The 121,896-nt window shown below is 44.7% G+C and overlaps 2 protein-coding genes across 2 annotated transcripts in view; one reads left to right on the top strand and one right to left on the bottom strand.

Moving 5' to 3' along the window:
- Positions 1-368: 368 nt before the first annotated feature.
- Positions 369-61,007, bottom strand: MUSK (muscle associated receptor tyrosine kinase). The gene is made up of 17 exons (XM_080988550.1): positions 60,690-61,007; positions 48,661-48,787; positions 47,287-47,438; positions 46,231-46,358; positions 45,954-46,095; positions 37,936-38,060; positions 31,449-31,608; positions 31,186-31,252; positions 22,393-22,656; positions 19,497-19,672; positions 17,440-17,463; positions 16,167-16,255; positions 15,663-15,822; positions 13,095-13,284; positions 8,854-9,045; positions 5,690-5,838; positions 369-1,727 (listed from the first exon to the last, which is right to left on the bottom strand). Exons 1-17 carry the CDS (start codon positions 60,766-60,768, stop codon positions 1,045-1,047), a joined length of 2,907 nt encoding a protein of 968 aa, XP_080844676.1. The 5' UTR covers positions 60,769-61,007; the 3' UTR covers positions 369-1,044.
- A 32,217-nt stretch (positions 61,008-93,224) lies between these two features.
- SVEP1 (sushi, von Willebrand factor type A, EGF and pentraxin domain containing 1) overlaps positions 93,225-121,896 on the top strand; it is a 131,285-nt gene continuing 102,613 nt past the window's right edge. The window contains 3 exon segments of the mRNA XM_080987996.1: positions 93,225-94,103; positions 107,152-107,407; positions 110,467-110,643. Of these exon segments, the coding sequence (XP_080844122.1) occupies positions 93,591-94,103; positions 107,152-107,407; positions 110,467-110,643 (946 nt within the window). The 5' untranslated portion in view covers positions 93,225-93,590.

Genomic DNA, 121,896 nt, shown 5'->3' with positions numbered 1-121,896 from the left:
AGCTCTGCTCATTCACCACCAAGTTGTTTGTTTACACAGGACATCGCTCCCCCTCCCCACATCTAAAGTTCCCGAAAATTCTGTGTCTCCTGTGATGGATGCACAGAAATATACGTGCATGTTCATTTGATTTGCGGCCAGTCAGTACATACAGTGTATTCCGTTTTCAGACAAAATAAATGAACGAGGTTTTAAAGGGGGTTAGAATTGCAGGACATCGATCAGTGCTTTTCTGTTCTTACCCCACACATCTAAAATGGTCCCTCGTGGAACAGGGTGTATACAAGGAATTGATTTCTCCATTCTTAAATTCAGCTCTCCATATTTCTGCAGCAAATTTGCGATTAAAAATAACAACAACCCTCGCATCAGTGCGAATTTCTTCTAATAAACACATTTTGGAAGCAATTTTCCGATAAAATACATACAAGATGAAACCCTGTACTCTTGCCCGCCTGATCAGATTGAGCAATGTTGTGACTCAGGATAAATCAAGACATGAGATATAGACACATATTCAAAATCACCTGTGAAGAACTTCCTGCTCTGGAAGGAGTTGGGTTTTTAGAATTGTTCTGAATGCTCCTGCTATGATATCCAACATGCCCCCCAAAAAAACTCTTCGTTTCCTCTTTCAATTGATTGTATTTGAAATTCTGCTGCTGCGTTTAGCTTATTCTCTGATCTTGTTTTAGTAGTAGCGGTTTTTCTTTTTGAACGTCGTGGTTTTTCGCATAACAGAAAGTCGTGATAAAAAAAAAGTTTTAAAAGAAAACAGAAAACAAAAATGGCATTTCAAGAACAGTGTCCTTGCTGGTTATTTTCAAAATACACTTGTGTCGCTTCCTGAAGTTGCGGCCTTCACTCAAGTCAACAACCACACTTCCTTCAGTTTCCTATCGGGAATGTTGCCTAAGCAGCAACTACAAAGACCGTGTTGGCACAATTGATCCTGCTGATATATTGAGGTCCAGGCTCCTTCTTTCACCCAAGCTTAGTCATCCAGGAGAGGAGGGCATGAAAAGCTGCCCTTGGTCGCACAGCTCATGCATGATCAGCTGCCACTGCCCTCTCATACATGCGCTCCAGAATGCGATAGATGCTCGCAAAGCTCGGCCTGTCAGAAGGGAGTTTGCTCCAACACAGGCGCATGAGGTTGTACAGTTCCAGAGGGCAGTTATCTGGGCAAGACAGGACATTTCCATCTCTCACATAATAGATGACTTCCTCGTGAGCCATCCCGTAATAGGGCTGCAGGCCAAAGGCAAAGATCTCCCACAGGACCACGCCATAGGCCCAGACATCAGACTCAGTCGTATAGCGATTGTAGAAGATGGACTCGGGGGGCATCCATCGTATGGGAATGGCGTCGTTCTCGTTGGCTTTGTAATAGTCTGCCGAGTACATGTTCCTGGAGAGACCAAAGTCTGCAATTTTGACCACCATGCTTTCTCCCACCAAACAGTTCCTGGTGGCCAAGTCGCGGTGCACAAACTTGCGTTCCGAGAGGTAGGCCATGCCAGCTGCCACCTGTTTGGCAATGCAGAGCTGGTCGGTGCACGAGAGGCCAAGCACGCTGGGGCTCGAGGGCCTGATCCGCATGTCGAGGTTATTGTTGCTTAGGCTACAGAGGTTGCGTGGCGATCGGTTGCGCAGGTATTCGTTGAGGTCCCCGAAGGCCATGTATTCGAAAAGCAGGCACATGGGCTTTCCAACAGCACACACCCCTGAAATCAAGGATAGACATGCAATAAATATTTGCTTGCTTGCAGGCCAACAAGCTTGTCAGCAATAGCAAGGTGCTATTTAATGTGCCATGATATGCAGGCATTTAAATAATAATAATCTTATAGGTTCTTTTCCCCCTACAGAGGATGTCCAGCAGTTAGGTATTTAAGAAAGGAAGTCCTTAAATGCTTCCTCAACTGGTTAATTGCAATTGCAACTTGAAATTGCAGCTACCGACACTCAAACTCTGGGTTTTAGGAGTTTTATTGCTTCTGTTGTTAAGATCAGCGATAACTCATGTTATGATCCTGAGTTGCTGGAAGGGCAAAGCAGGTTCTCCTTCATGGAGAGCACATGTTGCGGTGGGGGCAACCATGACAACCCCTGTTGCTGGGTGGGTTAATATGGATGACCATGAATTTGATAGGGCACCTCCAATTGTTGCTGGGGAGAATTAAATGTTGCAAAATTGTTTGATTGATGGGGGTGCTATTTATTCCCTGTGCGCAGCGCTGAGCTTCCTCTTTTCACGGCTCACATTGGATCACCCACCCTCCCAATATTTAGGATTTGTTGGTGCTGACCTTGCTATGCCTGTCATGGGGTCGTCTGCTTTGGAGCAGGGGCCTGGTAGGAATTTTTACCATTTTGCTGATTGGCTGGTGCCATTTGATTTTTTGCCTGCTGCAAATCGTCACAACTTGTAAGGTTGTGGTTAGGCATTGGTTAATTTTGATTGGTGGAGGGGGCATGGTTGGCTGTGCCTGCCCCTCCAATGCTGCTGCTGCTGCTGCAAGGGAATTCCATTAAAGGAATCCAGGGGTTCACCATGCTCTTGTCCAAACCCCTGTCAAGGGGCTAGGGCCACGCAAGAGCCCCTGGGAGCATTTGGGGAGAAGGGAGAGCCTGGCACCCAGCTCTACGCTCTCCCCTAAAACATTTTCCCTTACTGACTTTTGCAGGCTTGCGGATGTCAGTTCTGTTCCTACCTCTAGGCGGGAACAGATAGTCGCTAACCAATGCCTAAGCAACCACTCACATGCTGTGATCAATAAAGTTGTGGCCAAAATTATGCCAAAAACCAAAACAAAGATGTTGTGTGAACTGTGTCTTTATTTGAGGGTGTCCTGGGGGGCCTCGACACGCAAGTTGCGTCCCACGAAGCCACTGCATGGCTCAAGAAATGCAACTTCCCCTCTCTCTCCTCCTCCTACAGCCCATCCCCCAATCTGCTCTGGGGAATTCCCCCCAGGTTTGGGGGGGAAGGGGTCCACAGGTTGAGCTGGGGGAGCCCAAGTTCTGTTGCATGAGCAGAAATTCAACCCAGTGGGATTCCTTCCTCCTGCCACCCGAGTGCAGCTCTCCCATGTGTTAGTGTTGTGCGAATAACCATGGCACCAATGTATGTACTAATTGTGTTAGGACCATTGCTGGGAAGAGAATCACCAGTCCCTTCCTGCCTGGGCCCTCTCAAATGTGCAGCCTTGCTCACAACACTCTTCCCTGGTTGTTGTTTTTCCTTTGAAGGCTGTGCATGAAGGCGCTTCGGCACTGGCAATTTCCAAAATTACAAATACATAAAAGGAAGATAAGGGATGCTAAAGCTGTGATGAAACTATGCCTGCTCCTTCCTATTGCATGGAGGTCAAGCCCTAGAGGTCCTGAATTTGCTAACATGTGCAAAGAAATGAGCGAGAAAGCAAAACGGAATTGTAGAAAGGCCTGGCGCTTGAAGCACAGAAACACAACATGTAAAATGCAATGTCTCACCATAACACCTCCCCCCCCAAAAAAAAACCCAAAAGGAAGCAATTGATTCATTTAATCTGGAAGATTAATGTTTAGGACCCAAAGGGTCTGTGCACCTTGGTGAGAGCAGTACATAAAGTAGGGGCATTTACTGCTCTTTTGGCTTCTATTGCCAAACAACCTAACCACTGTTCTGTTTTAAAAGTGGTTTGCCTCTTTCGTACAATAGGTGCTCCTGCTAACAGATCTCTGGCTGCATTTATGGTTTTCTCCCACATGTTCAAATCTCTTGTTTTAATGCCAGCTAATAGCTGTTCAGGATTTTTACAGATTTCAGCTGCTGGAGCATTAACCACTGGAATGAGCTAAATGGTTACATTGTGCAATTGTGCAGCTTTTGAAATATGAATTGCTGAAGTATACAGCCTTATACAGCTCGTATTCAACCGAAAAATTGGAGTATGAAAAGTGAACAAAGAGTGCAAGTACATTTAAGCCTCTGATGTTCTGATGGACATTTCTGCCCCATTTAGTCACTGAGGCTGGATTTTCGCTCCTTCTCGCCATTGGGGGACGGGGGACGGGACGGAGACAGACATTTCACATTTCCAAAACAGCTGGTCCAAGCTAAAAAAGAAGTATGCACGTAAAAGGGTTCTCGGGTCAAGTGATGTTCAACAGTCCCACACCCCCGCAACATGAAACTGATGGATTCCTTTGGCCTTTCCTAATTTATCCAGCATGGTGATAATAAACAAAGGGATCTCTCCAACTGAGTGTCCACTTCCTGTTTCCCCTTTCTCCTGCTGAAATGTACACAGTCACTTGGGCCCGAGGAACTAACTTCAAACCCCTCTGTAACACCTCCCCCTGCCCCCCGAAAAAAACTTCTGGCTTGACAATATTTCTAGCAAAATAAACTTTGTTTGGATTGATTACTAGAACCAGTCATATTCATTTGGAGAGATTTGCAGCTGACCAGCCCAATGACCTATGATGCTGACAGGGAGAAAGGAGGCATAGCATGATAACATCAAATCATGCATAGTGTTACGCTAGGCATTATCAGAAAGAAGGAAGGAGAGGCAGCTCTGCTTTTGCAAAGGATTCTGGGAGAACACTCAGTTCACACACGGACAGATAGATCAAGGACTTCCGGTTAACATGGCGACAGGTTGGGCAGTTGGCTCCGGAGCTCTACAGATAGCACAATTTTAATTGAGTTTCAATGAGTTTTAACCTCTTTTAAACCGTTAGAGCATGGTGCTGATAACGCCAAGGTTGCAGGTTCAATTCCCTTATGGGACAACTGCATATTCCTGCATTGCAGGGGGTTGGACTAGATGCTCCTCAGGGTCCCTTCCAATTCAATAATTCTATTAATTAATTTATCGGTTTCACACATGCATCCAGATGTGTCAGAGGCCTGGTTTGCACAAGGCTGTTTTGTTCTTGGCTATGGCATGCAGTTGATGAGATAAAAGATAAAAAGGTAACGGACTCCTGGATGATTAAGTCCAGTCAAAGGCGACTAGGGGTGCAGCACTCATCTCACTTTTCAGGCCAAGGGAGCCGGTGTTTGTCCGCAGACAGCTTTCCGTGTCATGTGGCCAGCAGGACTAAACTGCTTCTGATGCAACAGGACACTGTGACGGAAACCAGAGCGCACAGAAATGCTGTTTACCCTCCTGCCACAGTGGTACCTAGTTATCTACTTGCACTGGTGTGCTTTCGAACTGCTAGGTTGGCAGGAGCTGGGACAGAGCAATGGGAGCTCACCCCGTCACCAGGATTCAAACCGCCAACCTTCCAATTGGCAAGCCCAAGAGCGTCAGTGGTCTAGACCACAGCACCACCTACGTCCTGCAGTTGATGAAGGGAGTCCTTAGCCATGAGTTCCAGTTCGGGTGACAAAGTCAAACCTTCGCTTAACTTAGAAAGGAACACAGAAGAGCAAAATGGCAGTCTTGGTAAGCCGCAGTTTGGCTCCCTGTGTCACGTGAATCAAGTCAGAAGCAGCACAAAAGACCAGACTCCATGTTCTGTTGCTTTTGGTATGGCAACTGCTTCCTCAATATGTCACCCAAGATGGCTGCCTAGTCTGCCTGCATCTTTGAGCCAGTGGTGTGGGATAAGGTGTGGGGGGGTCCATAACAATAAAAAATGCATATTGATGGTTTTAAGAAGAAGAAGAAGATGTCAGATTTGGTACCTAAAAGTTTCACAATGTTTGGATTATCAAATTCAGCCATGAGGGCCGCCTCTCTCTGGAAGTCTGCCTGCATGTCTGCTGAGGCTTCTTCTTTGAGCATCTTCACAGCCACCATCGTGAATGGCTCGTAAGGAAGCAGTCCAGGGGCCCTAAGAGAGGAGGAGAACAAAAGGGAACGAGACAGAGAGAAAAGTCATGCGCAGCTGCAGAAAACGAGAGCATCCCTTTTGCTATGCATTTTCAGTCAGCAAAACGTGCACCCACATGAAAAATGCAAAAGATGCGTACAAAATGCATCAGTTACTGGTGATTACACAGAAAAGTATTTAGAAGTGTGTGTTATAAATAAAAGTGCATGTTTTATGGAAGACATGCACACAAAATGTGTACAAATGCTTGCCATAATGGCATGCAACGGGAGAGAAAGGATTCAGGATTGTGTGACAGTGAAACAAGAATGGGGTGGAATGAGCTGCTCAGCTGATATCTAGGATCTTGCCCATCCCATTCTGGTGCGACATTCTTTGTCCCCGACAGCAGAGAGCAGCATCTCCCAGATATAACCTAAGGAATAAGTTGCTGGCTGGTGACACCATTCACTTTTCTCTCTCACTGCCTCATAAACACCAATTGTGCATCTAGCTCTGAGGACTTTGTGTGTCAGCTGCTGGCTATTGTACATAACTGTCTCTGCCTCTGCCTCCCTTTGATGTCCACAAGCTGCAACCGCAGAGGAACAGGTATGAATAGAAGGAGGCACCCATTTCCTTTCTGAACCAGTTTCATTGCTTGCAGCGCTGTGCTGTTTCCATTCTGCTGCGGTTCAGCTTCTGACGCTAACTACATTATTTCGCTTGCTGCGGTGCTGCAGCAGATAATGTACAGGCAACCCCCCATTTATGCACATTCAATATGTGTGTGACTGCGCACATGCCCATCGTGCCAAACCTGGAAGTGAAAAGGTCAGGAAAACGTCACAAAAGGGGGCGGAATGGGGCAGGGCAGAGGTGGGGCAGAACGGGGTGTTTGCAGACTTTTTCCAATGGTGTTTCAAATATATCCGTTTGCCCCTTTTGGGGTGGGTGGTTTTGTGGGAGGGCCCCGGGCCTCCCTTGTGAAATGGCATATCGCATGCCAGATCATCTTCGTGCCGCCAAATCGCCCAATGGTGGCAGGATTTGGAGATCGTCCCCTGGGTGCGAGGCCAACTGCCCAATAGCGGCGCTTGGCACTGCAACCAGGGCCAGGATAAATTCCCGGCCTGCCAAACCTTCAGCCTCCTTTGTGTCGCGCCGGTTCTGTGGCAGCAACGAGGATGCTAGCTTGTTAACCTACCAGTGGCAGCAGGTTCCTGCACCCTTGCAGTCCCCATCACAAGACAGTTGGGCAACAAGTGAAGGGGTTCCTACCATGGAGCTGGTGCCAGAACGGGCACTGTGCCTGCTCCTCTGCTGCTTGTCTAGCCACCATCTGAGGCGTGGGATGTAATCCACTGGGAGCAGTCAAATACAACATTCCTTGTTTTCCTAGAATGGACATGCAAGGGGATGTTGGTCCAGCCAGTATAAATTTCCTGTTCCTCTTGGGCTGGAGCATCCTTCCCTTGCATGTGACTAGAGGTGGGCGTGACCTTACCTGTCCAGGTAACAAAAGGACGAGTCATGCAGCACTCTCTCCCTTCTCTCTTTTTCTCTCTCTTCTTCGTTGGACCAGCTTTTTAGCTGCGAGTGCTCTGCTAGCTAGACTATTCCCCATATGGGGTAGATCCACATGTACATATTTGTAACTAAGTCTGCCTTCAGGAATCCAACTGTGAACTGATGATGTGAGTAAACTTCTTTTATTGACTTTAAATAAGATTGTTGTGTCTTTATTCTTTTAAGAGGGGTTAAAGGGAACTTACCAGGAATGCACAATTCAATCTTAAAGGTAAAGGAAACCCTGGTCGTGGATGACTCTGGGGTTGCAGCGCTCATCTTGCTTTACTGGCCGAGGGAGCCGGCGTACAGCTTCCGGGTCATGTGGCCAGCATGACTAAGCAGCTTCTGGCGAACCAGAGCTGTGCATGGAAACACCGTTTACCTTCCCACTGGAGCGGTACCTATTTATATACTTTGATGTGCTTTCGAACTGCTAGGTTGGCAGGAGCAGGGACTGAGCAACGGGAGCTCATCACGTCGCGGGGATTCAAACTGCTGACCTTCTGATTGGCAAGCCCTAGGCTCTGTGGTTTAGACCACAGCGCCACCCACGTCCCTCCTAATTCAATCTTAGACTGACTGAATTGTTTAATAGTGAGAGGCTTACACAAGCCTGCAACCAGCTATCTGCTGTGCATGTAAGAAAGGGGAACTAACTCTGCCACATAAAGAAACTTGCTAGCGCAAGTTATAAACAATATATCCTCTCCTGGCACCCTGAATATTCCCAAACTAGGCTCAGGAGCCCTGCTTAGAAATCCCTTTCCCACGTCCTAGCATGATCTGAGTGTATCTGGCCTCAAGATGGGGCTCAGAAGGAGATGGGAAGGGAAACTGACAGCCTCAGAGTGGCACCTGCACTCCCTCTTGCCTTAATAACCCTCCCTTTATTCAGCTGAGATTATTTGTCTGAGCTGGCCCATGGCCACGCCTATGGGGATGCCATCTCCATGCTGTCCCTATGTATGGCATTATATAGGAGGAGACGCCTGCCTGGGGAGATGTAGCAGCCATCCCAAAGCCAACTTGCCCAGCTGTTGCTGAAACGTCAGGGTGTTTTACTACCCAGTAGCTATAGGAAGTCCCAGTCTCCAAAGCAAACTTCCAGTTCTCTTATCGCCCGCTCCGGACATGTGGCAGTGTGACAGCTGCAGTGTGGATACAGTAAATGTCACATCATTGTCAAATGCCTGAGAATGGCCTCCTGCCCATCTGAAAACAAATCTTCCAGGAGAGCAACACAGCTGCAAGGCTGGCCCATGTGGTTTGGCAACCATGAGTGACACCGTTTTCTGCACATGCCTCAGCTCAAGTTAAATGCCTTTTTGACCTCTGCCTTTGGGGGCAATGGCCATTCCTTGCTTAGCTAATTCATCAAAACATAGAGAAACGAAGACCGAAAATGTGTCTAACATTGGGATTCATGTAAACAGAAACGACCAGAGATGACAGCTGGTCATTTACCTTGCTTGGAAGACCCGGCCGAAAGCGCCTTCTCCAATATCTCTCACATATTCGATATTGTTCCGTGGATACTCCAGACTGAATAACTTTGGGTTCAAGAGTAGAGGCATGCGCTGGTACATGGGATTTGGGTGCAATCTGTCCAATAAGAGCTCAGAAGGAAGTGTTGTCAGGGCTGGGGGTGCTGACTCCCTGAAACAATGGATGGAAGATTTGTTGCAAGGTTAGAGCAAGCATAACGTTGATGATGATGTTGCTGTGGATATTAAGCAGTTTACCAGTAAAAATAATAATCAATTACACAAGTATTAAAAATAAACTTCAGTAATTGAATGCATCCACAAGTAAAAATAAACACAAGAAACAATCCTATTAAAACATCAAAACATAAGCATCCATAATTAAAATATGCAATAAAGCAATGCCTTTGAAACATCAACAATTAAAATAGGGGACCCTCGTTAAGAGATCAAATAGCACCAGCAGGCAACTTTTCGAAACCATCAACTGTAGTAGTCAGTCTGCAGAGAGGTGTATGTGGAAATAATTAGTGCATGAAAAATATATAAAGGATGGGATATCTGTATGAAACTATTTTTATTCCAGGAGTTGACAGGGGTACAATTTATGTAGGAAGAAATGCCATCCCTTCCCTTTGGTCCCCATGAACATCTGTATTCCTAGTTCTTCACATTGAGTGACAATTAAACTGGCCTATATACATAAGTCAAATGTGCCAAAAATACTTTCCCTTTAATTCAGCAAAGGGCAGCTATGTGGCCTTGAGTTGGGAAGACTGCTATAGTTATTATGAGTTATAAAAAGGTAACTACAACAACTGCTCCTAAAATACACTGCTCTATTGTAATCTAACCTTGCCCATATCCAATGCCCTTCTACATCTTACTGAGAATCTCCCCATCCCTGAAATATTTTTATCTGTCTGCCTAATGGTAGGGCTGGCGCGACCCCTTGACTATTCTGCTTAGATAGCTTCTTGAGCAAATTTTTAAACCCTATTTTTGCCACATTTAAGAGAATCGTTCATGAACAAACATAGAAAATGGTTACCGGAGAAGTTCTTGTATAAAGGCAAGATGCCTTCAGTATGTCTCTTAGACAGGTGGTAACCAAAATGGGGAGAGAAGGGTTTCAAGGTCAAGGGTCAAAATGTGCATTACGTCAGCCAATGACACGAGTCAGTTTTTAATATGAGCAATTGTTGTGACCCAGCCTCGACTAGGCATAGATAGGCCTGACTATTTCTAGTCCACAATCGTTTCGCATGTGCTGATTCATAAATCCTTTCCATCCAATTTCTGCTTCAATATAATTTTTTTTAACAAAAAAAGAAGTGCATAATGTTCGCATTACCCTCTAAATGCACTTTTTCACAATAGACACAGCTCATGCATTTATCCTAAAATATGCATTTTTGTATGCATTTTAACCCAAATACCGTATTTTTCTGTGTATAACACACCCCATGTATAAGACAACCCCTATTTTTTGGGACCGCAACAAAGATTTTTTTGGGGGGGGGAGATTGCCAAGTGTTATAGAGCTTCTTTTGGGGTGGTCACCACCACCAATCGCTCTACAGCCCGCCCACCAATGCAAATCGCACTCATTGCCCTGGGACCGATCGTCTGAACGCTCGGTGGAAAAAGCCCAACTGCCCACCCCACGCAACCACAGCCAATTGCAAGCACGCCTCGACACTGCCGAGGCGGCAATGTCCAATTGCTGCAACCACAGCCAATCATCATCAGCCCTTGGCGCAGCAACCAATCACAAAGCCAATTGCCAGTGCCAATCTCCTGCTGGCTGCTGCAACCAATCACCAGTCATGAGAACAATGACTTGCAATGACATCTTGAGTTCATATTCACAATGGAAACAGCAAGTGCTCTACTTGGCACAGAAACGCTTGCACTATTCAGAAGTGGGGAACCTTGGGGTTCAGGGCCACATGTGGCTCCCCAGGCCTCTCTTTTTAAAGAAAATATTAGCAATTTCAACATAACAAAATATTAAAATATATCCTATTCATTATTTTCCCCCTTTTTTCCCACCTCCCCATCAACCCCGCCCCCCGAGTCTTCCCTCAGCTCCCCTGATTTCTCCACACATATTATTCTTTGCATATTGTAAAATTGTATAAATCTTTATATTATCTGTCTACTATGTTAACAATCAATAAATTTGTGTATGTTTATTCAAAACCAGCCAAGGAGTCCAGTTCATTTTGTTGTCTTTTTAAGTAATTTGTAAAAAGCTCCCATTCTTCTTTGAAGTCACAGTTGTCCTTATCTCGCAATTTGTATGTCAATTTAGCCAGTTCTGCATAGTTCATCAATTTCTCTTGCCACTGTTCTTTTGTCAGGATTTCTTCATTCTTCCATCCTTGTGTTATCAAGACTCTTGCCACTGTTGTAGCATACATAAATAAGTTATTTATTATCCTTGGCAGGTCTTGTCCTACAATCCCTAACAAAAATGCTTCCGGTTTTTTTTACAAATGTCATTTTTAACATTTTCTTCAATTCATTATATATCATTTCCCCAAAAAATTTAACTTCTCTACATTCCCACCATATGTGATAAAAAGTTCCTTCTTTTTCTTTACATTTCCAACATGTATTTGACCCGGTTCCCAGGCCTCTCTATCTGGCCCTTGGGACTCTCTTTAAGGCCCCACCGCCTCCTTGATCCTGCCCACACACCCTCCAGTTCTGGGCTTGAACAGTTCTTGCTCCCTCGAATGCTTCTCACTTCCTGCAGGGACAGATGTTCCTCTGACTTTTGCATAGTTGGACTGTAATCTCTTCTGCAAAGGCAAGAGTTGCACCCATCGCCCAGCCTACCACTAGGATGCCAGAAGGCTGCTCCCTAGGCAAGGCAGCTTTTGGGTTGAAATGAGTCCCTCACCTCTGCTCTACTACAAGAACTATTAGTCCAAGTGGGACTTCTTCATTCCCCCCCCCCCAGTTATATTTTATTAAATATAAAATTTCACATGGACGCTTCAATACATAATAATTTTTTCGTTTGTTTTGTCGACTTCCCACCTCGTTTTCCATACTGTTTTTTGTTTCTCCCCCTTGATGCACCTTATCTTCTCTCTCTTATGTCATAATAACCATACAATAATCTCTCATTTCTTCTGTTGCTCATAGATCAAATCCTGCATGCGAATTCGTCGTGCTGTAGTATTTCTTTAAATAATTTGAAAAGGGCTTCCATTCTTCCACAAAACAATCCTCATTAGGTTCTCTCATTTTAGTTGCCAATTCCACATAATCCATCACTCTGTTTCTCTGTTCTTCTTTGGTGGGAACTTCTTCTTCCTTCCATTTTTCTACATGCAGAATCCTAAGTGCTATCATTACATTAGACCAAGTGGAACTTCTGATTAAATATGATTCGGACTGTCCTTCTGCTGAACAAACCACGCACAACATTGGTGAGCCAAATTCTTCTTCGCAGCCTTTGCTTCTAATTATTTCCTCCCCGTGATGGAAGAAAAGAACCCCTCGTTTGTATTAAAACAAATCAGCACTGCAGTTTTAACTGTAAGCACCATTTCAAAGCTGAAATTAATGGAATGAAGTGCTCTCAAATCAAATCAAATATCCCTTATTAGGCATAGCAAACCACACATTATCAAACAGACACCGTATACAAATTATGCAAAATACTAGTTCAACATAACAAGGTTTGTCCCAGTCAGATCTTTAACTCCAAAGAAAATCAATTTGCATAAATAATACAATATAACCACTAAATCTCTTTATAATGGCCCAGTCTTTCTACATGGACAGCACTCAAAAATTCAACCACTATTAAAGTAATTTGATCATTACTGTCCGAAAGCAGGTTCTGAACCGTTGGTAGCGTAGAAGTCAGCCTATTGAGTTGTAAGGCCTCTAATAATTGGCTTCTGGCATAAATGCCAAAATCACAAGAAAAGAAAATATGCTCCAAAGTATCAGGTTCCTGTTTACTACATTTCCAGAGACACTCTGATTCTGGGAGAGCTGAATATCTTCCTCTCACTATCATTGAGGGAAAAATATTAAATCTGGCTAACATAAACATCCTGCACAATTCATGATTCGTGAATCTCTCTCTCTCTCTCTCTCTCTCTCTCTCTCTCTCTCTCTCTCTCTCCCCATGAGTTTTACTTAAAGGTGTCTCTCTCTGAAGGAGGCTGCAACCAGGGAAGCCCCAGATCTTACCTTGTTTTGTTTTTCAGCTGCTTGCGCCTCCGGCAACAAACAAGAGCCAGGATCACAAGGATGATCAGCATCGCAAAACTGGAGATGATGGAGATAATGACAGTCATAGAGTAGGTCGGGGAAGAAGAGGGGGCGAAGGGGAAACGTGGAGGAGCCGCACTCAACTTCGTCGTTTCCTGGGTCAAAGATGCTGAAAGGGAAACAGAGAATTTGAGAGCACTTGCTTGCCATTTATTTATTTGATAAATGTTAGCACAGTGGGACACAGGTGGCGCTGTGGGTTAAACCACAGAGCCTAGGACTTGCCAATCAGAAGGTTGGCAGTTCGAATCCCCGCGATGGGGTAAGCTCCTGTTGCTCGGTCCCTGCTCCTGCCAACCTAGCAGTTCAAAAGCATGTCAAAGTGCAAGTAGATAAATAGATACCACTCCGGCGGAAAGGTAAATGGTGTTTCTGTGCGCTGCTCTGGTTCGCCAGAAGCAGCTTAGTCACGCTGGCCATATGACCCGGAAGCTGTACGCCGGCTCCCTCGGCCAGTAAAGCGAGATGAGTGCCGCAACCCCAGAGTCGTCCATGACTGGACCTAATAGTCAGGGGTCCCTTTACCTTTACCTTTAAGTTAGCACAGACATAGCTTTTATACATGTATTCTATCAATGAGGAGACCCCTATTCCCATCAAAGAGTGACAATTCCAAGGGTGGTTTAACGGTTAATCCCTCTTCTCAGGGAACCCTGCATACAGACCCTCCAAATGTCCCTATTTCCCAGGGACAGTCCCGGATTTACTTAAGCCGTCCTGGTCTCTGATTTGATCCTGGAATGTCCCGCTTTTCCCTAGGATATCCCTATTTTCATCGGAGAAATGTTGGAGAGTATAGAGTTAAGCAACCCTTGAGCCAAGGAGATAAGTAGCTATACAACCTTTAGAAGATAGAAGTCAGCCCTGTATGGGGAAGGTTTTTTTTATGTATTATTATGTCCACCTCATGAGAAGAGAAGACTCCCTGGAAAAGACCCTGATGTTGGGGAAGATTGAGGGCACAAGGAGAAAGGGACGACAGAGGACAAGATGGTTGGATAGTGTTCTCGAAGCTACCAGCATGAGTTTGACCAAACTGCAGGAGGCAGTGGAAGACAGGAGTGCCTGGTGTGCTCTGGTCCATGGGGTCATGAAGAGTCGGACACGACTAAATGACTAAACAACAACAACAACAAAATGTTTTTATATATGTTGGAAGTTGCCCAGAGTGGCTGGGGCCACCCAGCTGGGTGGGCGGGGTATAAATAATAACATTATTCTTATTATGGAATAGGACATCCCTATTTCCATCAGAGAAATGTTGGAGGGTGTGTTTATAGTGCAGATGGGTCCTATTTCTTGTATATATAATTTTTATTAAATTTGCTGTTTTAAAATTTAAAATATTCATTTAAACATCCTTAAAATATCAATGACTTCCTATCTTCTCTTTCCAGGTTCATTTTGCATAGCCTAAATCCCTACATATTTTACAAAAACTAAACCATTCAGTATTTCATTATTGCATCCATCAAAACTTATTTACACTGTTAAATTTATCTTAATGCTGCCAAAGTTTTCAGGTGTACACAATTCCCACCCCCATATATTCAAGAAACGTTTTCCAATCTTCTCTAATGATGGGGCCTATTTCTCATTTAACAGTGATATATATATATATGGAATCGTGAGTTGGCAAGAAGGCTAGAAATGTAATAGATAAGAGACTATAATCTGCTAAACCCTATAATCTTTCTAAATCTCGAGCAGTTTGTCCTTTGCGGTATCTTTTCTTGCAAACGGAAATGTTGCAGTGCGTAAATGTTAATGTTCAGGATCCCAGAAACTACACACCATTCCATTCTTAAAAAAACAAAACTAAAACCCATCAGTTTTCCTGCTGCAGCTATCATAGAATCATAAAATTGTAAAGTTGGAAGGGACCACAAGGTTCATTGAGTCAGTCAACATTCCATGGTCATTGAGCACATTGAATGCTCACTGGACTGTTTTGGGGGTTCTCCCCCACTTAGGTATTTGCCCTCTTATAGATTTTCTGTACTTCTGCAAACTCTGGAGTTCCCCTAAGCCTGCTGAGGCCTCCAGTGTGTGCATGCAGGTGGTGCAATTTTGGCGACATGAGTAACGGTGCTGACAGCCTCAACATCAGAAATAGACGGGGAGATAGATTTGTGGTTCTGCATTCCAATATCTGGCAGACTGGCTCAAAGCTATCAATAGCGCTACGCGGCTCAGATCTACGGCACGCCTGCCACATCTCTCAGCACAATTTATTGATTCAAAACAAGCCAGCTAAAACTAGATGCACCATATATTGTAAAAAAAATATGCAGCGCTAAACATTCTGAAGCAACGCATCTGCAGCTTCCAGGGCTAACGGTTTAAAGATTTCTCAACATTAAGTGGTTCAGAAATGCATTTCAATAAATAAAATGAAATGAAAATGACTAGACTAGAGCCAACGTGTAATAAGATCAACACCCAAGTGGCACCTTTTGCTATAAACTGTACATTATGGTTTCTCACCATCTCCACAATGAGGCACGTTGCAGTATTCCCATTTCACAGACGAGTCCCTCGTGTAACACCAGGGCCGTGCATTTTCACCCCCTGGATTGCGGCAATAGTTTTCTGCATTGGACAACTCTGGGAAAGCCAGAGGGGTTTTCCGGTGTGAATGGGGTACCTGTGACAAGGAATAATGAAAACGAATGCTTTTTCAGAGTGCGTTAAATTCTGTTGGCATCTTGAAAAACAATAATCAAACGTCTGACGGACTGGTTGGCGATGGGACCTACTTCCATGGAAGTGATTTGTACCACTGGCTCCCAGGTATACCTCAAGTCAGTGCTGTTTTTCTAGAAAAAGAGGTGCTAGAACTCACCATGAACGCCTTCCTTGTTCTCTTATAATGGCGCCCACTTGACAGATGCCAGAACTGATGAGTTCTGGTGAGTTCCAACTGGACAAATCCCTGCCTCGTCTGCTTTAAACCATCACCGCCCTCCAACTTCAAATAAACCTTCTTACCTGTTCATTCCACTTCTGACAGGGAATCCCAGAGGCTGTGACATTGACAGGACCCTCATAGGTTAACCCATTGCCTTTGTAACAAGTTGCTGAAGAGAAACAGAGGAAAACGGAATCGTAAAGCAAGGTGCCACATCCCACTGGGCTGAACAGAAGGCCATGCCCCTATCTCAATGCCCTCCTGATGGACAACAACTGGGCTGAACATCTTAGAAGGTCCTTTTACCAGTCACTGGAAATCACAGGTAAAGGTGTGTCACATTTCCCTTGGAAGAAGCATCACTTGGTGATGGCTGATTGGGTTCCAGCCGGGGTAATGGATGGTGAATTTCGAGATCAACCAAGGGGCTACTGGAGTGTCCTGTCTTTGACTTATCTAGATTGGGCTGGCATTCTTTATGTAGCTGGCCTTTTTGCTCTAAGGTTTTCCTCTCCAAGGGAGTGTTATGGCTGGGTGCACTGCGCGTATCCATCCTTAACAGCCCTGCCGAATGAACCACGGGCCTAGGGCAAGGGCCCTCCAACAAAGAGGATATTGATTGCCCGGGGTCAGTCCGGCAATACGACAAATTTGGCAGTAGTTGTTTTCGTTCTGTGTCTTTAAAAACTCGCCTCAACTCAATATTATAGTCCTGTAAGAGGGCGCTATATTTCAGGAGCTTTTTAGGAGTAGTTGAGTTGGGAAATGTCAAATGTAAAGGTGAGTGCTTTAGTATTCAGCTCCTGCTCACAGGGTTCCCACAGGCACAAGGTTGGCCACTGTGAGAAGATGGTCTACATGGACCTTTGGCCTGATCCAGCAAAGCTCTGCTTATGTTCTGTTCCCCTGCCTGCTCTCAAATGCCCCAACACCCATTTCAGCAGCCTCCTTATCACCCTTTAAGTCTTTGACCGCATCCAAAAATATAGCACAGAAACCTGATTGCTGGCATGGAATCAAATTTAATGCCCTACAGTCATATGAGACCTGTGGGTATAGGGCGGTACACAAATTTAATAAATACGAATATAAGAAAACACCAGGCTATATAATAATTCTCATTATATTAGTGCAACACTGGGTGCTTCCACACAGCAGCTTATAAAGTGTTTGGCACTGTCAAGGCATGCACGGTTTTTTGCACCACATCGTCATCAAAACGCCATTCCCCTGTTATTGTCCTGTTTCATCCCGATTTACCGTTACCGCAGGAAATCTGATAAATTAAAAGAACAACAACAACAACCACAAAACATTTCCGGTAAAGTGCAGATTCCGAAGCGAGCCACTCACTTGTTATATCCTCCTTTTTAAGCTCTGAGGAAGGAAAAAGACACAAAGATGTCATCAATTTGTATCAGAAAGATTTTGAAATGTTGCTGTCTGTCGGTGTTAGCACTGTTCCCCTCCCCTCCATGCTCTGATTAGAGGGTTGCCAGTTTCAGCAGTTTTCAGCCACTTGCTACAGCTGTGCCTTCAGCTAATGCTGAAGACATTTGCAAAGTCTGATGTACATTTCCATGTCATGAAAATTTTCTGATTTCTGTGTGTCGAGCTGTTGCTAAAGGTCACAGAGCCCCTAGATTAATGGTGGCTCAAACACATTCACATGCTGCATGCTGAAATTTAGCTTATTTCACAGGACGGTGGAGCAGAGCTAGTTTTGACGGGTTCCTGGCCCAGAAGAGTTAGCAAGCAATGCTTTTAAAGGCATTAAGATTCTGACACTCCTGCGCTTCCTGCCTGCTCTGGAGCAAAAGTAGAGTCTTGCTTCCCAAAGCAAACTGGGAAGGAAGGTCAGACAAGCTCTCCAGGATGATAGCTAAGATAGCAACTCTAGAGGGCTTGCAGCATTCGGCTTCAGTTTAAAGTTTACACCCCATGAACACCTAATAAATTAGCTAAAAGGTATAAGGAGGTTCCTAAATAACTGCTGGAAGTATAATAATAATAATAATAATAATAATAATAATACCTTTATTGTCAGTGTACAACCTGTGTACAATGAAATTAACCAAGCCTTCCCCCCCCCAAAAAAACACTCAATCTCATTGCACTCTGTGTGCTTGTCGCACAACACACCAACCCTGAAAGTCAGTTGCACAATGTTATTTTCCGTTCAGCAGCCTAACAGCCCACGGAAAGAAACTATTTTTTAGCCTGTTGGGATGACTGATTATACTTCTATATCTCCTTCCTGAGGGTAGGAGATTAAAGAGGTGCTGGCCGGGGTGTGAATCGTCCCTGAGAATTTTTCTCGCTTTCCTAAGGCAACGATCCCTTGCGATGTCATTTCTAGCGGACTCAAGGGACAGCCCATGATATCATGTGCTGTGTTCACCACCCTCTGTAGAGACTTTCTGTCCGTGGCTGTCAAGCCAATGTACCACACTGTGATACAATATGAGAGGACACTTTCAATTGTGGACCGGTAGAAGGAGGTCATCAATTGTTGTTTAACATTGTTCTTTCACAAGACCCTGAGAAAATGGAGTCTCTGTTGGGCCTTCCTAACCACCTGAGTTCCATTGTTTCTCCAAGTAAGGTCTTCACTAAGGTAAACTCCCAGGAATTTAAAGGAAGACACTCTCTCCACACAACTCCCCCTGATATACAATGGGGCTAGTTCCCCTCTCTTCCTCCGAAAGTTCAAACCATCTTCTTTGTCATCCAGATAGATGGATCCTATTTTCCTATGTGGTGGACTTGTAAGAAAACAAGGGCATTGCAGGAGATTATATATGATGAAGTAAACAACAACAACAACAACCCTGAAGCTTTTCTTTTAGGGATTATAGGGACAGAATTCCCCCCAAAGATGATTAAGTTGTTTACGTATGTTACAAGTGCAAGTAGGAATCTCTACGCACAAAAATGGAAAGAAGCAGAAATACCCACTAAAGAAGACTGGACAAGCAAGTCAAAGGATTATGCAGAACTGGCAAAGTTAGCCGCTAAAATAAGAGAACTTAATGGCGAAGGTTTCGTGAAATAGAAACCCTTTTCGGATTATTTAAAGAAATATTATTATTATATGATGAACAAGTGAGCAGGATTTGAACTATGAGCAACAGAAGGGATAGAAGATGATAGTAGTTTTGTTAAGGTTTAATAGATAGAAGACATCTATTAAAACACGATGAGAAAGGGGGTGGGAAGTAAAAAAAATTTTTTATTATGTATTGAAATGTTTGTGTGAAAGTTCGGAAAACTTAAAAAAAAACTTCAGGGGGAAAAATATAAAGTATAATATAATATGGTGTATAGTATAATATAATATAATATAAATATAAATATAAATATAAAATATAAATTTGTTGAGACAACGGGCTACTTATTGAACTGCTTACCAAACTGTGGGATCGTCGTGCAAGTATTGGGGTCCTGCTGTATGCTGGGGAGACTGTTGCACTTGGGAAGGGTAAGCAACATCAATCCAGGCTTATAGATTCCTTTGCGGGCATTTTCTTCCATCGAAAGCCATTCTTTAAAGCAGTAGAGATCCTTTACAGCAAGGCAGTGCTCTCTAGAGTGTTTCACAAACAACAGCAGAATGCACAGTCAATGATGTGACGGCGACAATATTACCCTAACTATGGACAGCCAGCAGCATACAAGAAAGTCGTCATGTGGCGTAAATCAGTACAGATTACATTGATTCTGATTTTTTAAATGCTAGCTAAGTATCTGGCCAGACACTGCCATTGCCCTACTCTTTTACCATTGATTTCAATAGAAGCTGCTTCTGGCATGCGATGCATTCGGGTACTCTATGCGTCATTGAAACGTTACCAGAAGCATTTGACGCCACCAGGCCCTCTCCACAGATCAGACAAGAATATAGTTTGAATATTTCCTTGGTTTTCTGCACTTCTTTCTCTTTAAGGAAAGACTTCCCACGTAAGTTTAACAGGTTTTGTCCTGTGATTTTGTAAGCATATTCACATAGGACTTTCTTCTTTAAAGAAATTAAAATTCCATTCTCAGGATAAGGTTTGGCAGTAGCACAGAACATTCTGGTGCTTCTCCTGAAATTCTGGTTTGACATTAAAAACAAAACTCAAAAACAAAGCCCGTTTAGACAGTCCCTGAGAAAGTGTCTGGCTAAAGCAGAGGGAGAGGGAGAGACAGTGTGGCTTTGGTTGAGACCAACTGGTTTCCAGAACAGTCTCTGGCATGTTGACATGAGAAATTATAAATGAGAATGAGCAGGGCTGGTGAGCACTGCTCAAAAGCCCCCTCTTTGTTCTTGGTCCTGATGAACTGGGAGCAGAAAACCAGAAGCATCGGCATGTCACTTGGTCCAAACCCAGCTTTCGGGTTTATTTCCAGCAACAAACCATGAGCGTTAGGCTACAACAAACCTTGGCTATTACTCGCGATTTTGTTTGGAAAGCCACAAACCGCCAACCCAGGTTTGGGTCAGTGAAGGAGTGAAGCAGGGATTTTTCAGCTGAATGCACCAGCATCCTTCATGTTAAACCATGGCTAAATTAATCTCTAATTAACAGAAGAACCTCTGCTTTTTAATGGTGGCGTTGGAGGGTTATTGGCAGGCGAAGTGCTTTTGCACTCAGCGCCTCCCTGCCTCTCGCATTCCATGCCAGAGCGACAGCCAGGTACTGAGACGAACCGCAAGTGGAGCCCATCCCCCCATCCCTAGGGGGAATTTACAAGGATAATTACCCTCAATCATCCTTGTTTTTTCTTTGCCAATGATCTCCCGCTGTCATGGGAGGTGCCTCCATTAAGGCAGACAGGAACCAGAAGCCAACCATGGCTAGATGTTAACCATGGTTGAAAGTAGCAAGTGAACCAGGCCTCCATGGGTAGTCGCTATGGAACAGTATGGAAGAGTCCATATCTGGATTTACTCAACTTACTCCCTCCTTCCCCACTCTCCCAACCCATCCCATCCCCACTTTATAGCAAACAGTCAGATACAAGCCCCATGGCTGTTATGACTCAGGAAGTTCATACAAGAGAACAGCTTCCGGTTCTTCACTACATGCTAGCGACTGGCTCCCTACCAGGCAATAGCTATACACCAACCATTAACTAACAACAACGAAAGAATATAGGTTGATTTCTATCGATAGCAAGGAGCACTGGCAGGTTCATTGCTTTCCTATGAAAACAAGGGCTTGCTGGTTGCCCACTTTATTTGGGGAAATCAGAGTTAGATGGAAAGAATGAATTGCACAGGACTGTTTGTTTATTTATTTATTGGAGGTCACATCTAAAAATGACCCGATAAATGCTCTTATAAACAAAACACAAAGCCACACTTCTCACTCGAAGTAACAGGTGGTGGTAGCAGCGGCTGGTCAGCCCCATGCAAGCCTCTGGGGAGAAAGCCCTGCTTTAGGATGGATTTGGGAAGGCTTAACGTTTTCAGAATGACCTATGAGTCAACGCATATATTCATTGGATGAAAGGGTTCGCTGGCTGGGATCCAAGGAGCTCTCTGATTGGTTCCAAGTATGGCACACCCAGCAAGGCTCTCGCTTCAAGATGGTTCCTGAATAGCAAATAGCTTTGGGAACCCCTGGGGATTGGCAAAAGCGGTCTGTGATATGACATGACAGCAGTTGTGGGCGGGGAGGCCCAGAGGAAAGTAGCTAGAAATGCCACAGAGCAGATGCGACCTTTTGAGCACACCTGAAACGACACTTTGGATCAATGCCATCATAAATGCAGTCATGAAATGCACATTTGATCTGGAATAATGACCAAAGTAACCCAAGCCAATGCGGTTCGTTGGGCCTGATCCCCTAATTAGCTGAGGATACTTGCAGCATTCCAGTCAGGGATGGTAGGTAGTGGACACCAAGCCAAGCCTTGCCAAACGCTCAGGAATGTCTAGCATACAACGTCTGCAATCTGTCTCCAATAATGGACATAGTACTAATGATTAAAACTTAACTTCCTGTTCCACATCTACTGAAGCACAATCATAGCAATATTTATACACAGCAGTCATCGTCAATGCCAATAATGTCAATAGCCAATTAATAAATAATCTGATTTCAAAGCAACTCACCTTTGAGGGGGGAAATTTTCCCCAACTCGCATTGGGGAAAAATATAACTGGAATTCCAAAATATAATTTGGAATGTAATTCCAAAAATACGACATTGTTCTTTGTATTTCTCCATGCGTACCCTACCCTTTCCTGCAGGATGTGGTGAAATTGCGGGGGGCGGGATGAGGATCAGGTTTGTTTGTTTTGCTCACTTGTGTTACCTGCAAACAGGTTTTGGAGCAGCTCCGATCCTGGAGGGATTGCACTCCTGGAAGATGTAATGACACAGCAGGGACTCAGCGGCTGGGCGGCAAAAAGGACTCACTGTTTTCAACTCAGCCCATGCTGTGCGGACAAGCAGTTCTTGAGTCTCCTCTGGGTCTCCATAGGAGGCGTTGAAGAAAACAAAGGCGTCCTTGGCCAACAGAGAGCTACACACCTCTCCTCTGTATGTGCTGCAGTAGCCTGTATCACCCTTGTAGAGTCTGATGGGGAAGAGAAAAACACACACGAGGGATTTCTGAGTGTTGACAAATCGTGCAGACAAATCTGCAGACTATACCATCAGCACTTGAAGTGTTTAAAGCTAAACCCCTAGAACAGTTATTATATGGGGCTTAGATCTGGACAGGCATTCCCTTTGGATCTGCAGAAGCTGTTTAATAATAAATAATAATATTTTTTTATATTATACCCCACCCTTCCCAGTTCAGAAAACCGGGCTCAGGGTGGCTAACAACAACTTTAAAACACTTAATTGATGCAACAACAGAACAGCATAAAATACAGTGGTACCTCGCAAGACGAATGCCTCGCAAGACAAAAAACTCGCAAGACGAAAGGGTTTTTTGTTTTTTGAGCTGCTTGGCAAGACGGTTTTCCCTATGGGCTTGCTTCGCAAGACGGAAACGTCTTGCAAGTTTGTTTCCTTTTTCTTAACACCGTTAATACAGTTGCGACTTGACTTCGAGGAGCAACTCATAGAACGCGGTGTGGTAGCCTTTTTTGAGGTTTTTAAAGACTTTGGTGATTTTTGAAGCTTTTCCAAAACTTTCCCGACACCGTGCTTCGCAAGACGAAAAAAATCGCAAGACGACAAAACTCGCGGAACGAATTAATTTCGTCTTGCGAGGCACCACTGTACAGTATAAAACATGAATAACAATAAATTTAGAATTCAAAGATCAATTTAGGGGGGGAATCCATCCAATAAACATTAGATGATCACCAGGGCTAGCTGGCTAAATTAGTCCTATTTGGGTCAGCAAGGAGACCAGGGGAGAAATAGCTGTGGGATCCCAGAGCGGGTAATCTTCATAAAAAGGGGAAGGGGAGGGAAGGAAGGAAGGGGAATAAAAGATCAAGCTAACTCCAAATTGAAAGTCAAGCAGAATAGCTCTGTCTTACAGGCCCTGAGGAAGGAAATTAAATCCTGCAGGGCTCTGGTCTCATGGGTTTAGTCTAAGTTCCTAAGGCAATTTTTTCCTGTTCCATCCAGATGCTTCTGTTCCATTCCAAATGCTTCCTTGCACTTGGAGACTAATCTCCCCTCTGTTGAATTACAGACTTGGCGTAGGACATTTAATTATTGGCTTCACCTAAATTTAAACCCCACTGGCCTACCACCCTTAGTATTGCAAGATTGTCATGAGAGCACTTGGACTAAAATTGTCAGCTGAAAGCTTTACTTTTCTGGTTTATCACCACAACAGTTATTAACACTGGGCTTCCGTAAAGCAAATAATTTAACCAGACAGAGCCTATGTCTATGATATCGAGTGACAGAATAATCTGGCCACAATAAGGAAATTTTGTCCATGGTATGATTATTTTCCACCTAGTCATTTTGACACTTTGTCACCCTATTTTCAAAATTTAACAATTCCAAAATACAGACGCGTTTTCACTTTTGCAAGATTGAATATACTGCCTTCGGCTGCACTTGAGGGAATTTCAAAAAATTCCACTGGAAAAACGGTTATGTCCCTGTGGAGTTGGCAGTATTGAGTCTGTGGCTATAGTCCTTCTGGCTTGCACTCTTTATAAAGATTTGAGAAGTGAGGCTATTACCCCTCTATTGTGGTCCATACTGGGTTGCTCAACCACTGTTATGGTGTCCTTTCTCTTGGCAGATCAAGATGATCAGGTGACAGCAAAAACTGCAAAGTTATTAGCAGGGGCAATTAGAATAAGATCTATTATTTGATTATTGATATAAACCCCCCAAATGTATTTTCTATGGTTACGTTTTTACCTTTATCTTCAGTACATTTTGTTTTATTTTATTGCTGATGGTGAAGCCAGCAAGGACAGTGACTTTGGAAGTGGGCGGGGCCAGCACAGGTAAGCCCCTTCCATTCTCTGCATGTTACTTGTATGTGTGAAGGCTAATGGGAGAGGATGTTTCTAAGGCAAAGAGGAAGAGAAAAGGCATTCTGAAGCCTAACTGGTTATAGAGCAAGGGAGTGTTGAAGATGGAAATTCAAAGATGAGTCTCTTCATTGCCTCGCCAACTCAACATGAAAGAAAAGCCAGGAGGATCATACCTAACTAGAAGCATGATTGCTGTTCGTTCTGTCTTGACCCCCATCATTCTGCCCAGACACTGAGGTCCAGTGCCGAGGGCCTTCTGGCGGTTCCCTCACTGCGAGAAGCCAAGTTACAGGGAACCAGGCCTTCCCGGTAGTGGCGCCCGCCCTGTGGAACACCCTCCCATCAGATGTCAAAGAGAAAAACAACTACAGTGGTACCTCGGGTTACAGACGCTTCAGGTTACAGACTCTGTTAACCCAGAAATAGTACCTCGGGTTAAGAACTTTGCTTCAGGATGAGAGCAGAAATCGTGCTCCGGCGGTGCGGAGGCAGTGGGAGGCCCCATTAGCTAAAGTGGCGCTTCAGGTTAAGAACAGTTTCAGGTTAAGAACGGACCTCCAGAACAAATTAAGTTCTTAACCCGAGGTACCACTATACCAGACTTTTAGAAGAGATTTGAAGGCAGCCCAGTTTAGCGAAGCTTTTAATGTTTGATGCATTACTGTATTTTAATATTTGTTGGATGCTGCCCAGAGTGGCTGGGGAAGCCCAGCCAGATGGGCAGGGTATAAATAAGAAATTATTATTATTATTATTATTATTATCATCATCATCATCATCATCATCATCATTACACAAGGGTCACAGAGTTCAGTTTATATCAGTCCCAAATATTAGGAAATGCCAAAGGAGCTATCTGCACCTCTGTTAAAATATTTCCTTCCCTCAGCTGACATCCATCACCAACTTACTTGCTTGAAGCATGTGAGCTGCCTGCCATTGACAAGATGACTCAAGGTTTCCCCAACACTCAATATGTGTAAATATGCTTTCCAGCTGTAAGGACAATGATTTTTTTCTCTCCCTCTCTCTTTTTCAGCATTCCATACCAAGGTTGCAACTTTCTCCCTTGACTCCATTTCTTCTGGGATACGATCAGGGTTGGATTAAAAAATTTTGCTCGTGTTTGCAGAAAAGGAAGTGATTCATCACGACAGTAACCTGATAGCAGTGCAATGTCCCCGTGGACATAGCAGACGAGCCAAGATTAATGTTTCTCCTGTGTGTAGCTCAGTCCCTCTTCATGAATGATACATGCACACAAATGCCGCGCTTGCATTCATTGAATTAATTTTACTGGCGTTTCTGCCTGGTTTTGAACATCCCTTTTACACTGTAGTACCTTGTTCTGTAATAGAAGTGTGGCTTAATAATAATATAAAAAATCATTGTAACAATATGTCGCCTAAATTTTAAATGCCAACAAGAATGGTGTGCTGGTAAAACGACATGGATCTATCAACTTTGAATCTTTTCAGAATAAGATCTTTACAACTATCCTAAGTATTCGTAACAACATGTCTTGAGTTTTATTTAAGGCCTCAAGTCGGCATATTTTAGGCAGAACAAAGTGTGTACTTAATAGTTTTTTCAACTTGTTGGTTTATGTAACTGAAAATTCCTGAAGACATGCTCTCAAATGTTTGTTTAATGGAACAGATCCAATCAAGTTCAGTTAAACAAATGACATGCTTTCAGAAGATTAGAAAGATGATTCATCCTGAAGGCTTTTCCATGAATTATTTGCTTTTGCTCTATCAGTTTTAGGGCAGCAATTACAAAACTGGATTTTTTAAAAAAGGTAAGAGATGCATAATTAGTTTATTTTGGCCAACACTAAGGTTGCATCTTAGTCTTTTCTGACATTATCAACCTGAGACTGAAAAATGTGTTTCCCTTTTTTTAGATCCAGTCAAATTCTTCATACAGTCATTGCTAGGATATCCCATACAATCTTTGCACTGAAAAGAGGCACACAATCCACAACTTTTGCCCTGGCTGTGACTGAAATGTGCTTAGATATTGTCAAGATCCATATGGTTTGATTAATCTGGTGCCATTTCATTTTGGGTCTCTGTATCAAGAGTAGGTCTTGCAATGCTGGTGTTTTCGTTTTTATTTTGGTCGGATTCTGTATTTGTTTTACTTTGATTCTTACCTCTGCTTTTACCCAGAGCTCTGCAATAGCTTACGGCTAAAAACAAATACATTTGACGCTGGCTTGACTTGTATTCTCCAACAACAACAATGGGTTGCTATAACAATTAAAACATATTAGCTCGAAACCAAAGGGAGCCTAATCCCTTCCATCGTTCAAACGCTGTTGGTTTAAGAGGCTTAGAAGGAGTTTGCAAATGAGCGAAAACCAATCGGTAACTTACAATCTCGTGCATTGTTACCACTTTGCAAGCTTCTCGTTTCCTCCCTTTGCCAAGTGGTGATGGGAATTTCACCTTTCCGCTGCTTCCTATAATTCGCCACACCCTAAAACCCTTCACTCCACAGACTGCTGTTAGGAAGAGTGGGGTCAGTGGTGGAGGAATCCTCTCTGGCATCTGTGGTGGCGCACCCAGGGCCAGGGCGAACCGCCCATGGGGCGGGGTGGGGCACACAGCACCCATAGGGATGGGGCACGCGGTGCCCTTAGGGAGGGGCGGTGTGGGGCGCATGACACCCACAGGGATAGGGTGCGTGGTGCCCATAGGGACGGGGCACGCCACAGGGCCTCAGACGCCCTACAGCAGGTGGGGAGGCAGCGGACAGACAGAGTGGAGCCTGCGGGTACCCAAGACGCTTGGCTCGGGTCCGCTGCACAGGCCCAGCGGTTTGTGCCGCCCGCCATTTTGTCACCCCCCTCAGTGGGGACACCTGGAGTGGGTCCATAGCTGTCAATGTTTCCTTTTTTTTAAAAGGGGAAATTTCCTTATTCCGAATAGGATTCCTCACAAGTAAAGGGAAAAGTTGACAGCTATGGGCAGGCCGCACCTACTGCATCCCCCTTGCTACGCCCCTGAGTGGGGTAACTCACAATGGGATGGTTTCACATCAGGCATTTCAGACGGGAGACGAGAAGGAGATTGTGGCTGTTGCTTTTAAGAGCAGCCGCACATTTCCCATCTAATGGGTAGAGCACTCCTAGCATCATCCAAGGAGGAGAACCTGTCTGAAATGATGCTGAGCCTGTCAATGGACCCAATGATGTGGCAGGGGTCAGCAAACCTTTTTAGCAGGAGGCCAGTCCACTGTCCCTCAGACCTTGCTGGGGCCCAGACTATATTTTGGGGGGGGAATGAATGAATTCCTATGCCCCACAAATAACCCAGAAATGCATTTTAAATAAAAGCACACATTCTACTCATGTAAAAACACGCTGATTCCTGGACCATCTGCAGGCCAGATTTAGAAGGCGGTTGGGCCGGATCCGGCCCCCAGGCCTTAGTTTGCCTACCCATGTGCTAGAGGAACCAAAGGTCTGACTCTGTGTAAGGCAGCTTCCTCTGTTCCGATATCCTTAATTTCTACCCCAGCAGGAAAAGGTCTGTGACCTGCTTGGCAGGTGGTTCCATGTGCCCTGTTCGTGTCACACAATCTTTTGTCACACAAAATCCATCCCCAGGTTACCCTTACCTCCATTCTAATAGCGCAAGAGTGAGGTCCATCCGAAGAAGCAGTTGCGTTGGAGGGAGCGAGAGGAGGAAAGAGAGAGAAAGAGAGGTGAATATATGCTATATGGTAATTTATGGACCTAATAGTTATCTCAAGCCATTTGCCCATGTTGCCCTGCAACCAGTCCATGCAGAATGTAGGCACCCTATATATAGAAATGAGCAAACCAGTGATATTCTAGGGAGCGGGCTAGCAGGCGGGGCCCTTGACTTACATCAGGCATAGGCAAACTCCAGCCCTCCAGGTGTTTGGGACTACAATTCCCATCATCCCTAGCTAACAGGACCAGTGGTCATGGATGATGGGAATTGGAGTCCCAAACATCTGGAGGGCCGGAGTTTGCCTATGCCTGACTTACATCATAGCAGCCTACACAACACAAAACACTGTGGCTGTCTGTAGGTTTTCTTTCATTTGTTTTTTTATCTTATATTTTGGAAATATACATCCAGGTTTTTTTCCTTTAAATTTTTTTGGTCCTCCCAAGAGAGTGGGGCCCTAAGCTATAGCTTGCTTAGCTTATACATAAATCATGAGTCAAACTGGGTCTTTCACTTGGGTGAAATGAAGCCTAGTTTTACCCCTGCCCTCTGAAGAAATTGTTCTCCTGATTTGGTTACAGGCATAGAGGCACAGAAGCAAGCTTCCGAAACAGGTATCTAGCTGCATGAGGAGTCCCATAGGGGCCAAAACAAAAAATCCTCCCAAAGCATTTTCTGTATGTCTATTTTCCCCTTCAGTTCACTTCCACAACAGTTTGTGTGATGCCCGCTGAGCAAATCGGAAAATCCACAAAGGGATCCGATTGTCTGTCTCCCACATCAGTTTTGGGAGAAAGGGGCAGAGAATACAGACATTATTAGCCTTGCCTGGTTTAAAGCAGACCAGATAAGGGGTGGTACTGGACATCAACAAGGCTTTAAACAGCCCGGTTCTCTCCACATCTACTCAGAAGTAACTCCACGTTAAGTTTGATGGTACTTAAGGTAAAGGTCCAGTCGTGACCAACTCTGGGGTTGCGGTGCTCATCTCGCTTTATTGGGCGAGGGAGCCGGTGTACAGCTTCCGGGACATGTGGCCAGCAGGACTATGCTGCTTCTGGCGAATCAGAGCAGTGCATGGAAACATTGTTTACCTTCCCGCTGAAGCGGTACCTATTTATCTACTTGCACTTTGGTGTGCTTTCGAACTGCTAGGTTGGCAGGAGCAGGGACCGAGCAACGGGAGAAGAAGAAGAAGAAGAGTTTGGATTTGATATCCCGCCTTTCCCTCCCTTTAAGGAGTCTCAAAGCGGCTAACATTCTCCTTTCCCTTCCTCCCCCACAACAAACACTCTGTGAGGTGCGTGGGGCTGAGAGACTTCAAAGAAGTGTGACTAGCCCAAGGTCACCCAGCAGCTGCATGTGGAGGAGCGGAGACGCGAACCCGGTTCCCCAGATTAAAAGACTACCGCTCTTAACCACTACACCACACTGGGAGCTCACCCCATCGCGGGGATTCGAACCACCAACCTTCTGATCGGAAAGTCCTAGGCTCTGTGGTTTAACCCACAGCGCCACCCGTGTCCCAAGTAAATGTGTCTAGGGTTGCAGCCTGCCATGGGCGGTGAAGGCACTATGCCGAGCCGTCTTTCCTAGTGGGCTTACTGGCACGTTGTGCCAGGGCGCTGGCCTCTCAGGGGCTCCCCAGCGAGTGGGGGAGCTGTGCGGCTTTGCCAGCAGCCTCCCCTTTCCCTGCATGCCTGCCAGCTGTGCCCCATCAACCATATGGCTGGCGGGTGTGCAGCTTGCCTCTGCGGGAGGAGAGCGATACCCGCAAAGGCTTAGGAAAAGGTCGACAATTCTGGGAAACAGGGGGGGGGGGCGAGAGGAGGCGGCTTTGAACCATAGCACCAGATATGCTTAAGATGGCCCTGGCACTATGCTACCTTCCCGTTCCTCACCAGCAGGGAGGTCAGGGCGATACATTTGCACCTTGCCCACCTCTCTGCTGCCTCACTGCTCCCGGCGGAAGTTAGGGGAGCTATACAAGTCGTCGTGTTTTATCACTGTTCAGAAAAATATCTGAAGTGGCGCCCCCTCCTACACTGAGCTGCATGGGTCAGCAGAGGAGGCCCAGCTATTGACGCTGCCACGCTCTGTGGGTTTGAGCAGGCGCAGCCTTCTCTGTGGTGGCCCCTCCAAGTTGTCGACTGCCCTTCCCTCTGAGGTGCGTCTTGCACCATCACTGCATGCTTTTCAGGGACTGGTCAAGACACACCTCTTTAGCCAGGCCTTTGGTCAAGCGGATATCCTCTCTGCCCCCGCATTGCTGTCCTCTGCATCTCTGCCTGGTCATTCTGATGTTGGTTTTATTTCATTCGGCCTTAACTTGAATTGTGACATTTGCGGGGGGGCAGGGGTGGATGGGTGTTACTGGGAGCATTTGGCAAAGGACAAATAACAAATAAATGAAGACCACACACAAGATCAAAGTAATCTCGGCGTGATTTTTGCACCTTGTCGTGTTGTACACATTGTGAGCAGAATGGGAAACGGCGGGGGGGTGGGGAGAAACCACAACATTTTTCCTGAACACTTTGGTATTCCATATACAGTGGTACCTCAGGTTACATACGCTTCAGGTTACATACGCTTCAGGTTACAGCCTCCGCTAACCCAGAAATATTACCTCAGGTTAAGAACTTTGCTTCAGGATGAGAACAGAAATCATGCTCCGGTGGCGCGGCAGCAGCAGGAGGCCCCATTAGCTAAAGTGGTGCTTCAGGTTAAGAACAGTTTCAGATTAAGAACAGACCTCCGGAACGAATTAAGTACTTAACCTGAGGTACCACTGTACTTTCCTTTGGGACCAACCTGTCCCCGCTTCATGTAAGTAATACTCAAGATGTTCATGCCTCCCTGAACTATTTTCACATGGCTGTTAGGTGATATTAATATAGTGCTTCCTCACTTCCTTCTCCTGGATGAGTTTACAGAGTGTCTTGGGACACCGTAACCAGGACGGCAGCAAATATGTCGGAAATTATAGCTGTGCCAACCTCTGAAGTGTAATAATATAGGAAGAAACAGCCGGGAATGAGGTGCACTCCTAGATCAAATTTATCCTGCTGCAAATTACACGGAAGCCAAGCCCTTCAACTTTCTATGAGGTCTCTCTCTGTGTGCGAGCGAAACCCCAGGCAGAAGTTAAAGGACATTTGATTCCCCCACAAGTGCCTCTTTCTCTAAAAGCATACCTGATACGTTGATAGTGGCTGCGGCTTTTGCTGTGCCATAAGTCTCGCTGTGCTTATTCGTTGCTATGCAGGTAAACAAACCCGGCCGGGTGACGTAGACTTGCAACCTGGAATCGATCACTCGGTCTTTGACAGTTTCTACGATGGATCCTGCTGAGACCTAAAACAAATGAGCGACGGTTCAGATGTATTGAGTTAAAACAGCAGGTCATCAGAATATAGCAGCAAAACAAGTGTAGCTGGTGCAGAATTCAGCGGCCAGGTTGCTCACCGGAGCAAGACAGTTTCAGCATATTACACCGATCCTGGTCCGACTGTACTGACTACCAATTAATTTCCGGGCCCAATTCAAAGTGCTGGTTTTGACCTATGAAGTCTTAAATGGCTCAGGACCACAATACCTCAAGGACCGCCTCTTCCCCTATGAACCTACGCGGTCCCTGAGATCATCTTCTGAGGTCCTGAAAGACCTACATTGGTTCCAGGTGCATTTACGAGCACAATTCAAAGTGTTGGTGCTGACCTTTAAAGCCCTAAACGGCCTCGGCCCAGTAGACCTGGAGTGTCTCCATCCCCATCGTTCAGCCCGGACACTGAGGTCCAGCGCTGAGGGCCTTCTGGTGGTTCCCTCAGTGCAAGAAGTGAAGTTACAGGGAACCAGGCAGAGGGCCTTCTCGGTAGTGGCACCCTCCCTGTGGAACTCCCTCCCATCAGATGTCAAGGAAATAGACAACTATCTGACTTTTGGAAGACATCTGAAGGCAGCCCTGTTTAGGGAAGTTTTTAAAGTTTGATGTTTTATTGTATTTTTAATATTTTGTTTAAGACCGCCAAGAGTGGCTAGGGAAACCCAACCAGATGCGCAGGGTATAAATAATAAATTATTATTATTATTATTATTATTATTATTATTATTATTATTAAAAGCAACTTAAAAAGTCAATAGGGCATAAAACTCTTAATCTCAAGGTCGTGGGTTTGAGTCCCGTGTTGGGTAAAAGATTCCTGCATTGCTGGGGGTTGGACTAGATTACTCTCATGGTCCCTTCATATGTAGCATGGTAGACTACGACTGTTTTTAATTATAAATAACCAACCTGCTTGCAAAGGGGGGGACATGGACTGTGAGGTTAGGACCAATGATTTAAACCTGTAATATTAGTACATTAATGTGGCTCTCTTGCCTAGGAAACGAATAAGGGAGAAGGTGTTGAAGAGCCAGTGATTTAATGCTGATATTGTATACCCTGCTCTGATTCACACAAGCATTTAGAGCTACTTGTTCGCTTTCATTAGGAGCACATATTTCCTACATTAATAGGCATGCCTGTAATAAGAACAAACCAGAAGTTAGTCTGGTGAAAAAGGGCTGGTGTCAATTAATCCACAGGTTGTCAGGTTTCCCATTTCTGTCTAAATATTTCGTTGAGCGAAATATTTAACCAGGTTGTTCTTTTAGTCAGAAATCACTTCTCTGGATTTAGTGTGCAGAAGCAATTTCCTCAAGGGCATGAACCCAGTTCTGACTGAGTTCATCGAGGTGCTATAGTGTCAGAGGCAAATGCACCAGATTTAATAAAGTCCCAGGTTTAAACTGTTTTTCCTTATTTGCCGTAGGATAAAGGTAGATTTCCCTGAAGTCAAGGAGGAGGTCAATGGTGCCCTTTCAGCGAGACATGTGTGTCAGATTGCATTTCTTAGTGCAGAAAGTATTGATCTCATGTGTAAAGATCTTTCCTATGCTTTCCTATTCTGATTGATTCTAGAAGCTACTAGAAGTTTCTCTGTATGAGAGAAGCAGGGGCAGAAGGGCTAATGATTGTTTGGGTTATATCTTCAGAGAAGCTGAGTACAGCTACTTTGAATTAGTTTTCTCCCAATTAAGGTCATGGTGACTATAAATATAGGCCAGAAGGAGCCTGGGTTTTTACCTTTTCTCTTCTCTCTCTCTTCTTTCTGGTGTGGTGTTTCTGTTTCTGTACATAGGATGCTTAGTGCTAAGGTTTAGTCTTATTATGAGTTAAGTTTATAAATGCTGCAACTGGATTTTGTATGGAATAAGCCAAATCTCATTGCATTGGATTTGATAACCATTACACTACATTTGCCTTCAGCACAAGTAAAGCTCTGTTGAATGAAGTACTATTGCCATAGCTGTAAACTTTTCCTTTTTCTTGCGAGGAATCCTATTCGGAATAAGTGAATTTCCCTTTAAAAAAGGGAAACGTTGACAGCTATGGCTATTGCCTCTGGTCTATTTTTGGGAACTCTGCTGAACTCGGCAACGCATTTAAGGTTTTCCTCCACACTTATGACAACATATGACAATGTGGACCAGATCCAGATTTGCAGAATCATAGAGTTGCAAGGGACACCAAGGATCATCTAGCCCAACCCCCTGCAATGCAGAAATATCAGATAAAGCATCCAGGACAGATGTCTATCCAACTGCTACTTAAAAACCTTCAAGGAAGGAGAGTCCACCACCTCCCGAGGGAGACCATTCCTCTGTCAAACAGCTCTTACTGTCAGAAAGTTCTTCCTGATGTTTAGTCAGAATCTCCTTTCTTGCAACTTGAAGCCATGGGTTCGAGTTCTATCCTCCAGAGCAGGAGAAAACAAGCTTGCTCCATCTTCCATGTGACAGCCCTTAAGATATTTGAAGATGGCCCTCATATCTTTGGGTTCATGCCAGAGTGGTGCATGCTCTGGTTATCTCCCGCTTGGACTACTGCAATGCGCTCTATGTGGGGCTACCTTTGAAGGTGACCCAAAAAAGCAAAGGGTGCCGCCCATTTAATGTGGGGAGTGGTCATTGTAAAATCAAATAAAAATGATGAGGGGGGGAGAATTGGGTATAGAATAATTAGAGGGAGCAATGGAGGTATAGGCCTTCTGACCTTGTTGTTGTTGTTTAGTCTTTTAGTCGTGCCAACTGATTTGTTCAAAATTGGGAAAAGAGTATGACAAGGCTGTATATTGTCTCCCTGCTTATTTAACTTATATGCAGAATTCATCATGCGAAAGGCTGGGCTGGATGAATCCCTAGCCAGAATTAAGATTGCCGGAAGAAATATCAGCAACATCAGATATGCAGATGACACAACCTTGATGGCAGAAAGTGAGGAGGAATTAAAGAACCTTTTAATGAGGGTGAAAGAGGAGAGCGCAAAATATGGTCTGAAGCTCAGCATCAAAAAAACTAACATCATGGCCACTGGTCCCATCACCTCCTGGCAAATAGAAGGGGAAGAGATGGAGGCAGTGAGAGATTTTACTTCTGACCTTTAAAACCTCTATTCTGCAGTGTGATAATTTCTGGGCTTTGGCCCTTCTTTTTTTTAACACCTAAGAATGGGCAGTTGGTAGTGCCAACATGGCCCCTCAAACTTCCTTTCCCTTCTGTTCCTCTTCGTCTTAAAGGGACCCTGTCAAGTCAGGGAATTTTTTGTGTGTGTGGCTTTCCGTCCTGGCTGCAGATTTTGGAAAGGAAATGTGAGAACTCGGAAGGCTGAGTCAGAAGGCTTCGCTCTCAGCCTGGACCACACAGCCAAGGAGACTTTCCTTGCCACGTTCGCTGATAGAACTCACAGGGACAGGGAAATAAACGCAGGGAGAATTGAAAAGAGCTTCAGTTCTAGGGGCAAGCTCTGTCGCCAAGCTCCCATTAGGTAATAACAATCCCTTACTGCCTTGGCACAGCTAACTTCAGACCAGCTTGAAAGACAGTTAAGCGCTGCACTCTTTGCCATTTGCACCGTGGAAACGAGGAGAAAATAGCTGCAGGAAACCTCGTGAACATTGCAAGGGACGGCATTTTTAAGTCCGGGCAGCTTTTCAACTTGAAATGTGAGACCCTGGTAAATTATGACAAATTATTTCGTACAAAAATCCTGTCACTCACTCTCAAGAAATCGCCTTTTTTTAATCCTTAAAAAAATAAAAATAAATCAATTTAGGAATTAAACTTGAGACAAGATCAAGTATATATTTAGGCTACAAATTCAGATCCAGTTTTACACCCATTCCACTGACGAAAAGAATGCAGAGAGCGGTACTTTGGCGGGAAAGCTGATAGTTCCCTATCGCGGGTCCCCATGCTCTCAGTTCATAGCATTCCTTCAAGAGAGAGAGAGCAATGCCTTGTAACTGATAACAAAGTTCAACAAAATTAGGGAAGGGCAAGTGGGGCCTGCAACAAAAGGTTGCAGGGCAAAGTGCTCCTGTTCAGAGTTCCAGCCAGCCACGTTCGCTTTCATTCCATTCAATCCCCATCAATCTCATTTTCTATTTCCCCACCTCCAATAGACACACGGTATTCTGTGTGTATTCTAGGGATGTGGGTGGCGCCGTGGGTTAAACCACAGAGCCTAGGACTTGCCGATCAGAAGGTTGGCGGTTCGAATCCCCACGATGGGGTGAGCTCCCGTTGCTCGGTCCCTGCTCCTGCCAACCTAGCAGTTCGAAAGCACGTCAAAGCGCAAGTAGATAAATAGGTACCGCTCCGGCGGGAAGGTAAACGGCGTTTCCGTGCACTGCTCTGGTTCACCAGAAGCGGCTTAGTCATGCTGGCCACATGACCCGGAAGCTGTACGCTGCCTCTCTCGGCCAATAAAGCGAGATGAGCGCTGCAACCCCAGAGTCGGCCACGACTGGACCTAATGGTCAGGGGTCCCTTTACCTTTACCTTTATTCTGTGTCCCCTGAGTATATTCTCATGGGGCTTCTTTATTCCCAGTTAGTTTACCCCTCCCTCAGTGATTGTTTGTACTTCTGCACTCTTGTGGGTGGGTGGTGCAGTTTCAGCTACAGAATGATCAGCACTTGAGCGAGAGCATCGCTAACAAAGGGCATATATTTGCATGCCCAGTTGCAGACTCTCCTCCCCGGGAGCCAGGCCCAGATAATTATATTTGGTCATTTTTTCTTTTTTTTTCTTTTTCCCACTTCAATTTTAAAGGTGCGGCTTATATTTGGGTGTGGCTTATGTTCGTGCTGTGATAAGAATTTTAAAGTCTTAGATATATAATAAATGTCCATAAACGTACCAACCAAGCACGTACATAGATCAGCACAGGAAGGCCGACCTGAAACCATTTTTGATTCCCCAACCGACCAAATGTTTTCTCTGCAAGGTCAAAGGAAAATGGAAAAGCCTCATACTTGAGTAAGGATCTCATGCTCTACTGGCTAAACTGGGAAACCCCCTGAGTTAAAACTGTGAGCACACCTCACCTTGCAGTGACTCTTTCTAGACCTCCATTTATTTTGTCTTAGCCTAATAATTCATAACCTCTGATGTCTTGAGGACCGTTTTCTTACTTCTTGTTTTGGGCGAGTCACATATTTTCACATATTTTCCTGCATTGTAGCTGCTGCAAAACTATCCGGCTCGCAGACCCTCCAAGTGTCCCTATTTTCCAGGGTCAGTCCCAGATTTACAGAAGCTGTTTCCCAGTTTCTGATTTGATCCCAGAATGTCCCGCTTTTCCTTAGGACGTCCCTGTTTTCATCAGAGAAACATTGGAGGGCATGGAGTTATGCGACCCCAGAGCCAAGGAGATACGGAACTATACAACCTTTAGAAGCCATCTGAAGGCAGCCCAGTATAGTGAAGTTTTTTTTAATTTTATTTTTAAAAAATGTTTTTATATATGCTGGAAGCCGCCCAGGGTGGCTAGGGAAACCCAGTCAGATGGGCGAGTTATAAATAATAAAAGTATTCTTATTATGAAATAGGACATCCCAAGTTTTCATTGGAGAAATGTTGGAGGGTATGCGACTGCACTGAACAAGCAAGATGAATGAAAAAGAAGCATGAATGGAAGTGTGAGAGACATTCAAATGTCAAGGAGATAAAGAGCTACACAACTTTTAGAAGACATCTGAAGGCAGCCCTGTTTTTAATGTTCGATATTTTGCTGTGTTTTTATATATGCTGTAAGCCACCCAGAGTGGCTGGGGAAACCGAAGAAGAAGAAGAAGAAGAAGAAGAAGAAGAAGAAGAAGAAGAAGAAGAAGAAGAAGAAGTAGTATTATAGATTCTCATAGGTAGCTGTGTTGGTCTGACGGAGTCGAAATAAATAAAAAAAATTGTCCAGTAGCACCTTAGAGACCAACTAAGTTTGTTCTGGGTATAAGCTTTTGTGTGCATGCTTACACTCAGAACAAACTTAGTTGGTCTCTAAGGTGCTACTGGACAATTTTTAAATAATTAGTATTATTATTATTATTCCAGGTTTGTGCATGCTTCACATCAACTAGTTACGTGTCAGTCAAAACTGATACAGGGCTGATCATTCAGTCTAGCTCCGTTGGAAGGTAGAAAGAGTTGAGTTTTCATTCAGCATTGCTATTTACTTTGCAAAAGCCTTTGGCATTTTCTTGCATGTTTCCTTTTTTACTCCCCGGCCTCCTCAAGGTCCAGCTGACAGCAGACCTCAGCTGAAGAATCACACATGTTCCCAGCAACTGCAAAGACACTTACGGCTTTTCCATTTTCAAGCCATGTCACCGTAGGGGTTGGAATGCCTGTTGCTGCACATCGCAGCGTCACCACAGAGCCAAAGCTGACATTGTAGGATTCGGGAGCTTTCAGGATTCGGGCGAAAACTGTATATGGAAGAAGACAAAGTTGTGGTTAATATTCATGGTCAGCCACTGGTCAAAACTCTGGGGATTTCTCTGTCGGAAAGCTCATCAAACAGCTGAAAGTCAAGCTAATCCAAGGTAAATCCAAATCATTGGCAAAAAACAAGCATCATCATCATCATCATCATAATATTTATATGCCACCCATTTGACTGGGTTTCCCCAACCACTGTGGGCAGTTCCCAACAAAATAATAAAGACACAATACAACATCAACCATTAAAAACTTCCCTAAACAGGGCTGCCTTCAGATGTCTTCTAAAAGTTAAACAGTTGCTTATCTCTTTGACATCTGATAGGAGAGCATTCATCCACAGGGAGGGCGCCACTACCAAGATGTCAGTTTGTTGTACTTTTGCGCATATACAGTAGACCCTCTGGTTACGGATATAATTCATTCTGGGGGTCTGTGCGCACCCTGAAAAATCCATAACCAAAGGCCTGCCTCTGTGCACGCACGATAGAGTGCTTCTGCGCATGCGCATGTGGCAAAACCCAGAAGAATACACTTCCGGGTTTGCCGCATTTGTAGCCTGAAAGTTATGTAACCGGAGGGTCCGCTCTGTGTGTGTGTGTGTGTGTGTGTGTGTGTGTGTGTGTGTTTTCTACAGTCCTGTGCACAGAATTATGTACACAGAATTATGCATACCCTACAAAAGAAATACCAAAACTATCTATCATGCTAAAATAAAGGTTTGTGTCAAAAAGCTGGCTTCTGTTGCATGAATAAATTATACAAATTGCATCCCCGATCATGCCTGGATAACTCAGCCAGTGGGAGCCTGGTGTTGATAAGGTTGCAAGTTAGATCTCCATATGGGACAGCTGCGTATTCCTGCATTGCAAGCGGTTGGACTCGATGATTCTCGGAGTCCTCTAACTCTATGATTCTATTATTCTTTTTACATCTTTTACTGCTTGAGCAGGCAAAGAGGGCTGCCAGAAAAGGCCCCAAGGACCACATGTGGCCCTCGGGATGTGTGTTGGACTGCCCTGATCTGGAGGAACAGACATTCCCCTTCCCTGCCTTACAGAATCAAGCCAGCCCCTGTAAATCAAATAGGTTGCAGATTCATTTAACAGCGGTGGTGGTGGGGAATCATACTGCATGTATTCCACCAGTAGATTATATCAGAAGAAACCTCTTTAGACACATCCATAATACAGAGACCGAAACAAAATGTGAAGAATTTTTGTCTGGCGTCCCTATACAAAACCCATGTAATACAACGACTCATTTCTATATTCGCAGCAGCAAATCCCTAAAGGCAAGTGCATGGAAGGATAAGATGTGTTCGAATTACCTTCCTAAGGAAATGAGGAAGTTCTTTTCATGCCAGACCTTGTTCTGTGCACGTAAAGGAGCCTTTAGCCGCATGTATAAAGTTAAAGGTAAGCCAAGTCTGTTGGCTCAGCTGTCAAGAGCATCTGATGACTCAAGTCCAGGAAATAGTACACCGTAATAATTGTTTCAAAGATGTCTCAGGACTCTGGACTTATCCATTCATCCCTTTGGCCCTGCGGTTTCTAGGCACAGGTTTGCACTTTAAAGCTCTGAGTCCGAGCATTGCTGTTGGTTGGTTGTTTGCTTGTTTGTTTTGCCCTGCGCCTTTCCCTAGGAAAACCCACTCTTTAACACTGTAGCAATTTGGGTTTTCGTGGATTGCCTGTTTGCTCTGATTCAGCATTAAAGAGCGGGCTTCCGTGGGGAAGTTATTATTATCATTTAATTTATTTATAACATTTATATACCACCATGGGACGCGGGTGGCGCTGTGGTTTAAACCACAGAGCCTAGGGCTTTGCCGATCAGAAGGTCGGTGGTTCGAATCCCCGCAACGGGGTGAGCTCCCGTTGCTCTGTCCCTGCTCCTGCCAACCTAGCAGTTTGAAAGCACGTCAAAGTGCAAGTAGATAAATAGGTACCGCTCCGGTGGGAAGGTAAATGGCATTTCCGTGTGCTGCTCTGGTTCGCCAGAAGCGGCTTAGTCATGCTGGCCACATGACCTGGAAGCTGTACGCCGGCTCCTCGGCCAGTAAAGTGAGATGAGCGCCTCAACCCCAGAGTTGGTCATGACTGGACCTAATGGTCAGGGGTCCCTTTACCTTTACCCCTGCTCTAACCAATACGCCACGTTGGGACAAATAATAATAATAATAATAATAATAATAATAATAATAATAATGTTCAGACACAAAGCTTTAAAGCACAAAGCTTTAAAGTCCCTTTGTTTAATTCTCCGCACTCTGTCCTTTGTAAAGTTTGCCGCAGCAAATATTACAGGGCTGACTAAAAACCCCAACAGCATTCTGCATGTCCATCCATATGCTTCAGGGAAATAGTAAAGAATAATTAAAATGGCAACAACAACCATCACTGCAAAGTTTTGATGGGGCCCCAAAGTCTTAAGTGAATCAGGACAGGAGATCAAGTTATTGCCTAGTAACTTGTGAAGTTCACACAGTCAATCTGGAAGCCTCCTGCTAAAAGAAGTGGAGGCAGGGAAAGGCTTTCGTAAAAGAAGGGCTCGGTGGATTGGGCTCATCATCTGTTGGAGGCTAAAGACACAAGCTGGGCAGCAAACCAAATGAAATCTCACTCTGATCGAAACCAAAAATTCATTTGTTCCCAAGGTACCACAGACACAGCAACAAAAGGAGATGAACCACTGTGTTTTCCTCGTCTCTCCAATAACATTTAATTTATTTATGACATTTATATACCATCATAGTCTTCCAAGGATCTCCTTGGACAAAGAAAGAACCAGTGCACATTAGGGGATACCAGTTTCCACCAACACTAATTATTCTCCCCTGCAAATGCACCCCAGGCTGTATGGATTTATTTTTCCTTACTGGTCTCCAGCACTGAAATCAAGCCAGCTGAGGGGGCAAAAATAACCAGATGCAGCCCTTTCCGGGGGAGAACTGGCTCGCGTGGGAAATATTAAGTACCCTCTCACTGCCAACTTCCACATACAAAAAACCTCCCCCTGTTCCAAGCCCAACATTCTGTTAACACAGCAAATGAGGGTTTGGAGATACACACTGAACAACTTGAGAAGCGACTTGCCCTCAAGTTTAATGCAGGCATTTATCTAACTCCACTAAGCAAGGAATTCGGGGCCAACTTGGGTGCATGAGAAGAAACACGACAGTCAAGAGACATGGTCGTGGTCCAGAGAAGAGACCGGGAAGCTAAAGGACCTTCTCCTTTCTCTGAGCTTCATTGTGAAGGTTGCAGCTCTTGCAGGTCCCCTGCCAAGGTCTAATGATTAAGCGGGGGGGAGGGGGGTAGCTTTCGAGATCTGCTTTTTTCTTTTTCTTTTTTTTAAAAGATTTTCTTGTTTTACAGAAGTAAGTGTAATGTCTCTAATATTTTTTCCGTGTAACATTTTTACAAATCCGTTTCATTTGTTGAGACATTAGGGGGAGGGAGGAAAAAAAGAAGGGGTGGAGGGAGGGACGATGGGTGGGGGTGGGGTCGGGTGGCGATGTTTCTGTTATGCTTAATGTATGTAGGGTTTGGTGTCAGCGTTGCTTGTGCTGTTCACTTGTGTTCCTTTGGTGGTGAGAGAGGTTGGGGTTGGCCTAGGGTGTGATTGTTTCTTTGTTTTCGTGTGTGAGTGGGGTGGGTGGGTGTTTTGGATCAGGTTAGCCATATTGATTTGTATGCTGTTGGTGGATTATTGTCATTGTCTTGTTGGGCTGTGTATGTGATAAAGGGGAGCCATACCGGGGTAAAGGCGTCTTCTTCTGTTTGTCCCCGTGTCAGATTCAGTTTATTGGTTAATTTTTCTAGTAGGGCTGTTTCCCATACTATTTGGTACCATTGGTCCATGCTTACTCCTGACAGGTCTCTCCAGTGTCTGGTTATGGTGTTTCTGGCTGCTGAAAGTAGGTGGGTTATGAGTTCTTTGTGGTGTAAATGGGCATCATTGTCTTGGAAGATGTTTAGTAGGGCCAATTCTGGGGTGATGTCTAATACTTGCTTAGTTATTTTACATATTTCTTGCGTGGCTGTTTTCCAGAATAGATCTGCTGAAGTCATTTAGGTGCCATCATTCATGCCCACATATCAAGTCCTTTTCACACAGACTTTGCTTTTTGTTGCACACTGGACTGAGCCCAAGGAGTTCTCTAGTTTCTCTGGATTTTGTAATGTGGAGAGCACAGTCCTGCGGATGACCGTGAGGTTCTGAGACTGCCACAGCTTCGTGACACCCACATGCATTATCATCGTTGTTACAAAGGCCCCTGTTTAAGACATGCACTTTGTTAAACCATGCAGATTGTGTGTGCGAGGGGGAGCCGTTTCCCAATGAGGTATGCGCAGCCATTTATCCTGGCTGACTTCCAAATCATTCAGATAATTGGAAATTTGGATAAATGGGTATGCCAGCCACGCGAGGTTACATTTATACTGCTCTGTGGGGTGAATACACAGTGAACGCACAGAATGAACTTGCGCAACGTGGTGTTTAGATTAAATCGTGTTTGATTAATGGGGTTCTACTGAGTATACAGTGGCTTGCAAGATTCGCCCATGCCAAATTTCCCGTATGTTCTCTTTCCTCCATCAGTTCCATGGAGCTGTTGTTAGTTCCATCAACCAAACAGAGTTGACGGGTTGGAATATTGCCACGGCAAAGATCATTACTGCTATAATCACTAAAACACAGCACACATGGTCTGAAAATACCTCCGTCTGTTGCATTTCTCTCATTAAGAGCTGCACAACAAAGAAATTGATAAAAGAGATCAATGTTCCAAGTTCTCCAAACAAACAAGCCCTGCATATGTCACAATTTATGTATTTATTTTTTTAAAAAAAAACCCTACCAAATTACTTACTGCCATGACCGCATCTTAAGTACAATGCTTAATTTTGATAGGAGGCAGAATTAAAACAGAAGCTGTGTTAAAATATCATAATTCCTTAAGGGGGGAAGCAATGCAAGTTTGGAACATCTGCAGAAGACTTTTAAGGCCTTTAGTCTGTATCCCTTTCGTCATTGTTTATTTAGAATGAGCATTCCAGTACTGCAAGCAGATAAACCCTTCGAGTGAAGCGTCATATTTGTATGATTTTGCAACATACAGCAGAACAGTCTGTGCATTAATCGGAGCGAATTAAAAAGATTATTTTGAAGCAGACCGTCCCCATTAGTGGCAGTTTTATAAATTAAGAAATCATTTAAGTGCGGGGGAGGAATGTATCAAGGACATAGTGTTCAGAATTTGAATATTTTGTACATTTAGAAGCAAATAAATTGTTGTAAAAGTGCTGCCAACTTCAAATAATAATAAAAATCTATAGGAAAGTATTAAAGAGAGATGGGCAAGGTTAGTTGGTATACTCATTATCAAATATGAATGCTTATGCACAGGGGAAAGTAGTCACAGCTGGAAGTACCATAAAAATAAAAACTTTCTTATTTTTGTAAATGTAGGCATATTTATGTTAAGCCTGAAGAAGAGAAGACTGAGAGCAGTCGTGGTTGGTTGGGTGGTGATCATAGGCTCCAGCTCCTATGGGGCTGAAGACGCCTTACTTCACCTCGCCCCAAAGTATGGGGGAAAGGAGCTGAGCCCCCCCAATCGTGAGGGGCTGAACCCCACCAGGCCCCTCTGCAGTGGTCCGACGCGGCTTCCGCTTGAGTGCAGGAAGTTCCTGCAGCCAATCGGAAGCCCAACCTTGGTTTTTGAACAGTTTCAGGAGTTGAATGGACTCCCAGAACAGATTAGGTTTGATAACCAAGGTACCACTGTAGTCGCCAGGGGTCCAACATGGCAGAGTGCCCAAGATGGACCTCAAGATGCTTCCTCCCCAGCTACAGTCAGAAGGTTCTGCCAATTAATATTGGATTGAGGACATGAAGGCTCATTTAGAGAGATAAAAGCCAATGGCTACTGCCTAGAAATTGCTGATTCTGGTTCCACTTATACATTACCCATAAGGTGTGTTTGCTTCTATCTCTGTCATTGTTCTCACAGTATAAAAGGTGAAGGGACCCCTGACCGTTAGGTCCAGTCGCAGACGACTCGGGCGTTGCAGCGCTCATCTTGCTTTACTGGCCGAGGGAACCGGCGTTTGTCCGCAGACATGTGGCCAGCATGACTAAGCCGCTTCTGGCGAACCAGAGCAGCACGCGGAAACGCCGTTTACCTTCCCGCCGGAGCGGTACGTATTTATCTACTTGCACTTTGACGTGCTTTCAAACTGCTAGGTTGGCAGGAGCAGGGACCGAGCAACAGGAGCTCACCCTGTCGCGGGGGTTCGAACCGCCGACTTTCTGATCGGCAAGCCCTAGGCTCAGTGGTTTAGACCACAGCGCCACCTGCGTCTCACAGCATATTCAGTTCTTTTCAGACCGTGTGATTACGTATCATTGCTAATATGATTATGTGGCATGTTAGTGACGTAGAAGGATGGGCTGCTAGTATGGTCTAGTCCCCGTGGCTGGAAGATCTAGATTAGGATGGGGAACCTGTAGAACTCCAACTGTCTGCATAACTCCAACTACTATTAGCCCAGACAAGCAGGGACAGTGGGCAGGGATTATGGGAGTTCTGTTCCAGCTACATTTCAGGAAGGCCACAGATTTCCCCACCCATGTTGTAGATGTTCCTGGAAGCAATGGTGGAGCAGCTTCAGGGCTGACAGTAACCATATAATTTCTGAAGAAAGGCAGAAATTAGGGAATCTAGGGCAGCGTGTACATGCCATAACTTCTTGATGGAACTATTGAGATAACTGTTGAGGTACCTTCTCCCCTACCTTTCCTAGGGTACCTAAGACCTGTGTGCCCTGCAAGAGTGCAAAAATGAAGAGGTTCAAGCCAGGGACCTTGTGTCACGAGCTCCTCAAGAGACCATTAGTCAGCCCGAGAGACCTCTGTTGTTCTATCATTTGCAGCATTTGTTTATTTTCATATTACAAAACTGCTTATTTGCCTCGAGTGCCTTGTCAGAAAGGCAACATATCAGTGGAATCGAAGTGATCTCATTCTCTGGCACCTTCACAGAAGACTCCATTCGGATGTTACCCATCACCCCAAAATATCTTAGAACGGCTCTAATTTACACCCTGCTAGTAGCAATGGCATGAGAGGAATCCCCAAATGTATGTTCCTAGAAAAGTTTCTTTATTCAGAATTTCCATAGTAACAAAGCTGAGCTTCCCAGAATAGACTGAGTGGTTCACTTTCAGTTCCCTCCTGAAAACTAGGCTAGTCTTTAGGCTCAATATCCCAAGGTCTTTCTTCCAAATGGACATTGGATCCAAAGTTGAGTCTATAGATGGACCTTAAGGTCCATGAATAATCATAGTTTAGAGGTCCCGGGCCCTAAGGAAGTCAGATTATCCTCCACCACCTTTTCAGTGATGGCTCCGACCTGGTGGAATGCTCTGTCCCATGAGACTAGGGCCCTTCAGGATTTAATCTCCTTCCGTCGGGCCTGTAAGACAGAGCTATTCCGCCTGGCCTTTTATTTGAATTCAGCCTAATCTTTTATTTCCCTTCCCTTCCCTCCCCTTCCCCTTTTATGAATATCACCCACTCTGAGACTCCACAGCTAATTCTCCCCTGGCCTCCTCGCTGGCCCAAGTAGGACCAACTCAGCTAGCTAGCCCTGGGGATTATCTAACTGATTTTTTATTTTTGAATTTTAATGTTATTCATGTTTTTATACTGTATTTTATGCTGCTTTTATAATTAAGTATTTTAAAGTGTTTTAAATTTGTTGTTAGCCGCTATGAGCCCGGTTTTTGAACCGGGAAGGGCGGGGTATAATTAAAAATTTGTTGTTATTATTATTATTATTATTATTATTATTATTATGGATCACTCACCTTCCACTTCCAAAGTTACAGGCTTTGAGTACGCCGTCCCAAGGCTGTTCTTTGCCATACACCAATAGTGGCCACTGTCTTCTCTTCGAACATTATGAATCCTCAAGTTGCCTGATTCAAGAATAGCAATCCGAGCATTTTCCTGCCACAAAAAAAGGCCCAGAGTGAGAAAGGAAGGGATTTGTTTTACTCCAGGGCTAAGGAGCTTTCAGACGATGGGTCAATAAGGGTATTTTGAACCCAGAGCCACCACTCACACCTGAAACGGGTTGCTCACCTTTATAACATTTTCTCCTTTGATCCACGATACTGAAGGTTTGGGGTTCCCCATCGTAGTGCATGGAAGAACAGCCTTCAGACCTTCTATTACTTTCACATTGGAAGGTGGGCGGGTTATTTTGGGTTCTAAAACAAAAAAGGTCAAAATGAGATGGAGATAGCAATAGCTGCCACATATTCAAAAGTCAAGTAAGACTATAAAAAGGAGGGCGGGGGAGACAACAGCCCTGTTTTCCTCTCACTATTTGTGCTATAGGTATATTCACTTTCTTCTAGTTCAGAGCAGAAACAAAGGTTTCCCTAAACCCCTGTCAGGGACTGGGCAGGGGAGGAATGGTGGAGACCGCCTCCCCAGGCTGACACTTCCAGGGAGGAGGAAGAGGGAGACAGTATAGATTTACAACAGGGGTTTGTGGGAGGTCACAGCTCAGAGGCAGATGAGGGAAAAGTTGGGAAATAATGGGAGACAAGGAGGCAGAACCGGAATGGCAGCTGGCTGACACGGTGCCTTTAGAAAGCATTCCAGACCCTCCTTTCCCTTCCTCCCCCACAACAAACACTCTGTGAGGTGAGCGAGGCTGAGAGACTTCAGAGAAGTGTGACTAGCCCAAGGTCACCCAGCAGCTGGATGTGGAGGAGCGGGAAATCAAACCCAGTTCACCAGATTATGAGACTACCGCTCTTAACCACTACACTATACTGACTCACTGTAAGTTATCCTGACTACGCATCCCTGATGTTGGGTGTCTCATGAGGCAACTGCCACAGCTATGAGCAATTCATAACCATGTCCCAAATCACAAGGGCAGAAAGAGACTGAAACAAAGGCTGCCATCTACACAGCTATTAAAAAACGCTCTGGGGAAAAAACGTTTTAAAGCTCACAATAGAAAATTTCACAGTGCCACGGTGTTATAACACATTTATAACTTTTTTTTTTACTAGTGTAGTTGAGTCCATATAGTATTAAGGCAAATAATATATTGTGCCCTGTTTTCTTTTCCATGTGAGGACAAAACCAACTTTACGTTCAGTATGGCGTGTGTATACTCACTCATTTTCACCTGCAATGCCCCACATCTTTCTGCCGGTACCCCTACGCCATTGTTTGCAGTGCAGCAATAGACTCCATCATCACTTTCCTCCACACTCAGAATGGTCAGGAGCTGCCCATTTTTTTCTATGCTATACCGTGTGTCAAAGAACCTGAAAAATACATTTAAGTGCATTAAAGGGGGCATTTTAAAAGATGCACGTTACAGACCTGAGCTTATTCACTTGTTGAGAAATGTGGGCTTATCACATTCAGATATGTGAAATAGGCATACACCTATTTTCTTTTTTTCAAAAATGTGTGGAGACCGTCGTGGCATGAAGAAAAAATGGTTTATTCACCCAATTCAAAGTGCTGGCTTTGACCTATGAAACCTTAAATGGCTCAGGACCGCAATACCTCAAGGACCGCCTGTTTCCATGTGAACCTACCTGGACCCTGAGATCGCCTTCTGAGGTCCTCCTTCGTGTGCCTCCTCCTCGAGATGTCCGGAGGGTGGCAACACGAGAACGGGGCCTTCTCTGCAGTGGCTCCCCGTCTGTGGAATGCTCTCCCCAGGGAAGTTCGCCTGGCACCTTCAATACACACCTTTAGGCGCCAGGCAAAAACATTCCTTTTTAACCAGGCCTGTGGTTGATCTTACTGACATCAAATCTCCTTTTAGAATGTGGCTCTTTGGGGGGGGGCGTTAATTGAGTTATTGTTTTTGGTTTGATGTTATATGTTGTGGTCTTGTTTGTGAACCGCCCTGAGACCTCCGGGCATAGGGTGGTGTATAAATTGAATGAATGAATAAAATATTTATTTTATTTGGAAGGAGTCCAGATCTTACACCATAGTCCTTTCAAGAGGTGCTGGTAACCCGCAAAGCAGTGCAGGCACCCTTCAGCCAACCTGCCCAAGATGGCTCTCAGCTCTTCTTCCTCCTCCTTCCTCTCAGCCACCCTTGCTCCCAGAGCAGTTACCCTGGCAACCTTCCAAATCCCCACTCTCTGTTCACACCTCAGGGCTATAGCTATCAACTTTCCCCCCTTTTTAAGGGAAATTCCCTTATTCCGAATAGGATTCCTCACAAAAAAAGGAAAAAGTTGACAGCTATGCTCCGGGCAAGGGAGAAGGAGTTCTCTCGTATTGTTAATGGATTGTTCTTTTGATCACTGTAGCTCAGTCATGTTGTTTTGCATAAGCTAGGCCAGGATTTCCTCTGCAGCTTGCATTCTGCTTTCATATCCCAAATAACCCAAATCCTAGCATTTATTAATTTCTAGGATTTAGGGAGGGGTCCCCTCCTTAAATCTATAACAGTATTTTTGCATGGGTTTTCGCTAATTCATTTGTGGCGATGCCAACATCTTTTGCCCACGTAATTTTTACCTGATGGGAATGTTATTGCGAGTCCATGTGATCTCTGCCTGAGGATAAGCCTCGACTACACACTCAAAGATGGCCACCTCTTCGACTTGGGCATCCACTGTTTCAAGAGAAGCGGCGATGATGGGCGCTGCAAACAGAAGGAGGAAAAAGAAAGATGGCTTAAGAACACTAGTCACGTTCATGGTAGACTCTTGAGTTCACTCAAAAGAAATATACCTGTCTTTTATGCACAAAGCAAGCCCTCAGGGCAAATTAGAAGACAAAACCAGTTACACCCAACTGAAAGTTATCAAGATGAAGGACAATGAAGAGACAATCAGGTAATTTGGGATGAGGGAGAAATTCCGTTCAGTTCAGTTTTATTTTTTTAAAAAAAATAATTTTTATTAACAGACCAATCAAATCAAATCACATAGATTCCAAATTACAAAGCCGAATTTTAAATTTTTTGTTGGGGGTACCCATATTTCAAGTTCCGAAAGGGATCCAATCCTCTTGTTGCTGCTGCTTTAATGTCCACAAATCCGTCCAAATAATGTTCACAATTCTATCCAATCCTTTCTTGTTGTTTTTCACATCTCTTCTTGTTATTTTCATATATTTTTCCTTTCTCTTTGTCTTTGTGACCTCTGATAGTCTCCACAAGCGGGTTGAAACAAATTTATAATCCTGTGTGGGTTTTTCTATTCGTCCAAGAGTTATATTCAGATGGCTACCGTATTTCATCACTTCCATAAAGAAAAACACTCTTACCGTCTACTCGTTAAATTTTCACAGGTCTGTCACTCCCTTTCTCAGTCCTCTGAGGAGGTTCTGCCAGAAAGCCAATATGAAAACAAAGCTTCCTCCTCCCAATCATCAATCTTTCGACAGAACCTGCCAAGATGGTGACTCCCTTTTTATTGCTGCGTCATCAAAAGCCCTTGTTCTTTTCTCGATCTCCATAAGCCAAACTTTTGGTTAGTAATTCATTTCCACACAGTTTTTAATCATCCTGCTTAGGTCAGTTATGCGACGGTTCTTTCTTGGGGAGGGGTTATTGGTTAATCACATAGAAGAAAAGGAAAAAAAATTTCCCCCCCATCCAGTCCCGCTCTGACATACTGAACCTTTGATGTATCTTCTTCATGCTATATTCCGTTAAATCCAACCCGTCGCTCTACTTTCACAGAGGTCACTTCAATTAGCAGTCTTCACTCCCGTTCTTCACTTGAAATATGCGCATTTGCTTCTTTCTAATTGTTTATTTCAAGCTGCTGCAGCCAGTGCGTGATCAGAGACAGCGTCCGGAAGAGCCGGACCCACACAAGGGCTTTGTGCTTAGTAGCCTCACCCTCTTCTTTCGAATCCGGGGGTGATTTATGGCCACAGCAGGCAAGGCAGTGTTCCCCATGTCCTTGGGGCAACAAGGGAAGCTGCATACTCCCATATCAGCCTCTTAATTACCTTGTGTGAGCCGGAGAGATGGTATTGTCGGCCATCTTCCAATGCGCCCCTGGTGCCCCCCCCCGTTCAGTTCAGTTTTAAAGGCAATCCTACCCAATGCACACTTTACAAAGCAATGTATGAATTGAAAGACAGCCATCCTTCAAAAACCACACTTCTCTGAAACTGGCACTCCTCCAAATTTTGCAATGCCATTCTCAGTTAATTGCTGATGTGTGCAAAACCTAAAATGGTAGAAATGAGCAAGACCTCATTTAAAAAATATTAAGTGTAGAAGATGAATCTACTGCGGCAGAAGATGCCCCCTAGGCCTAGGCCATTTAGAACTTCAGAGATAAGAACTGGCATCAGCATTTTGATGCAAACATCTCCTAATAATCCATTTTATGCTGTTTTGACTAATAATATGCACATTTTTTGCCTAGTGTTTTTCCCTAATATGATGCGCTCTAGTGATATTTCCTTGAATGGGGGCAATTTTATGTAAACCTTCCTGTATTTACATTATTTGGTCAGAGAACTGCACCAGAAAATTAGGAGAATTTCTTACTTGACAGGTAGTTGTATTCCATTTTGCAAGGTTCGAATGAGGTACTTTCTCGTTAAAATGCAAACAAAGTTGACTTTCTCCCCCCTTTCCCAAATACAGGGCATACTTCGCTTCTTTTTCTTTGGAGGTGTAGCAGATTTTGTGAGACAGCTGACAAATACATATATATATATATATATATATATATATATCACCCTGTTTAATCCAAGGCCTTGGAGAACTGTAAATACTTTTATATCTTGCCACAAAGTTATGATTAATGGAGATCAAAAGGGCGCCTCCTGCGAATTCTTTTTCCTTTTCTTGGCGTACAAAGGCACACAGCAAACAATTCTTTCAATGTATGTTTGCCAAAGACATCCTACCAGTGCCGGGCAAATTAGATATTGCTGACAGATCCATTTTGCACTTTCTCTACAGCACACAACAGAGAATGCTACAAGCAGCTGGGAGAATCCCCTGACCATCCAAGGATGCTAAAACACTGCCCTCCTTACAGATAAATTACCAAATGGGCATCATGAGTGAGGCAAGTTTACGCTTGAGAGTCAAAACATCTGTCTCTTAGAAAGCCCTAAGCATGGATGAGACCTGGATCAGGGATGGTCGAACCTAACGGTTGGATTTTTTCTCAGTTTTATCTGTTCCCTGGCATGCATTCAAATGGGTCTAGTAACATGCTGGTTTGGGTCTCCAGCTTCCACCTGAGATCCCACTAATGAAATCCTCAGTAATGAGTGCTAAATTGTGGGTGAACATATCAGACAACACAGCGATTCTTCAAACAGCTCTTGTTTATTCACAGGCCAGAACCGAACTGAACTGAAGGGTTCAGCCAGCCTGCTTATATAGAGCTCCAGTACAACATAACTGTAACAACTTTCTGTAACTATCCAATCACTGAACGTCACTTTTGATCCCTTATTTGCATATGTGGACCTGAGTGAAAACTATCTATAGTATTCCCCTGCTGGCCCAGGGTGAGAACTTCAGTACATAACAATGAGGATTTGTTTTTAAAGATTGCCACTAAAAAAGTAACATATGAATATAGCAGGCTGTTCGTTGAAGGAAAACTATATGAAAATGATGTACCGTTGGTACCTAACACCGAGTAAAATTGTGAAAATGTATAGAACTAGTTCAAATCTGTGTTGGAAATGTAAAGGGAAAGAGGGTACCTTTTACCATATGTGGTGGTCTTGTAGAGTGGTAAAAGGCTTCTGGGAAATGATACACAATGAGTTAAAGAAAATGTTTAAGAAAACTTTTGTTTAGTTGGACTCCTTGGCAGGTTTTGAATAAACATCCACAAATTTATTGAGGCTTAACATAGTAGATAGATAATATAAGGATGTATACAATTTTATAATATGCAGAAGTTAAAATTGGTTGGTTGAGAAATCAGAAAGAGGAGCTGAGGGAAGTCGTAGGGGGGAGGGAGGGAGGGTTTGTTGGGGAGGAGGTGGGAGGGAAAAATGCGGGCGAATAATGAAGATGATTTGTTTGAATAATTTGTTATGTGAAAATTGTCAATATTTTTTATTTTTTTTAGAAAAAGAAATAAAACTTTTGTTTAAAAAACCCCAGAAGCTTTTTTGCTAGGTATAATAGGTGAAGAGATACCAAAAGAAGACAAGAGACTGTTTATGTATGCAACGACAGCAGCGAGAATGCTTCTAGCCCAGAGATGGAAGGAGAGAGAAGTGCTGACCAGAGAAGAATGGCAGACTAAACTGATGGAGTATGCAGAAATGGAGAGACCGATGGGACAGATCAGAAACCAGGAATATCAAGTATTTTTAAAAGACTGGAATAATTTTTAATATACTTAAAAGACCACTGTAAACATTTTTGAATGTTTTATGTAGTTTTTATGTAGTTTTATGTAGTTTTTCAATTTCATTGTTCTGCATGGGACAATGACAATAAAGATATTGTATATTGTATATCGTATATCATATATTGTATATCGTAAACAGTTAAAATCATTGGCAGGGATATAATGACACTTGTAATGTGAAATGAACTTTGGAAACTTTGAATATATAACAGATAGATAATGGTAAAAGGTGCAGAAAAAGGAGAAAGAATATATTTTCTTTGGAAAAGGAAACCCATGGAGGTGTTAGTTTGTTTGCCACTGTGCAGTGCTTTGGAGTCACAAGACTCTGTTTTGCATTCCACACATTCCAGACTGCTGGAAGTCTCATGGAAGACAGGAGACGGATGTGACGTTACTGGTTTCCTGTTCCTTTGTTTGTTTCGGTTGCTCTCTGCTCTCACAGAGAGAGGATGATTGCTTTTCTGTCTGCGTAGCTAGCCATAAAACTCTTAGCGATGTAGCCATAAATCTCATCACTTCTGCTGCTTTGATTCCCTGCGTAATGGGAACATGCCTGGAGGCCTCATCAAAGGCTCAGGTCGTTAATTATTGTTGGAGGGGATTCCGAAGGACTCGACCGGGGGATGAGTTTTATCAGCTCGGTCGTAACAGAGATTCCGATGGGGGGGGGAGGTCCGAAGGTTCGATATAACCATTTTATTTTAATGTTTTGAAATGGTTAAAGTTAAAATGTATAAAGTTTATGTAAAACCAATAAAAAATTATATGTATATATAAAAGAAGAGAACAAAATATGTGATTGCAAAGGCATAACTTGCAGGTTTGCTCAGCAGGAGTAGGCTGGGAACTGCAGCTCCTTGTCATTGCCAGGGATGTTGTTGCAAAATGTCCCAGGGGCATCTTACCCATAAAGGCTAGTGGCGTGGGGCACCAGGGCACCAAGTTCTGGAGGGCGCCAGGGAAGAGGTGGAGGCTGGACGTGGTGCCTCCTGGCATCAGCTTGCCACCCTTGCCCGCCTCTGCCATGCTGTGCCGAAGCAGCACCGCGCCCGGAGCCTCCGTCTGCCGTGGCCACCGTGGCACGAAGCAGCCAGCTGAGCTGGGAGCCGCCGCATCCAGCCCCTGCCCACCACCCTCCAGCCGCTGCTCGCCTCCTCCAGCCCCACCGGCAGCGCTGTCCTTAAAAAAAAGGTTGACAACTCTGGGAAACGGGGGGGGGGGCATTGGAGGGAGCTTTGCACCACGGTGCCAGATATGCTTAAGACAGCCCTGCCAGAGACCAGTTCAGGATACAAATATAGCGCACCATAAAGCGCACCAATATTCTGAACTGGGCACCCTCCCCCCTTGAAAGTTCTTCTCTGGCTTAGATTGTAATCCAAGCTGGAGAACTCCCTTCCCCTTTGAATGTCCCTTCTCCTCCCACCCATTTATTTATGCAATGGCAGGAGGGCTGCCTCTTCCTGTCTCCCTGCCACCATTAAAAATGAAAGCGAGTGGGCAAAAAGGGAGAAGAGAGACGCTCCTTTGCTGCCACCGTCGTCACCAAAGTCTCAGCATCAGCTGACAATACAGCAGCAGTCAGGGAAGGGTGTTTCAGGGCACACTTGGTGAGGAAGCCAGATCCTGCCACAATCCTGATGAACATCCTTTAGAAACAAGATGTCATCTGAACTGGGTCTGGAAATGCCTTGAAAGTGACTGAGCATTTTTGGAATTTATTTATTATTTTGGGGGACAGTTGCTTGGTTTTCTAAGCGCCACTCAGCAGGGGTTGCGGTAGGTGAGATCAACCCACCGCTACTCAGGTTTTCAGCCATAGGGAACAGATCACATGATGGTAAGAGGAAGGATCCTTTGGGATCCCTGCGGTCCTTGAGATCCAGACCTTCCAAGTGTCCTTATTTTCCAGGGACAGTCCCAGATTTACAGAAACCGTCTCACTTTCTGATCTGATCCTAGAATGTCCTTTTCCCTTAGGACGTCCCAATTTTCATCAGTGTTAGAGAGTATGGAGTTACGCAGCCCCCAAGCCAAGGAGATATGTAACTATTCAACCTTCAGAAGACATCTGAAGCAGCCATGCAGAGGGAACTGGTTTTTTTACTGTTTAATGTTTTATTATGTTTTTATATATGTTGAAAGCCTCCCAGAGTGGCTGGGGCAACCCAGTTAGGTGGGTGGGGGTATTATTATTATTATTATTATTATTATTATTATTATTGTGGTACTGTACCTCAAGTTACAAGTACCTCAGGTTACAAACTCCGCTAACCTGGAAGAGTTACCTCGAGTTGAGAACTTTGCCCCAGGATGAGAATGGAAATCGTGTGCCGGCGGCACAGCGGCAGCAAGAAGCCCCATTAGCGAAAGCGCTCCTCTAGTTAAGGACAGTTTCAGGTTAAGAACGGACCTCCGGAACGAATTAAGTTTGTAAGTAGAGGTATCACTGTATTATTATTACAGTCAAACCTCGTAACTTGAACGCCTCTGTTGCCAAACGTTTCAGTTCCCGAACCCCGAAAAGCCAGAAATAAGCGTTCTAGTTTTCAAACATTCCTCAGAACTCGAACGTCTGATGCAGCTTCCGCTTGAGTGCAGAAGCTCTTGCAACCAATCGGAAGCCGTGCCTTGGAACTCGAACATTTTGGAAGTCGAACGGTCTTCCGGAATGGATTACATTCAAGTTCTGAGGTCTGACTGTATTATTATTATTATTATTATTATTATTATTATTGAAAGACTCTGCAAGAGAGGGGAGTGGTTGTGGTCGGGAGCCGGACTCCGCCTCAAGCAGGGGGCGTTAGCCCCCTGCCTACCACTAACCTGGCTGGCGCCCACGCCCACGGGCAGGCACCCAACCAGGTGCCTGCGAGGGGGCGTGTTTAGCAGCCTAAATTGCTGTGGCGCCAGCCTTCCGGCCTCACTTTTCGTCGTCCCGTCGCGAGTCACCCACCCTCCACTCCCTTAGAGCTCAGGGTCTCAGTTTTCTTTTGGCCTTGCTATGGACCTTAGGTTGGTCGCCCTGGTTGTCCAGGGGGCCTGGTAGGAATTTTTCCATTTAGCATTAGGCTTTTTGGTTTTTTCGCCTACCTCGTAGCAATCGTCACAACTTTCGTGGTATTGGTGGGTAGGTTAGGCATTGGAATAATGTGTTGTGGTGTGTGGAAGGACTAGGTGTGGCCATCGCCTGCGCCTTCAATTTTGGGTATTCCGTTAAAGGAATCCGGCGGTCGTGTATTCTGTCCGATGCCTGTGTGGTGGGAGGCCATGGCACGACCCTCGGTGACATCAGGGGAGAGCTTATAGTTGGATTAGCATCAACAGGCTCCACCTACTGGTGAATAAACCCCCCTGTTTTAGACTCACCCCTCTCTGAGGGGGTGGAGTCAGCTGACGTAATCCAGTGCCTAAGCCAATACCTTTTCACTTGCTGTAATCAATAAAGTTGTGGCCTTTTCTTGCCCATTAACCTTATATCACATGTCCTCGTGTTTTCATTCCACTACGCGGGGATCGGGTCCTCGAACCACAATAGGATGTTCCTATTTTCATCGGATAAATGTTGGAGGGTATGTGGGATCTAATATTCATTCTCTCACTGGAGCTCTGTACTGAGCCATTTTTTTGCAAAAAAAGACATTCCTAGGGTTTTCTTGACAGCTTGTTTGCATCTTAAAAGTCTTGTGTGACACATGATGATCCACATAAGCCTGACATCCTTTTGCTTTCTCAAGAAAAATAATAATTCAAGTGTGGGTGTTTCTTTGAGAGATCACGATTCCTTCGTGCAGAGTTAAGGAAAGAATGCCATCCATTTTGGGGCGTTGCGTCCAGCTACTAAATCATTTCCACACTCAAAGTGGAAGAAATCAAAATTCAATATAGAAATAATAGAAGGCAAAAACAAAACATTGTCTAAATTATATGACATATTACTGGAATGGCATACAAAAGACGAGGAAGTCAAAGAGGCAATGATTAAATGGGCAATTGACTTCGGTTATAACATCGAGTTTGAAAAGTGGTTGAAATTGTGGAATAGAGACATTAAATTTACGGCCTGTACGAGTTTGAGAGAAAATGTTTGGAAAATGCTCTATAGATGGTATCTTACGCCGGCAAAATTGGCTAAAATCTATAGATCAGAAAATAAGACATGCTGGAAATGTGGTGAAGTGGAGGGAGACCTCTACCATATGTGGTGGCAATGCAACAAGGTGAAGGTTTTTTGGGAAGCAATTTATAATGAACTTAAAAAAGTTTTTAAATATACTTTTCCCAAGAGACCTGAGGCCTTTTTGCTGGGAATAATGGGTAAGGAAATAAAAAATGAAGATAAAAAAATATTTCTCTATGCCACCACAGCCGCAAGAATTATGCTGGCACAAAACTGGAAAATAGAAACTATTGCTAACATAAGTGACTGGCAGGTCAAAATGATCAACTATGCCGAGCTAGATAGATTAACAGGCAGAATACGAGACCAAGACGACCAGAAATTTCAAAAAAATTGGAGTAAATTTTGGAAATATATTGGAACGGATATATAGGAGGAACTGGCGGTATTAGAAAAACTTTATCAGCTAATAACTATAAACTTTAATAAACTAATTACGCAACCCGGGATTTATTTGATACTTACCAAAAGGGTGAAGGGAAGTCAAAGGCTAAGGAGAGCCTAACGGTTATATTATTATTTTTTGTATGATTGTATGCTTTCTTTTTGTATAGTATGAAAATAGGATGAATAATTTATGTTAAAATGTTTATTTTTGTATTTGTTAGTTCTTTTTTCTTTTTTTTTTGTACAAATTCTGAATAAAAATTTACTTGCAAAGTGGATTTTCTCCTCTGCTGTACCCATGGAAGTTGTTCCTTATGCACAATGATTTAGCTGGATACAACTCTTTCTTTCTTAGCGCTTAGACAACAAAATCTGCCATGGCACCAGTTTTCGTGGGCCAGGCAGCTAATTAGGAGCTAATGTTTTCAACTTGTGACTCAGCCTGTTCTATTTACAAAAGCTGTTGACAGCATTATGCAGTTGGATTGTGGGCACAATCTTACCGCCAGTATTTTAATTAAATTCATACAAACACTTCTTTGAAATATTTGTGTAAATCTCCCTCCCAGCACATTTCCCCCCCCCCCACCATGTGAAAAATAATTTATAAGTAGTGTTCATCCTGAACTGATAAAAACTGTTTGCACAACCCATGGTCTTAGCGGCCAACCTCTGTGCTACGTGCAATTGAGTATCTGCTTCATCCAGTGCTTTGGGGAATTTTTAAATGAAAATCATAGCTTGGCAGGCAGTAACCAAGAGCAGAAAAGTGGCTGCTAACTCTTTCCCTTTCTGCTATAGGTAAAGGTAAAGGGACCCCTGACCATTAGGTCCAGTCGTGACCAACTCTGGGGTTCTCTCTGGTTTAAACTCTCTGGTTTAACCCACAGCGCCACCCGCATCCCCTTTCTGCTATATGTCCACCCAAAAGTTCACCTGTCAATCTGCTTTCTCAGCTAAGTAGGGAAAGGTACAGGCTCTCCAAATTTCTCTCTCACAGGGGAGAAAGCCATGGGGAGTCGAATATGGGGACGGTGTTGAACAGACAAAGCGGGTTCTCCTTCATGGGGAGCACGTGTTGTGGTGGGAGCAACCATGACATCCCCTGTTGCTGAGCGGCTTAGTTTGGATGGCCAGCAATTTGATTGGACACCTTCAATTGTTGCTGGGGGAAATTTATTGTTGCAATTTTATTTGATTAATGGGGGTGCTATATATGTTCCCTGCGCGCAGGGTTGAGCTTCCTCTTTTCGCTGCACACATCAGATTACTGCCCAACCTCACTTTATTTAGGGTTTGTTCGCGCTGACCTTGCTATGCCTCTCATGGGGTCATTTGCTTTGGAGCAGGGGCCTGGTAGGAATTTTACCATTTGGCTGATTGGCTGGTGCCATTTCAGTTTTGCCTACTGTGTAGCAAATCATCACAACTTGTAAGGTTGCGGTTAAAGGTAAAGGTAAAGGGACCCCTGACCATTAGGTCCAGTCGTGACCGACTCTGGGGTTGCGGCGCTCATCTTGCTTTATTGGCCGAGGGAGCCAGCGTACAGCTTCCGGGTCATGTGGCCAGCATGACTAGGCCGCTTCTGGCGAACCAGAGCAGCACACGGAAACACCGTTTACCTTCCCGGCGAACGGTACCTATTTATCTACTTGTACTTTGACGTGCTTTCGAACTGCTAGGTTGGCAGGAGCAGCGACTGAGCAACGGGAGCTCACCCCATTGTGGGGATTCAAACCACCGACCTTCTGATCGGCAAGTCCTAGGCTCTGTGGTTTAACCCACAGCGTCACCCGCACCCCTATAAGGTTGTGGTTAGGCATTGTTTAATTTTTGGTTGGTGGAAGGGGTATGGTTGGCTGTGCCTGCCCCTCCAATGCTGCTGCTGCAATGGTATTCCATTAAAGGAATCCAGGGGCTCGCCATGCTTTTGTCCGAACCCCTGGCAAGGGGCTAGGGCCATGCAAGAGCCCCTGGGAGCATTTGGGGAGAGGGAAGAGCCTGGCGCCCAGCTCTACGATCTCCCCCAAAAAATTTTCCCTTACTGACTTCCGCAGGGGTGCGGTTGTCAGTTCTGTTCCTACCTCCAAGTGGTAACAGATAGTTGCTAACCAATGCCTAAGCAACCACTCACATACTGTAATTCAATAAAGTTGTGGCCAAAATTATGCCAAAAACCAAAACAAAAAGGATGTGTGCACCGTGTTTTTATTTGGGGGTGTCTTGGGAGTCCTCGACATGCAAAAGTTGCAGAACAGATAGAAAGTTAAGCAGCCTCCTTTTCTACGACTTGCCCTCCTTCTTCAATGTCAACCTCTCTCAGAGTTGCCTTTAAAAAAAAGAGAATAATGGGGGAAGGATCACCAAACTTCCAGAATGTGTCACTTGGGCCCTAAACAGATCTGTAAAATGTCAGCTGAAGTCATCATTTACAAACTGAAGTCTGAAAATTAAAAACTGAAGTCCATCAAAGTTTAAACTGGATCATGCGCCATAGAGGTGTGACACTCTATGCAACTGCATATATTTAAGAGATATAGTTACACATCTTCAAATGCATAGATAGATATAAAACATACAGTATTTTTCCATGCATAAGACTAGGTTTTTTACCAAAAAACTTGGTTTAAAATTGGGGCTCGTCTTATACATGGGTAGAGCTGAGGGGTGTTTTCTTAATTTGGAGTCCCCCAAAATAGGGGGCATCTTATACATGAGGGTGTCTTATACATGGAAAAATACGGTATAAAGCAGGAATAGGTCCGACTGAAATTGAATGCTGTTAACTGTTCACAAGGCTGCAATGAATATTTGGATCTGTGTGTATGAAACATATATAGCCAGATGAGAAGATCTGTCTATCGATCTGTATTTCAATGCATCTTTTAAAATGTGTATTCTCTCTGAATGTGAATTGTATATGGGCTTTCAGACTAAATATTTGACGTATTCTGTTTTGTTTTGTTTTGTTTTTAGCTGAATCATGCACGGAGTGCCAAAGTCAGTGGATAAACAGATGAGGCTACAGTCCCGTGCAAACTTAACTAGAGGAAAGCCCTGTTGAACACAGTAGGGCTTACAAACATGCAGAGAATTGCACTGTTAAATTCTAATCCACACCTTGGTCTGGGAGATACAAATCACATCAGTTAGTTTGCACTGAATGGGCAAAGATCAAATTCCTCAAGCATCCCTATATCTTCCTATCTGGCACACTTCTGAAGATTTATCGCATGCAGCCTGATAGTCTTATCTATTTACTTACAAGTCGCACAGAGTTCAGTGGGACTTAGTCTCAAAGGATTGCTAGCTGGAGCATATTCCAGCTCACAGCACAGGAAAAAGGTTTCTGTCTTATCACTTCTGTTTAACACGATACGGAGGATAATCAGCCTTCCCACGCAAACAGCCCAGAGAAATTCCTTCCTCCATCACAGCGCCACTGATACGGCAGTTTTGTAAACACAAAAGAGACAGCGGTTCTCCTTCGAAGGTGCAGTGCTGGGAGAAAGGAGTTCCCTCGTGAAAATTTCTGCGGCTTGTATATCGATCACAGGCTTTGGAGCAAGTATAAAACTGGGGGCAAAGAAAACAGAAGATGGACATTAGCTTACACCAACCTTTAGGAGATTTCTCAGCCAAGCTGAAGGCCGCAAGAGTGAAGAAATGGACCAGTGGAATGTTGAGAGCGTCTTTCATGATTAATCCAGGAGGGAGAAAGGGATATGTCTTCTTCAGCCAAAGGCAGGCATATTCCTTCGTAGCGGCTTCCCGTTGAAGCACGGCTTGCTGCAACGTCCCTCTCAGCCACTGTCCCTGCTGTGGGTACTAAGTATAATCAGGAATCCTCACACTTGCTTGCAGTGATGGACAGGACCAGCTGCTGTGCTTCCACTTAGGTCAGTATCAAAACGTGGGGGCTCATGAAACAAGAGAACACAAATCCCTTTAGAATTCCTTCTAAGCAAACATTCGGCAGCAGACAATGCCCTCGATGCCTTTCTAATATAATAGCTGGAGCCAGGGCGACAGAAAATGCCCGGCCTCTGCTGTGGTCAAGAGCCAACAAACGCAGTGTTGTTCTTCCACGTTTCATTTGTATTTATTAAATTTGTATACAGTGGTACCTCGGGATGCGAACAGGATCCGTTCCGGAGCCCTGTTCACATCCTGATTGGAACGTAAGATGCGACGGCATGTCTGCGCATGTGTGGGTCATGTTTTGCCGCTTCCGCGCATGCGTGAGAAGTCATTTTGAACGTCTGCACATGCGCGAGCGGTGCTCCGTTACTTCTGGGTTGCCACAGAGCACAATCCGAAAGCACTCAACCTGAAGCGCATTCAACCCGAGGTATGACTGTACCGCCTTTCACGGTGCTGTTTTTTTCTAGAAAAAGAGGTGCCGGAACGCACCCTTGTTCTCTTAGAAATGCAATGGCACCCACCTGAGAGGTGCCAAAACTGAATTCCGGCAAGTTCTGGCTGAACAAAAAGGAAAAAGTCCCGGCCTTTCATCCAGGGCAGTTCGCAACATGAAAATGCAAAACGAGAACACGAAATACATAATGAAACAAAAATAAACCCATAACTCCAGCGTGAGAGCCAGCGTGGTATAGTGGTTAAGAGTGGTAGTCTCGTAATCTGGGGAACAGGGTTCGCGTCTCCACTCCTCCACATGCAGCTGCTGGGTGACCTTGGGCCAGTCACATTTCTTTGAAGTCTCTCAGCCCCACTCACCTCACAGAGTGTTTTTTGTGGGGGAGGAAGGGAAAGGAGAAAATTAGCCGCTTTGAGACTCCTTAAAAGGGAGTGAAAGGTGGGATATCAAATCCAAACTCTTCTTCTTCTTCTTCTTCTTCTTCTTCTACTCATAAGGTAAAGGTAAAGGGACCCCTGACCTGTCCAGTCGTGGCCGACTCTGAGGTTGCGGCGCTCATCTCACTTTATTGGCCGAGGGAGCCGGTGTACAGTCATGTGGCCAGCATGACTAAGCCGCTTCTGGCGAACCAGAGCAGCGCACGGAAATGCTGTTTACCTTCCCACCAGAGCAGTACCTATTTATCTACTTGCACTTTGAGGTGCTTTCAAACTGCTAGGTTGGAAGGAGCAGGGACCGAGCAACGGGAGCTCACCCCGTTGCGGGGATTCGAACCACCGACCTTCTGATCGGCAAGCCCTAGGCTCTGTGGTTTAACCCACAGCACCACCCGTGTAGATTTAAAAGGCTGTTAATCAGTCAAAGGCCTGGTTATAGAGAAACATTTTTGCCTGGTGCCTAAAAATATGGCACCAGGTGAGCCTACTCGGGGAGAGCATTCCACAAATGGGGAGCCACTGCAGAAAAGGCCCTCTCTCGTGGTGCCGCCCTATTGCCCTTACGCAAAGGCAAAATAGAGTGCATACTCTCCAACATTACTCTGATTAAAATAAAGAAGTCCCATTCCATAATGATAATTTTACTATTCATACCCCACACATCTAACTGGGTTGCCCAAGCAACTCTGGGCAGCTTCCAACATATATAGAAACATAATAAAACATGAAACTTTTTTTTAAAAAACCTTCCTTCCCTATACAGGATTGTCTTCAGATGGCTTGGGGGGTCAGATAACTCCATACCCTCCAACATTTATCCAATGAAAATAGGGACATCTTAATGAAAAGTGTGACATTCCAGGATCAAATCAGAAACTGGGATGGCTTCTCTAAATCAGGGACATCCCTGGAAAATAGGGGCACTTGCCGAATCTAAGGGTGGTATTCTGACCAAGGCAGACTAGAATGGTATTAGTGGTACTGTGGGAGGCAGTGGAACACAGAACTGCCTGGCATGCTCTGGTCCATGGGGTCACGAAGAGTCGGACACAACTAAACGACTAAACAACAAAGTAGTACTATTACTTCACTTAATCTGGAAATTATACTTCTGTTGAAGCATTGGCTTTTTTTTGCTGCTGCATCACACTGTTGACTTTTGTTAAGCTTGTGGTCCATCAAGACCCCTAGAACTTTTTCACATGTACTGCTAGTAAGCCAAATGTCCCCCATCTTATATTTGTGCAGCTGGTTCTTCCTGTCTAAGTGCAAAACCTTACATTTTTCCCTATTGAAATTTATTTTCTTAGCTTGGGCCCAGTTTTCCCATCTGTTAAGATCATTTTGAATTCTGATTCTGTCCTCTGCAGCATTAGCTACCCCTCCCAGTTTGGCAGAACCCTGAAGCACCCCAATTGTCACTTTTTCCAGGATGATGAGGAACCACTAATAAGTACTCCTTGGGTTCAGCCAGTCAAGCAGCTACAAATCTGCCTAACAGTTACCTCGTTCAACCCACATTTTACCAGCTTCCTCGCAAGAATATCGGGGGGGAATTCGTCAAGAGCTTTACTGAAATCAAGATACACTATGTCCACAGCATTCCCCTGATCCACCAAGCTTGTAACTCCATCCCCCAACTCAAAAAAGATAAATGAGTCATGCAACTAGAAGATCGATAGCTGTAAAGAAACTGCTGGTCAGAAACTGCTGCCGAGGGAGAAAAAGCATATTTTGTTTTCATGCCAGCAACAGTCATACACATTGAGATGACTCAGGTCAGCTATACAGTGGTACCTCGGTTCTCAAACAAAACCCATTCCAGAAGCTTCCAAAATGTTTGAAGACGTGTAAGCGGCCATTCTCAGACAGCTGGTACAAAAGCTTTCTTATTTTTGCAATCAAGAAAATGCTTTTTTTTTTAATGCATTTTTTATCAGACAAAATGCCCAAACAATCAAAATTCTTCTGAAACTATATAGAAAGGGCTGGGGAAGTGGGGGACACACAAATTAAAATATGTGAAACATAAGGAGGATACGAACAGGAAGGAAGGAATTCTGATGGGGTGAAAGAATGAGGCAACTTAAGGAGATTTTGGGGACCACGTCAAATGGCGCAAGAGCCACACGTTGCCCACCTGTGCCTTAGAGCAGAGGTAGCCAAGGTGACTGTTAGACTACAGATCCCATCTGACGTGCATCGTAAATTAATAATGCAGAGTTTTGTTCAGTAAAAGAATAAAAGCTTTACTGAGTTAAAATAAACTTGTTTGCAAATAACAGCATAGTGAACAGAAGATTAAACTATCTTCAGAGCATACACAGAGTTTCCATTGGGCACTGGCTTCACGGATCACAGGCTCCACCACACACAGAGAGACACTGAGTCTCCCTGCAAGCAGATACAATACTTATACAGAGAATGAGTCATCTTCAAGATGGGTCACAGTAATCAGGTCCGTCTTAAGCATATCTGGCGCCCACTCCCCTTTCCCAGAGTTGCCGACGATTTTTAGGAAGGATGGCGCTGCCGGCGACACGCCCAGCTTTGCGGGGCTGGAGGAGGCGGGCAGCGGCTGGAGGGCAGCTCCTCTGGCGGGGCAGAGGCAGAGGCTGGACGCTGGACACTTTGTGCCAGGTTGGCCATGGCAGGCGGAGGCTCCAGGCGCGGCGCTGCTTCGGCGCAGCATGACAGAGGTGGGCGAGGGTGGCGAGCTGATGCCGGGAGGTGCCACGTCCAGCCTCCACCTCTTCCCTGGCACCCTTCAGAATTTGGTGCCTTGGCACCCTGCGCCACTAGCCACTATGGGTAAGACGCCCCCGACAGTGATTCAGCACGCTAAATGATTCTGCAGCTTTTCAGCATTTCACAACATTTCTAGACTCCTTTACTGCTTCTCCTCTCAAATACCTTTGTCACATGACACCATCAGCCCCAGCCAGCACAGCCAAGGGTGATGGGAGTTGTTGTTCAACAACATCTGCCGGGTTCCACATTGACTGTCTCTGCTTTAAGGGTTTGTGTGAGTTGCCAAACAGGAATCTTAACGAAACACCCATGAGCACTTTTATGTGAAACTGGCTATAAAGAGAGGCAGAGTGGGTTGCCTGCAACTGAAACTGGCGGGCCTGGCAGGACCAGATCTTGCCTGCTTTCGAGTGTGCTGCAGTCACTCCAAAATTTATATATTTTGCAAAGGGGAGTTTGATGACCAGATTGAAGGGTGTGTTGTGCTGGGCTGTGTTCCTAGCCTTTGATGGACCTTACTCTTTCTGGACGCTAATAAATCATCATTGCCTGGGATGGTGAGCAGTGCTGAAGCAAATACAAATACTTAGAAAGGACAAGCTGTTTTGCTCTGAGAAAACAGATAACAACAGACTGTCATGTCCCACTGAAATCTGTTCCAAAGGGGGGGGGTCAGCTTCCTCGCTGTATCTAACCCTGCCCTTACTCTGGGGACCAGCAGCGCCTAGGCAGAATCTGGCCCAAATGTTTAGAGGATAATAGAATTGGGAGTACTGTATTTTTCTGTGTATAAAACGACACCCTTTTTTTGGACCCAAAATTAAGAAACCAATATTTCTTCAGTTGTTGAGCTTTTGGAGGGGGGGAGAGAGCAGGGAGATTTCACAACAGAAATATGTTCTTTCAAAGGGGAAACTGTCCACAGACCTGTCACAATTAGGAAAGCAAGGAACACAATGTGACCAGGATATTGTAGATTCTGCCAAATTCACTCGTATGTTAAAAGAAAAAGAGCCTCAAATGGCTGTCTGTTCATGTTTAGTGGTACCTTGGTTGTCGAACGGCTTGGTTCCCGAACAAATTGGCTCCCGAACACCGCAAACCTGGAAGTGAGTGTTCCGGTCTTCGAACGTTTTCCGGAGGCTGAATGTCCAACGCGGCTTCCAATTGAGTGCAGGAAGCTCCTGCAGTCAATCAGAAGCTGTATCTTGGTTTTTGAGCCATTCTGGGAGTCGAAGGGACTCCCAGAACGGATTAAGTTTGACAACCAAGGTACCACTGTACACTTCCACCAGACTGCTGCGAAGTCCTCTGGGTGGATTGAAGATTCCCTTTGAAAAACAGCTACCAGTTTGATCTATCAATCCAAGATAGATTTTTTCTTTTTCTTTTTAAAATAATTTTGTAATTGGTTTTACACAATTTTATACATTTAGCTTTGACCATTTCAAACATTAAAGTAAAAGGTTCTTTTGAACCTTCAGAACTCCTTCCCGCCATGGATTTCATATTTAAGATTAATTTTCTCCATCTTTTACCATAATCCATCTGTTATATATCCATAGTTACCATAGTTAATTCCACATTACAGGTGTCATTACATTAATGACAAGATAGATTATGTCTAAGAGTTACCAATAAAAATAACTAAATAAAAAGAAGGAAGGAAGGAGATTGGCTTCCAATCCATTGGCTTCCAATCCGCCATTTGTGATCGTCTCCCATCTTCTCCGACCACAAAGCCATTTATTTCTCCCATCAACAAAACAACTTTTTTTGTCTGCCTCTGTTTTTCCAGCAGGAGTTACTGTTGGCGGCGAGGCTGGCTTATGTTATGCGGACACCTGCCTGGGAGTGAGTACAATGAGATCAGCCACTAACAAAGGCCATGAGCCAGCTGCTAGGCTTTGAGTAGCTAAGGAGACCTCTGCCAAGTCAAAAGAGCAGTCTCAAAGTGACACAAGTGTTAGGTCTTTTTATAGCCAGCCTGAGCTTTCCTGAATTGCTCTTTGCTGTAATGAAAGTGAAACAGAACACTTCGATTTCTCCGAACATACAAAGCTGACGCAGACCTTGGGTCCATTTCAGCCAGCGTTGCTCTTTGCTGATGGGAGACCAACACCTCTCTAGAATTGGGGACAGAGGTCTTTCCCATCACCTGCTACCTGAACCTCTCAACTGCATATGCCACAGATTGAACTTGAGAACTTCTGCGTGCAAATCAGGGCTCCTTGAGCTCTTCTTGCCCTTCTCTGCTGATTTTGTCCAGCACCTGGTATCTGAAGTTATACTGCCTGGAGCAGAATTTCTCCAAGGTCTCTCCTAGCCCTGATACCCAAGATCCTTTTACACGTGGAGATGCTGTAGGTTGAACCTGCAACCTTATGCTTGCAAAATATGAGACCCACCTCTGAACTATGGCCTACTCTTCCAGAACATTTATCATTTAGCAATCATAAGCAGAAATCCCAGTGGATTCTTCTTGCCTCATCACATCCCTGCATCGCTCAGTTTGCTGGATGTATATGTTTTCTTTTTCTTTTTCTAGCTTTGATTTCCCAACTCCATCAGTATTGACATGTTGTTTTTCACCAAACAATTGATTCCTTGAGTACAGGCTAAACAGTAAAAGCAACACACTGAATATTAAACCTCTCTTCGTTGCTGGAACTCCCAGCTGAAATCTCTATACCGACGCTGACATCTGCTGGTTGACTTTGTGATCCACAAAGCTTTTCATTGAAAGGGCAAGTCCCTACGTTGCAAGAGAGAGTTGCTGCTAACAAAAAGCTGGGTTCAGTTTGAACTTTTGATTGATATGGCCCCAGATACAAGCCTTCTGGAAGCTTCACCGGTTCTTGTGAATTCTCAGGCAGGTCCCATAACAACAATGGGGAGACGTTTTGAAAGATGGGTTAGGATTTTCAGGAATGGCCTGGCAAGGGAAGGTCCCGGGTAGAGTTTGTTTGTGCATCTGTACTCAATTAAGAACTAAGTGTGGATTGATATTACCACTGAGTCTACGGTTGGCTGTTTTTCTTTGGTATGCGTTTCCAAATGGAGAATGGGTGGTCTCCCACAGCCCTGGATCATGTTTGGATGCACCATCACTCAACTCATTTGTGGAGGGACACGCCCTGTGATGATGGAACCTCACATGACCTGGTTACTAGGAGCAAGCTAAGAATATAATGTGAGGTTTAGTCAGCCACAAATGGATCATAAGTTGAACTTAAGAAGAGCCTGTAGGATCAGGTCAGTGGTCCATCCATTCCTGCATCCTCTTCTCAAAGTAGCCAAACAGATGTCCATGGGAAACCTGCAAGCAAGATCTGAGTGCAAGAGCATCTCTCCCTTCCTGTGGTCTCCAGAAACTGGGATTCACAGGCATGTTATATGCTGAAAGAAAATTGTATGAAAACGATGTACTGGTGGTATTTAACTCCTAGTAAATTAGCAAAAATGTACAAAACATGCTCAAATTTACGCTGGAAATGTAAGGAAAAAGAAGGCACCTTTTATCAGAAGTGGTGGAATTATAAAGTAGAAAACGATTTTGGGAAATGATATATAATGAGTTGAAAAAAATGTTTAAAACAACCTGTCAGGTGCTGTTGCGGTTGCTCGAGAGTAACCAGGCAAGACTCTGACCTGTCTTTTATAGGCTTTATTTTGGTGCAAACTATTTACAGTGAAGAGCGTCATAAGTTCATGTCTGGCTCAATCGCTAGTAGTATCCGGGAGTGGTCTGTTTTTGTACCTCCCTCAACATAAAAGTCTCGTCACCCCCAGCCTTTTCCGCCCCTCCCTGCACCTCAGTCTACTGCGCAGGATGGGTGCTGGCAAGGTTGTGCTTCCCGCCTCTCCGGCTTGCTCAGTCTTGGTGTTAAGGCTCTTCCTAGCATCCTCTGGTCCTTGCACCTCTTCTCCACTGGAGGTGGGACTTTCCTCCTCACCGGAAGAGGAACTGCTTTGCAAGATTTTCGGAGGCTCCCTGTAACACAACTCCCCTTCTATCTCTCCCCTTTGAGCAGCTGTCAGTTCCCTGACACAACCTTTGCTTTAAAAAAAAAGCCTGAAGCCTTCCTTTTAGGAATTCTAGGTGCCAAAATCCCAAAGGAGCAGAAAAGACTATTTATGTACACGATCACAGCTGCACAGATGTTACTGGCCCAGAAATGGAAAGAAGATAAAGTTCCTACCAGAGAAGAATGGCAGGTGAAGTTAATGGACTATGCTGAAATCGCTAAAATGACCAGAAAAGTCAGAAATCGGGAAGACCAGAACTTTAACAAGGAATGGGGAAAATTGTAAACAGTTAAAATTGTTAGTAGGATTGGAATATCACTTGTAGTTTAAGGCTGAATTCTGGACATAATGGAAGAGGTAAAGGATTTGGAGTATCATAAAATATGTGGGAGGAAATGATTAATAATAGCACCCACAAATGGGAGGATGGAAGTCCAGAAGCATTGCTGCCTCTAACTGTGGATTTTGGGGGCAGTGCGAGAGGCACAGAAGGTGGGAGACATGATAGGAGAGTCTCCACCCCCATCGTTTTGCCCAGACACTGAGGTCCAGCGCTGAGGGCCTTCTGGCGGTTCCCTCACTGCGAGAAGCAAAGCTACAGGGAACCAGGCAGAGGGCCTTCTCTGTAGTGGCACCCGCCCTGTGGAACGCCCTCCCAGCAGATGTCAAAGAGATAAACAACTACCTGGCATTCAGGGAAGTTTTTAATGTATGACATCTTAGTGTATTTTTGGTCTTTGTGGAAGCCGCCCAGAGTGGCTGGGAAAACCCAGCAAGATGAGCGGGGTCCAAATAATAAATTATTGTTGTTGTTGTTGTACATACAATTCTGCCTGGAGGGGAAAGTGAATAGGGCTCTTGCCTAATACTAGAACCAGGAGTCACTCAATGAAGCTGAAGGTGGGAGATTCAGGACAGGCAAGTAGAAATACTTGTTTTATAGAGTGCATGGTTTAAACTACGGATTTTGCTATTGCAAGATGTGGCAGTGGCCACCGGCTTAGATGGCTTTAAAAGGGGATTAGACAAACCCATGAATGATAAGGCTTTCAATGGCTACAAGGCATAATGGCTGTATATGCCATCCAGTATAATAATAATAATAATAATAATAATAATAATAATAATAATAATAATACAGTGGTACCTCGGGTTGCAATCACCTCGGGTTACAGACTCTGCTAACCCAGAAGTAGTACCTCAGGTTAAGAACTTAGGATGCCCCAGGATGAGAACAGAAATTGGGCAGCGGCGGCGTGGCGGCAACGGGAAGCCCCATTAGCTAAAGTGGTGCCTCAGGTTAAGAACAGTTTCAGGTTAAGAATGGACCTCCGGAACGAATTAAGTTTGTAACCAGAGGTACAACTGTAATAATTAATTAATTAATTAATTAATTATACCCCGCCCATCTGGCTGGGTTTCCCCAGCCACTCTGGGCGGCTTTCAACAAAAAGCTTCCCTAAACAGGGCTGCCTTCACATGTCTTCTAAAAATCAGGTAGTTGTTTTTCTCTTTGACATCTGGTGGGATGGCATTCCACAGGGCTGGTGCCACCACCAAGAAGGCCCTAGTCAAATTACTCTCTCTCAAAAAAAAAATAGTATTCCTACAAAATAATTTAAGTTTGCATCTATTTTTCACTATCATTACTGGGCTATAATGCTCTTCAATCTGAGCAAGCTGAAAGCAAAGAGTAAGGTTACCGTAACTTCCATCATAGAGCTTCAGTATGCTGATGACAACGTATTGTGTGCATGCTCAGAGGATGACCTCCAAACCATCCTAAATATCTTTGCAGAAGCTTACGAAAAGCTTGGCCTATCACTCAACATCCAAAAAACCAAAGTGCTGCACCAACAAGTACAAAAAAGACCCCTCTGCAGCACCACAAATCCAACTCAATGGTAGGTAATGGTAAAGGGACCCCTGACCATTAAGTCCAGTCGTGACCAACTCAGGGGTTGCGGCGCTCATCACCCTTTATTGGCCGAGGGAGCCGGCGTACAGCTTCCAGGTCATGTGGCCAGCATGACTAAGCCGCTTCTGGCGAACCAGAGCAGCGCACGGAAATGCCGTTTACCTTCCTGCCGGAGCGGTACCTATTTATCTACTTGCACTTTGATGTGATTTTGAACTGCTAGGTTGGCAGGAGCAGGGACCAAGCAATGGGAGCTTAGCCCGACGCGGGGATTCGAAACGCTGACCTTCTGATCGGCAAGTCCTAGGCTCTGTGGTTTAACCAACCTTGGAAAATGTCGATCACTTCTCCTACCTTTCCGCAAGGGCCAACACTGATGCCGAAATCCAGCATTGCCTGAGCTCTGCGAGTGTGGCTTTCTCCTGATTGAATTGCAGAGTGTTTGAGGACTGGGACATTCACAGGGAAACCAAAATGCTTGTTTACAAAGCTATTTTACTACCAACCTTACTATATGCTTGTGAAACATGGACAACTTATAAACGCCATCTCCAACTCCTCGAAAGATTCCATCAACGGTGTCTCCAGAAAAAATTTACACATCATTTGGGAAGACAGGCGAACTAATATCAGTGTACTGGAAGAAGCAAAGATCACCAGTGTTGGCAATGATTCTTCAACACCAACTTTGTTGGACTGGTCATGTTGTTTGGATGCCTGATTATCGTTTTCCAAAGCAACTACTCTATTACAAACTTAAAAATGGAAAGCATAGTGCTGGTGGTCAACAAAAGAGGTTTAAAGACTATCTCAAGGCAAATCTTAAAAAATGTAGCACAGTGGTATCTCGGGTTACATACGCTTCAGGTTACAGACTCCACTAACCCAGAAATAGTACCTCGGGTTAAGAACTTTGCTTCAGGATGAGAACAGAAATCATGCTCTGGCGGCACAGCAGCAGCAGGAGGCCCCATTAGCTAAAGTGGTGCTTCAGGTTAAGAACAGTTTCAGGTTAAGAATGGACCTCCAGAACAAATTAAGTACTTAACCTGAGGTACCACTGTAGTAAAATTGTTACAGCTTGTATATTTGCACTGCAGCACCACTGGAGGGCAGCAAAAACTCAGCACTTGATCCTCATTGCTGATTCTTACAGGGTGGGCTCCTTGGTTTAAAGCGGCCAAGCCTGTTCTAGGATCTTTGAAAGCTTCTGATAAGATCTTTAGTTACTGAATTAGTGAACAATTTTAGAATGAATTAAGATTTCAAGGCTGCCTATACCTGAATAGTGGCGCTGTGGGTTAAATCACAGAGCCTAGGACTTGCCGATCAGAAGGTTGGCGGTTCGAATCCCCACAACGGGGTGAGCTCCCGTTGCTCAGTCCCTGCTCCTGCAAACCTAGCAGTTCAAAATCACATCAAAGTGCAAGTAGATAAATAGGTACCACTGTGGTGGGAAGGTAAACGGCATTTCTGTGCGCTGCTCTGGTTCGCCAGAAGCGGCTTAGTCATGCTGGCCACATGACCCGGAAGCTGTACACCGGCTCCCTCGGCTAATAAAACGAGATGAGCGCCGCAACCCCAGAGTTGGTCACTACTGGACCTAATAGTCAGGGGTCCCTTTACCTTTTTATACCTGAATAACTATCAGTCATGAGTGATTAATATTGTTACAAAAGTTGGGTGCTTCCCCATCCCTCTGTAGCAAGAGCTCATGGGGTTCCACGCACTCACCAGGGTCTGTGTTCCTTTGAAGAGATGAGACATGGCAGAGACTGTTGTGGCTTTAAGAAATGTGGTTTATTTACCTATTTACTCCTTCGGTCTGCATGGAGGGAGTCCAGATCTTATGGCACAGTCATTTCAAGAGTGGCTTGTCCCCCCACCCCGCCCACAGCAGTCCAGCAGTGGTGAACCAAAAGAAAAGATATATCTTCTCATTTGTTCTCCACCATTTCAAGTAGCCAATGGGGTACTCTCCAGATGTGGCTGGCCTCCAATTCCCATCAGCCCCAGCCAGAATGGCCAATGGTCAAGGACGATGGGACTTGTAGTCCGGCAACTTCTAGAACTATTGGCTTCTCCCGGCCTAAAGCTTTAGTTTCTTCATCTATGCCTTGTTCCAACTAAATATTGCAGTCCTAATTTATACACACACACACACCCGCTCCAATTTCCAGTTTTCTGTATGTGCTTTGAAAGACTACAGCTGACAGCTTTATTTTTTTTAATCCATCTTGAGCCCGTTTCTTGATACAAGGCAGTCATCATAAATGACAAATGCCCGGCTCCTTCTGCTAGAAAACAAAGTGGCTTTGAAGTTGATGATGAAACTTTGACAAGGCCAGGGGTCCAGCTCTGCTGGAAACTCAAAATAACCTCCACTGGAGACTCATGGTTTACTTAAAACAGGGTCCCTGACACCCACATAAGGCCAAGTCCTCCTTCTGTTTATCAAGGAACACATAAACAATGTCAGCAAAGGCAGCGTTAAGGCAGGAGACTGAAGTTGACCCCCTGAAATACTGCTTGATGGTCATCAAAGAAGCAAAATGTCCATTCACGGATAATTCTGGAAAGTTTTTATTCTGGTTCTTCTTTGAAAGGGTTTCTTACTTATGTTCCTTACTAGCATTATCAGTCTATTTGGACTGGACAAATAATCCAGAATGCAGCAGCCAGACTGGTGACTGGGAGTGGCCACCGAGACCACATAACACTGGTCGTGAAAGACCTACATTGGCTCCCAGTACGTTTCCAAGCACAATTCAAAGTGTTGGTGCTGACCTATAAAGCCCTAAATGGCCTCGGTCCAGTATATCTGAAGGAGTGTCTCCACCTCCATCGTTCTGCCCGGACACTGAGGTCCAGCGCCGAGGGCCTTCTGCCGGTTCCCTCACTGCGAGAAGCAAAGTTACAGGGAACCAGGCAGAGGGCCTTCTCGGTGGTGGCGCCCACCCTGTGGAGCATCCTCGCATCAGATGTCAAGGAAATAGACAACTATCTGACTTTTGGAAGACATCTGAAGGCAGCCCTGTTTAGGGAAGTTTTTAAAGTTTGATGTTTTATTGTATTTTTAATATTTTGTTTAAGACCACCAAGAGTGGCTAGGGAAACCCAACCAGATGGGCAGGGTATAAATAATATATTATTATTACTAATAATTTTTAAAAGCAACTTAAAAGTCAATAGGGCACAAGACTCTGTTTGAAGTCGCCCAGAGTGACTGGGGAAACCCAACCAGATGGGTGGGGTATAAATAATAAATTATTATTATTATTATTATTATTATTATTATTATTAAATGCATTCACAGCACAGAGTGGACTGCATTTGCCAGGGGCTGAAGACCAGCAAAGGAATCATATGGCAGAATGTTCTTCATAGAATCATAGGATTGTAGAGTTGGAAGGGACCCCAAGGTCATCTACTCCAACCCCCTGCAATGCAGGAATATTTAATGTCCTCCATTCAAGCAAACTCTCTGCATGAAGAAATCAGCCGTGTGAGGGCAAAGGCTAGCTAAGGTTGCCATATGTCCTCTTTTTTCAGGATTAAAATTTCTTTCCAGGCAGATTTTAATTTTTTAATTTTGGTGGGTTTTTGATGTTGTTTTTTTGTTGTTTACAGTAACCCAAGATTTTTTAAAAAACAAAAGCCATTTTAAAAGCCCCATGTGTCGTGCTCCCACCCCTCGCCATTTTTCATGAATGGAATGTACATGTTAAACAGTTTAATAAATTGTTCTGTGTGCAGTTATGTTCACAAAGATGTGAACATGAGCCCAAATACTTTCATGTGGCAAGCGAGGGAGCAACATGTATTATTATTATTTTCTCGTTGAAAGTTAAGAGCACTGCTATTAGCAATATATCACAGCTTCTATAGCCTACATATAGTTAGGGGTATTTAAAATGAGAGCCATCATAGCAATCTGTAGTTAGAAATTGCCCAGTGTTGTCCTCTTTTTTTGCTCTTCAAAGTATGGCAACCCTTCTCCCTAACCTGCTAGTTTTCTATGTGGAAAATGTGGATTAATGGTTGGTTAGTTGAGAGGTAGGGTGACATTTTATCAAATGCCGTTGCCCATTTGCAATCTAAAGCAACAGAACCTAGGCGACGATTTTGCTACCTCTCTGAAGCCCTACTCAGGCGTCACAAAAAGCAAAGCATTTCAGGTGTGTGGAGCTGCACACATCTCCTCCTTCAAGTTGTCTACCTTTAGTGGCAAGGTCTCAAAGGGGATTTGCAAGTGTGTTGGCTTGAACGCACTTACAAGACTCAGAAGCGGACTTTGGGCTCTCAAATTTCAGCAGCGCCGTGCACAAGGCTGAACTCCGGCACATAGCTGTCAACCGTCCTTTATTTGGCGGGAAACTCCCTTATCCCAGCTCCATGTCCCGCTGCTGTCCCTTATTGATGATGTCCCTTAAATTTCCCGGGTTTCAAAGGAAGCGACTCCTCTCCCTCCCTGCCGGCCAGGGAGGAGGGAGGCTCCAACTGTGTTGCTTGGCTGCATTGCTCACCCAATAAGGAGTCTAAGAATGATGGGGGGGTGGAGCTTGCATGCCTTGTGCCGATCAAATCGGCTGCATTGACTGGGGACTCGCCTTTGCTCAGCGCTTCCCAGCGGAGAGGTGACAGTGGTTTTCCTTGCTGCATCCCCTTTGCTGGGTTGCTGTGCTGTGGGAACCACCGCTTGAGGCTTTGTTTGGCTGCTGGCTGGGCTTTCTGCCTTTGGCTCAGAGGGACTCAGAAGTTGAACATACCTGTGCTTGGAATTGGATGGATACGTCATCGACGGCCCACTCACCCTTGCCGGGGAAAAGCTCTTTCTGGAGCGGGGGTACATGGTGGGGGGAGAGGAAAGGAGCTGGTTCAGTACAATTGCGGGTGGCGATCTCGTGGGAGGGGGGGCTTTTGGATTTGTTTTGGAGGCTCCTTTGATTGACTGTTATGGGGGAAAGGAAAGGAGTTGGTTGACTAAAATCCCTTATTTTGGCTGCTGATCCGATTTTTTCAAGGCCCCTTATTTTCAAATCTGTAAGTTGACAGCTATGCTCCGGCAGCCCCCCTCCGCCTCTCGTGCTGTGGTCCACGTCATTGTTGCAGCACCTAGTGCAGTTGAACCAATCGTGCTCCCCTAAAACCACCTCTGCAAGAGGCCCCTGAGCAGAGCCGGATTTAGGTTTGATGAGGCCCTAAGCTACTGAAGGTAATTGGGCCCTTTATATGCCCAGCTGTCCTGTGTCAACAACAAATTGACACTGTTTTTGGTGTTGAATATATGCTATATGGTAATTTATGGACCTAATAGGTATCTAAAAGGTAAAGGTAAAGGGACCCCTGACCGTTAAGTCCAGTCACGGACAACACTGGGGTTGAGGCGCTCATCTTGCTTTACTGGCCAAGGGAGCTGGCTTTTGTCCGCAGACAGCTTCTAGGTCATGTGGCCAGCATGACTAAGCCTCTTCTGGCAAACCAGAGCAGCACACGGAAATGCCGTTTACCTTCCCACCGGAGCAGTACCTATTTATCTCCTTGCACTTTGACGTGCTTTCAAACTGCTAGGTTGGCAGAAGCTGGGACCGAGCAATGGGAGCTCACCCCATCGCGGGGATTCAAACCGCTAACCTTCTGATCGACAAGCCCTAGGCTCTGTGGTTTAGACCACAGCGCCACCCGCGTCCCATAGGTATCTAAAGCCATTTGTAAATGCAGAATGTAGGCACCCTATATATAGAAATGAGCAAACCAGTGATATTTTAGGGAGCAGGCTAGCAGGCGGGGCCCATTACTTACATCACAGGAGCCTACACAACACAAAACACTGTTGCTGTATGCAGGTTTTATTTTATTTGTTTTTTATCTTATATTTTGGAAATGTATATCCAGTTTTTTCCCCTTTAAATTTTTGGGGGGTCCCCAAGAGAGTGGGGCCCTAAGCTATATATAGCTTGTTTAGCTTATACGTAAATCCGGCACCGATTGCTGCTTGCTGCTGAATGTAGCAAGCAGTCACAGCGACTGAACTCTGTGGTTCCATGGAACTGGGGTGATGGCAACCTTGATTCGCTTTGGGTGGCGGTATGCGTGCACCACACTGCAGGCAGAAAAATGTCTAATAATGATAATCTGCCTCTGAAACCCATTCCTGACATATTCTTGCCATGACTCACACAAGCAGCAGTAGTAACGAAGTAAAGACAATCTTGGCCTGGCAACGTGAACCAGAAACCGGACACCAAACAGACAACATAGCAACAACAAAAGAAGCCAGGGCAGCTGCACACCAGGCAAGGGGGGAAATGTTATTTTACCAAGTTAAAAAAGAAAAGAAACATAAAATATATTTCAGGAGAGAAAACAAGGAACTTACCATTTATGTAAACATAGAGCAGGCTTTTTCTGGCTGCCTGATTGTCACAAGCAAGGGGTAATTTCATTATTTCTTCAGGTTTAAATGCATCCTCATCCTAAACAGGCTTGGTTAATGGGAGTTGGGGTCTAAGGGCTCGTCCACACACCCACTTGTCCCAGGAGCGGGTGGCGCTGTGGTCTAAACCACTGAGCCTCTTGGGCTTGCAGATCATAAGGTTGGCGGTTTGAATCCCCGTGAGGGGGTGAACTCCCGTTGCTCTGTCCCAGCTCCTGCTAACATAGCAGTTTGAAAGCACACCAGTGTAAGTAGATGAATAGGTACCACTGTGGCACGAAGGTAAATGGTGTTTCCGTGCGCTCTGGCTTCTGTCACGGTGTCCTGTTGCACCAGAAGTGGTTTAGTCCTGCTGGCCACATGACCTGGAAAGCTGTCTGTGAACAAATGCCGGCTCCCTCGGGCTGGAAGCGAGATGAGTCCCGCAACCCCATAGTCGCCTTTGACTGGACTTAACGGTCCAGGGGTCCTTTACCTTTTCCTTTTTTACCACTTGTCCCACCCATTGTCCCCAAACTTGCTCTTTACCACTGAATCAGAGCAAACACCAGTCAGGTTTTCTGCAGATTGACATTTGCTCCAATTGAGTTTTTCTGGGAAAATTGGCTCAACAAGAGGGAAACATCTCAGACCTGTGCTTTATAGGTGTGGGACAAGCACAAGTGTGGAAAAGCCCTAACAACACCCGGTGGGCAGCACACTAGATACCCCCTGGTCTAGTCACTAGGACAGGATACATGGGCTTCCCCATTTTATCCTTTCAACAATGTTGAAGAGTCCATCAATGGTGTCTCCAGAAAATTTTACACATCACTTGGGAAGACAGGCGAATTAATGTCAGTGTACTGGAAGAAGCAAAGATCACCAGTGTCGAAGCAATGATTCTCCAATATCAATTTTGTTGGACTGGTCATGTTGTGTGGATGCCTGATTATTGTCTTCCAAAGCAACTACTCTATTCTGAATTAAAAAATGGAAAGTGTAATGCTGGTGGTCAACAAAAGAGGTTTAAAGAGGTTTAAAGACTCTCTCAAGGCAAATATTTAAAAACGTAGTATAAACACCAACAACTGGGAAGCACTAGCCTGCAAGTGCTCCAGTTAGAGAACAGCCTTTACCAAAGGTGTCATGGGCTTTGAAGATGCTCGAACTTAGGACGAAATGGAGAAATGTGCTAAGAGGAAGACATATTTGGCAAACCCTCACCATAATCAACTCCTGCCCAGAAACCTATGTCCCCACTGTGGAAGGACGTGTGGATCCAGAACTGGCCTCCAAAGTCACCCAAGGACTCACTGCTAAAGCAGTGTTTGTGGAAGACAATCTTACTTGGCTATGAGAGACCCCTGAAGAAGAAGTGACTGGCCCAAAGAAACCCAGTGAGCTTCACATTTGGCCTTACAGTTCAAGCCTGACATCATCCACTAGGCCACACTGTCTGTCTTGTGGACTTACACGGAAAGCCCATTCGTTTTCAAACTTGAGTGGATAAGGTTACGGCACACAGTATGTGAAATCACCCCTTGTTCTGTTTGGATGCCTGTCAGGGGCTTCTAAAATAATTGTACAAAATGTTATTATTTTTTACTCCATGAGTGGAGGCAGCTGTTGTCTCCCACGTCAGGGGCTTGCAATGCAAGTGTCCAGAGTATCCGTCGCCACCGATTAAAGCACAGCAGCCTTGAACTCTCGTGGCGGTCCATGTGTGTGTCATAGACCCCAGCGCATGCACTTAGAGCAGCTGTGCTGCAGCCAAAATATATAGAACTCCAAACTCTGGCTTTACTCCCCGTCCCCCATTTTTCTTACAAGTCGGTTTTAAGAACATGAGCTGCAGGCCAAAGTTCCAAGCTCCCTTCAGTCGGGACCTCACTATAGATAAGCTATTATCCATCTGCATCAGGGAAGGCTTACGTTTCTATTTTGCAGGATAAATGAGATCTCCTGGTTCTGAGGGATGGCTATTTTTCTGAGCCATGCAGAACAATGCAGTAGCTTCATGTTCAAAGCCCTAGTGATGAAGTAGACTCCATGTGTGGGAATGTTAAAGATAGTAGGGAAGCATATATTGGATAAGCATTATCCTCCCTTCACTCACACTAGTAAGTGATGTAGCAGAGCAAATTCCCCTCAGTATAGCTGGAAGCTAGTTTGCAGATTCGTTTGAATCTCTCGTTTATTCCCGGTGTCCCCTTTTGATCCCTCTTAATGGCATAAAGACACAAGAGTCTTTCTGAGTAAAGTAGCAAAAAGTTTACTCACATTTCAGTTCACGGTTTGATCCCTGAAAGGCAGGCTTTACTTAGTGGTTACACAAACTGTGAGTTCATTTCATATGGAGACTGAACTCATGTGCTGCTGGCTGAGAGCCAGCAGACAGCAAAATTACATTAAGACAACAAAATGGCTGCAGGAGAGCAGCATGGCAGCAAAAGAGCAGCAAGCAAGAAGAGAAAAACAGTAAGTGAGAAAATGGCTGTGTGACTCGGCTCTTTTATGGAGTCAGCCAGAGCCACGCCCATCTCCCAGGTCATATGCAGGGGGAAGATGCTCCAGACCAGTGGAACAGGAAGTTACACTGACTGGATGTCCCCCTGCCTGTGCCCACTCTAGGGAAATAAGGAATATTGCACTTGACTGTACCAATGGATTACATCCCACACCATGCACAAGACTTTGAAGATAACTCTTTACTTGCAGGATGGCAACTATTAACAAGCAGTAGCATTGATGCATATCAAGTCCAATACAAGGCGTTTCTCTCCCTTGAGCCCAAGAGAGGGTCTTCAAGCTTCTAAAAGTCCTTCAAAACAGTCAATACATTATAGCTTGTCTGTCTTCACCCAATCCTCCAGACACAGCATCTCCACACTGAGCGAAACAATGGCAAAACAACCAGCCAACCCTCCTATCCCTACTGAAGACACACACAGGCTCGCTTTTATAGTGAGTTAACCAATTGACAAGGCAATGATTCCGCATTCCGGTGATCTTAACTGGAGTCATAAGATTTTGCAGTTGTTACATTACACTACATAGGTTTTCTTTTTCCCAATACAATTTATTATTTGTAGTAAAGTTAAGGCTTACTAGGGACGTGGGTGGCGCTGTGGTGTAAACCACTGAGCCTTGGGCTTGCCAATCGGAAGGTCGGCGGTTTGAATCCCTGCGACGGGGTGAGCTCCCGTTGCTCGGTCCCTGCTCCTGCCAACCTAGCAGTTAAAAAGCATGTCAAAGGGCAAGTAGATCAATAGGTACTGCTTCGGTGGGAAGGTAAACGGTGTTTCCGTGCGCTGCTCTGGTTTGTCCAGAAGCGGCTTAGTCAGGCTCGCCACATGACCTGGGAAAACTGCCTGCGGACAAAAGCCGGCTCCCTCAGCCAGTAAAGCGAGATGAGCGCCGCAACCCCAGAGTCGTTTGCAACTGGACTTAACTGTCAGGGGTCCTTTACCTTTACCTTTAATGCTTACTGGGAAATGATAGACAATGAAATGAAAAGGCTGTTTAAAATGACGTTTGTAAACAAAAAACAAAAAAAAAACCCCAGAAACCTTTCTCTTGGGAATTATAGGGATAGAACTACCTAAATTGTATAGAAATTTATTCATTTATGCAACCACAACGACAAGAATGTTACTTGCCCCAAAATGGAAAGAAGCAGAAGTCCCAGAAAAGGAAGAATGGATACAAAAACTTATGGAACATGCAGAAATGGCAAAACTTACCGGAAGAATAAGAAATCAAGATAACAATTTTTTATAAAAGAATGTAAATTGTTTATTGAATATTTACAGATAAATTGTAAACACTGGTTGGATTATTGTAATAACCTGCAGCTACATAAGAGTATACATACATAAAGAAGATAAATAAATAAGTTAATTTAGAGATGCAGAATATATTAAAAATAAATGCAAGGAACCGCAGAAAGAGGGGGAAGGAACTCAAGTTTTGAAATGTAGAAATGATTGTAAAATCCGTGAAATGTATGTATCTGAAAAGTATAAATATTTTTTTAAAAATATATTCTTTGTAAAATATATTTTCCAACAAATACAGTGCAATTACTAACACTAAGGCAGTGGACCTCTGAATACAAGGTGTTGGAGACAAGCAACAGGAGGGAGCTCTTCATTCTTCCCAGGCATCTTGTTGTTGTTTAGTCGTTTAGTCGTGTCTGACTCTTCGTGACCCCATGGACCAGAGCATGCCAGGCACTCCTGTCTTCCACTGCCTCCCGCAGTTGGTCAAATTCATGTTACTCACTTCAAGAACACTGTCCAGCCATCTCGTCCTCTGTCGTCCCCTTCTCCTTGTGCCCTCCATCTTTCCAATATCAAGGTCTTTTCCAGGAAGTCTTCTCTTCTCATGAGGTGGCCAAAGTATTGGAGCCTCGTCCTTCCAGTGAGCACTCAGGGCTGATTTCCTTCAAAATGGATCGGTTTGATCTTCTTGCAGTCCATGGGACTCTCAAGAGTCTCCTCCAGCACCAAGCAATTGGAAAGAGGAAGTTGAACTAGACAGACCTTTGGTCTAATGCAGCAGGGCATTCTAAGCCCGTGAGGAGCTCACGGAGAGGTCAGGGAGAAAGGAGGGCCGTAAAGAACGAAGAGAGATGGTGTGGTGCGGTGTAGTGGTTAGAGCCCTGGACGAGGACCTGGGAGACAGGGGTGCAAATCCCCCCTCACCTCACCGGGTGACCTTGGTCCAGTCACCTTCTCACAGCCTATCCTACCTCACAGGGTTGTTGTTGAGGATAAAATGTGAAGAGGGAGAATCGCGTACCTTGAGCTCCTTGAGAAAAGTTGGGGGTATGAATGTAATAATAAACAAAAACATAAATGTGAGCCAAATCTCTTACAAGTACTGGGCACTTCGTTGCAGTAGGGAACAAAGATTAAGGGGCAAGCAACCCAGGTAGTATTATAAGAAATATTTATAAAGACACAATCAAAGTGGGACACAATCTGGACCCCATTATCCCTTTCAATGGTGGGGTGCAATCTGCAGACAACATATTTGCATGAGCTTATCCTTAATTGCATCATAGTGTCACATTGCAAGAGGTTCTGAGGCACACCTCTCAGGTGTTGTGATTATGTGGAGACAAATATACCTTTAGTGGGCTCTTATCAGAATCTCCTATGTGATACAGTGGTAGCTTGGTTCTCAAACTTAATCCATTCCGGAAGTCTGTTCCAAAACCAAAGCGTTCCAAAACCAAGCTGTGCTTTCCCATAGAAAGTAATGCAAAATGGATCAACCCATTCCAGACTTTTAAAAACAACCCCTAAAACAGCAATTTAACATGAATTTTACTATCTAACGAGACCATTGATCCATAAAATGAAAGCAATAAACAATGTACTGCAGTCACACAATCAATCAGTAGCTGAACTGGGTTCCACACAATTACAAAAAAAGAGCTGCAAAAACAAAAAAGCAAAATAAATAGCAAAAACAGATAGACCTCAGCATAACACTCAAAACGGAAGTGTGGCACTCAAAACGGAGCATGTTCAGCTTCCAAAAAAGGTTCGCAAACTGCAACACTTACTTCCAGGTTTGCAGTGTTTGGGTTCCAAGTTGTTTGAGTACCAAGGCATTTGAGAACCTCTGTATAGGGGAATAATAGCATTGGCCTGTATTGCCAGGATAAGTACTCAGAAAAAGCACTGTAGGAATCATCGCCAGAGTTACCGAATTAAAGCTCTGAAATAAAGAAAAACAAATTAAACCTATGCTTTTATAGATAACTTTGAAACTTGAGACAGTCCTCTGGGTATCTCTTCTGTGCAAACTGAAATGGATGGATGGATGGAAGCAAGAAGACCACGGCTGAATTCTTGTCGAAAGTCTATTTATTTCAGTGTGGTTTTAACAGTTGAGGTCCTTGGGGAAACCCAAAGATTCCAAAGTTAGCATTAAAGCAAAAACTTTATATCATGATTTGAGAGAGCTTAAGGAGGCCTAATCAATCTGAAAAAGAAGGGGATATGCCATCTTATTATTTTTTTAAAAAAAATCCATAATATATATATATATTATGTGAACAGTAAATGGGTTTGATACAAATTATGAAACCAGTCAAACATAATTTGACAGAAATTATGAAGCCAGTCAAACTGTAAACATGTCAGGGAAACGAAATAATCCAAAAACCCACATTTGGCATGAAGAACAGCTTCAACTATGTCAAATGCTATGCAGCCATGCTCCGGTTCCATTTTAAGAGCCTGGCAATAAGAACATCCTGTTAATTTCATGTGTGGTTTATCAGTCTGGGCGACAGCATGACTCAGGACCACTTCTGAAGTTGCTTTTAAGATACGTACAAATGCCCCATAGGAAAGATTGTGTATGGGCCTATGGCAGGAGTTGCCAACCAGGTACCCCCCAGGTCATCCATGAAGGCCTTTGTTGGTGCCCACAGTGCCTAAGGCTTTGAGCTTTCGTGGAGAAAAATAATCTCTAGACCTCCTAGAAAGTTAGGAATCAAAATGTGCAGGCAACCCCTTCTAAGCAGTGAGCCTGGCTGCTCCCACCTGTCAGTATTTTTAGCCAAGGGGTGAAGTCAGAACTGTGACTGATAATTGAGTTGTTTGGACACTGGGCAATGGGAATCCCCGAGGTCCTATATAGCTGCTTCTTCTCCTTCCCCTGTGCCATACTTCTTCTGCTTCTGTCTTACTCTCTAGTACAGGGGTCAGCAAACTTTTTCAGCAGGGGGCCGGTCCACTGTCCCTCAGACCTTGTGGGGGGCAGGACTATATTTTTTGGGGGGAAATGAATGTATTCCTATGCCCCACAAATAATCCAGAGATGCATTTTAAATAAAAGCACACATTTTACTCATGTAAAAGCATGCTGATTCCCGGACCGTCCGCGGGCCGGATTTAGAAGGCGGATCCAGCCCCCAGACCTTAGTTTGCCTACCCATGCTCTAGTAGTCCATGGACTCCTTCAAGTTTGGCCTTCCTTTCCCCCCTTGCAACCAACTTTCCCCCTGCATCTTTCCAGAGGTGTGTTCGCCTTACATCAAGTACTCCCTAGCACTTAATTTCCTGCAAAGAGCACAACACCATGTTAACAAATCTTCTCCCCACCCCAAAAAATGGCAAATGCAAAACGTAAAACATATGCAAAGCGGGTCTGTTGAGTACAAGATGGCAGCCTAAGCTATGGCTAAGGATTGGCACTGGGGAAAAGAGAGTTAGAATCAAAGAACTCTAGAGATGGACGGGACCATGAGGGTCATCTAGTCCAAACCCCTGCAATGTAAGAATCTTTTGCCCAACACAGGGCTCGAACCCATGACCCTAAGTCTCTCGCTCTACTGATTGAGCTAGCAGGACATATGTGACTTCACAAGGTAAATATGAGGTAGAACGGGCAGACTCTAATTTTGCATTATGCCATGCTTCCTCATGGAAACCATTTTGTGTTATGCCCTGTCCCCCATTTTGTGACTGGTGCCCATAGTACTCTATCAAAATTCGGAATGTGCCCACTGGTCCAAGGAGGTTGGCAGCCCTTAGCCTATGTCTCTTTAGAAGCACTGAACAGCATTAAGAAACGCCTGGATTTGGATTGGTACAAGTATTTTAAATGTGCCCCCCCAATGGGTGGTGGGTTGTTGTTTTTTTGCCATTCCAAAGTGATCCTCATTCACTCTCCCCCCCCCCACTCCCCGCAGTTAACTGAAGCCAGATGGCACAATTTTAATAGGCATTGCCATGTTTAGGCACTAAGTTTGAAGATGTGAAAAGCAACCCTTAGCAATTCTGGTACCGGGGAAGTGAGTCACAAACTCATTTGCATTTTAGGAATTACACTACATAATTTCTCTGGAGTGCCGTTTCAAAACAGATTCGACATCATCTTTGCAACCCAGAACAAACTGGTATTTTAAGGTCTGTACTACTTTTTGTGGCTTTGAACACATCAAGTACCTCCCCCCCCCGTACTGTAAAATTAAGCTCCAGATAAATTCACTTTATATCGTGACTGAAAATAACCTCCCCTCTCATGCAAGAACAAGCTTGCAGTTATGCAATTTTCATTTGCATGGAAAGGAAGTGGGAGGTCTCCGGTTAATTTGATGACTACTTTAATTAAAGGGACGTGGGTAGCCACAGAGGGACTGGTGCCCACAGAGCCTAGCACTTGTCGATTAGAAGGTCGGCTGTTCGAATCCCCGTGACGGGGTGAGCTCCCGTTGCTCAGTCCCTGCTCCTGCCAACCTAGCAGTTTGAAAGCATGTCAAAGTGCAAGTAGATAAATAGATACTGCTCCGGCGGGAAGATAAATGGCATTTCCGTGTGCTGCTCTGGTTCGCCAGAAGCAGCTTAGTCATGCTGGCCACATGACCCACAAACTGTACGCCGGCTCCCTCGGCCAATAAAGCGAGATGAGCGCAGCAACCCCAGAGTCAGCCATGACTGGACCTAATGGTTTACCTTTACCTTTACTTTAATTAAATGACAAAGCAATGACAAACCTAGACAGCATCTTAAAAAGCAGAGACATCACCTTGCCAACAAAGGTCCGTATAGTTAAAGCTATGGTTTTCCCAGTAGTGATGTATGGAAGTGAGAGCTGGACCATAAAGAAGACTGATCGCTGAAGAATTGATGCTTTTGAATTATGGTGCTGGAGGAGACTCTTGAGAGTCCCATGGACTGCAAGAAGATCAAACCTATCCATTCTTAAGGAAATCAGCCCTGAGTGCTCACTGGAAGGGCAGATCCTGAAGGTGAGGCTCCAATACTTTGGCCACCTCATGAGAAGAGAAGACTCCCTGGAAAAGACCCTGATGCTGGGAAAGATTGAGGGCACAAGGAGAAGGGGACGACAGAGGACGAGATGGTTGCACAGTGTTCTCCAAGCTACGAACATGAGTTTGACCAAGCTGCCAAGTTGTTGAACTTTGTTTGCAACCCCCCCTCCGAATTTTTTGAAATTCGCCAAAAAATCTACACTTCTTATATGGCTTGCCACATGCCCGGGTTTTTGGCGGGCAAATCCTGGCTATGTCCCGGAAATTCCAGATGTATGGCAACCCTAATATCCCACCTTTTCTCCTAAGGAGCTCAAGTTCTTCATGCTTTAAGTCCCTGGCACCCCATTTTCTCTTTTCAAAAACAATCTTATAATACGGTAGATTAGTTTGAAAGATGTTGACTGGCCCAAGGTCACCCAGTGAGCTTAAGGGCTGAGTGGGGATTTCAGCCAGTGGTCTCCCAGGACTTAGTCTACCACGCTAACTACTACACCACTCTGGCTTAGACATGCCAGTCTCCAAATATAGAGTAACACAGTATGCCAACCCTAAATGTTTCTGATTGGAAGTAGGTCCCATGGCTTCTAGTGAAATTTGCTTCTATGTAAGTGAGCTCTGGGACGCAGGTGGCGCTGCGGTCTAAAACCACTGAGCCTCTTGGGCTTGCCAATCAGAAGGTCAGCGGTTCGAATCCCCGCGACGGGGTGAGCTCCCATTGCTCGGTCCCAGCTCCTGCCAACCTAGCAGTTCGAAAGCATGCCAAAAAGTGCAAGTAGATAAATAGGTACCGCTCCGGCGGGAAGGTAAACGGCATTTCTGTGCGCTGCTCTGGTTTTGCCAGAAGCGGCTTAGTCATGCTGGCCACATGACCTGGAAAGTTGTCTGCGGACAAACACCGATTCCCTCGGCCTGTAAAGCAAGATGAGTGCTGCAACCCGAGTCATCTGTGACTGGAATTAACTGTCAGGGGTCCTTTACCTTTGTGAGCTCTGGAACTTAGCTTTTAAGATTACTTTTTGGATAGAGGATTTTTCTAGTGTCACCATACTGATTTATTGCACCCAAGATATGGAAGGGAATCTGGAATTTGATACAAAGCATGATTGGAGTGGGGGGGTGGGGGGGAGAGAATTCAGTGCAATTGGAAGAATTTAGAAAATAAAGGATTCAATATCTGTTATTTAGATGTACGTCCAATTATTTTTTCATATCGTTATCCTCTCCCAACTTCTAGTTTGGCTTTTTTCCACAATGCATAGAGCCAAAGTATACTGCTGTAAAAAAATCTGATATTAAACAGTTGAGTGCCTAAACATGTGTAACTAAATCGTTGTGCCTGAATGACTTTGGCAAAGTTTGGCAATGACACTATTGCTGAAGTCAAATTGCAAATGATGGGGGTAGATCTGTGTGTTTAAATCTGATTCTGAGCCAATCACTAAGAAACCGGGGGGGGGGGTTATTTATTAAAAGTATTTTGGGTTGCCTTTCACAGTAATTACCCTCACAAGGCTGATTGTAATATAGAAAATATCATTAAAATGTGTAAGATAAAATAAAGTCATTTTAGACAAAACAAATTGTCATTAGATAAAACCGTATCATTATGCCCAGCTATAAAAAAAATTAAAAAATAATTTCAGCTGAAGCATCCTAACACCATCAAGAAAAAGCAAGGTAGAATAGTTGAGCTTTTATAGTCCACTTAAAAACTTGAATTGAAAGGAAGGACCATATCTCAATGTGTAGCATTCTAAAGATGTGGAGCCACCACCAAAAAGGCCCTCTCTAGTGAATGCCAACCTAATTGATGTTATTTGTGGGCATTCAAGGATGGTTTCTGCAGTGGATTTCAATACAAGGGCAACTTGATGTAGGTGTAAGTAGTCCTTCCAGTAACCGGGTCCTGAAGTGGGGGGAGGGGGAGCAGCTCTTTGAGTGCAAAAAAATACGCCAGTTGTGACATTAACATATGAGAGTGCTGGAGGTGAAATAGTTAAACAAGTTACCCAATCAGAACCCAGGGGGGTGGAGTCAGAGGGACTATAAAACCAGCTCTGGGAGGGGTGAAGGGGGAGTTCGTAGGCAGTTGGGTGGTTGGTTGGAGTGGGAGTGAATAGGGATAGAGTCTGTGGGTAGGTTGAGTTAGTGTAGAGAAATAAGCTGAGTCAGGAACAGTTAGGAGCTAGGAAGACAATTAAATATCTGAGAGGTGGTTTAGTGAGTGGGAGCAGGTAGCAGAAGTTACAGGTCTGGATAGGCACCCTATGATTGTAATTGACCGATACCGTTTATGAAACCACACACTTGTTAATCTGCAATAAATAAACAGAAATTCCAATTTAAACCTGACTAGACTCAGTATTGTACCAGGTAGGACCTGGGTGGTGGCAGCGAGAAATAAAGTGGTGGCACAGGGATCAATAGACGGTGAAACGTCCAGGAACCCTGTGGGATTGCCACACCAGTAACCAGTGCAATTGCTACGATATCGACATTACATATTCAGACCTCCTGTCTCCCACCAACATTTAGATGGCAAACATTTTGTACCAGTTGAACATGCAGTGCACTGTAGTAGCCTAGTCTGGATCTTATTAGCACATGAGTAACTGAAGCAAGTTATACTTAAAGAGCAAAATGGGCACATGGATGAAGGATACAGAGGTAGAGGTCAAAGTAAAGGATCCCTGGATGGTTAAGTGCAGTCAAAGGCAACTAGGGGGTTGTGGCACTCATCTCTGCTTTCAGGCCGAAGGAGCTGGCATTTGTCCACAGACAGCTTTCTGGGTCATGTGGCCAGCAGGACTAAACCGCTTCTGGCGCAAAGGGACACCGTGGCAGAAAACAGAGTGCACAGAAACGCCGTTTACCTTCCCATCACAGTGGTACCTATTTATCTACTTGCACTGGTGTTCTTTCGAACTGCTAGGTTGGCAGGAGCTGGGACAGAGCAATGAGAGCTCACCCCGTCACACGGATTCGACCTGCCAACCTTCTGATCAGCAAGCCCAAGAGGCTCAGTGGTTTAGACCACAGCGCCTCCTTCCACCCACAACTTACCTCCTTGCTAACTTCTGATATTGCAGGAAAAGTTATGTCATTGGACAGTGAGCAATAAAGTAAGTCATGGGAAAGTTAAGGGCTCATTCCCTCATCACTCATTCCCCACTTTCAATGTGAACAGGGTAGATTTACAAACACAAAGATCTGCATCTTTGGGTATACCACCCATGCTGAACTAATGTAAATCACCGGAGTGTTGTTTGAAATAGTGATCAACAGGGCTATCGGCACATTTTCAAACACCGTCAAGAAGAAGGCCAGGCACCCAAATTCCTCCCTTAAAAAGCAACATTTCTCCCTCATCTCTTTTAACTGCCTTGGAGTTTTCTTTGTTTCCAAGCCATGCCTTTGTGACACTGAAGTTGACAATCTTAGCGGAATTCCTCCTTCCTTAATCCTCCGGAATCATGCGTTCTGTTTTGCAATTGAATCTATTTTTAAAGGATAAATTGCCTTTGCCCTAACTAATCATGCATATACATATAAATTATATTTTGTCTTACGGCCCGCTGAGCCATCAACCTTTTGACACACAGAGTCCTATTGGGCTGAAAAGGGAAGAACTGGATGTGCGATGACAGTAGGATCAGCGGGGCGAGAATCCCGTCACTCGGCAAAATGTGAATTTTCATTAATCTCTGTATGAGGAGGATTAATGTATAATTGTCTCCTAGATTTTTCAGCTTTGCACATGTGCGGAGGTTGCTGAGATTAAAATAAACTGCCGCATTTTCACAGTTAGCGGTTCTGAGCACTAGAACTGTCACGTCCTGACAGTAAGCGGTTTCAGAACATGTAGTTATAATGAGCGAAACTGTTTAATAATGTTGTAGGGCAACATGTATTTCATCTGGCTAATAAAATGGCCTAGTCAACTGGGAACTCCTGAGCAACCTCTGCAAAAATGCAGTTGTAGAAAAGCATCTTAAGGCTGAATACAGATGATAGCTTTTCAGAGACCTGGAGGCTGTATTGTACAGCAGCCATTGTCTGTAGAAGAAAACATTAATTTCTCTGTGTGTCTCATGCCATCTTCATAGTGGTTGCGCAGGTTTTCTTAATTCATTAAGCAGAAAAAAAGTCCAGAGGCTTGATCAGTAAGTACTCTGGCAACAGACATGTGCATTTTGATGTGATGTTCACTGCTGCTTATGAGTGCCCAGGTATGGGATGTGGGTGGCGCTGTGGTCTAAAGCACTGAGCCTCCTGGGCTTGCTGATCAGAAGGTCGGTGGTTCGAATCCCTGCAACAGGGTGAGCTACCATTGCTCTGTCCAAGCTCCTGCCAACCTAGCAGTTTGAAAGCACACCAGTGCAAGTAGATAAATAGGTACCATTGTGGCGGGAAGGTAAACAGCATTTCCATGCGCTCTGGTTCTCGTCACGGTGTTCCGTTGCTCCAGAAGCGATTTAGTCATGCTGGCCACATGACCTGGAAAAGCTGTCTGCAGACAAACGCCAGCTTCCTTTGCCTGAAACTGAAATGAGTGCCGCAACCCCATAGTCACCTTTGACTGGACTTAATCGTCCAGGGGTCCTTTACCTTTTTTCCCTTTTTTTCTTTTAGCACATATACTGCATATCCCTCCATATACTTTTAGGTAAGATTAAATGTTTTGCTGGTTTAGAACGTGTAAAAGGATGAAGACATACCAACAAACATGCCTTTAAAAGAAAAGAAATATTTTATACAGAAATTATCTAGACCCAAAGCTACTTACAGTCTGGTCCAGTCAATTTTGCCTTTCTATCATATGTCTGAGACTAAAGAAAGAGGCTGCGTTTAGGCCAAGCTTTCCTTCCACCCAAAATCCTTTCCCTCACTGCATATACCAGCCTTAGCCTTTGGGCTGAGAGTTACAGGCCAAAACATCTGGAGGGCAGTAGGTTAAGGAAGATGGATAAAGAAGTTATCGCTGAGAAATCAGTCAAGGAGTATCTCCACCCCCGTCGTCCAGCCTGGACACTGAAGCCCAGCTCCAAGGGCTTTTTGGTGGTTCCCTCACTGCAAGTAGTGAAGGTAGCTTCAGGGAACAGGGAACCAGACAGAGGGCCTTCTCGGTAATGGCACCCACCCTGTGGAACACCCTCCCATCAGATGTCAAGGAAATAAACAACTACAGTCAAACCTTGGTTTCCAAATGCTTCCGTTTTGGAACGTTTCATCTCCCAAACACTGCAAACCCAGAAGTAAGTGTTCTGGTTTTTGAAAGTTTTTCGGAAGCTGAGCGTCCGACGCGGCTTCCGCTTGAGTGCAGGAAGCTCCTGCAGCCAATCAGAAGCCATGCCTCAGTTGTTGAACATTTCGGAAGTATGTTCAACAACCAAGGTTTGACTGTACCTGCCTTTTAGAAAACAGCTGAAGGCTGTCCTGTACAGTGGTACCTCGGGTTAAGAACTTAATTCGTTCTGGAGGTCTGTTCTTAACCTGAAACTGTTCTTAACCTGAGGTACCACTTTAGCTAATGGGGCCTCCTCCTGCTGCTACTGCTGCTGCTGCTGCTGCAGCACGATTTCTGTTCTCATCCTGAAGCAAAGTTCTTAACCCGAGGTACTATTTCTGGGTTAGTGGAGTCTGTAACCCAAGGTACCACTGTATAGGGATTTTTTTTATGTTTGATTTGTTTATATTTTTAATATCCTGTCGTAAGCCAGCCAGAGTGGCTGTGGCAATCCAGTCAGATAGGTGGCATATAAATAATAAAATTATTATGATTATTATTATTACTTGAAAGGAAAGAAAGGGAAGGGACTTCTGTGGCACAATGGGTCAGTGTGTGTGGCTGTTAAACCATGAAGTTGGTGGTTTGAGCCCACCCAGGCAGGATTCCTGCATTGCGGGGGGTTGGACTAGATGACCCTTGGGCTCCCTTCCAACTATACAATTCTATGACTGGGTCAAATGCAACCTTTTTTGCATTTGTTTGAGAAACCCTTATAGGAGCAGTTCGAGCTGCGCTGGGGTTTATTTCTTTTTGGCTGATCACTGAACTGATCCAGTGCCCAGATCAAGAGAAGTAGTAAGGTAAAGGTAAAGGGACCTCTGACCATTAGGTCCAGTCGTGGCCGACTCTGGGGTTGTGGCGCTCATCTTGCTTTATTGGCCGAGGGAGCCGGCATACAGCTTCCAGGTCATTTGGCCAGCATGACTAAGCCGCTTCTGGCGAACCAGAGCAGCACATGGAAACGCTGTTTACCTTCCCGCCAGAGCGGTACCTATTTATCTACTTGCACTTTGGTGTGCTTTTGAACTGCTAGGTTGGCAGGAGCAGGGACCGAGCAACGGGAGCTCACCCCGTCGCGGGGATTCGAACCGCCCACCTTCTGATCGGCAAGTCCTAGGCTCTGTGTTTTAACCCACAGCGCCACCCGCGTCCCTTAAGGGAAGTAATAGTCCCACTCTATTCTGCCTTGGTCAGACCACACCTGGAATACTGTGTCCATTTATATGGGCACCACAATTGAAGAAGGATGTTGACAAGCTGGAAAGTGTGCAGATGAGGGCAACCAAGATGATCAAGGGCCTTATGAGGAACGGTCAAAGGAGCTGGGTATGTTTAGCCTGGAAAAGAGGAGACTTAGAGGAGATAGGAGAACCATCTTCAAATATCACATGGAAGAGAGAGCAAGCTTGTTTTCTCCTGCTCTGGAGGGTAGGACTCGAACCCATGGCTTCAAGTTACAAGAGAGGAGATTCTGACTAAACACCAGGAAGAATTTTCTGACAGTAAGGGCTGTTTGACAGTGGAACGGACTTCCTCGGGAAGTGGTGGACTCTCCTTCCTTGGACGGTTTTAAGCAGAGATTGGATGGCCATCTGACCTGGATGCTGTAGCTGAGAGTCCTGCCTTGGTTGGAGTTGGACTAAATAACTATCAGGGATCCCTTCCAGCACTATGATTCTACAATTGCTTGGAGGTTTTCGAGGAGACGTTGCCTGGCCATCTGTCCTGGATGCTTTAGCCGAGATTCCTGCCTTGCAGGGGGGAATTGGACTAGACCGTTCCAACTCTACAATCCAATGTTCTGGGACTTGCCTTCCTTTGAAATAAGGGACCTGGGAAAACACTGGGCGAGATAGGAGGCTTCCTGGAAGCGGGAGGTTGCGTTCCCCCCTTCAGTCAAACACACACTCCACCCCCCCCCCAAAACCGGCCACCCCCACTCCCGGGTCTCCCGCTGCGCCTGCTGCTACAAAGTGTTTCCAATTACCGTGGCACTCGTGGTATCTGGATGCATCCCTCGAGCCCGGCATCCTCTCGCCGCCCCTCTCTCCCTCCCTCCCTCCCCTCCGTCCGGCGCTGCCTGCCAGACATATGGGATCAATCAGAGCTTAAGCCTCGGTGCCGATGTGTTTGCGCCGCCGGGAATGTTGACAGCCTGGCAGACACCGACGGCGCTCGGGTGACAAGGAATCCGGAGTCAGCCGCGACTTGAGCGAAGGGGAGGAGCAGGAGGAGGACGGAGCTTCCTCTCTCTTTCTCGCCGGTGCCCCCTTCTTCCTCCTTTTCAGAAACACGTCGGGGAAGGGCTTGAGGGACGGCAGCGCTTTCCTTCTTCCTCGCAGTCAGAGGCTAGACGCCGCTGCCGAGCGCGCCCAGGGCTCTCTATCTCTCCACGTGCGCTCTCAAAAAAGAAAGGGCTTCGCGCGCGAGAGGGGAGAAGCTCGAGGGGGCGTCCGGCGCGCGCAGCTGGGGGGAGGCGATCCGAGTTGGACCCGGGGGGATGTGGCCCCTGCTGGCGGTGTACCTGTGGGGCGGCGCGTCGCTGGTGTGGGGCTGGGCGCCGCCGCAGCCGCTCAGCCTCTCCCGCCCCGTCGACTTGAGCTCCCTGGCTGCGCGCTCGGCGTCGCCTTCGCCGGCGACGACGGAGGGCAAAGTGGAGAAGCTGGGCCGGGCTTTCAAGCGGCAAGTGCGGCGCCTGAGGGAGCGGAGCGGGCGCCTGGAGCTGGTCTTCCTCGTGGACGAGTCGTCGAGCGTGGGCCAGGCCAACTTCCGCAGCGAGCTGCGCTTCGTTAAAAAGCTGCTGTCCGACTTCCCCGTGGTGCCCACGGCCACGCGCGTCGCCCTCGTCACCTTCTCGTCCAAGAACAACGTGGTGCCAAGAGTCGACTACATCTCGCCCGCGACGGCGCGGGCTCGGCAGCAGCACAAGTGCGCCTTGCTCGGCAGGGAGATCCCGGCCATCGGCTACCGAGGGGGCGGCACCTACACCAAGGGCGCCTTCCAGCAAGCGGCGGTGAGTGGCGGGCGTAACGTCGGAACGCGCAGGGTGGGTGCCAACGTGTTGCACTCCAGGAAGGGAGGGCGACTTGAATGTAATGTTAGGGGGCAGGTAAGCCCCGTCCTTTGGGAAAGATTGAGGGCACAAGGAGAAGGGGACGACAGAGGGCGAGTTGGTTGGACAGTGTTCTTGAAGCTACCAGCATGAGTTTGACCAAACTGCGGGAGGCAGTGGAAGACAGGAGAGCCTGACGAGCTCTGGTCCATGGGATCACGAAGAGTCGGACACGACTAAACAACAACAAGCCCCATCCTGCGTAATCGATCACATGTCCGGCACACCACACCATTTGAATGCCAATGCCCATAATTTATTTAATATACATTTTTTGGCCCCATCAAAGATTTCATTGGGGGACCCAGAGGTGCCAACTTGAGTAAAATATTGGGGGGCCCAAGTAAGCCCTGCCAGCATTCTTGACCACTCTTTGAATGGCGATACTTGGTGCTTTTCCGCCCAGGGGGTACTCAATGGTACCCGGGACTGGCACCTCCTTTTTTGTTGTTAGAAAAAGTGTGGCACCTATTTTTCTAGAAAAATAGCACTGCCGATGCCTATCATCTTGGGGAGGAGCCCTCAAATATTTTAGGGGTGGCGAAGAGACCTTGGCTCCTTGGAGTTAGATGTTCTGCTCAAAGACAAAGCATCTGCATTGCAGGCAGAAGAGTCCAGGGTCAGTCCCTGGCATCTCCCATGCAGATAGCTCAGCTGGTGGAGCATGAGATTCTTCATCTCAGGGTCATCGAATCAGAGAACTGCAGAGTTGGAAGGGACCACAAGGATCATCTAGCCCCAAACCCTGCAATGCAGGAAACTTTTGCTCAGTGTGGGGCTCAGGGCCGGATTTCGGTTTGATGAGGCCCTCAGCTACTGAAGGTAATGGGACCCTTTAGATGTCCAGCTGTCCTTTGTCAACAACAAATTGCCGCTGTTTTTTATGTTGAATATGTGCCATAAGGTAATTTATGGACCTAATAGGTATCTCAAGCCATTTGCACATGTTGCCATGCAACCAGTCCATGCAGAATGTAGGCACCCTATATATAAAAGGTAAAAGGACCCCTGACCATTAGGTCCAGCTGTGGACGACTCTGGGGTTGCGGCGCTCATCTCACTTTATTGGCCGAGGGAGCCGGCGTACAGCTTCCGAGTCATGTGGCCAGCATGACTGAGCCGCTTCTGGCGAACCAGAGCAGCGCACGGAGACGCCATTTACCTTCCCGCCAGAGCGGTACCTATTTATCTACTTGCACTTTGATGTGTGTTTGAGCCGCACATTGGACAAAAGATTCCTGCATTGCAGGAGGGGTGAAATACATAACCCTCATGCATAGATGACAACCCTTAGGGGCCAAGGTCCCTTTGCCCCCCTCCCCATAAAATATTTGAGGGAAGGGGGCCAAAGTTGATGGAGATTCAAATGGTATGCATGTGTTACATCATGTGATTGATTTTGTGGGGCAGGCCTTACCTTTATGTTCCCTCCACATAAACATTTTTATAGGGATACATTAAATTTGACAAAAGTATGTGTCTAGTTCTCTGATGCTTGCACTATGGGTCCCCACCCCCCAAGACCTTCAAAAATCTTCAGTTTTTTTGAAGTTGAGTTCCAACGATTTCCAAATTTGGGACACGTATCTTCAAAATGTGCACGCCACAAAATCTGAGCTGCATGCACACCAGGAATTATGTATACAGTGGTACCTCGGGTTACATACGCTTCAGGTTACAGACTCCGCTAACCCAGAAATATTACCTCAGGTTAAGAACTTTGCTTCAGGAGGAGAACAGAAATCGTGCTCCGGCGGCGCGGCAGCAGCAGCAGGAGTCCCCATTAGCTAAAGTGGTGCTTCAGGTTAAGAACAGTTTCAGGTTAAGAACGGACCTCTGGAACGAATTAAGTACTTAACCCGAGATACCAATGTATTCATTCTATATTTGTGGTGGAAACTGGTACTGAACATACAGCTCACTCTTGCACTAGTTAAGTTGTAGAAGCCTTTTAGCAGGCAAAGCCGAGTTGCTTACAGAAGGTACTCGAGTAACAGCAATAGTTTTGAACAAAATGCTTGTGTCAGTGAAATTTGCTGACTTCCAACAGGAAACATTGTTACCTCCAAAATGAATACTTTCAGCACACATAGACAAATAAACGCATCTACACTACCAAAAACCTATGTAGCTTTGATATGTACATAGAGTTGTAGTGTCACATGCAATTTCAGGGTGAAACTAGGCTTCATTTCACCCAGGTCAAAGACCCAGTGTGGCACCCGCCTTGCACATTTGCATACACACGAATACAGGATGGGGGGCCTCAGTGGTGCCCCTCTGGAGGTTTCACCTGGGCAAAAACTGACGAGCTGTCTTCCCGCCATCCCCCCCCCCCGGTAGCTATGGCACTGATATGGGGCTGGGTGATATCAGCTTTTCAACATCACAATGTATCGCCACCCAAACATTGTGATATAGTGGTAAAGGTAAAGGGACCCCTGACCGTTAGGTCCAGTCGTGGCTGACTCTGGGGTTGCGGCGCTCATCTCACTTTATTGGCCGAGGGAGCCAGCGTACAGCTTCCGGGTCATGTGGCCAGCATGACGAAGCTGCTTCTGGCAAACCAGAGCAGCGCACGGAAACGCCGTTTACCTTCCCTATTTATCTACTTGCACTTTGAGGTGCTTTCAGACTGCTAGGTTGGCAGGAGCAGGGACCAAGCAACAGGAGCTCACCCTGTTGCGGGGATTCAAACCGCCAACCTTCTGATCGGCAAGTCCTAGGCTTTGTGGTTTGACCCACAGTGCCACGCATCCCTTGGTTCAAACGCCAATTCACCCTCTTGATATACAGTGGTACCTTGGTTCTCGAACATAATCTGTTCTGGAAGTCCACTCAACTTCCGAAACGTTCGAAAACCAGGGTGCAGCTTCCAATTGGCTGCAGGAGCTTCCTGCATGCAAGTGGAAGCGGCGTCAGATGTTCGGCTTCCGAAAATCGGAATACCTACTTCCAGGTTTTCGGCATCCGGGAGCCAATTTGTTCGTCAAATAAGCTGTTCGAGAACCAAGGTTCCACTATATAGTGTTACATTGCGATGTTGAAAAGTGGAGGGAGGAAAAACATGAGCCTGGGGCCATGAGGTGCTGGGGTGAAAGCACCTCTGCTCCGTTGGTGGGGGCAGGGGTGGTTTCACCCTGGTCCCTCATGGGTAAGGGATACTAATGGGATACTGAGTTAGGCATACTAATGAAGCCCCCTTCCACACCCGCTTACATCTTATCCTCCACTAAGGAATGCTCCAAGGTTTTGTTGTTGTTTATATTTTATGAAGTTTCCATTTTACAGTATATAAATACTTCCTCATTTTTCACAATTAACTTTTGCTCATATGAGCTTGTCGACTCCCCCCCCCCCCATCTCATGGTTACCTTAATTCAGGCATGTCCAAAAGTCCATTTCAGGGGCCTAATCTGGCTTGCCGGTCAGTTTAATCTGGCCCCTGTGGCAGTTTATTTCCTCAGCAACTTCAATCCGAAAAAAAGGTCAACAACTGTGGTTGGCCCTTTGGTCGGCCCTCACGGCCCTTCACTTCATCAAATCTGGTCCTTTTTGAAAAAAGTTTGGACACCACTGTAATTCTTTACTTTGTCACCGCAGTTGTCTTTCTTCCTGTTCACAATACACCATTTCACATTTTTAAAAGAATATGTAAAGTGGTAGAGCCATCATCATTACAAGTATTCTTAAATCAGTCCTGCTAGTGTTTTTACCGTATTTTTCGTCCTATAGGGCGCACTGGCCCATAGGACGCACCTCTTTTTTTTGGGGGGGGGAATGAATAAAAAAAATTTATTCCCCCCCCCGCGGCTGCCGCCCCAAGCCTTGCGCACACCTGCCCGAAGCACAGGGCACCCTCCGGAGGGCTCCCCGTGCTTCGGGCGACAGGCTGCCGCCCCAAGCCTCGCGCGCCCGGCGGGACCTCCCGCCGGGTGCGCAAGGCTTGCGGACACTCGCCGGGGCTGCAGGCTGCTGCCCGCAAGCCTTGTGAGCCCGCGGGAACTCCCGCCGGGCTTGCAAGGCTTGCAGATAGCTTCCTGAAGCCTGGAGAGCGAGAGGGGTCGGTGCGCACCGATGCCTCTTGCTCTCCAGGCTTCAGCGAAAGCCTGCATTCGCCCCATAGGACATACACACATTCCCCCTTCATTTTTGGAGGGGAAAAAGTGCGTCCTATGGGGCGAAAAATACGGTAATTGTTTGCAATTGTCTTTCAAATATTGTATAAATTTACCCCAGTCTTTTTGGAAAGCTTGATTGCGCTGGTTTCAGATTTTCCCAGTCAGCTTCGCCAGCTCTGCATATTCCATCCTCTTCGTCTTCCACTCTACAGTTGTTGGTAGTTACTGTTGCTTCTACTTCTGGGCTAATAAAGTCCTGGCTGCGCCAAGGGTTTTTTTTTGGGGGGGGGGGTTAAGAAAATGATTCCCAGGATTATCAGCACTGAATGAATAGGAATTGGTTAAAACACTCAGATCATGAAATTACATGGATGCATATTTACGACAGCATCTAACTCGTTTTTTGAGCCTCAGAGTTGTCAAATTGTCATTTTCACATTTTCACCGTAATAATGAGAGTTATCTGTTTTAGCACATAATATTATTTCTATGTTTATATGCATTTCTCTTGCCTAACGTGTTAATAGCTCTAATAATTCAACACACGTTAACCACTTGGTAAGAGCCCTTATTTATTGAGGAAAGCTATGATCGCATGTATTACAGTCAAACCTCGGTTGTCAAACGTAATCCATTCCGGAAGACCATTCGACTTCCGAAATGTTCGACAACCGAAAACTGAAAGTGGAAGCCTCAATACAATAGAGAAATTCAAAATGGAAGCCGCGTAGCATGTTCGGCTTCTGAAAACCATTCAAAAACCACAGGAGTTACTTCCGGGTTTTCAGCGTTCGGGAACGGAAACGTTCCAAAATGGAGGCGTTCGGGAACCAAGGTTTGACTGTAACCATTTTCCTGACAGCTTGTGGTACTATAAAGAATAACAAATTCATTATGGTGTATGCTTTTGTGGCCTGGAGCCTACTTCATCACATATATAATATACACAGTGTATATCATAGAAGATCTCTGGAAATCTGCATGGCATTTGTCATGTGGTAAAGTGGAATGTGGCAGCTTTTATTTAAGAAATGACTCTTTAGGTATTTGTATAACACCTTTCATGTAACATCCCAAGGTGGCTCACAACATAAAAAATACAACAATCCACTAAGCAGGTGAAGAAATTGAATCAGGGTTCAGTAGCAATCTTGATACTGTTCTGTCATCTCAAAAGTGTATGGTAAAGCTAAGGCTTTTATTTGCTCTGTGAGACAGAAATTATTCACAGTCTCTTGCTTGGGGGCATTAAAATTATCTTATTTTTATGCGGCAACTTAATCATGTTCCTTTAAAAAAAATATCCTCTGTAACATGTCCTACACAAATACATTTATTATTAAAGACGTGCATAAAATATAGGGCAAAGTTAAATACTTTCATGTCTCACTAAAATCAGTGGAGCTTAACCTAGCTGCATATCCCACACACTTAACTGGGAGCAAGTCCCATAGAACTCAGAGGGGCTTACTTCTGAGTAAACATGGATTGTGCTGTTGCTTAATGTTGCCTGGATCAGGTCCAGGGAGTTTTGTATGAAAAAGGTAAAAAAAAAATTGTTTATGTTAACGTAGGAACTTTTTTTTTATTTAAGCAGGAATAAGTAAGAGGTAATTAATGTTTTTTATAATTTATGTTTGCATGATGCATTTCCCAATTCAAATATATATTATTATTTATTAAATTTGTATACCATCCTGTACCTGCAGGTCTTAGGGTGGTTCAAATATAAAAATCATCACTTGCTTGAATATAGATTTACTTGTAAAATGTCTTCCTTGCTTTCTACCTTAACACTAACCAAATTTGCAAGTAAATCCACAAATTTCAGGTGGATATGGCTGCCAGCAAATGCGAGCTTAGTAGGGAGTCAGTCCTGTTGAGGTCTGTGGGGTTTAATTCTACGTGAATATGCTCAGTCGTGCTGCACAAGAGCATTTATGACACCACTATCTTGTCTGCTTATTTCTCTTATGCTGTAATTCTGTGCACACTTTTCTGGGAGTAAGCCACACACTGAAAACTGTGCTCCTTACTTCTGAGTGAAATTGCATAGGATTCTGCTGCTTGTATTCACATACAGTTCAGAATGGTCCAATGCCACCCATACAGCTCTGCAGTTCTTGATGCAAAGGAGTGCATGCAATTCATGAAGTGGCTAAGTGGCTAACATTTAAAATAAAAACACCCCCCCCCCCAAAAAAAGGTTTTTTTTGAAGACTGACAAATTTATTATGACATAAGGCTATATGGACGCGGGTGGCGCTGTGGGTTAAACCACAGAGCCTAGTACTTGCCGATCAGAAGGTTGGTGGTTCAAATCCCCGCGACGGGGTGAGCTCCCGTTGCTCGGTCCCTGCTCCTGCCCACCTAGCAGTTCAAAAGCACGTCAAAGTGCAAGTAGATAAATAGGTACTGCTCTGGCAGGAAGGTAAACGGCGTTTCTGTGCGTTGCTCTGGTTCGCCCGAAGCGACTTAGTCATGCTGGCCACATGACCCGGAAGCTGTACACCGGCTCCCTCTGCCAATAAAGCGAGATGAGCGCCGCAACCCCAGAGTCTGCCACGACTGGACCTAATGGTCAGGGGTCCCTTTACCTTTAAGGCTATATCACAATAAATTTGTCAGTTTCCGTTGCTTTAACATTCCGTCTTCGTAACTGCAGCAGACTTAACCCACCTATTCCTCTGGAATTATTTTTCAGTAACCTTTGTTTCTTTGGGATTTTCCGCTGGTTTTTAGGAGCAAAGGGTAATTCATTCTTCATAGAACTACGTTGACGTATCAGCATATCAGAAAGCATCTTCCAGGGTACCAGAGACAGCAACCCGAGCGTCCACTGTATATCATTGATCTTGTTCAATGCTCGGTGTATCTAAATAGGTTTCAAATCCAGTTAGGAATATCCCAAGTGTTCTTTGCCCAGTGTGGTAAGGAGCAAGAAATTGGTTTGAAACCATGTGGTATATTATCATAAGGTATAGTATTATCTCTAGGGTATTTTGCCACAGATACTTTTTAAATTCGTTTTAGTTAGCATTTCACAAATTCCATTTCAATAATCACACAGAACATCGGTATAAACATCAGCAATTGGAGTACATCTTTAGAGCTAGATAGAGCTTTAGCAGTAGAACAGTATCTCCAGAGGTATATAATCTACTCATTTCATCCTGACACCCATGGTCATAAATCTCTCAAAAAGAGAACTTGGAGGAATTGCCACTGATTTCAGTGTCACAAAGTTCAACACACTGGCCCAAATCCAAGACAGGTTAGTCTCACTAAAGCCCCATTGAAATTAATGGGGCAGAAACTAGCTGCAACTAATCTGGCCTGTTGAATTCAGTGGAACATAAGTATAAGTGATTTGGACCACTATTTATTTTAAATGTGATTTGTTAGCATGATACAATTCCTCCCAACATAATCCATTGATCCTCTAAAATGAGGATGCTAGAATCACCATCTTCTCGTAATGAAGTATTGTGTGCTGTAAATTGACTCAGCTAGATGTAATTGGTTCTCTCTTGATATTTAATATATCTCGTCCATTTTCTAAGGGGCTCTTACCTTGTGAATCTTCTTGCCAGACAAATTGCAACTCGGAGATGCCCTGGTAGGGATTATAGAAGACTTCTATTATGTTGAAATGCCATTACTGGAATGAATAGAGGAACTTGCACTTCAATGTAACAACCACCTTTTTTCTCTTCTTGTGAGCTATTATGCCACTGTCCTCTATTTTTAAACACTATTGTATTACACCTATGCTCCTAGTGTTTCATTTGTGATATTTCTCCTTTACTGACTTTAATTATTCACCCATGTTCACTTGCTTCCCCAAATTTAAAAATAATTATTTCATTATGTTTACACAAAAAGACTCAAATCCTTTTTTCCAAGAGGCTCTCCGAAATATACCTGAAATCTTTATGGAAGTGCATTATGGACTATTGAGATGTAAACTGTTGTTCCTCTGGAACAAAAGGACAACTGGTGTGGTAGGAGCTCTGGAGTATTGTAGCCGTAACCCATTGACTTATGGTCCAAAGGCCACAAATCAATCTAAGCCCCATTGAATTTAAAGGAGCTTTCTCTCAGAAAAGTGGTCATAGGAGATCTACAAGTCTTCTGACTAGAAATGAATAGAATTCTGCTGCAGAAGGTCTTATTCCTGGCCTATAAAGTTTAGAACGCATATTCTACGTTTTATGGATGTCTTGCATTTTATAAAGCTGAGTCAACCAGTTTGAATAGCCCCTGATAGTCACTCACCCAAGATTGAGCAGTAGCTTTGTGGCTGAATGGAACTTTCAACCCAGACTTCCTGGGCCAAGTCCAATATTTCGTCCACTACATTGCATGTCCACCTGGGGTAGTGCCAATACAGTAGTGCTATGTTTAAGGTGATAATACATTAGGGCTGGTCAATACCTGGTTTTTAGCATTCATGATATATCACCAGCTGAACTGAAATAAGGATGGAGCTATGGAGAGGCATTGGCTGGCTGCATGGTTTTTCCTGCATTGTGATTTTTGCTGGCACCTGCTCTTTGATCTTAGCTGAAATCAACAATGCAAAGTTATTCCATCCAGAAGTTAGAAGGAAGGACAAGCTTTTGGCTGTCTTGACTACCCAAGTTCAATACAGTGGTACCTTGGTTCTCAAACTTAATCTGTTCGGGACGGGAAGTCCGTTCCAAAACCAAAGCATTCCAAAACCAAGGCATGCTTTCCCATAGAAAGTAATGCAAAATGGATCAATCCATTCCAGACTTTTAAAAACAAGCCCTCAAACAGCAATTTAACATGAATTTTACTATCTAACGAGACCATTGTTCCATAAAATGAAAGCGATAAACAAGGTACTGCAGTCACAGAGTCAATCAATCAGTAGCTGAACTGGGTTCTACACAGTCGCAAAAACAAAACAAAAAAGCCGCAAAAACAAAAACAAAAACACAAAATAAATAGCAAAAACAGACTGACCTCAGCGGAACTCTCAAAATGGAAGTGTGGCACTCAAATCAGAAGCGTAACACTCAAACTGTAGCACGTTCAGCTTCCAAAAATAGTTCGCAAACTGGAACGCTTACTTCCGGGTTTGCAGTGTTTGGGTTCCAAGTTGCTTGAGTACCAAGGCATTCGAGAACCAGGGTAGCACTGTATTTGTAAGGTGGAACAAAGGAGATGAAAATTAATTAAATGCAAATGAGTATTCAGGTTAGTCACTGCTCTGTGATTTATGATACGGTTACAGCCTAGTTTTCTGTGCTTAGTTATCCACCTTTGCTTTAAAATACAATTTTAATTTGAAGACTCCTTGGTGTTGCTCTTTCAAGAGATCTCTTGCTAGAGATCAAGAATAGCCACTGAGTTGTTTTATCTCCTGCTCTCTGGGACGTGCAATTACTCCCTGTGATAGAAGAAACAAAGGCAGTCATATTACTGTTGCTGGCTGTGCTGAAGGAAGGAATGCAATTAGTTATCTTTACTTAGCGGTGCGAGAAAGAAAAATAGCTGAGTTTTTCCTAGTGGAGTGAAGAAAAACATTTACTGAAAAAGCAGACTTTGAACTGACAGGTTAATCAATTACAAAGTGTTAAGGGACCTAATTGCACGGTCAATTCTAAGAGAGTTTAAGGATTTTTTTACAATCACTTTGGACCAGATTTCAAACTTTGCTTCAGCATTTTACTATTTAAGATTTATGGGGCATATTCACCCTAAATTCTTCTACCGTGGAGTGTGTTTTCTTCCAGTTGTAAGAGATCGAATACTTAGCCAGATAAACTCAAAAATATGTTAGTAATTGTATTATCTTGCATATCCTTGTTATCTCACTGGATTCAGGTACAAAAATACTTTGTCCCACATTGCCACAATGTAAATATATTCATTGTGTTAACCAGAGCCACTCTAATGTGGGTCCTTAGTTACTGTGGACATGTAAATAAACATTTCTTCCCCTTGGAACATTCCTTCACACCAAACACATTTCATGTTGCTGACATGTCCTTGGAAAAAATGACATGAAATTTAAGGGAAGAGGTGTATGAAATGATGGCTGATCTTCTCAACAGGAAAAAAATGGGGTTGGTAAACCTGTGGCCTTCTAGATGTTGTTTAAAAAATGCATTGTTTTAATTAAAAATGAAAGAAAGAAACACCATATAAGGGTAACAACAGGAAGATTTAAAGGAACTATTGGAAACTCAAGGCAGTAGAGACATAAGATGATCAGAGCCCCACTGAACTTGAAGCATGGGAAGTCCCAATAAAAAATTATAATTTGGCAGAATATTCAGACTATATGATATGTATTTGTATAATTTGGAATATTTAATGTGATTTGATTGGATTGTTAAAATGGAAAATTTAATAAAAATTATTTAAAAGAAAAGAAAGAAACACCATATAAAATATAGGCGCCATTCAGGTTTATTGGCAAGGGTAGGACTTTCTGGTATATGAAAAAGGCGTAACTAAGAACGTATTCTAATATTCTGTACTTCTAGTACAATATGAAGATTAGCAGAGGTTCGTCTCACCCTAAGGTCTTGCTTGTGTTTTATGTGTTTTGGACATAGTAGTTTCAGCTGTGATATTGCAATGCTTGGAATGAAACCGCAGTCTCTTGTTTTCCTTCGACACCCCCCACCCCACCCCCACCCACCTTGTGGGTCCATTGTTTGGAGCCAATGGAGGCCAGCCAGGACTGTCTGACTCTGAGGCAGCTGGGGTTATATTGGAATTTTCAGCGGAGGAAGTAACAAAACATGGGAACATGACCTGAAAGTTTAAAAATGCAGGGCATATATATAATCTCTGTTGTTTATGAGAGGCCTAATTAGGCCCAACAACGAGGTTGCCCACAGGTGACTCCTAAATGAACTTCTGGGCAAAACTTAGGATAAAGAGAAATTTGATGTATCAGAATTTCAGGGGGCATAGACTACATGGGGCCAAAACAAAGGAGGAGAACTTATATTTTAACCTGGTTCTGTCCTCCCAAAGCAAAAGGTGGCCTGTTTCTTAGAGCAAAAGGTGATAAATTATTCTGTTTCCTATCGAATTGTCTCCCCACGTTCCGACTCGCTATTTTCTTTCTCCACAGCTGAGCAGCATCCCTGAACATGACCTCCAATAGGGGGGGAGAAGCATTTGTGTGTGTGGCCCTCCTCAGGTTCTCCTTCTGTAGGAAGGACGCGGGTGACGCTGTGGTCTAAACCACTGAGTCTCTTGGACTTGCTGATTGGAAGTTTGGCAGTTTGAATCCCCATGACGGAGTGAGCTCCTGTTGCTCTGTCCCAGCTCCTGCCAACCTAGCAGTTCAAAAGCATACCAGTGCAAATAGATAAATAGGTACCACTGCGGCGGGAAGGTAAACAGCGTTTCCGTGCACTCTGGTTTCCGTCACGGTGTTCCATTGCGCCAGAAGCGGTTTAGTCCTGCTGGCCACATGACTTGGAAAGCTGTCTGTGGACAAACGCCGGCTCCCTCGGCCTGAAAAGCGAGATGAGCGCCGCATCCCCATAGTCGCCTTTGACTGGACTTAACCATCCAGGGGTCCTTTACCTTTACCTTTTTTACCTCTGTGTAAAACCAGTACACAAGGGGAGAGAGTGGGAATGAGCAACTTAGCTCAGTCACTCTCCACGAGTTGGAGAACAAACTTCTGAAGCAGGAGGGAACTCATGAAAGCTCTGTGCACAGTTTAGATATGGGTTCTGAATACTATAGGAAGCCTCCACAACCACAGGAGCCCTCCCCCCTCTCACTTCAGAGGTTTGCACTGCAACTCTGTAGGCTCCTGTTTTGGCTTTACACATGAGTAGACCTCCTGAATGGTCCCCAAATGTTTTCCTGCATATATACACAAATCAGAGAGCCTTCTCGGTAGTGGCACCCACCCTGTGGAACACCCTCCCTTCAAATGTGAAGGAAATAAGCAGCTATCCTATCTTTGAAAGACATCTGAAGGCAGCCCTGTTCAGGGAAGTTTTTAATATTTAATGCTGTACTGTTGATTGGGAGCCGCCCAGAGTGGCTGGGGAAACTCAGCCAGATGGGCGGGGTATAAATAAATTATAATTATAATTATAAATCACAGTTATATTGCATCAAGTTGTCCTTTTATGGACAGCTCAGTTGGCCAGAGCATGGTGTTGATAATGCCTAAGGTTGCAAGTTTGATCCCCGTGATGGACAGCTGCATCTTCCTGCATTTCAGGGGGCTGGACTAGATGATCCTCAGGGGTCCCTTCCAACCCTACAGTTCTATGATTCTGCCCCATAATGCAGTTCATTTGTTCAGAGAACAGATCTAACTCAGCTGGCATCAGCAACATTCACTCAACTTCACTTGATACTTCACCAAGCTAACCTAGTGTGATGCTCTTATGCCATCTAATCTAATATTTCAAGTCAGAGTTTTTTAAGTACTGATAAAAAAATATTTGCAATTTCAGCTAGTGGTGAATGTCAGATCATTGCGTCTGGGTTTGCTTTTTTACAAAAGTGGGTGACTTCTCATTGTAAGAAACTGCCTGTAAGACCGGTTGATAGCATCTGTATTATGCTATAATATAGCATCTGTATTAAGGCCGAATATAAGTGTGTGAACTGTGAGTCAGTAGTACTTGGCTTTTTAACTACGCTGGCTGCTGAAAGCTTGTTGATCTTACGGTCTTAATACTGGGTGGTCCTGCAAAAGCTGCAGTTAAACAGTGTAACTAAAGGGAGTGCCCCCCTGGCTGAAAAGACCATGAGTAGGTCACTTGCACTTGGCCTTGAGATGCTATTCCCCCCCCCCTTTCTTCCAGCAAATACTGCTTCACTCCCGTGCAAATGCTTCCAAGGTGATATTACTTATTACCGACGGCTATTCCAACGGAGGAGACCCCAGGCCCATTGCAGCGTCCTTGCGTGAATTTGGAGTCGAGATCTTCACGTTTGGGATATGGCAAGGCAACATCCGGGAGCTGAACGACATGGCGTCTCACCCGAAGGAGGAACATTGCTACTTGCTTCATAGTTTTGCAGAGTTTGAAGCTTTGGCTCGCAGAGCCCTCCACGAAGGTACTTGCCTTCCAGTTGAATTTTGATAAAATGGAACACATTCCACTCCACGTGGAATACTTTCATGGCATTCAGAAATATTGTCCTTGCACTGAACTTCTGTTATTTATTTGAATTCTACATTGATCAGGAAATGCTGATCAAATAGTTGATCAACTAAAAATTCAGGCGCTGAAGGAAACCATCCTTTTAGATACACAAATGCAGTAATGCTAAACCCAAACATACAGAAAACAAGCGTGAGGCCTGTGAATGCTATGACACGCATTCTGAGCGTAAGATTCACCTTAACTCTGGGGTGGTTAGCTCTTTTTTTGGGTCAGACAATTAAGCATCCCTCTGAAGACCACATGCCAGCAATGGGTGTGGCCAGTTCACATTTATGCACCTGTAGAAGCCACTTGCCAGATAAAGTGAAGCTGCTATGATACCTCCCAGGCAGGTGGGTCGCTGTTGCTTACTGGGAGGGGGAAGGCGTGAGGCGCGAGGGGCTGGGGAGGTCGATGTAGTGCAAAGATGCTGGCAGGGACACCAAATTGTCTCTGCTAGTGCATTTATATGCCACCTGCACTCTTTCCGAGCACAATTCCAAGTGTTGGTGCTGACCTTTAAAGCCCTAGACGGCTTCGGCCCAGTATACCTGAAGGAGCGTCTCCACCCCCATCATTCAGCCCGGACACTGAGGTCCAGCTCCAAGGGTCTTCTGGAAGTTCCTTCACTGCAAGAAGTGAGGTTACAGGGAACCAGGCAGAGGGCCTTCTCGGTGGTGGTGCCCGCCCTGTGGAACGCCCTCACATCAGATGGCAAGGAAATAAACAACTATCTGACTTTTAGAAGACATCTGAAGGCAGCCCTGTTTAGGGAAGCTTTTAATGTTTGATGTTTTATCACTTATTATTATTATTATTATTATTATTATTACTATTATTATTCTGTTGGGATTATTCTGTCCAGAGTGGCTGGCAAAACCCAGCCAGATGGGTGGGGTATAAATAATACAATTAATAAATTATTATTATTATTATTATTATTATTATTATTATTATTGCTTCCACCTGTGGAGAAATTAGCGTTGCAGCTTCTCGCTGCCTAGTGAGCCACTTCTGTGCACATCACACATTTAGATTCCACTTGCTTTAGCATTCAGGTCTATGTGTGCTCTTGTGTAATCAGCACCTTGAATAATAATTATAATTCAAAACAACAACGACATCTGTACAGTGCTCACAAAACCAAATACTCTGGGTGGTATACTAATGTCCATAGGTCAGGAGCTGGGGACAACCGAGGCAACCCTACTTGCTCCTCCTCCACACGTTTCTCTCAACGTATAGAATCATAGAATTGTAGAGTTGAGACGGCCATCTAGCCCAACCCCTGCAGTCTATGAAATGAGCATCTGCACAAGGCTCAAATTCAAGCCTTTGGGTGCTTTTGGAATTGCACAGTCTTGAAATATATTTTATAAAAACAAACACCGAGGCTCTTGGGATTTCCTCTCCGACCACCAAAATCATTATTAAGTCACAACAAATGTTTAGAGCACTGCCTATGACGTTCCTGTTGGGCCACTTGACTAGAAAGGGCTTTATCTGATTAACTTGGTAAGATATTCAGAGGGGTGACTCTTTGACTTCCTGTGCAAATTCAAGCACTTCATGAATAGTCTATGGACTACTTCAACCTGCAAATGTTATTAAGTACTTTACAGTGTACTGTCTGCCAGGAAAATAATTGCTCTTTGATAAGCTGATATCAAAGTTGATCACACCTTCTAAGAATCAGGCAGTGCATTCTAAATAATGCTTTGAAGCATCTTAAATTGAATCAGTTTTGCAAATTGTCAAACCAGACACCCCTAAGAGCCTCAGAATAAGTTTGTGAGTCGAGGACTGGCCACCCGCTTAAGGATAAGAAAGACACAAGGACGCCGTATATTAGGTTAAGGGGCTAAAAAAAAGGCCACAACTTTATTGATTACAGCATGTGAGTGGTATTGGCTTAGGCACTGGATAAAACAACAGAACGTGACTCCACCCCCTCAGGAAGGGGGGAGTCTATCAAGGGTTAACCACCAGTAGGAGGAGCTTGTTGATGCAAATACAACTGGAAGCTTCCCCCGATGTCACCGGGGGTCGTGCCACAGCCTTAGCCACCAGCAAGGGCGTTGGACAGGATCCACTACTGCCAGATTCCTTTAACGTAATACCCATAAAGTGGAGGGGTAGACGATGGCCACACCCTGCCCTCCAATACACAAACATATTCCAATGCCTAACCACCAATACCCGAAACATTGTGACGATTTGCTATGAGGTAGGCGAAAAACCAAGTGGCTGGTGCCAATTTGCCAATTGGATCAAAATTCCTACCAGGCCCCTTGGACAACCAAGGCAACCAACCACGAGTGCAACCACATATAAGCAGCTAAACCCCGCCCCTCAGCTTCCACCCGATTGGTTGGCTGCCAGGAGGCGTGGCGCGGCAACTGGGACAGCTGACGCAGGGGGCCGGAACACCCCCTGCCAACGCGGGAAACGGCTCCCGCTCACAACCCCTCCCCTCCGGAAGGAGGAGAGGCTATCTAGAATGGAGATGCCTTAATTTTATACACCAGCATATGGTGCAACCAAGAACAAGTTATATTTCTGCTCTGTTCTTCTGCAGCTTATATTTATTTAATTGAGTCTCATGTAGAAGAATTATCCAGTGAGTAAGGTCCTTATAAATCAACATACAGTTGTGGGCGCTTAAGGGCAGAGGTGGAAATGTATGAATGGATCGTTGCATCACAGGGGAACCAATGAGCTCTTCTCCCCAACCTGCCGCCAAATTTCTCCTTTGTAGCCAATGAAATATTTGCCTCATTAAGAGTCGAGCAAAGAATGTGGATTAAATTCAAAGCAAATCCTTACGGTTCGTTTCAGGTTTTGCACCCCAAGTTAAAATGTTCTTGATTAAAAAAACTATTTTCGCCATAGTTACGAGTATTATCTCTTAACTCGCTTGTTTGTTTGGAACCCTGTTTCCTTCCCAACTCACCCTCTGTGTGGTTACAGATTTGCCTTCTGGTAGCTACATCCAAGAAGACATATCTTACTGTTCCTACCTTTGCGAAGGGAGCGAGAGCTGCTGCGATATCATGGCGAGCTGCAAATGTGGGACCCACACAGGCCAGTTTGAGTGCATCTGTGAAAAAGGATACTATGGCAAAGGGCTGCAACATGAATGTACAGGTCAGTCTCTGTTTTCTTCTTCTTGGGTGTGAATATAATTGAGGATTGAGGTGGCCTCTTCTGTTTTGCTGAACCCTTTTGAACAGGCATCTGCAAACTCGGCCCTCCAGATGTTTTGGGACTACAACTCCCATCATCCCTAGGTAACAGGACCGGTTAGGGATGATGGGAATTGTAGTCCCAAAACAGCTGGAGGGCCAAGTTTGGGGATGCCTGCTTTTGAGGTTTCAGTGGGCTCTTCTTCACCCAATAGTATGGGCAGCCCACCGTTTATGCAGCGGTTACGTTCCAAGGGCACCACGTACATCATTGAAATCATGTATAATTGAAACCCATTGAAGAAGCCTGCAAACACCCTGTTCCACCCCACCCTGCCCCCCTTTCGCCCTCTTAGTGACCTTTCAGTGACGTCTTTATGACATTTCCAGGTCACTTCTGACTTCAATGCAATGTAGCGCCAATAACGGATGCGTGGAAACGGGGGAGGGGGCTGCCCATATAAAAAACTGAATGAATGACCTTATCAGCTGTTCATGTATGTCCAAGGGGTGACGTAAAAGGACTGAACTTAAAAGGGGCTGTTTTAATAAATTCCCCACCTTCTCAGTGCAAAATTCACTAGATAACTGGATGTTTGACTGACTGACTGATTCCAGCTACAGAAGCGAAGGCTGCTTAAGAGACCAGAGACCATGTTGGCTGTGAGTCCTGGGAAACCCAGCCAGATGGGAGGGAAATAAATGAATGAATAAATTATTATTATTATTATTATTATTATTATTATTATTATTATCTCTGCCTTGCAGGCCTTTTTCCACCTGGCCTAGGAGGTGGATGGCTGAACAGATTCATGGGCTGTGGCATTATTTAGGGTGTTTTGTTGTTATTGTTGATATTCATTCATTATTTTTAGATCTTACTATAATTTATGCGGAAATCGTTCCATTGGGTTGCGTACTTTCCGATGCGTTTTATTTACTGTTTGCGCATTTTATGTTTGTTGATTACGTAAATCTTTTCATGCTGTAATCCACCTCGAGCATGGATTGAACTACGGAAAGGTGATATACAACTAAAACGATGGTGATGATGTGTTTGACTCAGCCCTGCACCTGTCACTGAAATGCAACCTCCGTCATCCCAGGACATTGCTAGGTCTGATGCTCTAGTTATCTCCTGCTTGGACTACTGCAATGCACTCTATGTGGGGCTACCTTTGAAGGTGACCCGGAAACTACAACTAATCCAGAATGCTGCATCTAGACTGGTGACTGGGAGCGGCCGACAAGACCACATAACACCGGTCTTGAAAGACCTACATTGGCTCCTGGTATGTTTCCAGGCACCTGAAGGAGCATCTCCACCCCCATCCTTCTGCCCAGACACTGAGGTCCAGCGCCGAGGGCGTTCTGTCGGTTCCCTCGCTGCGAGAAGCCAAGTTACAGGGAACCAGGCAGAGGGCCTTCTTGGTAGTGGCACCCGCCCTGTGGAATGCCCTCCCACCAGATGTCAAAGAGAACAACAACTACCAGACTTTTAGAAGACATCTGAAGGCAGCCCTGTTTAGGGAAGCTTTTAATGTTTAATAGACTATTGTATTTTAATATTCTGTTGGAAGCCACCCAGAGTGGCTGGGGAAACCCAGCCAGATGGGTGGGGTCTAAGTAATATATTATTATTATTATTATTATTATTATTATTATTATTATTATTATGGTTGTAGTTCATCAACATCTGGTGGGCCAAAGGTTCCCCACACCTGAGTCAAAAGGATTAGGTTGCTGCAGGTGTGACTGCAATCATTCGGAACCATGGTGGGTCAAACTAGACAACACCAGGTCAGAAGGGCAATTCCACTTGCACAACAACCTTCTCCTTGCACAAACCATTTTTACTTCAGCCCCTTGCATGTACCAAAATATCCTCTGGAAGGTTGGAAGTCCTGTTGTATCTACTGGTGTGATGTTGGCTCTTGCCCAGCATTCACTGAGATATAAGACTCGCTATGATCCAAAGTCAAAAGCCTGAAGGAAAGCCAGATTCAATTAAGGAGATAACGAGGCAGGTTGGTGGTGGAACTAACTGGAAGAAGACCAGGGAAGGATATGAACAATTTGGTGTTCATATGGTGCTACAATCCAACGTTCTTGACAGATGTATGACGAAGAGCTTCCTGAAAAACTTCCATTTTTGTCCATTTATAGGCATCAGAACTATCAGTGTATTTGAATGCATTCTGAAGACTCTTCTTAGCCAAATGAGATTGCTACGCATATCTTTTTGAGCAGTTTTGTCAGTTGATTGTTTTCGCTAGTTGTAAAAAGACCTAAAAGCACATCTGTTTTACCATAGGCTGTAGAGTGAATATGGTTGATTAATGCAAATTGAATTTTCTAATGTGAAATTTGTGCCTTTATCTGACTTCACAAGCTAAATGAAAATTTTACTTGTGGCCACTCTGGAGCTTATAATAGTCAAAACACATTCATCCTTACATTCAGCACAGTCTGTATATGCAAATATCATCTGGTTTTGGACTTGCAAGATCCAGAACCATAAGGTTTTTAAGAGTGCATTTGGCAGATGTTGTTGCTTTTTGTAAGAACATCAGCAATGCATCAGCAAGTAGACATTTTTAAAAGGTAGCATATATTATACGAAGCACGTGAAGGTTTGCCATCTGCTTTGCATGTGCTTATTGGAGAGAACTCAGCTGAAACTCTGCACACACATCATAACATTTAGCCTGGGGGATCTCATTTTTCCTTATAAACATGACTTAATCTTTCTGAAGTCTTGCTGCATTTCCTTAAAAAAAAAAGACAAAAGACAACATGTTTGCCCCTCGTAAGTGAAGAAAATAGAAAACTATTTTGAAACCTTTTTTATTTTGAAAGAGTTTGGCTCTCTTTTTGTAACATTTCCCAGCTGAACTTATCTGCAGTTTTGCAAAGCATGAAGAATTCGTCGAATACACATGGACTCCTTTCCTTCCCCAGTACAGTGGAACCTCGGGTTAAGAACTTAATTCATTCCGGAGGTCCATTCTTAACCTGAAACTGTTCTTAACCTGAAGCACCACTTTAGCTAATGGGGCCTCCTGCTGCTGCCACCGCGCCGCTGCTGCGCGATTTCTGTTCTCATCCTGAAGCAAAGTTCTTAACCCGAGGTAATATTTCTGGGTTAGCAGAGTCTGTAACCTGAAGTGTATGTAACCTGAAGCATACGTAACCCGAGGTACCACTGTATAATGAAATGGGCAGAGTGTAAGCAAGTAAGTTTAGGGTGGGTAATTTTATGGTTGGTGGCCTTTTAACAATGCTATGTTTAGTTTTCCAGTTATGAACACTTATTATCACCGCATCATAGACTAATAGACTGTGGTTGAGACCCAAGAACTTGTATGGCATGAGACTGGTGCAGAGGTGTATCATGGGGTTGCGGGGGGAAATCGCCCCCTGCACACATTTCTGAGGGGGGCGCAACCAGATGTCCGTCCCCCCCAGCAGCTTCCTTCATCGAGACTGGAACCCTGTGCCTGGGCCAAGCCTTCAGGGCTGGGGCAGCAGTGCGCCTGTTGGCATGCAACCAAGGAAACAGGGGCAATTGGCAGGCCCCCAGCTGCCTCCAGCCCACTGGCCGGTGTGCCGGGCGAACTCCCTTCCTTGGTGCAGCATAAATCTGTGACTCAGGCTTTAGAAGACTGAGCACACCATTCAGCAGAGAACACGCTACACAAACAGAAGTGGCACGAGAGGCTGTGTGGGCATACCCATATTTTTTGCTCTTTAAGACGCACCCGACCATAAGATGCACCTAGTTTTTAGAGGAGGAAAACAAGAAACAAGAAAGCAACACAAAGCCTCTTGAGCGAAGAGGCAGAAGCGCTCCGGCTGTGCTCAAGAGGCTCTGCATGGCTATCGCTGAAGCCAGAAGAGCAGCGATAGCTGTGCAGCCTGCATTCGCTCCATAAGACGCACACACATTTCCCCTTACTTTTTAGGAGGGGGAAAGTGCATCTTATAGAGCGAAAAATACGGTACTTATAAGCGGGCTTTATTCAGCATAGATCAGGACGAAAAGGAAACATATCTGATCTCCTTCGTCTCCAAAGCAAGCTGTGCTGGAATGTAAACAGACATTGGACATGCAACAATTCCACATGCCTGTTCCTTAAGGTGGAACGGAATTCTCAACACCTCCATCACCTTGTGGCTGGCGATGAGGTCCTTGTGTGCCCCTCCTCTGCCCCTTGGGCCAGCCAAGAGGGAGGGAGCTGCCACCACCACCATCCACCAAGGAGAGGCAAGAGGCTCCACCTGGATGGGAAGGGGAAAGGGGGCAGGCGGAAGAAGGGCAGCCGTGTTCTCTGGGGCTGTGCTCCAGCACAGAGCCCTAGCAGCTGAGTTGTGGCAGGTGGGTTGGTCTAGTGGGCAGGTAGACAGAGACAGAGTGCATTTAAACAAACCTGCCCTACCCCCAGCCCTACCCAGCATCGCCCAGGTGAGCTGTGACAACACTCGTCTCACAAAGGCAGCTCTGCGGCCATACTAGCAGTTCCGGATTTACGTACAGTGGTACCTCGGGTTAAGAACTTAATTTGTTCTGGAGGTCTGTTCTTAACCTGAAACTGTTCTTAACCTGAAGCACCACTTTAGCTAATGGTGCCTCCTGCTGCCGCCGAGCCGCTGGAGCATAATTTCTGTTCTTATCCTGAAGCAAAGTTCTTAACCCGAGGTACTATTTTTGGGTTAGCGGAGTCTGTAACCTGAAGCGTCTGTAACCTGAAGCGTCTGTAACCCAAGGTACCACTGCTATAGCTTAGGGCCCCACTTTCTTGGGGGCCCTGAAATTTTTAAAGGGAAAAAAACTGGATGTACATTTCCGAAATATAGGATAAAAACAAATAAAATAAAACCGACATACAGCAGCAGTGTTTTGTAGGCTCCTATGAGGTAAGTCATTAGCCTGCTCCCTAAGTATTCTTTTTGAGAATACTAAGGAAAAACCATCTTCCGCAGAAACTGCTGCTTGTCTTCTATCACTGTGCCATTGAGAGCGTGCTCACTTATGGCTTATGTGTGTGGTACGGAAGCTGTACTACCCAGGACAGGATGGGGTTGTGCAGGGTTGTTAAGGCAGCAGAGAGCATTGTTGGCTGCCCACTCTCCACCTTAGAGCAGATTTATGCCACAAGGTGCCATAGGAAGGCACTGGACATAGTAAAAGATCCATCGCATCCTGGTCACTGTCTCTTCGAGCTCTTGCCGTCGGGACGGAGATACAGGATGATGAAGACAAGAACGAGCCGTCTTAAGAACAGCTTCTTCTCCAGAGCGATCTCGGCCCTGAATGGGAAGCCCGGACTTTGAAAGTCATCTAATCTCCCTTGCTGTATTATAATGTATTGATTAATTAGTGTTTTTATGGAGCAGTCAAGTAATTTCGTTGTCCCCGAAGGGGGCAATGACAATAAAGATATTATTATTATTATTATTATTATAAAATATCACCGGTTTGCTCATTTCTATATACAGGGTGCCTACATTCTGCATGGACTGGTTGCATGGCAACATGGGCAAATGGCTTTAGATACCTATCAGGTCCATAAATTACCATATCATATATTCAACACAAAAAAACAGTGACAATTTGTTGTTGACAAAGGACAGCTGGACATAGAAAGGGCCCCATTACCTTCAGTAGCTGAGGGCCTCATCAAACCTCAGTCCGGCCCTGCACACCAGACACTATGTATAGGTAGAAATTGCATATACATGCTTGCACAGGGTATCTGTTTGCATTAATTACTGACTTGTGCGTGTTTTAAAAAAACACACCTGGATATGTGATTGTTTAATGATCTGCATGCCAATGCCTCATTAATTCTTTGTAGGAAATTGGTTTTCCATGCAGTTTTTTTTATGTGTGAGGCAATCATTTTAGGGAAGACCCGGGAGTCTTTTGCTCTAGCTGCCTTCTTGATAACTCTTTTGAAAGATATAAAATGGGTCATTTTTACAAGTTAATATTGAGGGCAGATTGGTTGCTGAAGATATTTTAGTGCCTCCCCCATGTTATTTTCAGGACAAAGCTTTTGTGTCTGCAACTTTTCTCACATGCATGAAACTGAGTGACCTTTTCATCAGTACTGAGATTTTGAAAGTTTGTACAAATAATACAAAGACACTCTCCTAAAAAGGGTGAGTCTGACGGGTGAATGCATGTATCTGGATAGAAACCAATAACCCTTTTGAACTTCTGATGACTTTTACAGTGCTTCTTTTTTTGTAATATAGCAAAGTATCAAATAATATTCCAATATCTTATCCAAAGAATGTCATCATCCAGCTATTTTGCCTGGAAATTGTTTTTCTTGCTTCTGTTCCAGGGTGGCTCGCAATCTAGATTGTTAGGTCTAACCCTTTCAATGCCTCATCAAGTTTCCAGGAAGAGATTCTAGAATTCTCTTAATTAAAAACTAGATACAGTGGTACCTCAGGTTAAGTATTGGTACTTAATTCGTTCCGGAGGTCCATACTTAACCTGAAACTGTTCTTAACCTGAAGCACTACTTTAGCTAATGGGGCCTCCTGCTGCCGCCATGCCGCCGGAGCACGATTTCTGTTCTCATCCTGAAGCAAAGTTCTGAACCTGAAGCACTATTTCTGGGTTAGCGGAGTCTGTAACCTGAAGCGTATGTAACCTAAAGCGTATGTAACCTGAGGTACCACTCTGTACTTGTGAAAATGAGCCACTTGCTTTCTGTTTTGTGCTTAACTCCCTGTCAGAAAAAAACCCACAATTCCAAACAACTACTTGTCTGATTTTCCAGTGGTAGGCACCAGAGCTCCTGTGTTCAGATGACATGGTCAATCATCTCCTCATGAAATTAAGAGGGCCATTGGTAGCTCTAGTAGTTATAAATCAATAGAAGATCAATGTCTCATTATTACTTATTACCGTTTCTGAAACTTAATTTAAAGCAATTGATAAAAACCAGGCCAGTAAACCCCTTTTAATGTGCTGAAGCTATGGGGTGGTGATGGCAAACAAAAGACTGACGGCAGAACTGTTTTCCCCAAATTCTGTATGCAGCAGAAATCTGGGGACACAGCAGATTTCTTCCATTTAATTAAAAATCTGAGTAGAATGTTAGGTCTTTTTTCTCCATAAATTGACCACCCCCTTAGCCTCCAGGGCAGGGAGGGGGCAGCAGTGAGGAAGCTATTGACAGCATGATGGCTGTAGCAGACACCCGTCTCTGATGGAGCAGCGTAAGTCATAAGAGAGTATATTATAAGGAGTTCTGGTTCAGTCATCTGTCTGAACTCTTCTGTATGTAAGTGGACTATATTAACTAGCCATATATTTCCTAGCAACCATTATATGTACCAGTAAATTTTGACCTCTTCATCTTAATTATGGGATATGTTACACTGTTAAATACTGGCTTAACCTTAAACACAAAAATTAAGAGCCTTGGTTATATTTTAATATTGCTCTCTGCTTTGATGTAAAGCTTTGGTTCATTTACTTTGCTTTGATTTGCTAGGCATGGCTTTGATCGAGGTTGAGTATCTGATGAGTGCTATTTAATCAGCCTACTTATTCATACACTGAGAAATTCACTTGGCGCAGGAATGATTTTTACAAATATCATTTTAAGAGGACAGGAAGTTTCAGATAAGAGTTTTCCAGACTTCTAATAGCTGAAGCACACTTTTATTTCCAGAGTAAGTGAACACGGGCATGCTGTTCTTATGTAGAAAAAAGGTTTCACTTTGAAGGGGGTGAAATAGAAGAATGCATCGTCTTGGGCAAGGCTGTCCAGTTTCCAAGAGACTGTGATCTACTCCCACTAAAACTGGCAGTGATCTACCCTTTGGATTGACCAGAGTTGTTGAGCTTTTTTGGGGAAAGCCTCATTAAATGGGTCGACCAGGGACATCCCGCGATCGATCGACTGGTAGATCACAATCAACCTGTTGAACAGACCTGGTCTAGGAGGGATAACCAGGCATAGTGGTGCTTCTTTTAAGGGCAGATAAATCAGCTGTGTTGCAATATCGCAGGGGTGTGGAATTGGACCCAACCAGTGGGCCAGATCCTTATCTCCCCCACCTGCCCCTGTGGACAAAGTGGGTGGGGCCACTGGACAAAGTTACGTCAGGCAACTCTTTTGCCTGCACGGTTTGAAATCAAACCAAAGAAAGGGGCTATCACAGTGTATGGAACAACTTCCGCAACCCTCAGAACCTATCAGAACGTGGAGCGTTGCAACAGAGTGCAGAATCAGTCTTTTATGTTTTCAGTTAGAATCAAAGGTAAAATGGCGTTTCTGTGCGCTCTGGCTTCCATCATGGTGTTCCGTTACGCCAGAAGCAGTTTAGTCACGGTGGCCACATGACCCACAATGGGAAAGTAGCTGTATGGAGTCTGATTGCATTTCCTGTTGGCATGCTACTGTCACTGATACAAATGACATCTTTCCCTATTGATTCAAGACTGTAGGGATCATTTTGTAAACCAGTTAGGAACCTAGTTGCTCCCAAGTATCTATCAGTGAGTAGCTTTTGATAAAGTTTGGAAAATACTTGGCTTCCATGTTTTTCAAGTTGTTTATTTCATGCAGGTTTCTTTCAGCGCAGAGGTTATAGCTGAATGATGCAAAAACACATCACAAACCTTAACATAATGGGACTGTGGGCACTTCTTTGTGCAAATTCAATTCTAACTGAAATAATGAGAGACTGATTGTGCACTGTGTTGCAATGCTCCACATTTTGAGGTGAACTGTTTGAACTTTGTCCACACGGGCAGGTGGGAAGGGAATTGTAAGTTCTGATTTTCTATTTAGAACAAACATTACTTTCATGAGTCTGTGGAAGTGTTTTCCCATTTTATGCTAGTTTTAAGTATGAACTTTTAGAGGAAATTATAAAATTAGAATGGCATATTCATATAGCCAAGGCCTGGGAACAAGAATGAAACTGCATTGTTGCACAATTACATGAATAACAAGGGGAATAAACAGCATTTGATTTTCTATGTTTTCTAGTGCCTGAACACGTGTGCCTCAGCTCTGTCATGCTAATTTAAACCATCTGACCCTTGGCTGCTAAGTAAATAAACATTTTAAATGGCACATGTTCTCAAGCTTTAAGCTCAGCTGTTTCCGGCACTGCGCGTCTCTAGTGACTGGGAATGTTGGTTCAAAGAAATATAAACATTGTTGTTGAGCAGCATAGTTAGATAATCAATGGCATCTTAGGGAGGCTAGACATTTCACACCACACTCCTAAAGGCAATGGCAGCTTGCTGAGTTTGTCATATTTTCATTTTGAAACATTCACCTAGGCATATGTTAAACCTATAACATGGCCAAACTCAAACTCAACATTATCTGCATTTGCTTTTTTAAAAATTTGCATGCACAGTGGTACCTCTGGTTGTGAATGGGATCCATTCCGGAGGCCCGTTCGCAACATGAAAGTAACGCAACCCGCAGCGGCGCATCTGTACACACGCGGGTTGTGATTCGCCGCTTCTATGCATGCGTGTGACATCATTTTGCGTGTATGCGTGAAACCCAGGCGTAGCCCTTTCTGGTACTTCCGGGTCGCCGCGGGACATAACCTGAAAGAACGTAACATGAAGTGGACACAACATGAGGTGTGACTGTAACTCTCAGTGGCGTGCAGTCCGTGGACTAGGCTAGTCGCTTAAATGTTCCCCTGGCACCTCTTTCCCAAAGCTCAGGAAGCTTGTACCTGGCTTAGGGAGTCACATTGCTCCAACAGATCCAAGAGCCCTTCTGCCACCTTCCCAAAATCCGCCCGGCTTTGGGAAGGAGGCAGAGGGCTCTGGTATCCTGTCAGAGGCTTGGTGTCACCTTCTCAAAGCCTGGGAAGCTTCTGCCTGGCTTAGGGAGGGAGGCACGATGCTCATGCACACAACATCAGGACTACTATGCCATAAGATCCACTGTCCTGTAATATCACATATGAGCTTTAACTACAGTGGTACCTCGAGTTACATACACTTCAGGTTACAGACTCCGCTAACCCAGACGTAGTACCTCGGGTTAAGAACTTTGCTTCAGGATGAGAACAGAAATCACGTGGCGGCAATGCAAGGCCCCATTAGCTTCAGGTTAAGAATGGTTTCATGTTAAGAACGGACCTCCGGAACGAATTAAGTACTTAACCCGAGGTTCCACTGTACTGATGAAGCCCAGGACGGCGAAACAAGGCCAATATTCCGAAAATCCTTGTCTTAGACTCTATGAAAGGATTCTGTGGAACTGCTACAACAGCAGCAGCAGCAGCAGCAGCAGCAGCAGCAATAATTTATTATTTATACCTAGCCCATCTGGCTGGGCTTCCAACAAAATATTAAAATACAGTAATGCATCAAACATTAAAAGCTTCCCTGAACAAGGCTGCCTTCAGATGTCTTCTAAAAGTCTGGTAGTTGTTGTTTTCTATGACATCTGGTGGGAGGGCATTCCACAGGGTGGGTGCCGCTACCGAGAAGGCCCTCTGCCTGGTTCCCTGCAACTTCGCTTCTTGCAGTGAGGGAACTGCCAGAAGGCCCTCGGCGCTGGACCTCAGTGTCAGGGTAGAACAATAGGGGTGGAGTCACTCCTTCAGGTATACTGGACAGAGGTCGTTTACAACCTTTCATGTGGATTGTTTGGATCTTATGAACAGACAGGTGGAATAGACACTATTACACGGATGGACCTTATGCACAAACTAACTAGAGAATGATCTGATTCACTGGGTCTTCTGCTTTGTTCGTTTGTTGAACTTTATGAGTTACTTCCGTTGAAATTTATGATTTGATACATGAATAGTATACCTTATTTACCTGTATCTAAGATCACTGCTGGTTATGTCTCGTGTGTTTATTGAGTATGCTTTACGTGACCATAGGTTTGTTTGTTGTTGTTTTACACAGCATCAGGATGCCATGACATCGCTGCCTCCCCTCCCCCCCCCAAAAAAATCACCCTCACAAGTTGGTGCCTCTGGTCCTAACTGTTCCCCCTACGGAAACTTTCACCGCTGCAATAGGCACTCAGGGTGACTTCAGGCTGAAATGATTTAGAGTTTCTTCTGCAGCGTGCTGCAAAGGCAAACCAATCTCTCTAATATAGCAGTTACAAGGCCCAATTTGTGCCTTGTGAGTAGTTTGCAGTTTCATAACGCAGTCTTGCAACACACGAGAGTTTCCGAAAGAGAAAGA

This window comes from Podarcis pityusensis (genome assembly GCF_964106645.2).
Source record: "Podarcis pityusensis genome assembly, chromosome: 17".
Taxonomy (NCBI): domain Eukaryota; kingdom Metazoa; phylum Chordata; class Lepidosauria; order Squamata; family Lacertidae; genus Podarcis; species Podarcis pityusensis.
The sequence above is the reverse complement of the archived record's forward strand: the minus strand, read 5'-3'. Positions and strand labels throughout refer to the sequence as shown.

Coding starts and splice junctions, on each gene's coding strand:
- MUSK (XM_080988550.1), bottom strand. CDS start 60,768: ATGAAAGACGCTCTCAACATTCCACTGGTCCATTTCTTCACTCTTGCG. Junction 16,256..17,439: donor TAAAAAGGAGGATATAACAA/GTGAGTGGCTCG, acceptor GTTTCTCTTCAG/CAACTTGTTACAAAGGCAAT. Junction 1,728..5,689: donor AAACATTGTGAAACTTTTAG/GTACCAAATCTG, acceptor CCTTGATTTCAG/GGGTGTGTGCTGTTGGAAAG.